This window comes from Felis catus, chromosome D1, assembly GCF_018350175.1.
Source record: "Felis catus isolate Fca126 chromosome D1, F.catus_Fca126_mat1.0, whole genome shotgun sequence".
Taxonomy (NCBI): domain Eukaryota; kingdom Metazoa; phylum Chordata; class Mammalia; order Carnivora; family Felidae; genus Felis; species Felis catus.
Genome location: NC_058377.1, coordinates 31,103,775 through 31,247,953, shown reverse-complemented (window position 1 = coordinate 31,247,953; position 144,179 = coordinate 31,103,775). Strand labels below are relative to the sequence as shown.

The 144,179-nt window shown below is 44.9% G+C and overlaps 2 protein-coding genes and 1 long non-coding RNA gene across 7 annotated transcripts; 2 read left to right on the top strand and 1 right to left on the bottom strand.

The window, feature by feature from the left end:
• Positions 1-46,391: 46,391 nt before the first annotated feature.
• Positions 46,392-76,858, top strand: B3GAT1 (beta-1,3-glucuronyltransferase 1). 2 transcript variants are annotated; one of them, XM_011286468.4, is made up of 7 exons: positions 46,392-46,499; positions 67,393-67,505; positions 67,654-67,800; positions 71,433-71,941; positions 72,583-72,879; positions 73,619-73,719; positions 74,911-76,858. In XM_011286468.4, the coding sequence occupies exons 3-6, from the start codon at positions 67,689-67,691 to the stop codon at positions 73,703-73,705; spliced, it is 1,005 nt and encodes a 334-aa protein (XP_011284770.1). In that variant the 5' UTR covers positions 46,392-46,499; positions 67,393-67,505; positions 67,654-67,688; the 3' UTR covers positions 73,706-73,719; positions 74,911-76,858. The 2 variants fall into 2 exon arrangements, with proteins under 2 accessions (XP_011284770.1, XP_011284769.1); XM_011286467.3 differs by having other exon boundaries at positions 46,479-46,499; positions 67,393-67,488.
• A 2,283-nt stretch (positions 76,859-79,141) lies between these two features.
• LOC101098487 (beta-galactosidase-1-like protein 2) lies at positions 79,142-129,919 on the bottom strand. 4 transcript variants are annotated; one of them, XM_045038554.1, is made up of 21 exons: positions 129,753-129,917; positions 123,162-123,348; positions 110,438-110,485; positions 109,827-110,024; positions 108,081-108,149; positions 107,403-107,522; positions 105,509-105,617; positions 100,764-100,856; positions 97,844-97,925; positions 91,434-91,504; positions 88,264-88,348; positions 86,298-86,435; positions 85,656-85,736; positions 85,149-85,255; positions 84,355-84,495; positions 83,988-84,059; positions 83,645-83,723; positions 81,389-81,476; positions 80,997-81,108; positions 80,442-80,558; positions 79,142-80,166 (listed from the first exon to the last, which is right to left on the bottom strand). In XM_045038554.1, the coding sequence occupies exons 4-21, from the start codon at positions 109,946-109,948 to the stop codon at positions 80,080-80,082; spliced, it is 1,773 nt and encodes a 590-aa protein (XP_044894489.1). In that variant the 5' UTR covers positions 109,949-110,024; positions 110,438-110,485; positions 123,162-123,348; positions 129,753-129,917; the 3' UTR covers positions 79,142-80,079. The 4 variants fall into 4 exon arrangements, with proteins under 4 accessions (XP_044894489.1, XP_044894486.1, XP_019667136.1 ...); XM_045038551.1 differs by lacking the exon at positions 123,162-123,348 and having other exon boundaries at positions 129,753-129,919; XM_019811577.3 differs by lacking the exon at positions 123,162-123,348 and having other exon boundaries at positions 107,403-107,498; positions 129,753-129,918.
• Positions 110,366-120,341, top strand: LOC123380410. The gene is made up of 2 exons (XR_006586144.1): positions 110,366-110,946; positions 120,050-120,341. It is a non-coding gene; the product is annotated as an uncharacterized LOC123380410 (long non-coding RNA).
• Positions 129,920-144,179: the final 14,260 nt, after the last annotated feature.

Here is a 144,179-nt window from a genome sequence, read left to right as displayed (position 1 = left end):
CCCTTGGAAGCCTCTGAATAAGGAAAAGATTGAACTGGATGTCCCTGAGTCCCCTTCTAACTCACACTTTGTTGCTCAGATTCCTCCTACTTCCTGTACCCCTATCATCAGGCTCAGGAGACAAGGCCCAAGAGAATGAATCCTTTGCTGCCTTAGGCACTGGCAGCTTTCCTTCTCTCCCTCCTTGGACTCCTGCCCATGGACAGGTACAGGTCCCACCCCCTAGATGTGATTAAGCCATCTGAAACCATTCACCAGAATTATTGGCTAAAGCATGCTAAGCAGGCATAGGAAACTGAACACTTAAGACATCCAGGGTGACAGGAGACAACAGGCTGTCTGATCTGTTGTTTAGCAATAGATTGTAATTCTAAACACGATGTTCGTTATTCCACTGTGTGGATTCTAATTAACTGTCAGGAATGCATTGTTGAGGGGATGATGGATTATGCTGGGGAAAGTATTAATACAGCTCATTCACTTCTGCCCATGTGCATCCTGAGCCCAGAGCAACTGACTTTGGAGACACTGAGCTGAAGTGAGATGGCCACTCCATGCCTAATGGTGAGAAGGTCATCAGCACCACCACAGCTGCACTGACAGAAGTCACAGCCTCCAGTCCTTTTAGGTCCTACAATCACAGCAGATGTAAGGGTAGCATCACATGATGGCCCACTGAGTCATAAAGGATGCCTATGGCCTGAAACAATGGGTCAGGCAGTGAAATGGAAATTATGTGGGATAGATATAAGGGTCTGTACATGGTGGTGAGAAGGTGTGGGGTTTACAATGAGAGTCACTAAGTAGAGTCAATCTGCCACCCAGTAAGCAGATGCAAAAATAGTCTGCATTAAGAAAGTTTCTCTCTATGTATAACTCCAAAAGGCTGCCTGCCTCCTCTGTTTCACATTGGTCATACTGTTCAACTCTACCTAAAATACGTTCAAAGATTATATTAGTCTGGATTCTCCATAGAAAGAGAACCAATAGGGGAGAGTAAGGTTTTCTTTTAAGGAATTGGCTCATATGAATTTAGGGCACAGCAAGTCCAAAATCAATAGGGCAGGCCAGCAGGTTGGAAATTCAGGTGAGATTGATATGACAGTCTGGAAGCAAAATTACTTCTTCCTCAGGAAAACTCAGTTTTTGGTCTTCAGGCCTTCAACTGATTTCATCAGGCCTCCCCAATTCCCACATTATGGAAGATAATCTATTTTACTTTTTTATGGTAAACTATTGTCTACAAAATACTTCCACAGCAACATCTATACTAACATTTAAACAACTGGACACCACATCCTAACCAAGTAGACACAAAAAATTAACCATTACAAAGAATCATTGTCAAATCAAACCAACTCATCCAAAGGAAAGGAAACACAATTACATCACCATGCCATATGAGAATTACTTAAAGGAACCACAAATATTTCTGATTTACATACTGCTATATTTCATTAAATGTAATACATTAACAATTGTATTTTTATGTACTATTTATTTTTCTAATTTTAATGTTTATTTATTTTTGAGAGGCAGAGAGAGACAGAGCGTGGGCAGGGGAGGGGCAGAGAGAGAGAGGGAGACACACAATCTGAAGCAGGCTCCAGGCTCTGAGCTGTCAGCACAGAGCCCAACACAGGGCTCAAACTCACAAGCCATGAGGTCATGACCCAAACTGAAGTCGGATGCTTAACTGACTGAGCCATGTAGGTGCGCTTTATTAAGAAAGAAGGGACTACCAATTAAATCTGGACACAATGCATTCTTACAACATAATTTTTACTTTATATTTGTTCAAAGAGTTGTTTGGGCTTATTTTGGCTGTGTCTTTTATTATGCATTGCTCTTTTACATTTGTAGAAAGAAAAACAGCAAATATATTGAGTAAAATATTCTTAAAACTGTTTCCCATTCAGAATCTAACTCTTCTGAATCAGTTTTGATTCAAAGCTGGTAATGTTCAGGTTTTTCCACATGATACCATCTGTGCCATCACAAGCTTAGCTGATGCAACATTTTTAAAAGAAACTATATAAGAACTAAAAAAGCTTTGGGAGCTCTTAAGCAGGTTTTGAAATTATGTAGACTAACCAACTTTGACTCTTATTTTAGGAAGATTGCTAAACATTCCTGATTCACTATGCCCTACAACAATTTTGTCCCTGTGCATTAGAAAAGTCCACCTATATTGTCCCCTGGGTGGTTTTCTAGGCCAGTGACAGCAGTCTGCAGGTTTGGAGGCTGGAGCTTCAGACCTTTGTACATATGCAGGCAACAAACACAGTGTCATAATTCACCTAGCTGAAGCCACCATGAGAAGTTGTGATGTATTCCTATGGCAGAGGTGTTGAAAACTGGGGGCAAATGTGCCTTTAAAATCAATGAACACATTCGCATCAAGTAATTACAGTGCTCTTGCAATGTGGCAGAGTCACTGGCCCATAAGCCCACACCTTGCTCTATCTAGTCCGCACAACAATTGTATCAAGTTGGCATTGCCACCATCCCTGTCTTATGACATAACCAAGGATTAGGGAAATTAAGCAATTTGCCCCAGTTTACCGTGCATTGGTGAAGAAAGCAAGCAATAGCTCAGGTCTGTCTAACAAAAGGAACAGCACTTGCTCTCACAAAGCCTCTTGGAAGAGATGGTAGTGTTCTGCCAGCACTTTGAGGGCCCTCCTTGTAGAGACTTCTGATGATCCCACTGAATTGATGGAGGAAACAGAACTCAAGAAGAGTGGGATCTTACAAGGGAAGGGCTGAGTCTGAGGATACAAACACCCCCAACACTACACTGGTATTTCCACTTGTGTGATTTGGGCCAGGCCTGCACATTATTGCTCCCCCAGAGTTATTACAGGGTGAAATGAGGCACATGGGAAAGAATACCATCTGCCACACCTGGCCTGAAAACAAGCAGAGTTAATATCACATTCATAAAGCTCTGGGGACTGCTTCTCTGATTTTCCCTCTCTGAGCTAGGAGTTTTTGATGAGGAGATCAGCCCCCACCTCCAATAAGAGAGTACTTCAGGTCAGTAGTAGAGAAAGGAAATCAATGTTCAAAGAACAAAAGGATCATTAATGTTTTATTCCCCTGGATAAACAGTATGAAATCCTTATTGATCTCAAATATGTTACTGGACAAATGTACCTTTCAAAAAATGGCCTCTTAGAATTTTGTTCACTGATGATACAGTTTATCTTCCTCTCACCTGCTGGATATCACAAGGTCATCGCTCTCCAATCTGAATGACCCCAGGGGAATTCTTAGAGAGGTTTCAGATTAGACTTTTATTTGAACAAAAGCCTGTAATGGCCATGTGTATGTGATGGTCCCCAGCATCAGGTTGCTGAGCATACTCCTTTCCCCTTCTTCAAATGCAGTTCTGACAAAGACAAAGCCTTACTTTAATCCTGATTATGTTTTCCCCCCAGCCATAACACATTATCCGATAAAGTCTATCTATGTAAAAATAATTTCTAGAGGGCTTATTTACTCAGGACCTAAGGAAGACAGCAAAAACACCTGTTGAGAATGCTCAAGCCCATCACCCCATAATAAGAAATACATGAGTTGATTCTACAAGGTCACATGCAGCAGCTAGCAAGACACACTGTGGGTTTGGTGTTGGCCATCAGCCTTCCCTCTAAGTAAAATACTTAATTTATTTATCAGAAGCTCCCATATGGCCCTGTGTTGGGCAGGATACTCTGCACAGTCTGCACTGTGCTGGCACGGCCTCTCCTTTCCTCTGTTTCTACCAACGCACATACCCAAAGCTTACCTGTTAGTGCCACAGTTTGACCAGCTGGTTATCAAAGGCTTATTCTCTGTAAATGTCACAGCTTCTGTCTTTCCATAATGAGCACCCTAAATTTGTGCCCGTGGTCTCATCCCACTTGGGTTTTCTACTGGCCCTTAGCGAGAGCGACCTCCCCCTCCCACCTTTCCTCCTCCTGCTTACTCCTAGATGATCCAGAGTAAGAGAGAGAAGAAGTCAAATCTAGATATGGATTTACTACTGGAAATAAGACCTGGGGCAGGTCGCTTTAGTTTCTCAGAGCTTCAACTTCCTCATCTTTAAAATCAGGATAATTACATGTACCCTCTGCCTTATCCCCATGATGATTTGGAGAACTAAAGAACATTGTCTATATTAACAACTATTGTAAAGACATTAATTACCATCACCATGGGTATTGTCATTGAAAGATGTGAATTACCATAATTTTTTTCCTGTGGAAGTCATATCTGATGACTGAGATAAGGCCTTCGAGGACCTTGACCTATGGATCAGGGCTTGGGAAATTTTACTATCATTGTCAGCCTCATTCAACAGCATGTATTAGGTTCCCAGGTATTTTGGACAAAGCTAGGCAGAGATCGAGTGAAGAACTTCTATCCTCGAGGAGATTAGTATTTGGCCCTGTGGTTGTACAGGAGCTACTCTTTCTGATGAGATTAATCATCATATAATTCAGGTGTGCTGGAAAAATCTGAACCTCAGAATAACAGAACTCCAGTCTCCACTTTCCATCAAGAGATCTAGAACAACCCAGCGTGACAATGATGCTGGTCCAGCTGCTGGCACAGAAGTGATGGCCAGCTCAGCAATGAGTCCTTGGAAAAGCTCTCCTCCTTGCCTGTTTCACCTACCACAGCCTCTAACTCTGGTATCTTACTATCGCTGTCTCAACAAACGGTCTGCATTTAGACCCTTTTCTCAGGCCTTGATTTGGGGGAAAACTTAGACAAGACAATGACTAGAGTGTTATCAATTTGGACTCCAGCTGCAGAAAAGAGAAAGCTCAAGCCATTAGAATAGGTGAGTTGTCAGATACAAAAGAGAGATCAGGAGACAGACTCTGAATAGACTTTTGGGAGAAATCTTCATATATAGGGCAGGAGAGGAAAGGATTGCGCTGGTCCTGACAATGTAGTAAATAGACCTTACAAGAGAGATGCTGGGGCCTTTGGGTGCCTGACAGATTGGTGTGGCTTCTCTGTCTAGGAGGCTGGAGGGACAGCCCAGGCAGTCTGGCTCCTCTGGAATTTTGCATTTCATTCAAATAACTGATCTGGAAAACAGGGTCTGGTCACTAACTAGTTCCCTAGTGTTTCTTTAAAAAATACAAAGCACTTTCTTCTACTAAGGATGTTCCTTACCCATAATATCAAGAGATAATAACCAAAAGGGAAAATCCAAAGATTTAACAGTAATGAAATAGAAGTCTTTGAATCTAAATACATAGAAGACTTGGTTCTCTGGTGTTTCTACTCATGCCTCAATCCCATACTCCTACCACTTTTCATTCTCCAGACAGGTCTCTCCAGTAGTGGTGAAAAGGAACCCCTGGGAAGTGGAAGGTGGCAGAAAGATGTGATATCACAGAGACAGGGAGAAGGGCTGCCAGAATAAAAGGCAACCATCATCGTCTGATCATGCAGAGAGACTGAAGGAGGAGAAGGTGGAGGAAATGCCACTGATCCAGCATTTCAGTCCTTGGTGACCTTTAAAAAAAACAGACACCAGAGAGTGCAAAGTTGAATACTGGAGAGATGGGAGGGCCAGAGAGAGCACCAAAATCAGATAAACTGGGAAGTGAGTGAGAGGGAATAGCAACCAGGTGTAAGGGTGTGTAGCAGAGATTTTGTAAAGAAGAGGGGCATGGGAGTGTGGACGCTAACTCTTGTTTAAACTGAATATATCATATTTTGTTAGGACAGAAAAGTAATTTCTTGTTAATTTAAGTGTTTTAAATATAGTTATATATTTTCTTCTTCTTAGAAAAAAAGATTAGAGCAGAAATCAATGCTACCAAAAGCAAAAAAAAAAAAAAAAAAAAAGTAGAATGATCAATGAAACCAGAAGCTGGTTCTTTGAAATAATTAACAAAATTGATAAATCAGTAGCCAGTTTGATCAAAAACAAAAAGGAAAGGACCCAAATAAATAAAATCAAGAATGAAAGAGGAGAGATCACAACCAACACAGAAGAAATAAAAACAATAATAAGAGAATATCACAAGCCAATACACCAATAAAATGGGAAACCTGGAAGAAATGGACAAATTCTTAGAAACATAAACTACCAAAACTGAAACAGGAAGAAATAGAAAATGTGAACAAATCATAACCAGTAAAGAAATTGAATTAGTAACCAAAAATCTGCCAAAAAAACAAAAGTCCAGGGCCAGATGGCATTCCAGGGGAATTCAACCAAACATTTAAGGAAGAGTTAACACCTATTCTGCTGAAGCTGTTCCAAAAAAAAAAAAAAAAATAGAAATAGAAGCAAAAACTTCCACACTGCTTCTATGAAGCCAGCATTACCTTGATGCCAAAACCAGACAGAAACCCCACTAAAAAGGAGAACTATAGAACAATATCCCTGATGAACATGGATGCAAAAATCCTCAAGATATTAGCCAACTGGATCCAACAATACATGAAAAAAAATTACTCACCACAACGAAGTGGGATTTATACCTGGGATGCAGGACTTGTTCAATATCCACAAAACAATCAATGTGATTCATCACTTCAATAAAAGAAAGGAAAAGAACCACATGATCCTCTCAATAGATGCAGAGAAAGCATTTCACAAAATACATCATCCTTTCTTGATAAAAACCCTCAAGAAAGTATGGATAGAAGGATCATACCTTGAAATCATAAAATCCATGTGTGAAAGACCCAATGCTAATCTCATCCTCAATGGGAAAAACAGAGAGCTTTCCCCCCAAGGTGCAGAACAAGACAAGAATGTCCACTCTAGCCATCGTTATTCAACATAGTATTGGAAGTCTTAGCCTCAGCAATCAGACAACACAAAGAAATAAAAGGCATCCAAATCAGCCAAGAGGAGGTCAAACTTTCACTCTTTGCAGATGACATGATATGGAAAACCCAAACGATTCCACCAAAAAACTTCTAGAACTCATACATGAATTCAGCAAAGTTGAAGGATATAAAATCAATGCACAGAAATTGGTTGTATTCCTATACACCAACAATGAAGCGGCAGAAAGAGAAATCAAGGAATCGATCCCATTTTCAATTTCACCAAAAACCATAAAATACCTAGGGATAAATCTAACCAAAGAGGTGAAAAATCTATACACTGAAAACTATAGAAAGCTTATGAAAGAAATCGAAGAAGACACACCAAAAAAGGAAACATATTCCATGTTTCTGCATAGAAAGAACAATTATTGTTAAAATGTCAATGCTATCCAAAGCAATCTACGTATTCAATGCAATCCCTATCAAAATAACACCAGAATTCTTCACAGAGCTAGAACAAACAATCCTAAAATTTGTATGGAACTATAAAAGACCCCAAATAGCCAAAGCAATATTGAAAAAGAAAACCAAAGCAGGAGGCATCACAATCCCAGACTTCAAGCTGTATTACAAAGCTGTAATCATCAAGACAGTATGATACTGGCACAAGAACATACACTCAGATCAATGGAACAGAATAGAGAACCCAGAAATGGACCCACAAACATATGGCCAACTAATCTTTGACAGAGCAAGAAAGAATATCCAATGGAATAAAGACAATCTCTTCAGCAAGCGATGCTGGGAAAACTGGACAGTGACATGCAGAAAATGAACCCAGACCACTTTCCTACACCATACACAAAAATAAACTCAAAATGGATGAAAGACCTAAATGTAATACAGGAAGTCATCAAAATCCTCGAGGAGAAAGCAGGCAAAAACCTCTTTGACCTTGGCCACAGAAACTTCTTACTCTGCATGTCTCCAGAAGCAAGGGAAACAAAAGCAAAAAATGAACTATTGGGACCTTATCAAAATAAAAAGCTTCTGCACAGTGAAGGAATCAATCAGCAAAACCAAAAGGCACTGATGGGACGGGAGAAGATATTTGCAAACTGCATATCAAATGGTGAGTATCCAAAATCTATAAAGAACTTACCAAACTCAACACCCAAAAAAACAAATAATCCACTGAAGAAATGGGCAAAAGACACAGACACTTCTCCAAGGAAGACATCCAGATGGCCACCCAACACATGAAAAAATGCTCAGTATCACTCATCATCAGGGAAATACAAATCAAAACCACAATGAGATACCACCTTACACCGGTCAGAATGGCTAACATTAACAACTCAGGCAACAGCAGTTGTTGGTGGGGATGTGGAGAAACGGGATCTCTTTTGCACTGTTGGTGGGAATGCAAACCGGTGCAGCCACTCTGGAAAACAGCATCAAGGTTCCCCAAAAAATTAAAAATAGAACTACCCTATGACCCAGCAATTGAACTATTAGGTATTTATCCAAGGGACACAGGTATGCTGTTTCGAAGGGGCACATGCACCCCCATTGTTTATAGCAGCACTATCACAATAACCAAAGTATGGAAAGAGTCCAAATGTCTATCGATGGATGGATAAAGAAGATGTGGTATATATATATATATATATATATATATATATATATACACACATACATACAATGGAGTATTACTCAGCAATCAAAAAGAATGAAATCTTGCCATTTGCAACTATGTGGATGGAACTAGAGGGTATTATGCTAAGCGAAATTAGTCAGAGAAAGATAAATATCATATGATTTCACTCATATGAGGACTTTATGACACCGAACAGATGAACCCAAGGGAAGGGAGGCAAAAATAATATAAAAATAGGGAGGGGAACAAAACATAAGAGACTCTTACATATGGAGAACAAAAAGAGGGTTACTGGAGGGGTTATGTGATGGGGGATGGGCTAAACAGGTAAGGGGCATTAAGGAATCTACTCCTGAAATCATTGTTGCACTATATGCTAACTAACTTGGATGTATATTAAAAAAAAAAATAATAACGATGATGAGAAGAAGAAGAAGAAGAAGGAGAAGAAGAAAAGAAGAAGAAGAAGAAGAAGAAGAAGAAGAAGAAGAAGAAAGAAGAAGAAGAAGAAGAAGAAGAAGAAGAAGAAGAAGAAGAAGAAGAAGAAGAAGAAATTTTTAAAAAGCCATTCAGCAAGGAGGAGAAAGATGTGGAAGATGCAGGAGAGAGAGGGTCTATCTGGGGAAGGTCAGCCAAGTCCTTGCTCACCTCCTGCCAGACCCAGCAGTCTCCAAGTGGAAGAGATGTGTCTTGTTCTTCTTCATGCACACTATGCATCCCCATCACCTAACAGTGTGTCCAGCATAAAGTGGGTAGTGTGCAAATATTTGCAAATTAAAATAGGAGGCAAGAAAGAGAAATGAGGAATGGAGAATTTGAAATACAAAAGAAGGGAAATGGGAGTTTCCATGGAGTAATCTCAACTTTCTCAGTAGAAAAGGAAAATGTCATCTGCTCAAAATGAGACAGATGGAGGGGCGCCTGGGTGGCTCAGTTGGTTGAGAGATCGACTTCAGCTCAGGTCATGATCTCATGGTTTGTGAGTTCGAGCCCCGCGTCAGGGTCTGTGCTGACAGCTCAGAGCCTGGAGCCTGCTTCTGGCTCTGTGTCTCCCTCTCTCTCTGCCCCTTCCTCACTCATGCTGTGTCTCTCTCTGTCTCAGAAATAAATAAACATTAAAAAAATTAAAAAAATGAGACAGATGGAGAAAGCACTAGAAGGTTAAGTAATGTGGAGAGGATGTAGAAATGCCTCTGAAAGCAATATGCTGAACAGAGCTTCCCAACCAGGGGGACCAAGGCAGATCTATGTGCCATGAGTCTGTGAGCACCAGCCATGAGGGCAGAGTGCCGGGTTCGCCCTTGCAGTCCCAGGAAGCCCAGAGGAGATTCTCAAAAGCGGTTCCAGAACTCACAGGACATGGGGCACATGCCATTCAGTGTGATGCTCTGAGTGTGGCTGAGGAGGTTCTAGGTCACACGCACATCTGCACATCTACTCCAGCAGCCCCTGCTTCTGGTTGACAAAAGGGCCCACAGGAGAATCTGTGCTCCTGTCACCCAAGGACACCATCTGCAGCCAAGGTATAGCCAATTGTGGTGATGGTTTCTGGCCAGTGCATCTGTAGGCAAAGGGCCCATATGTATATGTCCACATAACATTTGTGGCCGATATGTCCTTCAGTGGTGTCCAAACTGACTGCTCTAAAAGTGTATGCACATTCATTATTTTGAAATACTTGATATGAAAAAGGCCAATAAGAAATCCATTTAAATTATTATAATAAATTCCAACATTACTTTTGTCAGTGAAAGAAAAGGAAGAACTGTTTGAGCCTTTAAATATAATTTTAGATGTTGTAAATTTTTGAGTGGTTGTAAAAAAATGGTTTTAAAACTTTTATTGCCTACTTGTGTGAACAAAGTTTCCAGTCAATGGTGCCTATCAAGAATCTGAACAAATTATCACTAAGTCTGAGACACAAATTGCCTTGTAGCTATTTTAAGCATCAAACTTGATATATAAAAAAAGTTATGTTCATGGAAACCAGTTCAAGTTTTCATTTAAATTTTGTTATGAATTTCTAGAACTCTTATAAAAATTATTAAATATCTTCCTTAGAATTGTATATTTTATCATTTCTCATCAGCTTTAACATAAAAAAAGAATGTAATGGATATTTTCACCATGTGCTATATAGATACCACCAAATGCCCTCCAGGTTGCTCCAGTACACCATTCAAATATTATTTCCTGTGTATACCATGACATGAAAAAGAAGAAAGGTCAGGAAGCATTGTGGAAACAAATCAAGAAGAAATGAATAGAAGATGGCATATAGATATAGATATAGATGATGATATAGATTAGATAGATATAGATATAGATTAGATATAGATATAGATATAGATATAGATATAGATATAGATATAGATATAGATATGCAGTGGTCCAGGCCAGCATGAGCAAAGGTCGTGTCTGAGGAAGAGACCCCCAGGAGGGAACAGCACGGAGGACCGAGAAGGAGGCTGTAAGGGACAAGGTGCAATTCCAGCAGTATGAGTCCCCCCTGGCAAGGTGAAATGCAGGGAGTAGGGGGTTGTTCACCTGACCTGGGAGCCTAAATTTGGGGTCCAAATCCAATCCAGGTGAGCATCTGCAGGGCTAAGTCTTTCTAGGGATGTCCTAGAAGCATCCCTCCCTGAGACATTACCATGCATCACACAGACATGAAGCCTTTCCATTTTTAAAGTGCTCCTTCTTATTTCAATCACCTGAAATGTCACTGTATTCCCTATTCCAACTGTGACTACAATGTGCCACGTCGGCCTTATAAATCATCCACTCACAGACAACAAGTCTAAGCGTGGAAAATCGTAGGGTGGGTTTTACTGCACCATGTAATGGGAAATACTGGCCAGAGACTTGGGTTCAGGTATGTTTGGGCCACTGACCAGCTTAGGGACTTCTGGCCACCTACATTCTCTTTCTGGCCTCAGATTCCTCATTTGTAAAATGATAGGGTTTTACTAGATGCTAGCTATTTATTTATTTATTTATTTATTTATTTATTTATTTATTTTTGTATTTTAAAAAGAGAGAGCAAGTAGAGAGAGCAGAGAGAGAAAGAGAGAATTTTAATCAGGCTCCATACTCAGCATGAAGCCCAATTCAGGGCTCGATCCGACAACCCTGGGATCATGACCTGAGCCGAAATCAAGAGTTGGAACACTCAACTGAGCCATCCAGGCATCCCAACTAGATGATGGGATGATAGGTCCCTTCCAGCCTTGACATTTTCCATTTTTGAAGTAATCTATATCCAAAAGATTTAATTAAATGTTGATTCATAACACTAGGTCAGAATCACTGGGATGCAACCCCTCTGACAGGAGCTATACTTGCATTGTTCATGGATGTATTCCTGGTGCTGAGAACAGATCTAGGCATATGTAGGGACTCAGTAAGTATTGGCTGGCTGGCTGGCTGGCTGGCTGGCTGGCTGGCTGGATAACTGGATGGCTGGATAGCTGGATGGACAAATGGATGGATGGGTATGATTTCTAAGAATATGTTCATGACACACTCTCTGTTTAAGACACCTATAAATTTAACTTATTTGAAAAAAATTTAGTAGGGCATAGGGAGTCAGCCCACCATGAACCAAAGTAACTTTATAGTGGCACATTTCATATTAAAACCACATTAGAAAAATGTACTGAAAGGGGAGAGCTATGAATACATACCCATCAGCATTCCCAGACCATGGGGCCGGGGAAGCTATTGATTCTCACTTTACCATTTTTGGAAAGTTTTTATAAGGAGGGAAGATTTAAAACCCTTTTAGGAGGATGAAACTCTGCTGGATGGTGGGAAAGAATATACCGCCTGCATTAAAGAAGTCATTGGAGATAGAGTTGAAGTCCAGGCCTTGTGCATGGGTGGAGGAGGTGATGAGGAGAACCAGTTCTTCAAGTTGATCAGTCCAGTCTTTGAATTTGAACAGTGGCCACTACTTTCCAGCTGTTGGCCCTCCTCTGAACCCTGATAAGAATGGTAATGCCCAAAGGCTAGAGAAAGCCTGAGGAACTGCCTCCCTCCTTCCACTTTCCCCAGGGGAAAAGCCCTCCATCCTCTAAAGTCAGCACAGAATGAATGCCCCATTAGAGGTTTGTCCATCCTGTGTCTTGCCTCCAGCAGTTAATACCTGCCCAGCTCTTGAATTGCCTTCTGTATTGTGACCAGGGCTGGTCCAGGAAGTGCAAAGACTTCAAATGATTGGTCTGGGCAAAATCCTTATGAAGGTGCTGTTCCTGGTGTGGGATTATCCACTATTCCACAGATACTTCTGCTTTCACAGAGGTGAGAGGTGATTCCCACCAGATATTCCAGTCAGGTCTATTTTGTTTACCTGTCCTCTCCCAGGAGACTCCTGGCCCTGGTTTGCTCACCTGAACTCAATGTCTTTTATCATTTGCAGTTCACCTGGTGACCTCATTCTCTCCATCATTCACCTCTAAGTGGTGAGGAGGCCAGACTTCCCAACCTCTAGCTCTGTTATTTCCAATGGTATCACACACATAAATCATTCAAAGGATTGCCCACAAGTTATGGAACACCATTCCTGACCTCTGTATTTTCTTCCTGCTGCTGCCATACCAAATCATCCCAAATTTAGTGGCTTAAAGCCACATACATTTATTACCTTATAATAAACATTCAGGAGGTCAGTGCAGCTGTGTTCCCTTCCGGAGGTACTATCAGAGAATATGTTTCCTTGCCTTTTCCAGCTTCTGGGGCCACCTTCATTTCTTGATGTGTGGCCCCATTCTCCATCTTCAAAGCCAGCAGTATAGCATCTTCAAATCTCTCTGTGACTCTCTGACCCTGCTTTGGTCATCATCTTTCCTCTCTCTCTGACTTGCTTACAAGAATCCCTATGATTATACTAGCACATTCAGGTAATCTGAGATTATCTCCCTATCTCAGGATCCTTAGTTTGGTCATCTGCACACATTCTCAGAGCCCAGGAACCAGAATATGGACATCTTTGGGACACGTGGATGGCTCAGTCAGTTAAGCAGCCGACTCTTGATTTTGGTTCAGGTGATGATCTCACAATTCGTGAGTTCAAGCCCTGCATCAGGCTCTGAGCTGACAGTGGGGAGCCTGCTTAGGATTCTCTCTCTCTCTCTCTCTCTCTCTCTCTCTCTCTCTCTCTTTCTGCCCCCCCCATGGATGCTTTCTCTCTCTCAAATAAATAAACAAAAAAAATGTGGGCAACTTTGGGGGTCATTATTGCCTCCCATTACATGGCTCAGGAAGCTCAAAACTATCCAGTGCCCTCCTATTAAAGAAAAGATGTGGCACCCAGTTGGCTCAATAGGTTGAGCATCCTACTCCTGATTTCAGCTCAAGTCATTATCCTCGGGTGGTCGGACCAAGCTCCATATCTGGCTCCACACTGAACATGGAGTTTGCTTAAGATTCTCTCTCTCTTTCCCTCTCTCTTCCTCTGTCTCTCTCCCCTCTCCCTCTCCCATGCTCTCTCTAAAATAAAATTAAAACAAGAGAAAAGCTTTTAAAAAAGAAAAAAAAAAAAGCTAATGCCCTGACAAGGACTGCACACTCAGGTCCCCAGTTACCTCTTTTTTTTTTTTTAATGTTTAGTTATTTATCTTGAGACAGAGAGGGAATCCCAAGCAAGCTCTGTGCTGACAACCACAAGATCATGACCTGAGCCATAATCAAGAGTTAGACCTTAACTGATTGAACCAGCAGGTGCTGCCCCTCCCACCCCAGTTACCTCTTTGATGTCAACATTTATTACTCTCCTTTGAACACTTGGTTCCAGCCACATGAGCCTCCTTGGGATTCCTCAAGCATGCCAGGTCTATGTTCATCTCAGGGCTTCTGCCTGAAACACCCTTCTCTCACACATGCATACCATAGTTCCTTCTCTTTCAAGTCTTCGCCTCAATATCACCTTCTCAGTGAAAATTTTCCTGACCACTCTAACATTGGCACTCCCTCCCCCTCCTTACTAATGCTCTGGCATTTGCTATCTTCCTGTTTATTGCTCTTCTTTACCCTTATCATCTTCCAGGATATTTTTCCCTTTTTTACTTGTGTATAGTCCACCTGCCCTCATTAATAAACTCCATGAGGGAGGTTTTGTCTTTTTTGGTCTAACCATAACCCCAGTGCATTCGATTGTCCCCCAAGTTCAATGGACACTCAGTAAACATCTGTGGAATTCCGTTATTCATTCAAAATAATCTGTTAAGCACCTACTATCAGTGCCACTACATCACACAGCTCCAATAGATATTGTCCACATCATAATCTACAGACCAACCCATCTGGTGGAAGGGACCCTGGGCTCTGTGCTCCAGGCAGGAAACAGAGATGAAGGAAGGTCTCTGCCCTTATAGAACAGACATCTAGTGGGAGAAGTTGATACAAAACCAAATAATAAAACATGGTGAGACAGGCACTAATTCAGGCAAGTATGAAATATCATGAGATCATTCCTCACCTTATCATCTCATACATGTGGTGACATCACAAGACACCATGCATGTCCTTGGCCTTGGCAGCCACCTGCAGTAAATAGCAGGCCTCATCCACAAGGCCCAGGAGGCAGGTGTGTGATGACTCAGAATTTTTTTCCAATAGAAGTACCATAAATCAACCCATTTAGGGTGCCTGGATGGCTTACTTGGTTGAGGATCTGATTCTTGACTTTGGTTCAGGTCATGATCCCAGGGTCGTGGCATCAAGCTCTGAGTGTGGAGCCTGCTTAAGATTCTCCCTCTCTCTTTATCTTTGTCTCTCAATCCCTCTGCCCCTCTCCCCCATTGCATGTTCTCTCTCTGTAAAATTAAAAAAATAAGGCAATCCAATATTGCTACACCTTGTCACAGAACTGGGTCAGACCATCAGAGGCCATCAGTCATATGTCACCTATCAGCAAGAAGCTGGATCCCCACATCTGCTGCCCTAGCTCACCAGGAGCTATGGTAGACAGCCAGAGTCTGGGACTAGTGGTGGCTGCCACCCCCGTACTTGTGTAATTGAGTAGACCCAACTGGATGAGAATGGCATTTGTCACTTTTTATGAGGGCATCTCTCCTCTTGGCTTCAAAACCCACATTACCTCTTTCTTATTTCCTCTTGGATATGTAGTACACAGCTAAAATGAAAGCAATTAATTGAGGCCTTTTACTAATACGAAAGTTTTTCTGTAGTACCAACTTAATTACGTAATGGCATAGAAAGCAAGCTGCATGCATGGGCTCTCAGCACACAGCAGAACTGGCCACCTCTCAATAACCCACACTTCAGATCAGGCTGTCATTGCCTTTGGAAGCCCAGGGACTAAATCCAAACCGGGTTACACATATGCTTCTGCAGTGCCTCACCCCTGTACAGCCAAGGATGGCTGTCAGCCCTGCCTGAATTAACTGTTCATATTTCCCTCATAACATGAACTAGTCATGGAGCTTTCTTCTTCCTTGATTCAGGAAGGTAAGTATCAGACAAGCCTGCTGGACTCTGCTCGTTCTGATCCTACCATAAATAGATTGCTTTTGGGGGGCTAGTGAGAGAAAAAGGCAGAGCCAATATCAAGCTTGTGGTCAGTGTCCCACATAGACCAGTGCATTCCTAGTCCATAATCCCCACTGACCACCAGGCAGCAAGCACAAGGCCGTGGGAGTGAATCAGTCCTAGTTAGACAGAATTCCTGGAGTACTTAGCATCACTCACACTGCAGTACTCATGAGTACACAGACAAGTAGTTGGGAAAACAAGTCTCACTCACATGGATACATATCCAACTCTGGGAGCCACATACAAAGTGCCAAGTAGACAGTTCAAAGAGTAGGTCCTTGGGGACCAGAAGACGCAGAGGCCACAGTGAGCTGAAGCAGACAGAGAAAGGCTTCTGGAGGGGAATGAAGATTAAGTTGGACTTGCTGGATAATCAGGACTCATAAAGGCACTCCAGTGTGTGGAAGGAGAGGTATGCCATGAGCACAAGCAAGGCACAGATGTGGTATGGACATGTCAGGAAGACACCCACAGATCCCTCTGCCTAGGTCACAGACCCATGCCAGCAAAGTGCAGGAGGCAAGTTTACAAGGCAAACCAGAGGGTCACTTGGTCATTATTCCAACCCAAACCACCCATTCCAACATCAGTGTGCACACAACAACACCACACCTCTAAACACTAACCACTCTGGAACATTCATTGTATCCAAACACTATCCAAGCAGTTTTCAGGTCCTAAGTCACTTATTCAAATCAACCATATGTACTAGAAACCATTTTATATCCATTAACAAATGAGAAAACTGAGGCCCAGAGAGGGTAAGTTGCTGGGCCAAACTCACACAGTCAGTGTGGGAGCTAGATTTTGAACTCAGGGAGTCTGGCTCCAGAACCCATAAAGTTATTTTTATTCCCAGTGCCTTTATTTCTTCAGAAGTGGTGTCTTTATTTATTATTAATGTACATGGTAAAAATATCAACTTTAATGGAAAACAATCACCCATAGCCCAACCCCACAGGTTAAAACTATGGGTTTTGTTTCCTGTTTTATTCTATTCCCTGTCACCGAGTGGCCGATTTGCTCCCACACCATTTGGTTCATAGCTGCTGCTGAAGACTTTCCACTCTGCCCATGCTAACATGTCCCTAGGACCCCCAGGCCTCCCCCATCCAGCAAATGAAAGATTAATACCTGACACATTTTTAACTGCTGTGATATATTGTCTCTTGCAGACAAGTGCTGATGGTGTCCAAAGGGAGTGATTACTTATCCCTCTTGAGTAAAATAAGCAGGAGGCAACCTCTGGCTCCAGGTGGGACCCAGGAGAAAATGAGTCTAGATGTAAATCAAAGCCAGCAGCAGCCATGTGAGATCAGACCCAAGAGAGAACATCTTCCACAGTGCCAGCTCAGCGCCCTACATCTCCAGGTGCCTGCTATCTCTTGCCATAGGAGGTACTATCATGGACACTGTAAATGTGGGACCTTCAGGACTGGTGACAATTTTGATGGGTTGCACTAAAAAACTCTGTAAAGATGGTTAAGATTTAACATGACTGACTGCCTAAATGTTTCTTTTTATGTGTCTATAAAAGTGATATCATCAAAGCAGAGCCTTGGGACGATTAATCTGCCTGCAGTCTGCAGGGAGCCCAGACAGGGACTATTGCCCAAGGCCTGGAGGTGTGGCCAGAGGGCGTGAGTCAGGGCTGTGGATCTGGCAGAAGGGATGCAGGCAGGAAGCAAGAAGGAAGAGTCAACAGGACACAGAGACTGGATGGACATGGGTGAAGGGCCCTGGGGGGCACTCGTGACTCTAGGGTTTGACCAGGAGAATGGAGATGCCAAAAACCAATAGCAATGATAGAAGATAATTGGCTTTATTTTTAATATGAGTTGGAGCCTGGAACTTGGGAGAGAAGGAAGAGCTTATGTCTGTCCTCAGTTTGAGGGGACAGTTCACACCTTGTTCACCTTGGCATTCTCAATTCCCAAGGCTTCCTGCTAGGAAAGGAGTCTTTGAAATTTCTGGGAAGGAGATGAGCTCTCTGTGGGAATATGCATGGAAAAGACATGGGCAGGGAGGAGAAGTCCTCCAGACTCCCCACCTCAGAAGATAGGAAGAAAAAGGGAGTCAAAGGGAGATCAGTTGGGGGAGTAACAAGTGAACCAAAAATGGGCTTTATTTTTGAATAAAGTGCCTGCTACACTTTCCAGCTGGCACAGGCTCCCTACAAAGGACAAAAACAGCCACTCCACCACTGCTGGGGGATTGCCTACCCATCAACTCTGCACCTGTGATCCATCCAGGTGATTCACTCACACAGAAATGATCATTTTAAGGATTGATTCATTCTCTGTACAGCAGTAGGAAGATCAGCAATGGGCCCATAGGCTGCCCAGAAACTAGAGCAAGCCAGGTACCCGTCCTCCCTCTGGGCAACTTTATCACCCGCCCTCAGACCCTGGGTCTTTTTTCTTTTGTAGATTATGACAGAATCGGCCTGCAGTCTATTTATTTCTGTTTCTTTCTTATTCTTCCCTTAAATTCATCTTTAGGGCAGATGAATCCACCATCACCCCCTCTACTTACCATTTAGAAAGAGAAACAAGAGTAATCCTTGTGGCAAAGGACAGAGCTAGGAGGGATGCTGGCAGGCATTAGGGTGGGGGGAGGGGGGCACTCTACCTGAAACTGGCCAGAGTTGAAGCTGGTGGGTAGCCACTCATTTCTGGATCATGAAGGCCAAATATTTCCTAACTGTGGCCAACAAGTTGGATCCAAAGTCCTCCCAGGTTTATGAAGACTTTGGGGATAGAAAGGTCATCACTGTTAGGACCCATCCACAAAACTGTATCATTCAGTTCTCAGGTCATGAATATGAGCTGTCTAATCTGACAATTGGAGTATAGAGACTGGAAGCATATACAGTCACATTAGGAATTTTTCCTAAAACTTCCACTATGTCCCTTCCACTCACAATCCCCCAAATAGATGGCTCCAGCAGAAAGCAGACTCTGAAGCCGCTAACCATTGTAAAGGAGCTTTGATGCTCACTAATGCAGCTTTGGTGCTTCAGCAAAGAGCAGCAAAAGCCTCAGGGAAAATGCAGAGATTAGATGGAAGCTTTCTTATCTCTGGGTGATTTAAGAAGTCACTGTTACCCACAGGGCTAACTCTCACGTGGTCAAAACTTTAAATTCCTGGGACTGCAGAGTATGGACCTCCCAACTCAAATACAACCAGCAAGTCCCCTGACCCTGGCTGGGTTATGACTGTGGAGATACTGCTCCTTATCCAGGCTCACAGCCCAGAACCCACCTGGTCTAAATCACCAAAGGTAGGGTTCTGAGTTCTGTGCTCTCCTAGAATCACAGAGATTGTTCAGAATGTATGAGATGGACATATCATGCCACTCCAAATGCCACACCGGCTTCCCTAGAACCAGTGGGTGCCACGTCCCACTAGCTGAGCAGCAGGGGAAAGGGCACCCACCCAGTGACCTCAGTGCTCTGGGAGGACACTCTGCACCTCTCTGGGCAGGATGACCATCAAGCACAGAGACTGCAAGGGGATTCACCCAAGTTATCTGACTAAACTCTCAAACCACTCTCATTTCGTGGGTAAGGAAACAGAAGCTCAGTGAAGTTTAAATGAGTGGCCCAGGAATAAGGGGTAAGCCCATGTTCTCACTCAGATCTGTATGACTCTGAAAGTCTGTGGGCAGGGGAGGGGCTTAGGAATAAAGAGAGGGGGGCCCCAGACAAAGGGATCCAAAAGAGTTAGCACTGCCTCAGAAACATGATAAAGCCTGCAAACTTCTAACCCCCTGGGGTGGCCTTTCTAGCCATTTCCCTAGAAAGAGTGATGGAGCATCAATCCCCTTATCATAAACCTGGCTCATGAATCAGCCAAGACACTCAAAAAGGAATGGGGAGATCCATGGACTTCCCAGAATTTTAGCTGACCCCAAATGGACATTTCTTTCTCCACATCCACTTATTTCTCCACAGTGGTATATTTGGAATTGTGTGGGTTGAGAAACAGAATTTTTATTCCCACCCCACCCGGCTTTGCTTCCTCAAGGAGTCTGAAGCATTTACTATCTCTCTTCTGTTTGTTCTCATCAATGGGTGACTGCTGTTGCCTGCTCTCTCCTTATCCCTCCATCCTATCTCTTTCTCTGAGTGGCCCTGGATCTACCCCTGGGTCCTTCTACAACTCAGTCACCTAACAAAGATTTCTGCCAGAACAGCATGACCCAAACCCATGGCATGAGGGCTTTCCCAAGAGCCAGGGCTGGCTGGGGTCTGAACAGTGGCCTGGTTGCTGGGGCCACTCCAGGAGCACCTGTACCCATGACCTGGCACCAGCCAAGGCCCCTCCCACCAAGGATGGAGGGGAAAGCCTGGGAGACTCTCTCCCAGCAGGATCTGATTTTTCAGAGAGGCGGGGCTCTTCATGGCTATGATGCCTCAGCAACTTTAAAAAATAATTATCTCTGTGCCACGCTTTTTCTGAGAGCTGCTGGGACCAAAAGAACAGCTCTACTCAGGGGGGAAAAAACAAGGGACAGAAACTGTCAGGATAAATACAGCCAGCCGGACAGCATGACTCTGCTGAGCTGGAGTTTTGGGGGTTTTGTTTTATTTTTATTTTTATTTTCTCTTTGTTAAGATTCTTCATGGAACTGCTATGAGGCACATCTCACTAAGATGCTCTGCAGGAGAAGAGAGGGAAGAGCTGATGGCTCTGAAAGGTATCTGAATAAACCACCCGGGTTGATAGCATGCCCAGAGCTCAGATCTCTGTCTTCATGGGCAAGTCAGAGTAGTAAATAGGTGTTTCCAGCTGGTGAGTAGTTCTATGGCCCCTAACATTGTTCAGGCATTTTGATCACTGTCCAACCCCTGTCCCTATCACCCAGTTGAATTGTCATATAGGCAAACAAGCAGACAGGAAGCGGACCCTTACATCTGCTCCTGCCACCTGAGGCCCTCCCAGGGTGTGATGGACCTGCGTAGAAGTCTTATTTCCTGTGGGGGAGCTTTGTAAAAACACCTTGCCTGGGGACAGAAGCTGCACCCTCATCAGAGGACCCTCCTCCAGATGCAAACAAGTGTTGGATTTAAATCTGGCTGCCTTATTTGTGGACAAGAAGGATCTTCCTCTAGGAACAGGAAATCTGCAGAAGTAAGTCTTCCTACTCAAGAATGAGAGGGAAAGGGACCAAGCACCTACCTCATTCTGACAGACTTATCTCAGGAATGGCAGGATTGATGTTAATACTGAAGCTACCTATACATATATCACAGTTAATAAAAATTTCATATTCATTAAATACCTGTTATGTACATAGCACTTTCTATGCAGTATAAACAAAAGCATACCACAGCCAACCCATAACCTTTAACACACTGAAACAGTCCTCAAAAAGCCCTCATTCATTTTCCATTCATTCACTCACTGACTCAGTATTTAATTTTATCACCCGTTAGGCCCCAGCACTCAGCATGACACCTCAGGAAATGCTAGGATAAGATACACTTTCTTTTTTTTATGTTTATTTATTTTTGAGAAAGAGATAGAGAGCAAGCAGGGGAGAGGGAGAGAGAGAGGGAGACATAGAATCTGAAGCAGGCTCCAGGCTCTGAGCTGTCAGCACAGAGCCCAATGCAGGGCTCAAACCCACAAACCTTGAGATCATGACCTGAGCCGAAGTTGGACGCTTAATGGCTTAACCAAATGAGCTACCCAGGCACCCGTGTCATATACACTTCGTAGCCTTACAAGGAATACACTCTTGTGGATAAAAATGAATTCTGGTCCAAATAAAACAGTGCAGAAGCCCAGGGTGGGGGTGATTTTTGAGCTGGGCCTGGGAACTGTTCAGTAGGAGTTCAGCAGATGGGAAAGAGAATGGTCACCTTCTAAGTAGAGAATAGCATTACACATTGGAGAGGGGAGTTGCAAACACAGTAACAAATAACTGGCAATAAAAGGGAGAATGTGATAAATGTCAAATGAGTGTTTCTGACAGTAAATGCTAGACAAGTTAAAGAAAAATACCCATTTGAATTGGGCTGGTCAGGAAAGACTACACAGAGCGTGAAGTTTTTAACAGGATCTTACAAAAGGAGCAGCCTTTACTTAAGCAGCTAGAGAGAGAAGAGCACATTCCTGGTAGAGGACAAAGTCAACTAGGGCCAGATTTCAGGACATCTGGAACCCATGGCCACCAAGTCAGGAGTTTGTTCATGGAAGTAGCAGGAGTAAAATGTGAAATCCAATGGAGTGGCTTGAGGAGAGGAGGGTTTTCCCCATTCAGAAGCAGAAGATGGTATAGCCATGGTGCTGATGTCTGGCAAGCTTGGACACGCACAAGGAAGGCAGGCCAACCACCGTCTCCAAGGCCTCTTTGAACCGCCCGTGGAGGTGTGCCTCTTGTCCCTCAGCTGCTCAGAAAGCAAGCACCCTTCCTCCAACATCACTCACACCATGTGGGTAGTGTTTGTTGCTCTATATCAAGAAAGAACCTTTTCTATCAAAAGCAAAATGAAACATCGAGGTATCCTAAACACAGCTTATATTGAAAATACAACTTTCCACTTTGTCTCTGTGGGTGGCAAGGGCTCTCTTCTTCTTCCCTTATTGCTCTGGACACTTTGTTCACAAGATACACCATTTCTCTTGAAGCCTTGGGAGCCCAGATGGCCACCTCTTGTCCTTTGTGCTACAGCAGCCAACTGCCCACTACAACTGAGGACTCACCAGCAGTAACTGGGGGAAACTTGGAGGAGAAAAACTCTGAAGCCTGACTTCCACAGAAAGGAATAAGGCAGGAAATAAAGACCATCTATAATGTCACCAGCTACTTCTAACAGTTTAGTAAATTTTCTCCTAGAATATTTTTACAGATTTTATACTGCTGATGTCATGTTATATGTCCAGTTGTGTATCCATTTTGTTAAGCACTTCCCAACATCTTTTTGTAACACTATTGTCTTCAGATAGTTTGACCTCACTCATTCTTGGAATCCCAGCTTAGATGGCATTTCTTCCAGGAAGACTTCTCTGACAATTCTCTCCTCAGGTAAGAGGTCTCTCTTGTGGGCTACCTTAGTCCTGACTTCTACCAGACTCCTTGTCAACAGTATTAGAATTTCCTTGTTATGTGAGGGTCATGAGGGCAGAAACTGTGTTTGCTTTGATAATTATATCCTCCATGCCTAGCATAGTTCCTGATGCATATTAGGAATTCAATATTTATTTGCTGGATGGATGGATGTCATTCTTCATCTTTAATGGTCACATAATATTTTCTTCAAGGATATTCCATAATTATACATTAATTGCTAAGCATTTTTCCTTTTTTGCAGTTTTATTGAGATATAATTGACATATAAATTGTACCAGTTTTAAGTGTACCACCTAGCAATTCGGTGCATGGGTATATTAAGATATGATCTCCCCACAGTAAGTTTAGCCAACATCCATCACCTCACATGTTACAATTTTTTTCTTGTGATGATGAACATTCTTAATTGTCTCATTTCTTTCTTGCCTCCCCCACTAAATGGTAATTTCCATGAAGTGCAGAAACCATGCCCTTTCTATTCACCAACATGTCCCCAACATCAAATACAGTACTTAGAACATTATCGATCTTGAAATTTATTGAATAAATGACCTAAAGAAGAAATAGACAGTTGGACTGCAATTATAATAAACAATACTTAGATGAATATCCTTGTACAAGAATCTCAAACACAAAGGAGAATTATTTACTCAGATTGTTTGGATATATATATAGACTTCTAATGCATGTGTCCACACTATGCTAGGTGAGGCAGTACCTCTATGCTCCTATCAGAAGTCAGCGTAAAAGAATGATGTTAGCATGTCCGCAACTCATTGAAGCAATGAGTTTAAAAGTTAACCTTTTAGGGGTGCCTGCGTGGCTCAGTCAGTTAAGCATCCAACTTCAGCTCAGGCCATGATCTCCCAGTCCATGAATTTGAGCCCTGTGTCAGGATCTGTGCTGACAGCTCAGAGCCTGGAGCCTGCTTCAGATTCTGTGTCTCCCTCTCTCTCTGCCCCTCCCCTGCCCATGCTCTGTCTCTCTCTGTCTCAAAAATAAATAAAAAACATTAAAAATTTTTTTCAAAAAGTCAACCTTTTAAATCTCTGTAAATGTAGTAGGTGAAAACGTTATCTCTTGTATGTCAGTTTGCATTTATTTGATTCCTAAGAAGAGTTAACATTTTTAAAATGTTTATTAGGCATTGCTATCTTGACCTGCCCATGTATGATTTTCATCTATCTTCCTACAGGAGTCTTAGTATTTGTCTTACCAATGTAAGCATGAACTCTTCAGATCAGTTATTCTTTGTTTTTGATAGCTTTAACTTTTCCCATTACATTGGCTTTTCATTGCCAAATACTTTTGATGCATAGAGTTTTTAAAATGTAATCAAATTTATTGTTATCTGTTTCTTCACTTTTATGCCTAAAATACCCTTTTTCATTTAGAGGCAAGTACAGACTTAAATTTTCTTCTAATTTCAATATGGTTTGATTTTTCCCTATTAACATAGATCTCTTTTTATATACAGTACAAGGTGAGATACTTAACTACCTATTTTCTCCAAAGAACAAGCCATTTTTCCTAACAATTTGATCACTCACTCTTTTTCACACTGAGATGCCATGCCTCCTATATCATATGAAGGGCCCTTATGTAGGTTATCCTGTGCCGTAAATCTCTCTCCTCTTCCTTAACTACTAAACAGTCTTATTTAGTGATGATTTATGATATGTTCAAATATATGATAAAACAAACCCTCTCATTCAACTTCTCTGTCATAATTCTTAGCTATTTTCACCTGTATATTTTTAAATGAATTTAAAAATTATTTTGTCAAGTCTTCCCCTCCTCATGAAAAAAATCAGAGCTTGAGAAAAAATTAAACGTATGAGTTAACATGGGAAGAATCGATATATTTATGATATTCAGGCTTCCCATTTTCCTTTCTTATTGAGGCTCCTCCTGCATGTGCTACACTCTGTTTGGATAGGGCATGAGGGCAAGCAGTGGGGTGTGCCAGGACTCTGGGGAGCACTCGACCTTTCTGACAGGGTTCTCTCCCCTGGAGGTAGAGGGCACAGGACAGAGTTGGCATGGAAGGCTCTCTGAAGAGCTGTTGGTATGAGATCCATACAGCGATTATTCAGCTAATTTACAGCCCAAATGAACATTTTGATCTGAAATAATTTGGTAATTTGGGCCAAAATGAGGATGAAAAATAGACTGCAGAAAGTAGCAACATCATGGCATATTTACAAAATTTTTTTTAAAAAAGCACTCATAAACATGAATCCTATTCTTAGCTCTGCTGCTTACCAGCTGCATAACCAGACACATCATTTCCCCTCTCTGGGCCTCGGTTTTTGCATCTGTGAAGTGAATAGGTTGGATTAGATAGTGTCAAATTTTTTTCTTCTCTGAGTTTCTACCAGCCAACTTGCAAACTACTGTGGCTACATTTGCTTATTGATTGATTAGCAAAATTTGGAAGATCCCATTCATTGATCTCTAACTCCAATTATACAAAACACAGTTTAACCTCGGCATTATTATCCATGGCCTTTACAGTCAAACCTAAGACACCTACAAGACATTGGACTAGATTCTTAGGGTATGCAGGACATGGGGACAGGAGTCAAAGGATCCTCCCATTACTCACTGCTGTTTAGAATCAAGACTGGAAAACAGTGATCTTATCTGTCAGTTTCCTTTCTTCCATGACCGATGTAATAGGACCAGCATGGAGGCCACAACCAAAGTGGCAGGGTTTGGGAGGTTCTGTCACATGGGACAGCTTACTGCTATAAAACAGCAATAGGCAGACACTCCTGAGTGCTGTGGACACTGTCAGTGGGCTTGAGGTCCTCAGGGGGTAAGCCTCCATACCCCAACAAAGGCTACAGTCAGATTTCCAGTCACTTCTAGTGGCTTCTAAGGGAAGGACCCATTCTCCAGGTCTTCACTGCTGCAGAAGTGAGTTCTAATTCTGAAACACCCTTTAATCCAAACAGACAAGGCTTTGCAAGCCCTGACTAAAATAAATAAAAGATAAAAGACCTGACTCCCCTGCAAGGCTCTATTGTACAGACCTAAGTGAGCTAACAATGCCTGAACCCACAGTATTCATAGTGCCCAAATCACACACAGGTGCAATGGATAAGGAAGGGCCAGAAGAATCTGGGAACATCATAGGAAGAGGAAAGACACAGTGAAGTTGGATCTGAAGCAACAGTGCAGCACTGGGTACATTGTTTAGTTTCTTTGAGCCTCTGTCTCTTCACCTATAAAATGGGTATTGTTCATTAAATGAGTTAGCATTGGTAAAGTGCCTCACACATGAAGGGTAATCAATAAATGTTACTCTCTTCCTTTCCTCATCCCCAACCCAGAAGCACAGATTAATTAGAAAGAAATATGGTGAAAACTATGTCAATTCACATCTCCCGCTTATTAACAATGTAAATTGGACCCTCCCTTCAACCTTCCCTTCCTCACCAGTTACATGAGAATGACAGTGCACACAGCAGACAGGAAATCAGTAGACAGGTGTGAAAGTTCGTTATCCACCAATAAGTGCCATGAAAAGGTAAGGTAAGATTCTGTTTTTTAAAGAATGGAGAAGGGCACCTCTCTGACGACCCCATGGAGTGTGCAGTCACTGTGTGACTGCATGCAGGGTGGCTTCATGGTAATTAGTGCCCAATTCCCGTCATTAGATCCAGCAGGCAGCCGGCATCTCAGAAAGGAGCCTTCTAACTGCTGAAGCTAATGATGATGTTGCCGTGTTAACCTTCCCCGGGGGTGTTCTCCATTGCTGGGAAGCCAGAAGATGAGATATTTTCTGGTTTGGCTTTGCTCTCACAGCTGGACAGCTGCCTCTGGGCTGGAACCATAGGACTCTCCTACAGTGGTTTTCCTTCACTGCAATGTTATTTTCCAAGAAAACAGGATAAGAGTATTCAGATACACACTCCCTGACTTTCTGAGAAAAATTAATGTAGATGACATGTCCCTCAGGTCTCTGGGCAACAGCAGCTCTCCATGTGTGAGATACCTACTCCTGGTCCCTCTCCCATATGGCCCCTTGTCCCCCTTCAAGGCTCAGTGTGAACCTCCCACACCATACTGTTTACCTGTTCTCATTCCCAAGAGTGTAAGCTTCTCCAGGGCAGACTGTATCTCATTCATGTTTGTGTCTCCAGTGCCTGGCTCATAATAGGCACTCAACAAAAGACAAATTTAAATAGTCTTGAACTCCACCAAAGACCCATGTACTGAGGACCTAGAGCTGCCCAAGGGTTAACTTCAGGGGTACAGGGAGCTGTGGGCAGGAGTGGAGCTCATGGATGCTAAGACGGAGACGGACAGGCAGGAAAGTGGGTGCTTTGGAAGTGAGACATCCCCCTGACCTGGGAATACCATCCTGCAGTGGAAGCAGAGGGCCTGCTTTTTCCAGGAGACTCCTAAATTTTGAGTTCTACCCATAGTGACCATATTTTCTAAACCAAAACCTAGAAAATTAAGATAAAAATTAAATAGTATATGGTGACCCATTTAAGTTGTCCATTTAATGAAATGAATACAATCATTAGAAGTCAACAGTTATAAAGCCCAGTACCCAGAACTACCAGGGGAAAACTTCCTAGGGGAGGGGTGAATTAACTTCATTATACTTTAGGTTGTATTGTGAAGAACCGATCCTAAGTAAAGCTGATAAAGTACTTGGCAGGTTAATGCACTGACAGCTGGTTCTGGTTCCCAGGCAACCCTGCCACATGTAACTCATGGAGAGTTACAGACTCACCTTCCAAACACCCAAGAAGCAATTTCCCTGCAGAAAGAAGAAATTTCCTCAGATCCCATCTCAGTTGGCCAGACATATTAGTTTGACCCCACTGAAGGACAGATAAACCTGGGTTCTATTCAGAGCTCTCAAGATATTCTGTGATCTTGAACAAATCACCTGGAGCCTCAGTTTCCAAATCTGCAAAAGGGTGCATTGGGCCAATCGATGGTTTCCAACATCTTCTCAAGCTCCCCTGAGGTACTTGGATCACCATGTGGAGGTTGTCCAAGCCCTGCACCCACCCCACCCCACCTCACTGCCCCAGCTCCCATGGCAGCACTCCCAAGAACAGAAACAGCAACTCTTTTACCTGTTTTAAATACTGGAGCATATTATACAGTTTTGTTTGGAAAAATCAAGTATGCAAACCACTGAACTGGATGATCTCTAACAATCTTTCTGGCTCTTGTTCCAGGTATGGTCTTCTCAGTGGAACTGCAGAACAGAGCAAAGCCTGACTAAAGTCAAAATCCTGGGCAGCCCCATGAGGGGACATCTTTGTAGCAGGAGGTGGAACGAAAGGACCAGGATGTGAGGTAATGTTTTCCCCATCAAGCCAGATAGCTGGGGCCAGAAAGACATGGACCCCATCACCCTCCTAATATATCTGTGTGCCCTAGAGCAAATGCTTTAGCTTCTCTGATATTTGGTTTCCTCATCTGTTAAATCATAAGAAAATGTCTCCCTGAACGGTCAACCTGACACATAGAAACACAGGAGAGAGCCTTTCTGGGTGCAGATCTCTTTCCTTTCCTGCTAGAAGGAAAGAATGCTGACTTGCTGCTTCTAAAAAATAGCATTCCTTTTTTCAGAATTGTTTTTGGTGTCTTTCTTTATAGAGGCTTAATTGGGAAGAAAAAATATATAATCTTCTCACATTATTATTAAAAGCATCAGTTAATCCTGCTGTGAAGAGCCGCAATTTACTTGGGAGGGGCTGAGGAACAGTGAGTCCTCCAGAACAGAGCCATCACTGGTTTACAAGCCCTCCAGGCAACTAGCTTCTTGCTGGACACTCCACTGTCCCTACTGATATGTGAGATATAGGGGAGGGCAGGGAGTAATATGGCCCCATCCTGCTTCACCCAGCAGGACTGACAGACATCCAGGGAAGGGAAGGTGAGCTTGGTCTGACCCTCACTTGGAGTGTGTGAGGTCCTGCAGCTAAAGACACTTATACCCCATGAGCCAGCTTAGGTGGGGGGTATGTTAGTACCTGTGGGCCCTGGGCCTTGTATGCTCAGTTCAAGCCTCAGTCTCCTAAGTGTGTCCCTGTCTGTTCCCTGATCAGCACTTGCTTTTCTCTAGAGCTGATACCCCAACCCTTGCACCAACTAGAAACTTCAGTATATCCAGAAAGTCCCCTTCTATAGCCACTAGACTTTTCTGCATCAGCACTTATTAGTCTGACCTTCTCCTGGGCTCCTCCTTGCCAAGCTCCCCTACCTGCCAGACTTTTAGCCTACCTCAACTTTGCATGACCTCTGTGATCCATCTGGCTGGCTTCCCTGCTGCTAAAACCTGTTATATGAGCTGCCCTAGACTGCCTTGTGCTGCACCGTCTCTTGACCTCACCATCCCCAGATGTACTTGCTGCCAAGTAAAAGCCTCAGGTCCAGGACACCTCAGTTCCAGAATCTGTCCCGTTCCTTTTGAACATCGCCAAGCCCATCACCATGCCTAATTTACCTGAGAATCAAGTTTTTTATTACTGTGATGTTAAACTGACTATGCTAGACTAATTTGCTCCAGCATTACTAAGAAGTAACTAAGTTTAGATATAGCCATACATGCAAATCAAAGACATTTAGAATTAACAAGAATCTTAGACCCAGCTCATCTGGCCCAATCACCTCATTTCAGGGTTAAAAAGACTCAAGCTCCAAAAGGGGAAGTGACTGCAGAAGTCACACAGCAAACCAATCACTTATAAAGGTAATTCCTCTGGACACAGCAGCCTGATGGAGACAAGTTGGGTGTCTCCTGCTTGGAGACAGGAGCAAGACTAAATGGCAGGGGTGGAAGCCAGGGCTCAACAGCAGGTAAACAGAAGTGACATTTGCCTAATGGTAAGCTTCTCTGACCCCTTCAAGGTCAGTGTTGATAGAACGTGGGTCCCAATTGATAAAAGGAAGGTTTTGAAAAACATTTGGTCCAATGACACTGCCTCCAGCCATCTCTGTGTACTCACAGGCTCTCTTGCAAGCAAATTTGTTTCCATTCTCTTTCCCTTGCACTCAACTCAGCTAACATGGGCCAACTAATTGTACCCAATGGACCCATAAACAAAGGTAAATCAGATCTGGGTTCCTGCATTCCTGAATAGCCACAGAATGTGGGCACCAGGACAAATGTGGGAGAGAGAATATACTCCTCTGGGTGACCTCAGCTTTCTACCTGGTCCTTTCATCTACAGCTGCACTGCCAAGGAGGTAAGATGAGGGAGAACATCTGGCTTGACCAAAGGAACTGCTTGTTCTTCTGTGTGTGTGTGCGTGTGCGTGTGCGTGTGTGTGTGTGTGTGTGTGTGTGTGTGTGTGTGTGTGAGGGGCCTCAGAGCCTGAGTTCCTGATGGCTGTGTTAGTCTAATTGGGTTGTAGGACAGACTAGGAATTTGAAGCCCCACACGCAGAAGGATCCAGCTCACTTTGCAGCTTGCACTCAAGAGCTAAATGACACGTAATTCAGTTAAAGGAGAAGGAAGCAAACCTCATCACAACAGTTGAAAACATGAAAACAACAAATAAACAGCTGCTTTGAGCCTGCTACAAGGAGGCCAATTTGATCTTTGCAGAAAGAAAAGTGCCATCTTGCGTGTGCGTGCCTGTGTGTGCTTGTGTGTGTAGGGAGGGGCAGCTCTCTTCAAGAAGCTGCAGCTGTGAGCAGTTCAGAGCACAGCATTAACCAAGTTCCTGGAACAATTTGCTAGATTAGAACTACAGCATTGACAGCACACAGAGTAGGGTCCCAGGTGGCAGTACTAGTGGGGTACACTCACATATGTGCCCCCACCACACATGCACACACATAATCCCCTGCTATAGTTGGGCTAAAAGGGGCAATATCTGGAGTCTGAGAACTGGTAGTCCTGGTCCTGAAAATGCATTCCAACACTCCTATCCCCAGCCACTGATGAACTCAGACAAATAGCATCATTTTACCCAGTGTGTATGAGACAAACAGCTGTCACAGAAACACAAGAACCCAACTTAAAAGGCAGATTCCTGGGCCCCCTCCTAAATTAGTAAATCAGAATTTCCTAGTAAATCAGAATGCCCTAGGAGAACCTCAGTGGGGGCACAGGAACCTCAGTGATTCTTTTGTGCACAAAAGTTGAAGCCGTACTAAGTGACATATTGTCTCTAAGAGTATCAGTTAGCTATTGCTATAATAATTCTGCATAGTGAAAACAGGGGCACCTGGGTGGCTCAGTCGGTTAAGCCTCTGACTTCAGCTCAGGTCGTGATATCATGGTTTGTGGATTCAAGCACTGCATCAGGCCCTGTGCTGACAGCTCAGAGCCTGGAGCCTACTTCAGATTCTGTGTCTCTCTCACTCTGTCCCTGCCCCCCACTCAAAGCCTGTCTCTCTCTCTCTCTCTCTCAAAAATGAATAAACATTAAATAATAATAATAATAATTCTGCCTAGTCTAAACAAAACCACAAAACCTCAGTGGCTTAAAACAAGAGTCATTTGTCCTCACAGATTAGCAGGCCAACAGAGGCAATTTAGCTTCAAGCTATAGGTTTGCAAGTGCTGGGGTCTAGACATGCAGTCATTCTGGAGTGAGGCTGAGGGGGAAGCAACTCCTCTCATAGCTATGGCAAAGGTGGAAAAAAGGCAAAGATCTGTAAGACCTCTTGAGGCCTGGTCTCAGAATGGCTTGCTGCCACTTCCACCCTGTTCCAATGTCTGGATTTAGTTATATGGACAGACCCAGAGTCAAATAGGAAACTACACACTGCCAACAATAAGTCTATAACAATGGTATAGATTCAGGGATGGGTGAAGAATTGGGGCCAACTGATTCTCACAGTTTCTTATTTTCTTCATCTACAAAAGAACTTTAATTCTCAATTATCCTGTCTGTAAAATGTGTACATGATAATCCCTGCTCCTACCCTGTCCCATGGAAGCATCACAAGGATATAACACAATCATGGTAAGGAGGTAACATGTCTGACAATGATTTGTACTGCGTGAGATGATATGTACATTAGCTAACATGACTGTTATGGCTAACCGTGAGTCCAGGAAGGGGGAGGAGAGTGGCACACGAGACAACCTCCATGTCCTCCAGATTCTTCAAATCCATATGCCATGAGACTGGTTGTACAGCACTACCTGTGCTCATTCATCTATTCCCCCCTGCCTGCTGTCATGCTCTCTGCATAGTAAGGAACACAACAAGAAATCATTGTTTGGGAGACTCAAGCCACAAAGCATAGGCTTGAACCCAGACACTAGTTCCTAGCCCACCTTCTTCATTGTGCATCTAGGATTTGGCTCCTTATATGTTTTTCCATGGGTTCATGACTATCACAGCAGGAATGTGGCCGAAAGCCACTCCCTTTCCCCTCATCCCTTCAATGGAATGTTGTAATGTGGGACCTGTTGAATCTCTCCCAAAGCTCCTCTCAAGGTAATCGTTAAGGGCATCAACATCCCATCAACATCCTTAGAGATACTCATCTCCCTAGAACTGAGGGAGATATAGTGAAGATGAAGACACACATTTTACACTTTTCCCAGTAGGTACCCAGGTGGGAGATTTTTGTCAGTCACACCTAGAACTCAGTAAGTTTTCAATCTCCAGACTCAAGTGTTTTGACAAACCAAGAAAAATTTTTTGTATTATTTCTTTATTTATTGCTTCTCCATCTGTTCCTTTTTCTCCTTATGGAACTCCTGCTATTTACATGTGAAGTCTCCAGAATCTGTCCTCCAAATATCTTCTTTATTGTCTCCTCATATTTTCCAACTCTATTTTTTGCTTCATATGTGAAATATTTCTTCCACTTGATCTTCTAAACCACTAATTTACCTCTCAGGAGTTTCCATCTTCTTCTTTAATTTAGCTACTGAATTTTTCAACTTGGAAAACCTGAGTTTTAGTTTTGGAAAGTGTCCATTATGCTACGGTTTAATATCACTCATTACTCTGGTTTTATAGTGTTGCTAGATTTCCTCTGTGTTCTCTAGTAGAGCCACTTACTCTGGACATTTCTGATTGTTCTGTCCCAGGCTGAAGGGTCCCACTCAGTGTGCTTCAATTTTCCATTGCTACCCCATATTTACTTTGTGGGCCCTTCCCAGCCAACTGAGCTTCCCTGAGCTGCTGCAAACCAGGATTCCTGTGAGTCCCCATGGCAAGCTGTCAGTCTTCCATCGATGATCCAGAAGGAAAGCTCTCTGCTTCTACCCCCATGGCAGCTGGAGTAGCACTCTCACACCTTCATGGCTGGGGAGGGACTCAGACCACCCCTAGACCTTCGGCAGTTTCTCTGAATCCAGGGATAACAGCGGTATCTAAAGGACTATTCAGAATCCTCCTTAAAGTATCTAATATTCATCTCATGGGGCACCTGGGTGGCTCAGTTGGTTGAGCATCTGATTTCGGCTCAGGTCATGATTTCGCAGTTCACAAGTTCAAGCCCCCGGTCGGGCTTTGTGCTGACAGCTCAGAGCCTGGAGCCTGCTTCAGATTTGGTGTCTCCCTCTCTCTCTGCCCCTTCCCTGCCCATGCTCTTTCTCTCTCTGTCTCAAAAATAAGTAAACATTTAAAAAAATCTTAAAGTATCTAATATTCATCTCAAACTTAATGGCCAAAACAGAGTTCTTGGTTTTTCCTAAGAAATCTGATTCCTGCTTTTTGATTCACAAACCTAGGAGTTATCTTTAATTTCTCCATTTCCTTCATCGTGCATTTCCAAAACCTATCAAGTCTTATTGGTTATCCTAGGTCTAATTACCACACTGACCTATCAAGATATTTTTCATGTGTCTACAGTAATCAGATTTTCTTATTAGGACATACAGTCCTAGATTTTGACCTCCTGCTTCCAGTTTGTTATTCTAGCACTATGCATTCAAAACAAAAATATATTAGGCTCACATGTGCTATCTTGCTATCTCTCAAAATAAATAAATAAACTTTTTAAAAATATATACATATTTAATACATACTGTATGCCAGGCCCTGGGTTAGGTGCTGAAAAGTGATGGTGAACAAATCATGGTTCTCACCTCCAATATGCTTATTGTATATAGGTAGGGAAATGTATCTGTGAACAGGAAATACTGCACAAAGGGCTAAGTTCCATATAGGGGTAAGGGAGAAGTACTATAGGAATGAGAAGAATGAGTACCCATTTTCTGATATATGTTAAGGAATCCAAGCCTTTAATTCTTCCTTTCCCTTCAGTATTTCTTCCTATTCAATAGGAGTCCCTAAGAGCCATGCGTTCTTTCTGTCTCTACTCTCCATGGTGTTTTCCTCCACCTCTCTTGACCATTGCCTTCTTCCTCCCCCATATCTCTCCTGCTACATCCTCTTTCCCCTGGAAGGAGCACCTAAGTCCAACTATTCTTACCCCAATAGAACGTCACTGAGAAGACCACCTCTTCTGTGCTTTTGCCTCCCACATCAGCTCAGGGAACAAAGTTTATCAACCTCTTTTATCTGTTATTCTTACTTGTACTATCTGAAGGCAGTGCAAATTAAGAGAAAAAGATGTTGGCTCAGAAAAATTTAACTCTAGTACTCTTGGCTCTGCCAAGCCTTATGATTTTAGGCAAATCACTGAACCTTATGGGCCTCAGTTTCCTCATTTATAAAATGCAAAAATTAGATAAGATATTTTATGAAGGACAAGGCCTCTTCTAGACTTGGCATTCTATGAGTTTGTAAAACTTGTTTACTGTGATTTTAATGGAATGTAGGACTTTTATCTTGGTGAAAAGAAATCAAAATATGAACATTATCACTGCCTTCACACTTTTATCCTGTCTTGTATCCATGAGCCTTCAATACTCAAAGTGAGCTTAGTGGAACCATGGTAACAGTATCAGTATCTGAATCAGAATCCATATTCCAATCAGATTCCAATCAGAATCAGGAGATTCCTATGTATTTTAAAGTCTGAGAGACAGTGCCCTAAGGACATGGTCCAAAGAGTAAAAAAAAAAAAAAGGAGATTTCAGTTTGAGTAGGAATAATTTTCTAATTTAGGAAGCAGACGAAAGATGGACTAAGATGTCTTAAAAGGCAGTGGGGCCTCTGGCATTGGGTTAAAGCAGAAATAAGAAAGGCACCTATCTGGAGTGTTGTACAGGGGAATGGAGTATCCTATAGAGGTTTAGATGGATGGCCTGTGATTTCTTCTGAGGTATAAGGTTTTTAAATTCGACCTTTGCCCATTGCCTTGATTCTATCCAGAAGGCCAGTTGAGCCTGAATTCAAGCTCACTATTCTACTTAACTGGTTTTGAAATACAATTACTAAATACAGATGTAATGGTAGAAGACAGCAGAATATGGCATAGGAAAGTGACAAGGGCCCATCATGATTGTACATCATTTCCTTCCCTCCAAGAAACCCTTTCTTGGGATGCTGCTGGGTCTATTGCAGGCCTAAAAACATTATTAGTGCCTGAACTGTGTAAGACCCTTTTCTCCCTTCCTGGTCAAGGGCTTAGATTCCCAATTTAGAAGCTAATTCTTGTTCAAATTCGTCCATCTCATAGATAGAATTAGAAGCTGGGTGATGATTTGGAAAATACAATCAATTTAGTCCAATTGTTCTTGTATGTCAGCTTCATCCAATAATGAAGAATTTGCTCCTCAGGCTCTAAGGCTGATAGTGAGCCATTATCCATAGAAGTGAAGTTAGTCTGATAGAACACAGGAGACAAATGGGTTAAGGGCTGCCTTCTTTCCCCAACATAGGCTCTCAGCCAGGGCCAGAAGGGAAGCTGGCATAGGGAGGCTAGTGATCATATTCTACCCAAGGAAGAAAACTTGAGCAAAGCAGGACAATTACCTCTAAGAGGTCAGATCTCAAGATAGGGCCAAGTCAAGGCAAGGCACCCATCTGTGCCTCAGTTTCCTTATATCTAATTCGAGGGTAATGAGACCTACCCTATCTACCTCATGGTATTATATTTAGGAACAAACAACATAATTTATATGAAACCTCATTTATTCATTCATTTATTTTTAATAAACATTTATAACATCTGATATTTCTTAGGCCTCTAGCATGTACCAAACACTTTTAGGTGAAAGAGATGATTTAATGAATAAGTCACAGTTCCAACTTCTGTGGAACTCATGTGAAATTATACACTTACCTAATAAATAGTAGGGATGGTGGTGATGATAATGGTGGTGGTGATGATGGTGGTGATGATGATGATGATGACAATGATGATTAGGAATTCACTCCAGAAGGTACTGCTAACCAGTGCCTGATTTTAATACACAGTGAAAGATTATTCCTTCCATTGCTCATCTTGGCTATGAGCTAAGAGAGATTAAAATGCTTTTATACAAAGCAAACAATATACATATTTTATGAAATACATTTCTCGCCTGTTTAATTGTGGGATCTTCAAGAGAGGCAGAAAGATTCACCATTCACTACTGAGATGAATGGATTGGGTTTTAGCTTTCAGTCTTAGGAGGGCCCCTGTCCATTGTAATGTCTTAGTTCTGCAGTCCTGCTGGGACTCTGAGAACACAGAAGGATTGGTGGCCATGCAATGTGGCCTGGGCAGCTTTCTTTCATTCCTAGGCCTCAGTGTGCCCAGTTGTAAAGCCACAATGTCCACTTTCCCTTTGCTTATGTTTTCTTAACCCTGATTGATCACAAATAAATCTGCTGAAACTCACAAAGACGATAATAGTTTACCAGAGGACAAGGAGAAAGTTCATTACAAATGGCCTGTCTTAGCATCTCTGGTAGTCTTCCCAATTCCTTTCAATGACAAGACACTACTATCCTTCCCCTTAATCCTTAATAAATACATTCCAGTATCTCCCTCCCCCCTAAAATTTAGGAGCTTTAAATGTGGTTTCAAATTGGGGATATGCTGAACCTTCTTGTATAGCAACTGTGGAGTTCTACTAGGTAGTCTGTGGCTGAACGTAGCTAGGTTAGGCCTATGAGAGGACTCTCTGATTGCCCTAGCTACATCAATAGGCAAATGTCACTTAACAAGGGTGGGTCTACAGACAAACTGATGACCCAGAGTTTGGGACCTCTTTTCTCAACCTCAGAGCTAAGTAACAGGAAGCCTGCTTTCAAGTTCTGCCAGTTGGGCCACCAATGTGCTGAGAGTTGTAATTTGAATTTGGGGACCCATTGTGCTGGGACTTCATCCTACCTTCACTACACGAAATCATGTCATCAATTCCATAGAACACTGTCTTTTCCCACTGTGCTGCATCTCCTTGGTTGTCTTTTTTCTCCGTTAGACTACAAGCTCACTGAGGGTAAGTAAAATGTTACAAGCACCTAGCAGGCCCTCAACCAAAGTTAAATGGGTGAATAAATGGGTGGGGTTTTTTTAAGGAAGAACTAAAAGAAGAGAACATATAGAAACTGATTTTTTAAAACATATAATACTATAAGTTAAAAGGATTTTAGACATCACCTAATTAGCAGAAATGGCCATCCCTATCCTACCACCCACTCAATGCAAAATTACTAATAGGTCATGGCACTCTGTCCTGCTTACCACAGATGTAGCTTCAGACAACACTTCACACAACACTTCACACATCTACAATGAATTACTGAAATTGGCATGCAAAATAAAATTGATTTGCCATCATGATCTAGGTCAGCCCCCTCATTTGGAAAATGGGCCCTCTTGACCTCTTCCAATCCTTTCCTGAATACGTTGTTTCTATTCTATGTCTTATCTAGTTGTCATTTTAAAGAAGACTCTATCTTGGGGTGCCCGGGTGGCTCAGTAGGTCAAATGGCCAACTTCAGCTCAAGTCATGATCTCACAGTTCATGATTTCAAGCCCCACGTTAGGCTCTGTGCTGACAGCTCAGATCCTGGAGCCTGCTTTGGATTCTGTGTCTCCCTCTCTCTCTGACCCTCCCCACTCACACTCTGTCTCTCTCTCTCAAAAATAAATAAACATTAAAAAAAAATTTTTTTAAAGATTCTGTCTTTTTCAAAGAAACACAGCTACAGGGCCTATAAACAGGGCTCTATGTGGATGTCAGCCTGGCTTCCACAATGTGATGCCCTCCTGCCAAGCCCAAGTTGGGCTTCCAGAGTCCTAATATTGCTTATGTCCAGATGCAAGAACATATGCTGTTCATGAGTGGTGCTGGCCTCGGTGCTGAAACATAGATATGTATATGAGACAGTAAAACCCACATTATTGAGGATTTAGGGTGTTTGCTTTGCTGAATGAGGGATTAGAGACCAGAAAGCCCAAGATGACCATCTATTTGCAGAAAATGGAGCTGGAGAATTAGAATTATCAGATGTGTGCTCTAACCCAGAGGGCTATTAGAGCTCTCCCTAACTCCTTAGACCCTTTATCCATCAGTAGTCTATCCGAGGACAGATCACCAGCTCCCCTACACAGACCCTGAATGCATGCAGTGAGGAAGTAGCAATCAGGTGAAGGGGAGTTTTCCCAGTTATAGGCCTGGCTGCAGTCATTTGTGTGTGGGCTACCTGGTGAGCAGCCACAGTGGCCTGAAGGCTAATTGTCTGAGCTGGAAGTTCAAGACTTCAATCTTTGAGATCTCGCTGAACAGTCAACTGTTGAATAGTTTCCAGGCTTTCAACTGGCCTTGCCTCCATCATTTCTTCCCAGTCTGAGGAAAAGTTTGATTCTCGATATTCAGCACCCTTTCCATTCATATGTCCTCACTGCCCAGAAATCCTGACAGACTCTTGCTTGTTTCACAAAACCAGAAAGAACGTGTTCCTCAGTCCCCTCAGCTTCCCATTATCAATGAGGCTGTCAGAGAGCATTTCGTGTGAGTTCTCTCTTTTTCTGTCTTCCGTAAGACATAGATCAGGCCACATGCAGGTTTGGCAAAGAGCATCAATGCTCACTGATTCTGAGTATCCCCTCCTCACTTCTGCCATTCTCATGTCTCCAGGAGAAAAAAAAAAAAGAAGAGAAAAATGGAAGGAAGGAAGGAAGGAAGGAAGGAAGGAAGGAAGGAAGGAAGGAAATTCACAGATCTAAGGAATCTTGAGAGGGAGGAGAGAGGTCTGCTTCCGATACACTGAGCACAAAAAAAAAATTCTCAAATTTTTTAATATCAAATTTTCTTCCAGAATATGCGTGATCAAAAATTAATACTTTAAGGGGCATCTAGGTGGCTCAGTAAGTTAAGGATCCAACTTGGGCTCAGGTCATGATCTTGCAGTTCATGAGTTCAAGCCTTGCATCTGATTCTGTGCTGACAGTTTGGAGCCTGATTCAGATTCTCTCTCTCTCTCTCTCTCTCTCTCTCTCTCTCTCTCTCTCTCTCTCAAAAAATGAATAAACATTAAAAATTTTTAAATAAATAAAATTTTTAAAAATCACTAATTTAAGTCTAAAATTTGCCTGCAACTGTTATAGACTCCTTTTCTTCCTTTCCTATCCAAAAGAAGTCATGACACCCAGCATCTTGGGCAATAAGGAAAAAGTTGGAGGTCATTGCCCAGTGCTTCCTCTCTCCTCCCCTCCTACATTTTGCCCTCTACAGAAGCCTCACCCCAGTCTCTACCTGCCTCCCAGATGACTCATCCCTCTTCTTGCCTTCAGAAGAATCCAGTGGTAGGGCACATGGGGAAAAGCAGATGGCAAATGGAAACACAGAAACCTCAGGCTTGAGAGGACTGCCAGACTGAAAGCAGGAGCCATATCTTTCATTTCTCTATTTTCAGCACCTAGTATAAGTCCTGGCACAGAGCAGGCTCCCAGAAATTGGGTGGAATAAATGAATGAATGAATGAATGAATGAATGAGAGAAATCAAAGCACCCGTAAGGAAGACTCTTAGTCCTTCTTTATGTCTTCCAAATTCAAAAAGGAAGGTGAGAGAGGCTCAGGAGGAAGGAGTCACTTCTGCAGAAGCTCTGCTCACGCTGGAGGTCTAAGATGTCTGCCCATCACCCTGGAGTCTAGGCAGGAAATTAAGCAACTACATCCATCATATTTATTGAACAGCTCTTCTCTAGAAGACACTTGTGCAGGAGGTCGGTCATGCACATGAATCCTCAAACTCTGAATGTTCTTCTCACTTCACAGCACTTTGTCCTTGCTCTCCACACTCCAGCCTCACTTGCCTTGTTTTTGTTTCTCAAACACACTGAGCCTTTTCTTGCCTCCCAACTTTGTCTATTGCTGTTCTCTAGGGCTGGGACTCTTTTCTCCAGCTCTTCATGCAACTGGCCCTACCATTCTGCAGGATGAAGCTCAACTGTGAACTCTTGATGGAGACTTTCCCTGATCTTCTCATGTAAAAAGCCCCTCTCAGGATTCTCCCTAGTTCTTGATCCTGTGATTTCCTTCTTACATCTCATTCAATATTTGTATTTATTCAGTGTGTTTGCTTGTCTATTATACCCCTAGCATATAAGCTCCTGAGGTATACTGGGATGATGAACAGCATGGGTTCTAGAATTAGACTGCCTGCATGAAATGCCAACTTTCTCACTTACTAAACATGTGACCTTGATTATATTACCTAAATACTATGCCCTGGATTCCTGACCTATAAAATGGAATTTATAATAGAACCTTGTCATAAACAGTGCCTCATAAACAAACATCATGAAATTTGTTAATGCATGTGAAGACTTAGAACATTACCTGGTACATATAAAGGGACTCATGAAAATTAACTTTGCTCATTGTTATTATTTACTGCTACATCTGTTATTACTGCTCTATCCTGATGCTTAGCACAGAGTCTGGCATAAGAGTATCTTATAACAGGCACAGAATATCAGCTAAACAAATGAAAGCATGCATGCATCAATAAGAGCCTTCAGAAAAGCCCAGAGAAGATGTGATGGCACTAAGAGGAAGGCAGTTTACTTCCTGAGGTGCCTCAGTCAGGAGAGGTTGCAGGGGGAGAGCAGCAAGGCCAGAGAAGGCTCTTGAAGGAACTGAGGGAGTCTCTAGGGCTCACACTGTGACTGACCCAGACCTGGGCCATAAGGAGTTCCAGAGGGACTTGGGAGGAATGGGTTCTGGGGAATAGTTAGGGAGTAGTTGAAGAGGTCAAGGGGCAACCTCGGGTTGTTTTCACCACCCCAAGAGGACAGAGACTGGTCCCAAGTTTGCCTCAGAGGGATGCACCTCCAACTCACAGGGCTCTCCTCCCATAGCCTCTCACGCCTCCTTCAGCCACAGGAAAAAGAAAGCAAAACAAAAATGAGATCATTTTATGTTGGCGAGGATGTAGAGAAAAAGGAACGCTTGTGCACTGTTGTGGGAATGCAAGCTGGTGCAGCCACTCTGGAAAACAGTATGGAGGTTCCTCAAAAAGTTAAAATTTGAAGTACCCTACAATCCAGTAACTGTACTACTGGGTATTTACCCAAAGAACACAAAAACACCAATTCAAAAAGACATATGCACCTCTGTGTTTATTGCAACATTATTTACAATAGTCAAACTCCATAGTTTGGCACACTGAGCAGCCCAAGTGTTCATCTATTGAGGAATGGATAGAGAAGATGTGGTATACATATAGTGGAATATTACTTGCCAATAAAAAGAATGAAATCTTGCCATTTGCAGCAACATGGATGGATCTACAGTCTCTAATGGTAAGTGAAATAAGTCAATCAGAGAGAGATGAATTCCATGATTTAATTCATGTGTGAAAATTAAGAAAACAAACAAAGAAAAAAAGAGACAAACCAAGTAACAGACTCTTAAGTACAGAGAACAAACTGATGCTTACCAGAGGGGAGGTGAGTGGGCAGGTGGCTGAAATAGGTGAAGGGGATTAAGAGTACATTTATCACGATAAACACTGAGTAATGTATAGAATTGTTGAATCACTGTATTGTACACCTGAAACTAATATAACACTGTATGTTAACTATACTGGAATTTTAAAAACTGAGATAATTTGGGGGGTCTAAAGCCATGCAACTGCACCCTCCCCATGGATGCAGGGATTTGAGAAGGGCAAGTTCAGCCTCCTTGCTGTAGTTCAGGAAGGATCCTGGACCTGCTAAAGAGAGAAAGAGGGGGACAGTGGGAGGTTTGAGAGTCCTGAGAACCCAAGGACCATTTCTAATTTGTTATGGGGAAGCAATAATGTTCAAAATCCAAAGCTCTGACCAGAGAACTGCTGATGAAAGAGAACAGCTAAAAGGTTTCCTCTCCATTCTCTCTCTGGGCCATGAGCTCAACCACCCAAAACAACACATGCACACACATCCAGCGAGAGCCACTGAGGAGCAGGTCATGCATGCCTGCCAGATGCTGTGAGGTGTGCCAGGGCCCTGGGGAAATCACCCTGACTGCCCTGCCCAGCCTGAGTGCAGCTGTCCTTCCTCTCAACTCCCACCACTCTGGTGAGGTAGGGGCTACAATAATGGGTGAGCACATGCAGCATGTGGGGGCCCGGGGGAGTCTTCGTGGACCAGTACATTCACATCAGCAAAATCACTGCTGTAGATTCCAGGGTGGGGGGTGGCTCCCTAGAAATGGGGGCCCCAACAGAGAGCAAAGACTAGCACTGGATCCCAGATAGGCAGAGAGCAGCTCAGCTGTTTTCTGTTATCTCTCTGGACTTTTTGGTTAGCTGAGGAGGAAGGGTGGTCAGAAAAGGAAGTTTCATTACAAATCAGGAGAAGACCAAAGCTCCTGCTAAAAGAGAGGCCAGCAGAGTCAGAGGGAACTTACAAGGGGAAAAATTAACTGATAAGAGTAAACTGTTATTCATATTAAATTAGGGGACAGGTGATTTGGAGAAAACATACAGACCCTCCCAGATGGTTTTTGGGGTTTTGCACTGCAGATGATGGTTTTATGGAACCCTTCTGGGAGTCAGATTGTAGGAGCTGTGCCAGGACCCGAGCAGGGACAGGACTCCCTTCCTATTTAACTACACAATAAACACATAATAGCTTGTCCCAGAGGACAGACCCAGGCTTTGCATACTAAACATTTTGGTGGTAGGCTTTGGGGGCCTCTGAGAAGAGGGGCTCACTCTTGGCAGGGAAGAGGGGAAACGGGAAGATCAATCATTCAAGGAGATTCAGGAACTGCTCCAGGTGTTTGGAGCAAGGGCTAAATTATATGGGAAGTACTAAATCCAGATGTGGAAGAGAAGGGTTTCCAGAGACCTGAAGAGGCAAGCAGGAAAGCAGAAAAAGGAGTAGAAGGCAATCATTATGGCCCAACCACCTTGTGGGGACTGGTGTGTATATGTGTGTGCACATATACATCTACATGTGTGGGCGGGTTCAGGTATGCATAGGTGTATGCATGCATGCATGAGCGCACTGGAGGAATACAAGAGTTGTGTGTGTTTGTATGTGTATCTGCCTCTGTGTGCACATTTTGTGTCTATATAGCGTTTGTGTATTTATATGTGTTCACGCACTTGGGGTGTTGCCAAAACTTCCCACCGAAACTAATGGCAGGCTGTTCTCTCTTCACTGAGGCTTATCATGCTAATTTTAATCCCACATTATTGTTTTAAGTTGGCTCTAAAAATTAATATTAAAAAATTCTATAAACAGAGCCTGGGGCTAAACTGCAAGAAAGGTCCCTAGAAAGGAGTTTTATTATCACTATTGTTCTCATAAGAATGTTGAGGGTAAAGCTTGTCACCCTTCCTGTTCCATCTGGCTAGCCTCCCATTAGTGCAAGGCAGAGCACCAGAGAACACCTGCAGAAGGTATCCAACTGGCCACAGCCTGTCAGGACCAGAGAGGACTGGTGACTGTTTAGTCAGACCCCTGGTTTTCTTACTGAAAACACTGCCTGTGAAAAGACTAACTACCTAGTCACTCAGGTAGTATCTTCAGAATCAGCCTGAAGCTCTCCATTGCCTGAGCTTACCATATGAAGGTTATGTCCTGTCCTGGGAGAATGGATGCAAAATGAGTGTAATCTCTGGCACACCCTCATGCACATAGTTCACACATTGCTGATGATGACATCCTTTGTGGCTCCAGTTCCCTTGTTCATAAAATCAGGGGTTAGAACTAACAACTCTTGTAAGCCATTTCTATTCTACCATTTGGTGAGTGTGTGAACAGGACCAGCTGGTTTAGTTGGGGAGAGAGGCAGTTTGTATTCCATGCAAACTCATGGCCTGGCCCCTCCACTGTGCTCTCCTGATCTGCCCTCTCTTGTTCCAGCATCTGCCCTTCCCCTGCTCCAGTTAGTGTGGAGCAGGGAGCAGAATGTAGAGACAAGGAAAACATAGTCTCCGGAAAGGTTCTCTTAGCAGAGTAAAAGGAACAAGGGTTATCCAATAGGGAAGGAAAAAGCAGAGTATAGGGATTGCTGTAATTCATGCTTCATTAAGAGAATGAGGAAATGATCCTGTGCTGCAGCAGAAGGTACTCAGGTTAGATTTGGAAGAACTTCCTTGCTGGTGAAGAGGGCTGTTAAATACAGGAAAGGAAGAGGGAATGAGAGGGAGGGACAGCTGTCACCAGAAGCAGTAATTAATTATATTTTCAAATATCTGTGAGATGGTATGGACGATGAGGCCCCTTCCACATCTCAAGATCTTGATCAAAGTAGCTGATTCTGAAGCCCCTGCCCCTGCCCCTACCCCATCCTCCACCCACCACACATATTCAGGGAAGGAGCAGGGCAGAGCCTGGCTGGGTACTGACCAGGAGAGGGAAGGTGGTGGGGAAAGAGGTCCCCTGCTTCTCACCATCAGTCCATGGTACATAGAAACACATTGACTGGTGGTACAACTTTAATTCAGCAATGCCTCACAGTGGGTCTAGAGTTGGTGGAGGTAAGAAGGCATCAGACCTTGAGCAAGAATTTGAGCTTCTAAAAAACACTGACATTCTCTGGCCCTGCTATGGCCAGAACCCCAGCAACAGGAGCTGGCCTCTCCTGGGGCTGTGAAGAGGATACAGGGTGGCCTTGACTACAGGTGTCCGGGAGGAAGACCAGCCTGTGGGTACAAACCCTTAAAACAGGTATAAGGATAGCTTCTAAGTCTCTGGCAACCTGACACAAGAGCATTTGGAAGTATCTCCATAGATAGCTACATGCCATGGCTATATCTACACCCCATATATACATGTACACACATATGCATACACAAGGACTCCCTGGTCATACACTCCCCTGGCCCTCCTGACACACACAGGCAGGAAATATACTGGGGCTTCTTTGCCCAAGGAACCCTGGGAAATTACTAGATAGCCTGCTGGCCCCCTTCTCTCCATCTCTGCTCCTCCTTGTTCCTTCCCAGTCCATCTCTAGCCCACGCATTGCCCCCCTGCTTTCCCTTTGGAATGTCCAGGGCACTGTGGGAGAGGGAGTTGAAGATGACACTCGGCAGCTGGACATGCCCTTCGACAAGGCAGCAGTGCCCACAGGTGGGGCCGCTCTGTTGGCCGGCGCCCAGAGACCCCCGTCTTCACCCTACATAGGTAGCTCCGTATCCCAGCAGGTACCCCTGCCCCCACCAGCTATCTCCCACTCCGGGGTGCCTGAAACCGAGGAGGGAGCCGCACCCTCCCGGCTCCCCAGCTCTGCCTCCCAGTCCCAGAGAACCGCCCCCCAACTGCCCAGCCCGGAAACAATCACCCTTTGAGAAAGGCTGCCAAGCTGGGCGCCAGGAACAGCCAGGATGGAGGCGGGGTGGGATGGGGGTGCAGGCAGCGGGTCTGGCGAGCTTTAACTCTAGAGAGCCGAGGTCGGGCTTGTCTCGGCCCCCGCCCGCAGCCCCTGCTCCAGCTCCTCAAGCTGGTGCTGTTGGGGCTGGGAAGGGCGAGTGTGTAGGGGGGCGAGGGGTGATACCAATCCCGGGAGGGGGGGGGTCGCCTCCTCCTCCTCGCGCCCCCCGCCTCAGCTGGCGAGGTTGGTACCGCCCATTAGCGGCGCGGGTCCCGCCAGCAGCTTGCGCGCTCTCGGGGGCGGGGGCAGGGGGAGTGGGGGTGGGGAACGAAGGGGTGGGGGCGGGGCGGCAGGCGCTGTCAGAGCCGCGGCTGCACCGGCGCATCCGCTGCCGCCGAGGGGACTCCGCGCTGGCCCTGTCGGCTCGGCTCCGGCCGCTCCGCGCCTCCCCCTCGCTGTCCCCAGGGCCTGGCTCCCTCGCCTCACCCCCTCTCCGGTACCCCGTGCCTCCCCCTCCCCGGCTCCCCCGCCCCTGTCTCCCTGCCTGCGCCCTCCCGCGCGCTCCCAGGCTCCGGCCGCCGCCTCGTTGAGCCCAGAAGGAGCCGGGCCGGGGCGGCGGGTGGGTGCGCGGACCCCGCGGCTATGAAGTGGCCCCCGGGGGCCCGGAGCCCGAGAGCCCCCGGGGAGGGAGGTGCGCGCGGCCCAGGGCAGCAGCCAAGGGGCGCCGGAATCGGCGCGTAGGGGCCGCCGCCCGCCATGGACCGCGCCGGGGACGATCCGGACTCGCCGCCGCAGGTCAGTGCCCCCGCGCCCGCGAGAGCCACCGCCGCGCACAGAGCCCCTTTATGCGTCCCCATCAATACCCATGCCATGTCCTCCTTGGGTGCGAGTGTGTCTGTGTGGGGTGTGTGTGTGTGTGTGTGTGTGTGTGTGTGTGTGTGTGTGCGTGTGTGCGTGCGCGAGCGCGCGCAGCGGGGGCAGCTGGAAAGCGGCCGGGAACGGGCCGGGGCTGGGAGGCACTGCTACCGAGGGGGCTGCGAAACAAAACCCGGGCGATGCCTGCCCTCCTCCGGTCGGCCTTAAGGGGAGAGTTGGTTCTCGGCAGCTTCTCACAACTGGCGCAGGCTTCTAGCTCTTGGGTCCCTTTCCACCTCAGCAGGTGGTTCCTGGTGGCCCGGAGGAGTCAGGGGCCCGCACACCTGCCGCACCCCTGCTCCCCAAAGCCATCCCCAGTCGCTCTGAGGCTGCAGGCGCTGGCAAGTTAACTCTCTTCAGGGGACCCAGACTCTGCAACTCTGCTGGGGAGACTGAAAGGTTGTGAGGTGGCAAGGATGACAAAGGGTCCTTGGGACCCTCAGCGTAGCCAGGAGGAAGGAGGCATGACCAGCTTCACCACCCAGCCTCCTGCATCTGGGCTTAGGCCTGAGGTCCTGATCCCTCCAAAGGGAGGGATACAACTTCTGAAAAGGAGGCTGAGAGGTGAGGCAGGAAAGAATAGAGGAAGCCACAGGATCTAACAGTGCCAGGGAAAGGAGGTGACAGCCTGGTACCAAGCAACTAAGGTCAAGAGAGACACCCCCTCCCCACCACACACATATAATACATCAATCAACAAACAGTCCTGACTACCTCCCCTTCCCCTGACTCCACCCAGCCAGGCCTAGTGTCACCCATGCACTATTTTTAAAAATTTTTTTTAATGTTTATATTTATTTTTGAAACAGAGAGACAGAGCATCAGTTGGGGAGGGGCAGAGAGAGAGGGAAACACAGAATCCCAAGCAGGCTCCAGACTCTGAGCTGTCAGCACAGAGCCTGATGCTGGGATCTAACTCATCAACCTCAAGATCATGATCTGAGTCGAAGTCGGAAGCTCAACCAGCTGAGCCACCCAGACTCCCCAGCCATGTACTATTTAGATGAATTCTAGTAGAAGCTGGAGCTAAGGGATTCCAGGGATTTCCAATTCACAGGACTCCAAAGGGGACCTCTGCTGACAGTTGCTAGCCCTATGCTGGTGGGGCAGCTCTGCCTGCATGGTTACCAGTCTGGATGGAGGACCCGTTGGGACCTGGTTGGGTTCTGTGGCATGCTCTTAAAAGGATCAGGTGTGAGTGTCCTGTGCATAGCACTGTGAAGTTATTATGTGTTTGTGTGGAAACAGGGGGCACATAGCTTCTTAAGTTACTGGGGTTATGGGGGCAAGTGGCTTCACAAGACTGATGCTGTAGGGTTTTCTAAGATTTGTCTTTCTGTGCCTCATGTCTCCCTACCTCTGCCAATAGCCACCACAGAGATTGAGACATTTGCTCCCAGAACCTGCTTAACTGGTGACCATTATTGCCCTTACTGGACCAAATGACAAGACCCCCCTTCCTTCATATGGAATGAAGACCCTTCCCATGAGACCCTCAAGGAGACTGTCTACTCTGCCAAGTCCATCCCCAGCACCCCAAAGGTTCTAGAGTTGCACGCCATTTACCGCTTCCCCTTTTGGTGCGAGCAAGATGGCTTGCCAGCATTAATGGAAGAAGGAGGGTTAATGAACGTGTGCCCATTCAGCACAGGAGCCAAGTGGCTTGCTGTGCCCATTTCTCTACCTGTTCCTACATACTTGGAAATTACTCTATTTTTAGGCATGTTGGAAGCTTACATGTGCTGGATTGAATATGTGCATAGGTTTCTGGATGAGCAGGCACTAACTGGTCCACCTGAAGGATGGGGCAGGTAAATCACTGAGGTGGGACAGCTTCAGTGACAGGATTGGAGCCTGCAGTAGAGACCAGGGGTTGTAGAGGAAGATGCCAGTGGGGCTAGCCCAGTCCCCTGCCTCAGGCCTCTGGATAGACCTGGATTTTCCCATAGTAGTTTTTGAGCGGTGAGGGAAACAAGTCGGCTTTACTTCTTGTTGTGAAGCATAGGGTGAGGAGACAAGGCAGGAGCTTTGCAAGTGTGAGAAATGCAGTAGGGTGAGCTGCCTGGGAGTCAGGCTTAAGGGTAGGGGAACATGCTGGTTAAGTCTGGCTAGAAAAGAGGAATAGAAATGCCTGAGAGCTCCCATCTGCTGACACTGAAGGAGAAGCAAAGTCAGGGCTCAGGAAGAGAAGGAATCTGAGAGTCTGAGGCAGGCAGAGGAGTTAGCCTGAGACAACAGACAAAGACACAGAAGCATGCTCACAGAACAACAGGGCAGGGGGCCCAGAGGCAGAGGTCTGGCTTGCCTGGCAGTGCAGTTGGGGTTTGTCCAGTGCTCTCCCAAGCTCCAAGGTATCAGCACTCATTTGCCTGGGCAGGGGACTCCTCAGGGAATCAGGAGGACAGTCTCCTGAGGAATGCTCTTTCCATGGCTCTGATGAATGCAGGGGTGGTTCAGAGGGAGGCCCAAAAGGCAGAAAGGGGGCTGGCTATTGGATCAAGAGTCTTCTGGAAGACCTTCTTGCTCAGGCCCATCCTCCAGTGCTGAGGGTTTCTCCCATCTTCTGGACCCTGCCCCTCTGCCCCTCCTGGTCCTGGGATGAAGTGGGATAGGGAAGGGTGTCGACTTTGGGGAGACTGGCTCTGGGGAGAAGGAAAAAGAAAAACCTCTTTCATGACCCCCCAGGCTGCCAGACAAGAACTTTGGAGACCCTGCTGAAGAGCATTATGGGGAAAGGAATTAGTACAATGCAGAGCACAGGCTCTCAGCCAGGCCTGGGGGGCCTAGCTCTGTTCCCTCTATGACTAGTTGAGTGGACTTTGGGAAAAACTGAGCCCTCCAAGCCCTGGTTTCCTAAAAACCTGTAAATTGAGGAAGCCTCATCTCACCAGGCTGTCTTTAAGTGAAGTGCTAGATGGATATTAATTTATGTACTTATTTTATATAACCTCCTCCCCTATTCTTCCAGGATCTGGATGGCTCTAGGATTTGGAGTAGCAATTCTCTGGCCAGTTCTGAAACCAGTCACATTGGGATGGTTGTAGTCTCTCCACCCCCCATGCTGTTCCACCCCATCTGCTTTGCCACACCTCCAGACTCTGGGCCTTCCCCTGGCCCACCTGGGGCATGCCTGTGTTGCAAGGACACTCTAGGTGTCTCCTTGAAACAGCATCAACAATGTTTCGATGTCTCATTAGTAGTCAGTGTAATTGTTCCAATTCATCAGCCAATGCTCCCCTAAAACAATTTGTGTAACTTAGAAGAACTCTGGCTCTGTGACCTCCTATTATCCATGATGAAAGATGACAAGGTGGACAGAGATCACTCAAAATTCCATTCACTTCCACACACATTGACTGAGCACCTACTGTGTTCCAGGCTCTGGGCCAGTGCTGAGAACATAAGGCATCAAATAATCCCAAATCAGGGGTTTTTATTTAGCTTTTGGAAGGGTTATGTGGGTTGCTTTTTTTTTTTTTTTTTTTTGCAGCTACAGCAAATTTACTTTTCTAATGAGGTTCAGCCCCAGCCAATATTAAAATGAGTCTGTGCTCCCTGTGCGTACCAGCTGACAGCAGGGCAGGCAGCCTCCCAGCAAAGTGCCTGGCAGGGATTAGGGCTTTGCCACCGATAAGCCCAAAAGTGGAGAGTCTCAGTCTGGATCACCAAGAGTTGACTGGATTTAGGGATAAGCCTTGCCCACAGGGCTGCGGGTCTCACAGCTAAGTATTAGAGCCATGGGCAGGGCTTCTTTCTTCTTGTATGTGGGAAATGTGAGCTCTTATTATCTCTTTATGAAGGGAAGAAGCATGGAGGGAGCAGAGACAAGAAAGCAATATTGGGTATTAGGAGTGGAACTATAGTACCAGACCTGAGGTTGGGTACCTGGTTCTGCCAGTCCTCTCTGGCTGGACTCATGCCTTCTCTCTCCTTCACTTCTGTCTTGCTTCCTTCCTTATGAGGCAGGTGGGCAATCTGGCCTCTGAGGCCACACGTCTCTTTAGGCTCAAGACTCTGTACTATTCATTTGACCGTTATTCAGAAACCTGCATAGCCCAACACTAGATGTAGGATGGGCTGCTTTCCCTCCCATAGTGGGCAATTCCTCATTCATAGCAGCCACATTTCAAGAGTTCAGTAGCCACATGTGGCTAGTGGCTACCATACTGGACAGCACAGATACAGAACATTCCCAGCATCACAGAAAGTTCTACTGAAAGTGCCATTCTAGACTTGACATAGATGGTTTAGTGAGATGGCTAAGAGCTTGGACTCTGGAGCCTGACTGGCTAAATTCAAATATTGCTCTGCTACTTAATAACTGTGTTTCCTTGGGATGTTACTTAACCTCTCTGTGCCTCAGATTTATCATCTCAAAAATGGGAATAATACTAGGAGATTTATGAGGACAGAGCAAGTCATTACAGTTAATCATGGTGATCACCCAGAACATGCAATAGTAAGTGCTTTGCCTAGCAATTTCTATTCATTTATTTAACAATTCACTTAATAAACACTGAACAGCTTACTTTATGCCTGGCATGATGCCAGGTGCTGGGTCTGTCAGTCGTCAGCATGTGACCTTGCTTCCTAAGCCTCAGGCTCCTCACCTGTGATGGGAATGTAGCCCAATAATAGCCCCTGCACCACACCCCTGATGAGATACAATGAGATGAGGAATATGTCTTCCTTTGTCCGTGACACTTCCAGATAAACAGGAGCTAACATTTTTGGAAGTGGATGCACCTGAAATTCTCTTTTTATTGGAACCACTCTCACCAAAAAGCATTTCCTAAGCCCCCAGAGGTTCAAAATGAGCAAATGAGGCCCCAGCTGTCTCCAGCATCATGCTGAGTGAGGATGGAGCAGGAGACTTAAGGGGCTCTTGCCTGGGCTCAACCCCACCCTCGTCCTGAGGGAAAGAAAGCTAGGAGGCCACTGTCCTGAGCTCAACAGAGGGAAGCAGCAAGGAGGGAGAAGGGCCCTTGGCCTGACAGGATGAGGTGATCAGCTGGCTAACCCAGGGACACAGCTATGTCAGCAGCTCACTATGTAATAGAATCTCATGGAACCTCATCTTCCTCATCTAAAATATGAGGAGTGGGAGCCATATGAACATTGCCCTACCTGAATTATACCATTTACCTTGGTAGAGGAAATGGGTCTGAGAATCAAGAATTTGTCATCCATAGCCACAAAGTATCAGATAAACACTGAAAACTATCTAGCCTGCAGGGCTTTGCCCAGAATTTGAATTCTGTGATTCTTGGTTGCTTCCTTCTTTTTATAGATAAGGAAACTAATGCCCAGAGAGGTTCCTGGCTTATCTCAGGTCACACAGCATGGTAGTGCCTTATCCTAAACCATGACCTAAGTCTCCCAGCTCCCTGCTTCTCCCTCTCTGTCAGCCGCCTGCCCTCTTATCAAGACAGAGATGCACATCAGGGCAGCAGGAACAGCCTCACTCAGGCTGGGGCTAAGAGGCCAGCACTTGAGACACCAAGGCCCCTTTCACACAGGCTGGGATGAGTCTTCTCTCTCCTCCTCTGACACATGGCCCGGGAAGACTAACCAAACTATCTCTGACAGACCCCAGGGAAGGTCAGATCTTTCAGACCACAGGCAACACATTAAAAATACATACAAAACTTTAATTAAATCACTGAACCATTATCCAAGTATTGTGTCCATGCACACTCTAACCGAAGGAATAAGGTCAGCCTGGAAATCATCAGGCTGAGTGAGCCACCAGGGGCCTTGATATCTTGAGACTGAGGTTGTCTCAGCCCAGACTTAAAGCACTCAGGGTCCCCAGTGGTTGATTGAGGGTTTCCTCAGGGATGTCTTCTGAAGCCTGAGGAGATCTGGGCATGCTCCTCAGCCCACCTCCCCCATCACCAGCATCCTGATGCCCTTGGAAATAGGTACGTGCAGACTCCCAGAGATGTTAGTGACCTGTCCCCTGGGAGGCAAAGTTAATGGAATAATGCATCCAGGCCAAATAGGCCGCATGATGGACTTCAAGGAGGTGCCTCTTCCCTTTGGCCATCCTGGGCATATATTTCTTTCCCCCACTCAGTACCCTGTGCTCTCTTCTCTACCCTCTTAGTGCATGGAGCACAGACCAAGGACAACCCCTTGTTCCACAAGAGTGACTGGCCAGAACTCACACCAGGACCCGGGAGCCTCATTTCTGGGCAGCAGGTTGTCCATGCCACCAGCCTGTTTAGGTTGACGTACAGCCTCTGGACATGTTATTTTCTTTTTCTGCCAGCGTTTCTGAACTTAAGCTGAAGTATTACTAGCCTAACTCATCACTTGTTGATACTAACTTCTTCTCCCACTCATAAATCTCTCTCTGGAAACAAATGCCCCAACTGCTCCATCTCTGTCCCTTCCCAAGCCCCATGACTGGGTGACACAGCAAGCTGCCATGAGTGTGCATGTATGAGGATGTGTGTGTGTGTGCATGCATGTGTGAGCATGTGTGTGCATTCATGTGTGTCCGAGTATGTGTGCACACACTCTTCCACTACATCTTGCTCACTCCTAGCAGCACATCTGGAACCTCTGGGGGGTGCCCTGTGTATGTGTACACACAGCAGTGCTCCCCAGTGACAGCCAGCAGGAAGGTGTACCCAGCAGCCCCACTTGGTACTACACACAGGTGCCCACTCCAGCCCTGATGCCATGAAAGCCCCCAGCCCCGCCATCCCCTCACCCTGCCTAGTGTGCAGGCCCTAAGGGACGTGTCATTGTTGACAGATCTAACCAGACCTCTGGATAACCAGTTCTTTTTTGTGTGTGTACTACACACACACACACACACACACACACACACACACCATCTACCATCTTAACCATTTCTCAGAGTTCAGTGGTATTGAGTACATTCACATTGTCATGCAACCATCTATCTCCAGAACTTTTTCATCTTGAAAATTGGAAACTATACTCATTAAACAACATCTTTCCACTTCTCCTTCCCTTGGCCCAGGTAACCACTGTTCTGCCTTCTGTTTCTGAGTCCGACTACTCTAGATACCTAGTGTAAGTGGTGTCATCCAGTATTTGTCCTTCTGTGCCTGGCATCTTTCACTTAGCATAATGTCCTCAAGGTTCATCCATATTGCAGCATGGGCCAGGATTTCCTTCCTTTCTTAGGCTGAATAATATTCCATTGTATATGTCAACTGCATTTTATTCAGTCATCCAGTTGACAGGTTCTTTGATGCCAGGCCATGGAGCAAAAAGTTCTCGGTAATGGTGGTTCTCCCCACTTGACCTTCTCATTTAGGGGGTGTCTCAGTATAAGGGTCTAGCAGAGACCTCTATGCTCTGAGTTAATCTACATGCCAGGTAGCATAGGAGCACAGAAAAGAAGCCCCATTTTATTTGAAGATAATGGTATCTTTTTGGGATCTCTGGTTGCTCCCTTCACTGCCCAGTGACAACTGAGCATCCTTGATGCCTACCCCTGTGTGGCATTCCCCAGGAGAAGTGCACCTGGCCCAGTCCTTGAAGGTTAAACAGGAGCTCAGTGCACTGAGGAATAATGAGGAGAAAAACATTCTAGGCAGAGGTACCTGCCAGTGAAGGGATGCCAAAATCCTGTCCCAAACCCCTCCCTACATGCCACCTTCTCAGGACTCTGAGAGAGAAATCTTCCCTGTACTCCCAGAGCTCTTCCCTGGGGGCAGGAGCCCTTGGTGACCTCAGAGAGCTCCTGTGTATGTGGCAAGCCTACCTTAGCACATGGCTTTGCGCTGTTAAGGCTCCATCTTTACAATCCATAGCCACCCTGCTGCTAGCTATATAATACACAGTCGGTAAAACATATAGATAATGTCAGCATAATCTACCATCTGGGGGACTGAGATTTAGGGATCCTCCATTCATCACATTCATGCCTGCCTGCTCACGGGGGGAACACACATTGTCCACTCTGGACTCCCAGGCCTTCTGAGGCTGGGCTCCCCGTACCCAACCACCTTCAACACCTTTCCTTAACTATTCCTCATCCAGTCAACAGGGTTAGCTGATACCAGGAGGGATCTAAAGGATAAGGTACAAGTAAGAAAGAAAGTTGGGCAGCCTCCGAGGTGGAAGATGAAGCTTTCCAGGCACCTGGCCTGCTTCCAGGGGAGAAAAGCCAGGGAATGAGGGGGCCCATAGGTGCATGGCCCTAGACCCCTGCTGATGGCCAACTGTCAGCCTCAATGCTGTGAGAGTCTCCATTCTCTGAGAGCTCTGGAAGCAGGAAAAGAGAAGAGGGGGCACCTGACCTTCCAACATCCCCAGTCCTTGCCTAAGTGTGTGTCTCAGGGGATTGGGCAGAAACATGGAACTGATGTTGGGAGGCAGCACCAGGAGGTGTCCCAACACCAGGACAGGCCCTGGCCATCTACCCATAGCACAGCCTCTCAGTTCTGAGCTTAGCTTCCAAATCTGTGAAAGAGGAGCAAGGAAAGAAGTGCCTTCCCAAGGGAGCTGTGCAGAAAGGCAGCCATGGGAACTGTATGTTAAAGAGCTTATAAACTCTGTAGTGGGCTGGAGGTGACCTGGAGGTCAGCACAGGGCTAGAGGGGCCAGGGCCAGGGCTCCAGGTTTCCAGGACATGGCCTCCCTGTGTGTGTGGCAAGTCTGCCTTCTCCAGGCCACTGCACACTTGCACCTTTGTTTATCACACTGCTGCATGCCAATGTGCCTGCTTATTCTGGAGTCCAGTCTCAGCACAGCCTTGTCCATGGAGGGAGGAATCTGCTAGAAAAGCTGCCCCAGAGGCTGGTCAGTGCTCACCTCTCTCTTCCCCTTCTTTTTCAGGCTCTTGAATTCAGCTGAATCTTAAAACAAGGTGGTGGTGGTGGTTATAATTACTCTTTTACTTTACATTATCTGACATTTTTAGTGTTAATTGTATGCAGGCCCCATGCTAGATTTTACCATGGATTCCTTCATCTGATCCCAAAAATAGCCCAGTAAGAGTTACAGATAAGAAAACTGAGTCACAGGGGTATTGGTGCAGCTTCTGCTTTGTGTCAGGGCCTGGATTCTGTGGTGGGATCCAGAGGTACTTAAGTAAGATCTGGTGCCCCCAGGGGAACCCATGGCCTAGAAGCTGGAGACAAACATGAAAAACAACAAGTGCACAGAAGGTTACAAGGCTGAACCTTCACTGCATGGACACTGAGTGCTCAGGCCTGGAGAAGAGCATGGCTGGGGAAGGCTTCAAAGAAGGAAGGGCAGCCTGAGGGCATAGAGCTCAGGATGGTCTCACCTAGTCAGCACCCTCACCCAGAACTATGTAGACATCAGCTCCAAGAGAAACTGAGACAGACAGCAGCCTGAACGACATGAGGGTGGGAAAGATGGTGCTATGGGGACAGACTAGCATTGGCTGCTTACACACTCCCTGGAAGGTGTCTGAATGCCAGCATCACCCACAGTCTGAGAGGCTCTGCATGGCTATCCCAGTCCACCCTCACCATCGACCCTCAGGTTACCTGGCCTGCTTGGTTCCAGTCCCCAGGCCCTGGTCACATGCCCTGCCTGCTGGTCTGCAGGGATCTAATGGATGCCAAGTCAGTCACCATGTCCTGTGCCAGGCTCCATAATGTGGACCCTCATTGCAACAAGTGCTTCGCATCCACTGAGGCCAGCACTGGGCTTGTTTCATCCTCCCTGGGCCACCTCTGTAATTGAGGGCCAATGAGATGAGAGCTGTGCCCTCCCAGCTCCCAAAGCCCAGGATGCTAGGGTACCATGGTCTTTCTGGGTTCCAGACTGTTCTCTAACCTCAGCCTCAGCAGGGAGCAGACCATCCCCACTGCTGCTGCTAGGCTGGCAGAAAAGGAGGGTCATACCTGTGTGGTTCTTGACCGCTGTTCCACTAGCAACTGATGATTTGCTTGTCTTGTCCCACTAGCCCCTACTGTTCATCTTGTATTGGAATCTGCTGAGCCCTCCACTCCTATTGCCCTCATCCCCACTCAAGCAGGTACCTGTGGTGGCCTGACCCCATGAGTGTGTGCCACTTGGAGGCAAGGCCCCACCACACGTCCTGAGCTTCTCTGCATCTCTCAGAGCTCACTAAGTATTGCGGCAAGCTGGGCAGGAAAGGCTCACAAGCATTTTTCTGTAACCATACGTGGAATCCAAGGCCGGACAGTATCCTGGTGCAACCTCGACCTGTGCCAGGGTGATATGCATTGCCAGTTCTGCACCCCTGTCTCCAAGAGGGTGAGGTGAGGCCAGGGCAGGCAGAGGATATGGGGAGGTGTCCTAGCAACCGTGAGTGAGAACTCCAGTGCTCCCACAGCTCATGATGCAGAGGACAGAGGAGCTGTTCTGGATTTGCTCACAGAACAAACCAAGTATGTTGATTTGTGCTTCATGCAGGAGCAAAGATCCAATTCTGGGAGTTGGCAGAATCGGGAGAAGCACTGGGTCCAAACTTGGCACTCATACGCATAGCTGGGCACCACATACTGAGTGTTAGCAGGCTCCAGTTAAGGGGACCACTGCCCACTGTGCCCAGAACAGTCCCTGAGCATGTCTATTCCTGATGCATTGACTCCTGTTGTTTTATCACTTCAGCATGGTCTGGAGGGCCCTGTTTTTGGTAATAAAATACATGGTCACACCCACTCTGATGGACAGGGTCAAGGGAGGTGACTTAAGCACAGATGCCCAGTATAGTCATGCAGGCCAGGAGGAGGAGCCCTAGTTTCCACTGAGCCCAGTGAAGAGGTGGGAGCATGTCCCTGGAAGGCAGCCAGCAGTGAGCTTGGACCAGGAGAGGTGTCACAGCTGCGCTGCCTGGCCCCTGTGAGGGTCACTTCCACCTAGGGAGCAGGTCTCAGACAGACATGAGGCTGAGCCGCTGTCTCACTGGACCCAGGATGCCTGGACACTCAATGCCCTGTGCCTCAGTTTTCTTCATCTGTAAAACATCAATAAAACTTTGGAATTACAAGGATTTATTGATTAAATGAGATCACCAGTATGAAATCATTTGGGAAGTTACAGATCCCTATCGGGATTAGTCATTTTATCAGTAGTTTTTAGGGGAGGCTGCCCCCTACCCACAGCACCACAGAGAAGGTAAATTGGCCTGTCCACCTCTATGTTCTAGGATCTGGGGCCATTGGATGCCAAGGACACACAAGGTAATCCTTCCTTTGAACAGAGACCCAATCATGGGATTCTCCAGAAGGACTCAGAAGCAATAACCAAACCCAGCCAAGAGTGTGTGTACATGTGCCCATGAACACATGTGCATTCATTCAGATGGTGTGCTGGCCATGAGCACAGATCTGCATTCAGGTGTGTGTGTGAAATAACTTGCTGCCCTGTTAAATCACTCTGAAGGGGTGCTGTGTAGTTAGCTGACACAGCCTTGGTGACTTGTCAGAATGGAAGACTCAGTCCAGCCATTTTCCTGAGTGAAATTACAAATTCAGGAGGATGGGGAGCAGGGTATCTCAGTCACCTTTACCAGGCTGACATCTTCCCCAGTCAGTTTACAGAGGGTGGTAAGAGGTGAGAGGCCACAAACACCAAGTTGATACTCAGACTATCACAGGATAAGGAGCTGTGACAGCCAGCAGGGTCAGGTATACACGTACCATGCTGGGTGATGGCAGAGGTCTGGCAAAGAGGGACAGCAGGGGTCAGAGGCCAAGGTGAAGAAGCAAGGTTGCAGGTGGAAGGAAATAAGGGAGATGCTAGCTTGTGAGAGCCAGGCCTTGCTTGCTCTTTGGGCATCTTGACTCTAAATTGAGACCTCTTCTCTTGGGGCTGGCTTAGACACTGGCCCTAGATGGTTATGGGCAATTACCATCTGAATGAACCAAGTAGGTCTTCTAGCTACCAGAACTTCCCCAAGTAGTGCAGGGAGAGGAGAAGGCTCTGGATGATAGAGGCCAGAGACTGCTGTGGACAGAAAGTGGATAGGAAATAGAAGAGGGTGCAGCTAGAGCAGTGGACTGGGCCACATGGCAAAGAGCCTTGAATGCCAAGCTAAGTAAGTTACAGTCAGCAGGAGATGCAAAAGGTTTTGAGTGTGAGCAAGTCAGTATGGGGGTGAGGGTCAGGCAGTAGGCTGGAATCTGAAGAAAGATCACAATGGGTGGCTGTGGGAGCAAAGATATGACCCAGACCTGTATTGGAGGGATGCAGCTCAAGGCCTAGGGGCAGGCCAGGCCAAAGGAGCTGAGGCCCACCTTACATGAAGAGGGGGAGGGATCCAGGGCATTTCTGGGGTTTTTATATTGGCAGAAGATGGATGACAGAAAGAAGGAAGGGATGGGGAGCTGCTCTAGGAAGAAAGATGATACTTGAATCTTAGTCATGTTGTATTTAAGGTCACAGTGGAATATGCCGGACAATAAAAGAGGCATAACAACTCCACACTGGAGATGGGGAAACTGAGGCTAGAGAAATCATAGGTAGTTATCAATGTCCTCACACTGTGTAAGGCCAATGTTAGCACTTGAGGAAGGGAGGTGTCCGTTCTGACTATCCCAGCCACCTTCCTCACTGCCTCCTCCTTCGGGGGTGATATGGGGCTTTCAGGATCTGTGGCTCCCACCCTGCCTTCCAGCAGCCAGTTCAGCTGGAGGGAGTTGGAGAGAAGCAAGACCAAGCAGATCCATCTCATGCCCCCTTCTGGGCTGTAAGTAAGTTTGGCAGTTGCAAATAGCTGCTTTTATTGGCACCAATCATGGGTCAGATAGTTTAAACTTATTTTGCCTAATTACCCTAACAACCCTAGTGAGGGATGCACTATTTTTATTCCCATTTTACAGATGGAAAACCAAGGCCCAGAGAGATTACCTTGCCCAAGTCACACAGCAGAGGATGAAAGCCTCTAGTATTGTGCCCAGGGCTGTTGGCTCCAGGGCACAGGCTCTTCACTATTTGTCCAAATGTGTGCCACTCTTCTGGGCAGAAAAGAGCAAAGAAAGATGGGAGGGAGGCAACAGAAGGCTGTGACTATGGTTAGAACCTGCTGTTACGCTCAGGAGCTACAGGGGCCAAACAGGAGCTGAGGGTCCAGAGTGGAGACCAGGCCTCCTTGTTTTGGTGGACAGACTCTAAGGTGTCCTCCCTCCACCACATCTCCTGACTGCTGCTGTTTGTCCTTTGTGTAACTTCTTCCCCTTTGGTGTGGATGGCACCTGTGACCACCCTCTAACCAGTAGGATGTAGCAGAAGTGATGGGATGTCACTCCCATATTTTGTTATGGAGGACTCTGTCCCATTGGCAGACTTGCTCTAGATCCCACCCCCCTCCCTTGCTGGCCTGATGGAGTAAGTATTTATATTGGAGAAACCTATATGGCAAGGAACTTCGGGCAGCCTCTAGGCATTGAGGGCAGTCCCAGACAACAGCCAGCAGGGAGAGTGGCCCTGAGTCCTATGCCTGAAAGGCAGAGGACTCTGCCAATAGCTTGAGCCTAGAAGCAGGTTCCTCCCCAGTGAGCCCCCCAAGGAGAGTGCAGCCCAGACAGTACACTGCAACCTTGTGAGCCCCTGAGCCATGTCTACGCTCCTGAGCCACAGAAACTGAAGAGAGTAGACGTGTGTCATTTTAAGCAGCTAAGTGTATGAAGACTTGCTAGGCAGCAGTTGACCTTCCCTTCAAAATGCTGGCACGGCTGCCAGAACAGTCCTGGGGCGAGGATGGAAAGATGACATGGAAGGGAAGGTAAAGGAGGTGAGGGTGGTGGCACTTTGCAGGCCCAGAGCCCTCCCTGGGCCCCAAGGCCCCAGCCAAATGCAGAATGCTATGCTGGAAGCTGGGCCACAGGGCTCTTCAGACTGCTCCCCAAAGTCCCACACTCCAAAGTGTGACCCTTACTGCAGGGCTCTGTGGCCATGTGCAGCAGTTTGCCTGACTTGCACTCTCCATTGTCCTGCCAGTGATTAGCACACACCTGCGGAATGCCTTGCCCACCAGCCCCCTACAGTCAGCCCTCACAACTTGCCACATGCTAGCTCTTCAGGGGGGTGCCCATGGGCCTTGCCGGCCACTACCCAACTCTCCACAACCCTCCGTCAGGCATATGTCCTCCAACTAGCTGTCTCCCTGGCCACTGCGCCCTCCCTGCTGTCCCCACTCTTGAAGGACCAAGCTGGGGTCATCTGTGTGCTTGGGCCCCAGCCTAGGCCTGCACCAACTGACAGTAGCAACTAATGTCCCCACAAAATGAAGCATTTGATTTTTTTCTCTAAGAGCCTCCTGCCTGGAGGTTCTGGGATGAGTGGATGCCTCTCTGACTGAAGCCCACAAGCTACATGATTCAGGGAACTTCAATGAAACCAGCTGGGGCCAATCTCTTGTTCTGTTTAAATTCCTGCAGTGAACCAGAATGGACTTTACCTTGCAGAATACCACACAAAACCAAATCCCAATTTTCATTTCTTACTGATTCATAATCCAAATTGAGTTGAAAGGCTGTTTCAGAAAAAAACAAAAAAAGAAACAAAGGAGCTACCTAAAACAAACAAACCATGAGTTGCATTTTCTGACACTGTTGGGCTGGAAGAAAACCAAAGCATAAAAGTGTGTTTTACGCCAAGCCTGAAGTGAACTAATACTTCCTCTGCCCAAGCCCTTGGCTTGGTTTTCCCAGCTAGAAAGGAACAAGATGGTGCAAGATCTGGAATCTATGCCACTCTTCCTATCGGAAGTATCCAGGAGTGAGAGCCAGCAGTGGCCAGGCCCTGAGGCAGGACACAGACCTCCCCAGAGCCTGGGTCTTCCTCTCCTCAGCACCACACCATGAAAGCAGGGTGAGGGAGCCCCTTCCTGGGACACTCAACCTGACCACAAGGAGGGCAGGCCAGGACTGGGCCCCCACAAGCTCAGGAAGCTCTGTCCCTGGGGCAGAAGTGCCAGATGGATAAGCCAGGAGGCAGCACCAGGCCTGCAGGAAGGGAGGCAGCATGGGCATGCGGGGCACACTGATTGAGAGTCCAAAGGCTTGAGCATGAACTCTGCCAGAGACTGACTTTGGTGGTGACCTTTGGCCAATCACACAGCCTTGGTTTCCTCATATGTAAAGTGAGTTTTCCTGCCTGCTTCATAGGGCTGTTGTGAAGATCAAAGGAAAATGAATCCTGTTGGCCCAGCGTAGGGCTGTTACTGGGAAGGCTTGCAGTTCCAACCAGGTGTCCCACAGTACCTTCACTTCTTCTGAGTGGAATGAGTGGTGGAACTCCCATCCCTCCCTCCAAGTCATGGGGGAAAGGGAGGAGGAAAAGGATCAGGAGGCCTGGGCAAAGACGCTACTTGGTTACCTCCACCATGATTGTTCTGGGGGATGGTGGGTGGAGAGAGGCCAGTGCCTGTGTCCTGTTCCCCAGCAGGAGCTGGTGGCTGGAAGCCAGGGCCAGGTTTGGGGATGGAACTGGGGGTGGCCAGGGGTGGCAGAAGACTGAGGCTGGGTTAATGAAGTATGGATTGACTGGCCCAGGCAATGATTAGCTCTGGCATTGGGCTTTTCCTGAGCAACAGCAGCAGAATCAATACTAATCCCTTGATCCCATTAGGGGCTCTTGCAGGTCTCTGGGACAAAGTCTGTGCCCCTCTGAGAGAGGCACTGTCTGGGGCTAGAGGGTAAAGCTGGAGCCTTGACCAGCATCCTTCACACTATCTTCTTTTAAAACTTCCCCACTTTCTGCCTCCTATTACCACATCCCTGCTCCCATGCTCAAAGGTCTGGTGCCTTCCCTAGCCATCCTAGCTTCCCCATCCCCCTCTGACTACCCCAACCTCCTTCTGGGCCCCCAACCAGTGGAGCTGGTTATGCTTCTGCATGGGGAGGCTTCAGCATCTGTCTCATCAGCCCCAGGGGGACTCAGGCTTCCAGATGACAGAGGATGGCTTCACACATACAGCAGAAGCTCTCCTAACCAAGCCTTTCCTCAATTGGCTTAGCATACTACTGATGCTCTCCATTCCATTTGTAAAGCACACTAACAGATGCGTGTGCAAGCATAATGCTGGACCTCCCCTCCCTATGCTTATACTAGCCAAGCTGCATACTTGCTGAGAGTCCATAGTGTTTGTTCCCGAACAGTTTACAATGGGCATGCTTGCTGTCACCATCGTGGGATATTATACAAACCATGAAACATGAACTGGAAAGAAATAAATATGCTGTTTCTATGAAAACTTAAGTTGAATGCTCTCAAAGGACTCCATAAGATGCATCTAGGGAAAAATTCTCAAAATTAGGTGAGGATTGGTTGGAAAAGTCATAAAAACTTTAAAGCATACTGCACTTGAATTGTTCACCAAGTGTCCTTCAGGTCTCAGACTACTTCAAAGAAACCCACACTGGAGGTCACAGGCAGGGCACTATGGTGTAGATGACGTCAGAAAGGCAACATGGGACTCACCTCAACTGTCCCTTGGCCCAAGAAAGAGCCTCGGCCCTGTGTCAAAAAAGCAGAAGTGCTGCAAGCTACCCAGTGCTGGGTGGTTTGGGTTTGTGAAAAATGACCACATTATTGTGTAGTAATGGGAAAACATCATTTATTGAGCTCTTAGCTATTTAAAAGTTGCTTAAGTTGAAATGTGTATTCTATGTGTGCATTTTGAAGGACTCTTCACTTTAATGGATTCCTTTGACCAACTGACAAATGATGTCAGTCTTGGATGGTTTCTGAGTTTGTTTGTGACTAGTCTCCATCACACACACACACACACACACACACACACACACACACACACTCTGCAACATTAGAACTCATCACACATCACCCTGAGTGATGTTGTGGGAGCCTCACAGACACCTTTGTAAAGTTCCTCCTTCCCTCTGGGCTGCGAGATGCTGGAAGGAAACCCTTGCCTCCCTCCCCCATGCTGCTGCATTGCCCATAGAACCTAACACAGTACTTACCTACTACAGATGCTGAGTTAATATTTGTTGAATCTGATTAAATAAGCCTCCTCTTCAGCAACTAGGGGCATTGATGAGGTTTTCATCTGAACACCTGTAGTCTCAGAAGGAAACTTTCCTTGCATTTAGAATCATCCAGCCTTGAAGCCAACATGGATCTAGCTCTGCCACCCCAGGCCCAGCATCTCCTGTCCAGCCTGACTGGCTCTGCCCCCAGTCTTGGGAAGTTCCATCTGAGTTCCCATACCCAGGGAACCTAGTTCTCACACACAGCCTATGACACCCTAAAACCCATAGACAAATTCCTATGTCTTTCCAGACATGGCCAATCATCATAGCTAATTGGTCCTTAAATCATGACTATGTTCCATGAAAAGTTGCTCGGTTGACTTCCAGCCTTGAATGCCTACATGACCCCCACTGTTCTCATATAGAACACTTCTTCATCTTCATGGAGGCCTGTTTCAACCTCACATTGCTAAAATGGCAAAACTAAAAATTCATTAGAACTCTCCCAATCCAGCCTCTGTATTTTAAGATGAAGGTGGAGGCCAAGGAGGGCAAGCAATGGAACCCAGTCCCCCAGTGCAGGGGGACACTGTCCACTGCCCAGAGCACTGTCCAGGCCATTGCTGCCCCATCTCCCTACCACTGCCTCCAAGTGCTCTGCTTTTGTCGCCAAATGACCATCCCCCACTCGACCTTATATCCTCCACCCACATCACAGCCTTTGTGTCCAGTGAAGGCTTCTGAGGGTGGAAGGGCCTCCACATATCTGCACTTACTGGGGGACAAATGACAATTGAGGTTGCTCACAGATATGAGTGACAAGTATCAGGTGGGGAATCATAGCCCCACCAGGTCCCTGCAGTTTCCTGTCAGCCACCCCTCGCAGCCTCCACCCAACACTTCCTCAAACATCCCATTCTCCTTGCTCTTGCCACCTCCTCTCTGCTGGCCTCTGGGGTGTGGCGAAGCCCCTGCTCCATCTTCATGTTGATTCTTCTGCCCTAGCCAGCAAGGGCCCAGAGCAATTCTGGGGTCTGAACCTGTGACCACAGTCTAGCTACTGCCTTTCCACCAAGGCACAGGCAGAAGCAGCAGGCTGTGGTGAGGAGGCCACCCTTGCAGTCCCATCTACAGATCTGCAATAGGGGTAAGTGCAGCCCCCAGCTGCCTCCCCTGCCCCCAGCCCCATTTCCCATAAACCTGCCCCCTGCTGGCTAGCTGGCTTTCTCTAAGGCTGGGGGCTCTCTATGTGCTGCTTAACAACTGCCTGGTAATTAGCTCCACGATTTTGCTACTATGCTTATAATAGCCTCCATTAAAGTTATGGGGTTTTCAAGCCATAATGGCTTCCAGAGTAATTAATGCACAACTGGGTTTATTGCTAAGTTTATTTTTAGTGCTTTTCTCCCTCATCCCATCCTTCCTTTCCTTTCATAGATGTTTTGACCAAAAAGACTGGATGGGATCAGAATGGTCTCTCCAGAGCCCTCATGTACACTTGACTGCATCCTTCCTCACCCCAAACCTGCTGCCTGCTCCCACCTCCAGGGAGCTGCTGGGACCCCACAGAGCAGACAACTTTCATGGAGGAGTGTGGCTGTGAAGCAGTTCTTGGCCAGGGCCTGTGTGTGGACCTGTGGTTACACCTGCACCTCTCTTCCCACACTCCTGCCAACAGCATAGAGCCAAAGGGCCTGGACTTATGTCTGGGTCAACCATGACCTTATTGATTGCAACTTCAGACAAGTCACTGATCCTCACTGGGCATCAGTGATTTCCTTGTGAAATGGGGTTACAACAGCACCTATGGCCAGCGGACCATGAGGATCGAACATGAAGTATTGAGTGTCATTTCTGGACACCACCAAGAGCTACATAACAGCTTGTTATTACTAATGACAGCCCAAGCAGACAAGCAGGAGGTTGAGCAGGTACAAGAGGAAAGAGACTTGAGATAAAGAGGCTGCCCATTAAAAAAAAAAGGTACAGATGCAGACACCTGCACCATGAGCAGGCTGGATATGCACACAACAAATTGGCATGGAGGTTGCCTCTCTGTTACTTTCTCCATCCTGGAATTAGGACCCTCCCCAAGATGAAGGACATTTGGAAAAGCTCCTTTTTGAGTCACTAAGAACCCAAAGTAAATCTCACAGCTAGACCTCTTAGAAGCTCCCTTGTCTTCCATCAAATGTGGCCTAAGATGGCCCAGCCAAACCAAGCCCCTGACTCAGCCCTTTGCAGCCTAGTCAGTGACCTTGGAGTGGGGAAATTGGGCTGGGGCTGAGGGTGGCATGAGGTCACTCCATTTCATCATACTTAGTACATGAGATCCAGACAGGCCTCCTGGGGTGGACACTGGGCTCTGTCACCTGGAGGGGCCATGGAAGAGGAGTTTGTAGGAGACACAGCACATACCCCGGAATTATTCTCCCTGGTCTGTGTCCACATCATTTGTCCCTGCCAGTAACATTTAACCTCAGTGGATCTTCCATTTCCCTGAGAAGTTGGGGTAGCCTGTTTACCTCCTGCCTACGAGGAGACAGTGGAGGCAGAGCAGGCCCCTGGTGGTAAGTGGTTGGCTGTAACATGCTGACTGACCCTGGAAACCACAGTGCTCTTTACTGGAAGACATAACTGGTTCCTCCACAAGGTGACAAAACTATTTGGAGAGAGAACTAGACAAGGACAGAGAAACACACTGTTTCCAAATCTGGGATTGGGAGGTGGGGGGCAAAATTCTCCTTAGCCATGGCTCCTGATGCTGCCAGAGATGGAAAGCATGTGCTACCTGGGACTGGATTGGGCAGCTGGCCTCTCTAAGGGATGTCATTGCACAGTGCTGGACACTAGAAGTGGTGAGCATGCCAGGACCAGCCTTGGACTTCCCAGGACTGACATTTCCCCACCCCCTTTGCAGATCCCATCTGCATCTTACACAGGGTTCAGCAGAGAAGGGACAAGGAAGACAGAGAATAGGATCTGACAGTTTCCATGGTGGTTGTGAGGGCTCTGTGTGTGCTCTCTTTGTCACACAAGACAACAAGTCCCAGAGAAGGATGCTGCTGACGGACCCTCTGCAGAACTGAGAAGAAATTCAAGCAGGCTCACCCTACTCACCGAAGGGGTGTCTCTCCCAGGGCTCCTGTTGCTGCTATTTTGAGTTCCGTCTCCTCAGGGTATGGCAGCCCCCACAGGGACCATCTCTTCACCTTGCTGATACCCAAGCTATGCAGAATTCATGAGACTTTCCTATTGACATCGACAAAGAGAAGGCACTTGCTGCATGTACTCCCAGGGCCTGTCCCCAAAACATCTCCTGTTGGCCCTCACCCCAACACCTACCCCTTTATCTAGGCTATGAAGAAACCATCTGGACACAAACGTGGACACCAGAGTAGCCAATGCATCTTGAGCACTCAGTACATATATATACACCAGGCACCATTCTGTGGCTTTTGTGAGGTTAAAATTTAATTCTGAGCCTTGTGACATAGGTAGTGATAGCACCCTATTTCATAGATGAGAAAATAGAGGCAGAAACAGTTGCCATAACTTGGTAAAGGGCATATGGCTTGTTGGTGGCAGAGTTGGGGTTTAAACCAAGACTTGTGTGTCTGAAACCCGTGCCCTTAACCTTTGTGCCCTGCTGACCCATGTAACTGGGCAGCACCTTGTCCCCATGCCTGTGGGGGACAGAGGCTGGCCGAAGCAGTCCTCAGGGAGAAGGCAGTGCAGGCTCCACTATGAAAACGCCAATGCTGTGAGCCCTGCAGCCAGGCCCTGCCCTTCTGGGCATCTCTCCCCCCACCCCCAGGTCTCTGGCCATCCTGTTCTGCTCTCTCTTGCAGGTGTCCACTTCACAGGGTTCCTGATTGTGCCCCTGGACAGCCACCCCTTTGCAGTCTCCGGTCTGGCTGGACTCTGCAAACCTGCTTCCACAATGGGTGGGTTGTGAGCGCTGGTAAGACCTGCTAGCCAACATTCGGCTTCTCTGCTCTCCCTGTGCCTGGCCTGAGCAGCCCATTCCTGTTCTTTTCTCCCCTGTGCTTGCCACTGTCTGCTGCCGTCACCCCTGGGGCCACCCTTCTCCTGACCTTGCCGCCACTCAGGTAACGAGGAGCTGTGGGCCCAGCCAGCCTTGGAGATGCCGAAAAGACGGGACATCCTTGCGATCGTCCTCATCGTACTGCCCTGGACATTGCTTGTCACCGTGTGGCACCAGAGCACCATCGCGCCTCTGCTCACCGCACACAAGGGTGAGCCCCTCAACCTCTTGCCCTGGCCCCAGCCAGGCTTCTATAATAAGAATGACCACAGCTGACGCTGATGGAGTTCATATTTTCATTTACTAGGCAGTTGGGAAGAGCCATAGGATGATCAAGGCCAATGACCTTACCTTTTGGGGGGTCTTGGTCCCTTTCAGAATCTGATGAGTGCCAACACATGCATGCATGCACAGATGCACATACATGTGCACAGAGACACACATGCAGAGAAACACACAAAGGCACACATGCACAACGCTGCATCCAGTCTCAGGACATGTAAGGACTGGTTGCTTTCAGCTGTGAATGGGGAGGGATGGATGGACAGGGTTTCTGGCCTGTGTTTTAAAACCATTCAGGGAGAGCATATTATTTGCTTCTCTTTTCCTGCTTGGGCAACCCTGATCCTACCTAGTGAAAATAGACCTGGAAAGAGAAAAAGTCCCACAAAGCACTCGTGGATGAACAGACTAGAACCAGTTTCTCCTGGCTCTGAGTCCAAGGCTTTCCCTCCCACCAGGTTGCCTTTCCTTCTCACACTGGGCTCCCTTTACTCTTCTCCCTTCTATCTGCCCCATATCTGGCCTGCCTCCTCATTCCTCAGTCTTTCATCTCATGCTCTTCTTTCCCACCCACTCCATGCATGTACAGACTCAATACTGTAGGGCAGCAATTCTCCTATTGAAATGCACAACATATTACATGGGGGACATGATAACATACACAAGTACCCAGGCCCATCCCAGAGAAAAAGAGTATGGCTCTGTGTTAGGGCCTATAAATCCATGTATGGCTCATAACCCTGAGTGATTTGAATGCAGGCAGTAGCCAAGAATCATAGTCTGAAGCCAGGCTGTTTCACAGTTACACAGTGGGGCCTGCTCAGCCCCAGCAGTTCTTGAAGCTTCCATGAGGAATATTTTCCAGGCTGGAGATTGCAGAATTCCCACTGCCCCATGCTGGGCACTTAGAGCCTCTCCTGACATTTATCCTCCAACATCTCTCTTTAATGCTCATCATTTGGAATTGTTATCCTACAACTACATCATTCCAGAAGGTTTAAAGCTACAATACACCAAGTGACATAATATCATGTAAATTCCATTCTTGGCAAAGCTCTAGAGTCAGAGGTGTCAGAATGTTTCGCTAAGCACTGATGCTGCTGCCTGAGGATAGGGAGCTGGCTTTCTGTGTCCTCAGAATATGTCAAGATGGGCTTAAAGAAAGCTGCAATGAAATAATGGCAGGGGCACCAGGAGGCCTTTGTGACTCAAAGGTTGCAGAAGCCCTGAAGCCAGCACTGTGGCCCAGTCAGAATGCATGGAGAACTTTCCCAGGGCCCAGACCAGTCTGTTTGGGATGATTTGAATGGAAGAAAGATGGGGAAAATGGCTCTAAATCTTCCTTCCCAGTATTCAATTTCCAAAACCTCACTGACTGCAGGATGAATTAACCCTTATATCAATTTTGGTCAGAATCCCCATCACCTATCTCTCTTTCCTCCACCTTGGTCTGTTTTCCAAGTTTGACCTAAAACCCCTCCAAAAAGTCACCTTTGATCAACAGAGGCTGAGCTAGTCTTCTACACCTGCATTCACACACCAGGGGGCATGGTATTCCCCACTGCATGTCTTGTGCCCTTGGCCTGTGTGAACTCCCTAACAGCCTGGAGCTGGTCATCTTCTGGGTGCATCTGTACCTCCTCCCGGAGCCCAGTGTCAGATCTAATACATGAACTGCACACACTCCATGTGCTAATGTCAGTGATGGGAAGTAGGGGAGGTGACAGAATGGCTGATTCCCAGCATCCTCCCTGGAACCATACTTCAACCCAATCACGAAAATGCTTATTGCATCCTTTCTCTAGGTACAGGAAGCTATGCAGAAGTAGGGCTGGCAACTGTCCTCCTTTTAAACACGAGGAAATGATAACAACTGCCTGGCAGTGTTCTGAGTCCTTTACATATATTGACTCATTAATCCACATAGTAACTCAATAAAATAGATGCTATTATTAGCTCCATATTGCAGTTGCTAAAATTGAGGCACGAGAAGTAACCTGCTCAAGGGCATAGTTAGTGCCAGAACTGGACAGGGTATGAGCCCAGTGTTTGGATTCTTAGGTATGTCCTCTGACCATTCCCATCTCCTAGGTATGTCCTCTGACCATTGCCACCTCCTGCTGAGATCGTGTAAGAGCAGTGAGGGCCACACAGTTTTTCACACAGAAAGACTTGGAGAGCAGGGGCTCAGTAAAATCAATACCAATGACCCTGATTTGTCCTCTTTTTTTTTTAATTTTTTTTCAACGTTTATTTATTTTTGAGACAGAGAGAGACAGAGCATGAACGGGGGAGGGGCAGAGAGAGAGGGCGACACAGAATCGGAAACAGGCTCTAGGCTCTGAGCCATCAGCCCAGAGCCTGATGCGGGGCTCGAACTCACGGGCCGCGAGCTCATGACCTGGCTGAAGTCGGACGCTTAACCGACTGCGCCACCCAGGTGCCCCTGATTTGTCCTCTTGACAGGACTGCTAGCCTTACTAATGAGAAAAATGTCCAGGATGTAAGAAAAAGCTTGGTAATAAGAGCTGCCCCAACCGAAACAGGTTGCCTTCAGGAAGGAATGGGTTCCCCATGCCTGTGAGTGTTTTACCAGAGGCCAGACCTCTTCAAAATTTCACTGCCCCTGATGGTGTCCTTGGGGAGATATGTATAAACACTAGCTGGATGCTAGCACAGTTAGGGTCAGTGCTACGGTTAGTCTCCCAGATGTTTGAATGAGTGTCTAGAAAGTGCAGGTCAGGAGTTTGACATCAAGCAGCAGAAAAGCTAAAGCAAGTGTCCACTCTGTCTTTTTGTGTAGGTCAAAATTTAAGAACATCTAAAAGCACAAACAACAGGTTCAGGATTCAAAATTATCTTGGCAACTATAGGCATAACCCTGGAAGAAAACGTGGTAGTTAAGCATGAAATTCTGCACCAAGATTCATAAACAGGAAGGGAGAAAGAGGCCCCACTTGAGTAGAGGGTTTGTGAAAAATTGGACTGAGCTAACCTCACACTTTGTGAGATCCACAGTGTGCTGCAGCTAGGAAAGCACTAACACTGGGGCATTGTGGCATTTACACCACTGCGGGTGGCAGTGCTGCCCTGCTATGCAATCCCAAGGAGGTGGGGGCGGGGGGCGGGGGGGGGGAGGGGGGGGAGCGGGGGCGGCAAGTGCAGTAAGCTCTGGCCAGATGGGGAGAGCACCAGGGTGGGAAGCGTCAGGACACTTTGTCATATAAAACCCAACACATTTAGGAAGTGAGAAAGCAGTCTTGGAATTTGGCCAGCCACACTCAAATAGCCACAGAGCTGTCAAATATGAGAAGGAGGAAGAGGTTATTTCTGTGTCATTTCGGGAGTCAGAACTGGGAAAATGCCTGAGAGAATTCCAGGGATGCAGCTTTCTCGGTTACCTGTAAAAGCTAGAGCCCAGGCAGGTTTCCGATGGCATTCCTGCAGAAGGAGCTGTGGGGAGGTGTGTCTTAGCAGGGTGGGTGACATCCTGCCCATACCTGAGGCCAGAGCCAGGCCTGCACAGCCCAGCCACACACCGTGTGTCTCCCAACCCTACAGATGACGGTAGTGACCCCCGGCGCGACGTGCCTCAGGGCGCCGACCCCAGGGAATACTGCATGTCCGACCGCGACATCGTGGAGGTGGTGCGCACCGAGTATGTGTACACGCGGCCTCCGCCGTGGTCCGACACGCTGCCCACCATCCACGTGGTGACGCCCACCTACAGCCGCCCGGTGCAGAAGGCCGAGCTGACACGCTTGGCCAACACGCTGCTGCACGTGCCCAACCTGCACTGGCTGGTGGTGGAGGACGCGCCGCGCCGGACGCCGCTGACCGCGCGCCTGCTGCGCGACACTGGCCTCAACTACACCCATCTGCACGTGGAGACGCCCCGTAACTACAAGCTGCGCGGCGACGCCCGTGACCCGCGCATCCCGCGGGGCACAATGCAGCGCAACCTGGCCCTTCGCTGGCTGCGGGAGACCTTCCCGCGCAACACCAGCCAACCGGGTGTGGTGTACTTCGCTGACGACGACAACACCTACAGTCTGGAGCTCTTTGAGGAGGTGTGGGACGGGGCAGAAGGCTGGGAAGGGGTGGGAGGATGCCGGTGAGGGGCCTCTGGTGTGGGAGCCCTTTGGTATGGGCACGAAGGGAAACAGTGGGGTGGGGCAAGCAATGCCTGCTGGGGTGTCAGTGTAGACTGCAGGCAACCCGAGAAGGGATGGAAAAAACTCATTGCAGACTTCTGCAGTCACCCCTGCCTCAAGGGAAGAAAGCAGAGGATGTAGCTCATAGAACAAAGTCTTGGCCTTAGAGGCATGCCCTCAAGTGGTATAATTTTATGTGCAATAATTTATCCTTGGGACTTGGGAGTCATGGGAGTCTGGGCAGGGGAAGGAGTCATTTCAGACTCTACATTGGGAAGACAGAGGTTTTTGCAGGAGGAGAGAAAGCTAGACTCCAAGTCTTGTGGAGAAGAAGCATTTTAGCTGGGGTGAGCGTCAGGCCTTGCTTATGGCAAGGCAGGTTCCTCTGTAGATGCCTACCATGGAGGATGCATCTGGAGATGGGGCTGGGCCGGATCCCCTGGTATGGCTTCAGGTGGCCTATGTGTATAGAGTTAATTGATTTCTCCTTCTCTGGGGACAGGCACCACTCCCTATCAGCAGTCCCATGTGTCCTGACTCTGGATTCCCTCTTGTAGATGCGCAGCACCAGGAGGGTGTCTGTGTGGCCCGTTGCCTTCGTTGGTGGCCTTCGGTACGAAGCCCCAAGGGTCAACGGGGCTGGGAAGGTGGTCGGCTGGAAGACAGTGTTTGACCCGCACCGACCATTTGCAATAGACATGGCTGGATTTGCAGTCAACCTGAGGCTCATTCTACAGCGTAGCCAGGCCTACTTCAAGCTGCGTGGTGTGAAGGGAGGCTACCAGGAAAGCAGCCTCCTCCGAGAACTTGTTACCCTCAATGACCTGGAGCCCAAGGCAGCCAACTGCACCAAGGTAAACCCTCAGCAGAACTGGCAGGTATAATGCAAGCTTTTCCCAGCCCATCCAAACACTCCCGACAGGTCAGAGGGAAGGAAATAAAGACCTCAAAACTGCACTGCAAGGGACCAGCCTAGAGCCATGCCTTCCTAGAACACCCTCCCAAGAAGGTAGCTTATACCCAGTCAGGCCATCATGCTAAAATCAAGCACAGAAATGGAGAGGGTGGCAGTCAGTAAGGAAGACAAAGGGTTGCATCCCCTCCCAAACCTCAAAACAGCTAGGCTCCAGACATGTGTGAACACATATGCATGAACGTGTTCATGCCAAGGTGCATGCACACACATGCCTGCATGCACGTGTGTGCACATGCACACACATACACACTGCTTCTAGTTTGGACTGCTCCAGCGAGGGCCAGGACTATACACTTGGCTGAGCCGAAGTCTCTTGAAAAAATGTCTCCCTCTCTAGAGAGACGAATCAAAAAACACAGGGGAAGATGAGAAGTAAGAGGAAATCTTGGGACTTATTTGTCTATTTTCTGTAGCTGCACACTTTGTATTTCCAACAGATATTTTGAATGCCTTATATGTACAAACAGCAAGAATCAGGAGGCAGGTAGAAATAAAGAACAAGGACAGAACAGAGGGGCAGCAGAAGTACTTGTAGAGTGTGGGAGGGACCTGGGAGGGGGTAAGGTGAGGTTAGGGGGGGACCTGCTCCATGTTGTTTTGTGTCTCTGGACACACAGATCCTGGTCTGGCACACACGGACAGAGAAGCCGGTGCTGGTGAATGAGGGGAAAAAAGGCTTCACTGACCCCACTGTGGAGATCTGAGCCCCAGGCTACAGGTATGGCAGTGACAAGGGTAGACAACACACTGGGCAGGGGCACCCCAAGTGTGGATGTGGAACAAATCTGCCAAGGCTTTTCCTCTTGGTTTTTAATTGTGGGAGGGCAGGGCAAATACTTCAAGAGTGGAAGAGACATAGCTGAAGTCCCCTTCTCACTGTGCCACCTAGAAGTTCACGGGAGCCAATTTCCCCTGCACACCTGGGTCCTTCTGCCACCAACTCCTTTGAAGGTCTCACCTTCTAGACACAGCCTCATGACAACCTCCTGTCATTACTGCTGTTATTGTGGCCATGACACCAGTCCCATTGCAAGGCATTACTATGTGGACTCTTTCTCCAGGCTTTGTCTTCCCCTGTGGGTTCCTCTTCAGCCATGCTGCTGTGGCAGGGACCCCTCACTCTCCTGCTTCCACCTCATCAAGCACCTCCATGTGTCTCTTAATAGCAACAGTGTAGCACATTGATGAAAGCATGGACCCCAGAGCCTAGTTCAGGCTCCAGGCCTACCACTTTTCATCCTTTGACCTTACTTTCTTTCTCTAGGCCCCAGTTTATTGACCTGTAAAATGGGTTGTTAGGGGCACCAAGAACAATCTTTGGTACATAATGAGTCTTATGTAAGTGTTGCTACTTTTATTTAATTCTTTAAAACTTTCTATTGAAGTAGGCCACAGGATCTATCTACATTTTAGAGGTAAAGAAAGGGTGTTCAGAAAAGCTAAATGAAGTGAATTGTGCCAGCTGTTTATCCAAGTCAGGAAATTTATGGGCTTTTCTATAATATCATCCCAGAGGTGGGAGCTCAGACGGTAGGATACACATCTGTCCTCTGGCCTCAGAGTTAAGCTTCAACTTCTATATCATGTTGGCAGCTACCCTGCCCACAGGAGACCATGGGGTGTCAGTCTGCCTGTTTTGTGCCTTGAACCAAAATATCAGCTTGAACAGTGCCACTGAAAATGCATCTGTACAGAGCCCCATCCCCTACCTCCTCACCTGGTCACTGGAAGGACCTGCCCCCACCTGCCTCTCAATAAGGGATTCACAGAGGACCCTAGGGGTTGGGCTCTGTGGAGCTCCTGGGTGAACCCTGATGGGGGCTCATGATTGAGCAGTTTGGCCAGACTGGCTGCCCCTCGCCTGCCTCCCTGCTTAAACACCTCACCCATATTCTTCTCCCCTTCACAGGAGCCTCCTTCTCGAACCCTGTTCCTGGCCTTCCATCCTCTCCCCATGGCTGATGGTCCCTCCGAGGCAAAATCCTAAGGAATCACCATCACCCTCCTTTCTATACTGGGGGCTTCAGAGAGAGCCCAGCCTGATGCCGGGACAAAGGACAGAGAATCAAAGCACAGAAATCCCAGACCTGTTGTTACCTTCCATCCAGTATGACCAGGGGCCCAGCTGCTAGCCAAGTCATGCCAACCAGCGAGCCGGTGCCCCAGCACGCCTCCCCAGAGCTTCCTGCACTGACAGGGCCTGACGGAGCAGATGCGGTGGGCACCTAAGCCCTGGAGTGATGCCAGGCTGGGAGAGAGGTGAAAAGACCCCAGCTGTCAAGTGCAGTGTGGCCTTGCCTGGCTCCCTGCTCCTGGGGCCCAGCACGACTGCACAGGCCACCTGGCCAGGGAATTCTGAAGACCAGAGAACAGCCCCCTGCCCAGGCATCAGGAACACTGCCCCGCCCTGTCCTCGGAGAGCTGCTCTCAAGTAGACATACCTCTGTGGCTTTCCTCTGGTTCCTATTTCCAGAGCATAAGGCTGTCTTTGATCCCAACAGGCAACCACCCTGCATGAGGGGAGCCTGGGCCTACCATCAGGCTCCCCCATACCTCAGGCTTGTGGTGGGAGTGGAGTCGCCTACTCCAGGCCCACATCCCTCAAGCCTGCTCCTTCCAGCACAGGGAAGGAGGTGGGCCCTCGAGCCAGCACAGGTCATGGACTGACCTGGACTAAGATCATGTGGGCGGGCCCCTGTCTAGACACTGTCTCCCCACTGCCCACTGGGCTCCATGGCCTCTTGCTTGGGCTGGGACTGGGGAGGGCAGGAGCCCTCTTTCTGGAGCTCTTGAGAACCACAGACCTCAGGGGCTGAAGTGAGCCAGGGGTGGGCAAGGCAGAAAGAGGAGGGAGGCAGGGGCCATCCAGTACTCCTTTCTGCCCCTGTTTAAGGGAGGAAGGGGCTTTGGGTTAGCAGAGGGACTTGTGGAAAAGGGGCAGAGATCATTTGGATCCTAAGTGGAAAGGAGACCTGAGCACACATTACTTTGGAAATCATTCTATTGTAAACACAAAATGGGAACAAAACTCTCCCTTCTCCCTGAGTTGGGAGCATGAGAACAAGCCTGCTGCTTGTTCCCTCTCCCCCCACCCCCACCCCTGAGGAAGAACAGTGTGCATGTGTTACTTCCCTGTACCTGGAGGCTACTGACAGGGACAGCCCTCTGCTGGCTATCACTCATGCTCCTGAAAGTTGGAAGCACAATTTTCCTCCCAACTGGAGGAAAAGGAAAGGCCTGAGCCTACTGAAGAGGTGTTTATTTTTTAACCCTAACAGCCCCCACTCCATTTAAACTCACAGGACCGGTCTGAGGACCGCTAAGAACCCACTCCTGGGTGGGTGGGTAGGATTCAGTCCAGCAACCTAACATTCAAAAAATAGCATTGGCTGCCTATTTTGAAATGGATTTAACTTCCCACAGCATTCGTGAAACCATCCGATGGGATCATATCTCTGAGAACCCTGAGCCACCTTGCAGGATATTCCCAGCCTCTTACACTTTCTATGGTGGCTCTGGAAATCAACCCCTCAGAATCAAGTGGGGTGTCATGGGAGGGGAGGGAGGAGGTGTGCACAGGGCACCCACCAAATGAGTGAATTCATGCCCAGGCACAGCACTGCCTCACTCACTGAAACCAGCCCTGAATGCTCAGGTCAGCCTGGCTGGTCTTAGGCCACCTTCTTAGCCAAAACCCCAGGGCTTATTTTTCAGGAAATTGATAATGAACAACAAAATGGGATATTCTGTTTTTATTTTTGTTTTTTTTTGGCGGATGCTATTTCTGTTGATTTCACCTAATAGCCTCTCTTAGCCGCATGTGTATTTATTTATAATTATAACCCTGGTGGACTGCAGCTTTCATCTTTGTTGGTGAGTTTGTTATCAATCAGAGTTGGGTCCGTGACTACAATTTGTTTCTCAAACCCAGTGTGTTCCTGCTCCCCACCACAAGAGTGAGGCCGGGGTCTAGGAGCCACCAGAACAGAGCCTGGGGTGAGGGTGGAGCCTGTGCAGCTGCACCATCTGGTCTGTTTTAATTTAACTGTATTTAATTTGTTTCCAAAATTAAAAGTCAAACATGGTTTTTAATAGCCCTAATCCTCTGCAGCCCTGCCTTACTTTATTCTCATTTACTGCTTTAACCATCCAACAAGTATTTACTTGGCAGGTGCCTACTATGAGCAGGCATTATTCTAGGAACTAGCACAGAGCACTTGTCTTCATGGAGTTTCCCTCCTTAGGGACAAGACAGATGAACACCAGGCATATACGGTATTTTAGATGTGATCTGGTCTAACGAGAAGTATGAGGCTAGATAGGGGTGTCAGAGTGTAGCTGAGGAGTTGATCCCCTCTCTAGGGTGGTCAGGAAGGCCTCCCTAATGAGAGGACCCAGCAGAGCAGTAGAGTACAGACACACAGTTACCTGGATCAGACCATTCCAGAAACGGGAACTCACTTCCAGGCAGAGAGTACTTAGCATTTTTAAAGATCAGCAAAAAGGCCAGTGTGCCTACAACTGACTGGCAAGACAGGAGGGGTTGGGTGGGAGGTAAGATGGATGCAGTTGGTGGGGTGCACAGAATATACTGGCCCTGGGAACCGGGCAAAGCTTTTGGCTTCTGCAAGTAAAAAGGGAAGTGGAGCCGTTGGAGGGTTTGGAGCAAAGGGCCAAACTGGCCTATAAAGAAATCACTCCCCTTTCTGTGCTGACCATAAACAGAGGGCAGGGCAGGCTAGCGGAGGTGGCTCCTGCCATGATCCAGGCAGGAGATGATGGTGAGTCAGAAGAGCAAGCCTTGGGACAGAGAGAAGTGGTCAGGTTCTGGATATGCCTGAGATACAGCCAGGAGAATGGAGTGGTGGAGTGGTTGTGCAATATAAAATGGAGAAGCTAAAACCAATCTGAGACACAGAATAACCATTTCCTGCTACGGGACAGAGTGCAGCAGGGATCATGGGGGAGTAATCGGACTTTGTCATCACATGCAGGAGCAAAGGTGAGTGTACAGCCAGTAGATCTGGAGCTCAGATGGAGATAAACATTGGAGAGCATGAATTTCCAGGCTGTTTACAAACCCTGGTTAGTGATGCACCCACAGTGAGTGTGGACAGAGGGAAGAAGAGGCCCAAGGAGCAGGTCTAGAGATGTGGGGGTGATGAAGAATCTTCTAAAGATTCTGTGATGAAGCCATCCAGTAGGGAAGGTCCAGACAAACATGAATAAACTCTGTAGGATGAGCTCTGCCAAGGGGCTTTGACAGAGAGAAGCTGCAGGGTTAGCTGGCAGATAAGGTCAAGAACAGTAAGATGGGGCAAGAGGACCAATGCATCCCTGAGCAGATTTTGATAAAAGCAATTCAAGGGGATTCTTCACTTTATAAAAGAATTTGCTGTAAGATTCATTTAAATACCAGTTCCCTATCACATCTTCCAACAAAGCCAACCTTTACATACACCTTTGTAAGAACACGGTCGGGTATAAAGTAAGGTACAGTGACACCGCTCCCAGTGCTGGCCATCCCCAGATAGTAGGACCCTTGGGCCGAGCCCCTTGTTACTGTATGTCCTTGACCCAGGCTCAGCTCTTGGGCCCAGTGGCTACACACCACAAATGCCCTACTGCAGAGTCCTTTCCTTAGCCAAGCCCAAGATGTAAGCCATGGGGTGGCTGGGAGCCCCATGGCCTGCTATTCCCCACAGGCCTTTATGGATTCCTGGCATAGGCATCGTCCTGGAGAAGTATTGGCTATTTATGTTTGATTATTACTGGCAGTAATTAGTTTCTGGCAGTACAATCCAGATGTTATTCGTGAGGAAAACTCACCCTCTGTAGCTAACTCACATGTCGAGCTCTTGGCTATCTAGCAGATTCTTGCAACTGCCCACCAGCACCAGAGTGAATATGTACTTGACTTCTCCTCTCCAAGGGCACTACCAATCCACAATGACATGTCAGGCAGAATGAAGGTCAGGAGGGAGGTGGTAAGGAGCCAGGGGCTAGATCATCCACTAACTAGGTAAACTCAGGGTCTAGATTCTCAGTGCCAGATAGACTAAATGGGTGCCTGACACCACAATGCCTTGGCATGTGGTAAACAGGGGCAGAGATGGGATCAGAAATATCACTAAAAAGGGTTTGATTCAACTCTTGCTTTATTGCAATTCAGGACAGTGAACCTAAGCCAAACCAGTGGACTTGATCCCTAGAACAAGCACCTCAAATTTGGACGACAGTTGCAAAGGAAGACTGGCTCTCCTCCCTCCTGCTTAGTTACAAGGATTGAAGGAGAGACTGAGCCAGAAGCAAGGTCTGGTCTAGGCTTGCAGGCCCCGTGGTTACACCAACATAGCAGGGAGGCTCCCTGCCCAAGCCACTGGAGCTGGGCACTCATATTGGGGTGTGGTTTCTTCTAGGGCCTGCATTCCCTCCTCAGCTGATGTTCCTTCTCATCAAGTAAGACCAGAAATATTCTCTAATTCAGGCTGAGTATTTCTGTTTCTCCTAAGCTTGGCTTGTCATCCTGTCAGATGCAGTTAAAGTGGAAAGGAAAAGAAGAAGTGTGTGTCTCTCAAATGGAGCTTCTTCCAGAATCCCAGAGAGAGGTGAGACATCCACCCCCTTCCCCATTCTATACAAATGGTGACAAACCTTCTATTTCAGAAATGAAAAGGGGCCATGAGGGCCATGCTGAGTGCAGGTGAGAACATCATAGAAGCAAACCTCATCACGTGGAGATATGATGAGACATTCCCACCCCCGAGAGAGACATCCCTCTGTCCTCTCCCAAAGAGCAGGAAAGTAGAAAGATGTCATCAACAAAGCCCAGTCAAGAAGCCACTTAGGTAAGAAGAGGGTCCCTCCCTCCTATTCCACTTCTCTTCTTCAGTTCTTCCAAGTTTAGGGCCTTGAATTAAAGTAGGGGGCAGAGCTGTAGCCCCCGTGGCTGCCTGAGAATGTTACTTAAGGAAACTCTCCCACATGGGAGAGTGTCAGGGAGCAGAGCACCAGGCCTTGCTCAGCTGGGAGGACAGTGGTGCTCTCCTGTTTCCAGGGGGTGCAGGAGCGGTGCTGCTCAATCAAGGTATTGGTTCCTGCCTAGGTGGGGTGTTTCAGTGAACTGTATCACAGGGCCTGCCATCTTCTCCTCGAAAACAATGACCTGGGAGAGAGAAGGGCTGGTGTATGACAGTAGCCGAGGTTTGTCTTGGAGCCAGGTGAGGGTGCCTTAGGGGAAGGGATTGAGAAGCAGGCTGGAAGGAATGGGGACCCACAACTCATCAGCACCAAGGAGGAATACAGAAGGAGCTGGCTAAACCTTCTGCCCCCCCTCTCCTGCCCTAACCAACCTTAATAGACTGTCACTCGCAGCCCCCAGGGAAACACTGTGATACTGGGGAGGGCTGGGACAAGGGAAGGACTTGCAAGTGTTCCCACCTGGTTGATGCCTTGATCCAACCAGGCACCTGGGAGGTAGAGGGTCTCCTGGGGTCCGATGTTCCAGTAGCGTCCAAGGTTTTGGCCATTGATGAATACAACCCCCTTCTCCCAGCCCTTTAAGCAGAGTGGGAAAGGGGTTAGTTTACCATGAAAGGCACTGAATATAAAGTCACATGAGAAGACAGAGATGGACACATGCCTTGCATTCTTCTCTCAGCTTCCAAGATATCAGTATGAATCGATATTTTAACAGTCATGAGGTTAACACATGGGGTATTCTATCTCCTGTGTCCACTAGCTCTAAGCCTCCCCAGCAAGGCACCCAAGCTCAGACCTGGACCCTAAGAAGTATCACCAGGTGGTTCTTCTGCTTTGAGTCCACTCCCCCTCTCCAGGGAGGCCCCAGAGACCCTTCAGAGAGGGCAACACAAAGACAGAGACTCTCTGGGTGCAGGTGATATAGAAGGCTCCAGCAAGGGCAAGTACAGGGGCTTGGGCTCAGAGCCCTCGGAGGGAAGACTGGAGAACCCAGGCAGTAAGAGGACTACAAACCTCCAGCTTCATGAAGGTGTCAAAAGGGGAAAGGGAAATTGACAAGACACCCAAAAAGAAAGCAGGGAACGTAGGTACTGCAGGGATAGGGCTCCATTTGTCGACGCTGAACCTATGAACAGAAGACAAGAAAGAAGAAGAGCACATTCTCAGATCTGGACCCTATCCCGCACTCAATCACAAAGGCGTCCCAAATTTTCACCACCTGTTAACCAGCATATCATGGAAATTCCCCGGTCTTTAGCGCTGGTACTGCCTCTACCCTGAGCAAGCTGCTCTGGGCTCTGGGTCTGTTTACACGTGATTGGGAGGAGCTAGGCCAGAGCAGGGCCTTCCTGGCTCTTATTACATGTTATCCATGGGTACACACACTTCATGGGGTCAGGACTCACCTCTGAAAGAAGCTCTTTTTCATATCCAAGCTGTAGATTCTGAATTTTTTCAAGGGAGAATCATTCAGATAGATATTTCCAATTAAACCTGTTGGAAGAAGCCAAGGAAACATGAATAAGGACAAAGGAAGGGGCACAGCTGACCCAGCTAAGGCCCAGCACATACATGGAGAGTTTCTGGAAAGTTCAAGTGAAAATTCCTCCAGAAGTATATACTCCCTAGAGTATATACTACAGAGCTCTTCACGTGGTATAAAACCTCCTCTAGAAATCCCAAAGGAGAGAAGAGTTAGTAATAGCAATATTTGCCAGGCCTTCTCTGGGACTTGCATGGAAGAGTACATCTAAGGGCAATGACAGAGCTGAGAATGTCATAGGGTGAGAACAGTCTCTGGTCTCTCTCTGAAGGGGAAACTCCCTTTTGGGTATGAGAATTCCAACACAATAAAATGAAGCCCAGTGGGCAAATGATCAAGAGGTCACAACAGTTCTAACTTAGCTTCAAGGTCAGATTCAGTGGTGTCCCAAACTAAACAGACCTACTAACTCAGCCAGAAATCTTCTATATGGCCTAGGATTAAGGATATATTAAGTATTTGAATTGTGAACAGATGGCAATATGATTTGGGCATCTGAGTCTGAGGACCCATGCACACTTTTGCATAGTGATTAACTAGTGCCTGGGGGGAGGAGCCATTGATGTTGGTCCTGGAGTAGCTTCCAAGGTCCTCATAATCATGGAGCTGCTGAGTTTCTGAAGAGGGATTGTGAATAGGCTAGGGACTGTAAACAGGTTCCATGGAGCCTGTGGACTCTTAAATTGCAGGTACAGGTGTATGTGGGGGTAGGTCTATGACTTAAAAACACTGAACTGCTCCAGGGGTAAGAACTCCACAGTGAGAGTCCAAGGCACATCTTAATCAGGGATCTGGGAGGCAAAGACTGGGAACAGGGTCATGCTGGCAATCCCTTCCTGTCCCCAGGAGAGCAAAGGAAGTGAAGATGGGCCTGGAGATGGAGCTCCTTGGAGGAAGAAGCTGAGATCCAGAGAGTAACACCGGGGGGATTGCTTAGGGGAAAAGGAAGGTAAGCCTGGACAATGCTAGAAGCAACTGTGAGGCCTATCCAGAGAGGGCCAATCCAGGACCCAAGAAGCCCCCAATGGCTGGGCCACAGTGCTTCCCTGGCAGGCAGGGAAGGGATGCACAAACTTCCTCATTACAAAGGCAAACACCCATGAGAGTTGGGAGGTCACCAGTGTCCCTTACAGTAGTAGGATTTATTTGTCTGAATTCTTATGTCACAACTTACATGAAACCACCCACATTTTGACAGATGAAAAGGAAGAGGCACATTTAAGCATAGAAGGTTTAGAAGACCAGGAAAAATAGAGGCATCTGGGTGGCTCAGTTTGCTGAGAATCCGACTCTTGATTTCGGCTCAGGTCATGATCTGACAGTCATGAGATCAAGCCCACGTCAGGTTCCATGCCAGGCATGGAGCCTGCTTGGGATTCTCTCTCTCCTTCTGCCCCTCCCCCACCTCTCTCAGCCTCTTTCAAAAAACAAACAAACAAACAAACAACCCAGGAAAAATAACATGAATTGGTAAAATATTCCTAGGGGAGCATACCATCAAGAGCATTTGTTTACTGTATGTACTAACTCCTCCTCCCCACCACAAATGAGATCATCAATGGATTTCCAAGGTGGATCAAGAAAAGAAATTGAGTGTGAAGATCCAAGAAGGCAAGGGTCCTATGCCATTTTTCGATTTCTGGGGATCTCCTTCCTTAAGTCTCACCACCCCCACCCCACCCCAAGCAGATTATCCCCTGATAAAGCAGACTGCAGCCCAGAGAGATGTGGAAAGGCTGGCTCAGTGTTTCCTGTGTGTTCACCATGGACATGTGGACAACATGCATAGGAAAGAGGTCAGAACCCAGGTGGGACTTTCAGGCCCACATCCACCTCCCTCCAGTGGGCCTCCATGACTCAGCTCCCTCCAATGGCCCTCTGCAACCCACCTGTATCCAATAGGACTCTACAAACCTCTTCCTTCCAATGGGCCTCCATGACCCACCTGCCTTCAATGGGTTTCCACAATGGGCTCCCTCCAAAGGGCTACAATGGGCTACAATGACTCTACCTCATGAGAGTCAGCCTCCATGAACTGCTGGCATGCTGGTATGAAGAAAATATAGCCAGGCACTGCTAAGCACTAGAAGCTCTTCTCTTAGCACATGCTGTGACCCACCTTTGCGCTGGTCATCAATATTATCCCCGTAGTTGACTCGCCCACGATTCTCCACCAAGATCCTCAGCCTGGTGTAACCCTGCCAGGAACATAGTGGTTGATGATGACTGCCTGATTACCCAGCCATAAGATTTCTTTGTGGAACCCCAATTATTCCCTAAACTCTGAGGATGGGGGTGAAAAAGTACCCACTGATCAGATACCAATGCTCTTCCCTTCTTGCCATCAGCAGCTCTGTGATTAAGAAGGCTCCCGTCTTCTAGGTCTTCCTCTTTGACTCCCACCAAACCTATTCAGGAAGCAGCTGGTGCTAGCCATTACCCAGCTCCCCAGAATAACAAACCTGGATCAAGGGAATAACGATCTTCTTCTTTTCATAGTCCAAGAATCCTATAGACACTGTGTTCACAAATACCTGCCAAAGGAACAGACAGAAAGCATCCATGGGTCCACAGGAGAGTGGCATAAGAGGAATTTCTGCTAAGCAAAGAAAAGGGTAATATTATGTGTCTGTGGTGAATATGGGTGTTAGCCAGGCATAGGAGGAAAAATGGGCATTAGCCCATGATTGTAGTTGAAAAAGACAATGATGGGCCATTTCTACACACTGGTAGCAGGCAGATACATGAGGACTCAGGAGAGAGAGTCAGATGTATATGGTAGGGCTGGATGACTACAAGGTCACAGGAATTAAGAGAAGACATTCCTACCTGTCCCCGGTCACGCACAAGACCACTAAGGACACCTGATGACGCAATGGTAGTCTCATACAGAGTGTACCCAAATGACTGTCCATTTCCATTGTTTATTGGCAGGTTCTCCATATTGACTGGTTTTTCAGAATTGACTGGCTGTAGAGAGAAGAGTCGGGAAAGATGCAGACTAGGCAGAGGAGAAAAGAGGCACAAATTTCATCCTGAGTCTTCTCGGGGAGTGTGGAGTAGCAGACAGATACTACACGGGGCTGGCTGTGGGGCAAGGGGCCCTCTAGCCTTTTCTACTAGTTTGACTTCTCATTACACAAACATGGGGAGCCAGTCCTGCCAACTGGTTCTCCAACCTCCAAAGTTCTGATTTTGACTTATCACATTAACCCATGGCTATCCAGGGTCACGCGTGTGTGTGAAGGCAATGGAATGAAGCCCAGCAATGTATCAGACCTGTGGCTTTTCAAACCGCCACCATTTCTGCATCACAGCACCCCCCCTGAGTCAGCTCCAGGGTGCACCCTATTCTCAGAGAGGGATAGAGCCCACTCACAGGCCTCCTCACCTCCTCTCTGTCCACCCAGGCTGGAGAAAAAGACTTCCTACTGTGTTACCCAGTTTTTCTTCAAGTTCTTTTTGTTCCTTCCCACTTCATACCCTAGCAAAAGTCTGTTCTCTTAACTCTGAGCTCTAACGTCATAAAAGAGACCTCAAAGCTATCAAGCACTTTTTACCCCTCCACAGCCCTGCTTGCCCACCTAGCAACTGCCCTGGCTTCTCTACCCTGCTGCACTCACCTCCTCCATGTACTGCAGGGCGTCCCACAGTGACAGGTAAAAATTCAGGCTCAAGGGCTCATATGCAATCTTGGGAAGAAGGTCAGGCTGGGGAGGGAGAGGAACACCTGCAACACAGACAAGAGGGCCATCCCAAAAAGTCATTGCCTCCTCCAGCCTCCCTAGCCACTGGCTCTTGTCCACAGCCCAGTGTGATCCTTTATTCTGGAGCCAAGATGTAAACAGTCTTAGACTGCCTGATTCCCACTGGGAAGGTAATGTGGGGGCGGGGGTGCAGGGGACTTTCTCATACCCTCAGGAGTCTTACCGCCCAGAGAAAAGATGAAGCTGCAAGCACACAAACTATGATGAAAACAGTTTCTCAAACTTCCCTGTCCTTGTCTAGGGACATTCTTGCACATAGGTCAACTGGGGTTTAGGTGGGATAGTGAAGAAGTAACTCTTTAGGGGTCTCAGAGCACAAGTAAGGGCCCAAATTGGTGCTCAAGTCTGCTGACTGCCAGGTACCTGAGATGGAGCCAAAGAAACTTCGGAGCTTGAAGTATTTAGCTGTGTAATCCCCCGCCTCTGTCAGCACAGCATCGTAGTCTGCAAGACACCAGGACACTGTCACTTGTCACCTGTATCACAGGACAGTGTCCGCAGCAGAAAAAAAGAGAAAGGAGAAGCTGGAGTATAGAGGCAGGGTCTTTTTCTCAGTAATCTGGGAGGCAAAACACTTTTCGTGTGAGCCATCAGTCAGAATACAATAAATACTAAATACTATAAAGTGACACCAAAAGTGCCATGGCCATAGCATGACCCTCAATTTCCTGCATCTTGCCTACCTTCTGTGGACTCTCAACCTAAAGGGAATCAGAGGTCACACATCTCAAGGGCCTAAAGAGGCTGCCCTCATTGAAGAATCTGCCTTCACCCTGCCTGTGCTTCTCATTTCCAAAGGCTCACAGGCATGTCCATGGGCTTCCATCTCCTACTGCTCTAGAAATTTAAAAGTGACAATCCAGACAAAACTATCCCTTCCCCAGGCACTCTAGAGCCGAATGCATTAAACGTGCCAGATGCTGCCCCTAAATGATTCTCCATAAAAAGCCCCAGACATGCAAATGTGGCATGTTCCAGGGAAGGCCAGTGTTGGGGACTACTTACCATAGCTGGTGACATCAGACTTATAGTCATGAAAATGCATGGCTCCATTTATGAAGCCAAAGTTGGTGCCTCCATGGAACATGTAGAGGTTGATGGAGAAGCCAGCATCGAGAATGGCAGACACTGTTTTTAAAACCTCTGCAGCAGGAGGGAAGAGAGGGGATGTTCAGAGCGAATCAGAGATTGGGACAAGCCTCTCAGCTTTTCTGATCCCCCAACCCCATCAAATTCAACTCCATAGCTCTGCCCTTCAGCTTCCACTAGAACCGCAATCACAGAACATGAAGGGCATGAAGAGAAATGGGCCAGCACCACAGCCCCCGAGCTGCAGCCTTCCAGCTGTCGGTTCCACCATGTCCCTGATGACTACGATCAGAACAGTGTGCTGCTTGGGCTACCTCCACCCTTCTCAACCATTACTCACACTTGGAAAGATGCAAAAGACTGGACTCATAATTGGAGATGTTTAATTCTGATCACCTCCCCAATCCCACCTCTATGAGAAAATAAGCCAAAGATGTGAAAACATAACATCAAAGGAGAAATATCAAGTACTTTTATACACACACACACACACACACACACACGTATTGGCAATCATATTGGAAAATATTAATTTTTTTTTAAAACTCAGTATTGATGAATCTGTGGGAAATAAGTATTCTTGTTTAATAATAGTAAGAATTGCTAACATCTTGCCAGAGTACATGTATACCGAAATGTATACTGAAACTTCATTCATGTAGCAATTCTATTGCTAGGAACTTAAGCTAGGAAAAATAATATGCCAGGTATGCAAAACTGGATGTTCAAGAATGTTCACTGCAATGGTGTTCAATTAACAAAAACCACTGGGGGTTGCCTGGGTGACTTAGGCGTTGAGCTCAGGAGTTGAGCATCCAACTCTTGAATTTGGCTCAGGTCATGCTCCTGGGGTCATGAGATCAAGTCCTTCATCTGGGGCCCTGCACGGAGCATTGGAACCTGCTTAAGATTCTCTTGCTCTCCCTCTCTCTCTCTCTCCCTGATCTCTAAAAAAAAAAAAAAATTAATTAAAAATAAATTAAAAAAAACGAAAACCACTGGAAGCAACCTAAGTGTTCATCAATAAGAGAATGGCTAAATAAATCGTGTTTTAATCACCAACACCACAGGGTTCTTTGCATCCTTTAAAACAGTGATGGACTCTCTAATAGTGTGGAAGGCTCTCCATTTGTGTCAGTCACTGGCACAAGCAGGTAACACAGAGCAGATGTGACTGTATGTGTCCATATCTCTATCTGTGTGTGCGTACAGGGCTGCAGACAGAGATAGCAAACTGCTAGCACACTCTACAGCTGACCATTGAACAACATGGGTTTGAGCTGTGCAGCTCCACTTATGTACACTTTTCTATAGTGTAGTGCTGTATTTTCTCTTCCATATGATTTTCTTAATAGCATTGTCTTCCCTCTAGCTTGCTTTGTTGTAATAATACAGTATATGATACATACCATGTGCAAAATACATGTTAATCAATTGTTCATGGTATCAGTAGGTTTTTGGTCAATAGCAGTCTATTAGTTATATTTGGGGTGAGTCAAAAGTTATACCCAGATTTCAACTGTGCAGGGGGTCAGCACCCTTAACCTGCACATTGTTCAACAGTCAACTGCATGTGTTTTCTCTGGGCTCTGGGATTTTTATTTCTTCTTTCTACATTTTCTGTATTTGCAGGATGTTTGCAATAGGCACACGTTATTTATCTAATACAGAAACATGATAAAGTACTGTTAAAAGTCCTACTATTCTCTTTAAATGTCAAGACAAATGACTCTGGACTATCAAGATCTGACTATTACATGCAGATAATCCCAGGAGCCTTGCACCCTACAGCTTATTTACATCAATTAGCAGGTTATTTGGAACTGATTTTTACTTTGTAGGTCAATACACATGGTGGATATAGGTACCGTAAAGCACTCACCAGAAGAATCCAGGATGTTGTGTGGGCCTCCCCACGAGTCAAACCACCCGGTCCAGTACTCCATCACCATCTTGGGCTGAACCCTCTGGACACCACAAAATGAGAAGTTAGCTGGCCAAAAGAGGCAGAGGAGAGCTCTTCCTTAAGGGAAATCCTAGCCCCTCGACCCTCCCAACTCATCCCTGGCCACACACTCCTTGACTTAAGGTCTATCAAAAGCAGAGCACAGGTGAGGACCAAATGCACGAGCACCAGCTGAATCTCCACATGTGGCCTCCACACTTCAGGTGGAAAGTGGAACGAACTAACACAGTTGATGCAGGAGACCCTGCTGCCTTAATGTGGTTTTAATGTTGCATATGGTGCTAGTGAGAAAACACAGAAATGTGTGTTCAATGTTAGTCTGCATTAGAATTCAGCATGTGCTCCGAGAGTCTTTTCCTACATTGGTTTGCTTTCCAGGCCAAGCCAACCTTTGCCTATCCTCTCTCAGGGAAGGAGAATGTTATATCAGGATAATTCCATTTCTGAAGGGCACGCCGAGGATGCAGACCCCTCAGGTGCTGGAAGAGTCAGAGGGCTATAGAGTGGGCCCTTTCTTGAGATCTAGCTTAAACAAAAGTGTAAAACTGGACAAGAAAATCAGAGCACTATATAGCACACTTATTCACAGTTCAGGCGCTGCAGCCACAATAATTGGCTTCACACCTTGGCTAGGATGTTCAATAACAATTAAGTCTTTAATATTACCTCAGAGTACTGACTTTCTCATGGGATTGTCCCCAGGAAGCAGAAATCATTCCCAGAGCCATGCTTTATTCTGCCATGTTTTCAGAAGAACCAGAGCATCTGAGGGAGGTGTAAGGACTAATTTGCTGCTGTTTCAGGCTTCCTACTAGAGACCCTTCCTCATTCATCCTCATTTATCAAGTACTTTCTCTGTTAGTAATGGCCTTACATTTAGAGGACAACACATACAGAGCAACAAAATCTGGTCCAGAGTGATGGGGTAGATTTATTATCTTATGAGTAGAAGATATCAACCCCACCAGAGTAAAGGTCAAAATAGTCACAACAATTTTTTTAGCAAGACTGGTGGTTTGGTTGTCTTTACAGCTGTCTCCCTCCCAAGAAGGGGATACACTATACCATGTTTAAGTCACTAAGGGAGAAGTAGATTCCAAGTGTCATATGTCAATAGTCTCCAGTGACAGGAAGGGATTTCCCAACTTGAGGGTGCCAGGGCCAAGGTATGGGGGTATCTACCAGTGGCCCAGGTCACTGCCCCACACAATGTGGTGTAGAGCTAGAACTCTGCCTCAGTCAACTGTGCTATACTCCCTCACCAGTCACTTACTGGGTGCTCTATTTGTTCTATAAATCTGTGCCCTTAACTGTAAAATGAGGAGACAGCTCACCTGGTTACTGGGAGAATTAAATGAGATATTACATGTACAGCCTTCAGCACATGATGCCTAGCACTTGGGAAGAGCTCAAGAAACCATCACTGGACATGGACATGAGGACCCAGCAAGGTTTTGACATCCCAAAGTAAGCAGAGCTGGAACTATCTGTTTGAGTATTCAAAGCAGACTTTGATCTAAGTCCTCTTCCTTGAGGAAAACAGACATCCCTGAACTGTGGACAAAAAGGCCATTGGCAGTACTAGTCTGTCAGCAGGATGACCTGGCCTGGGTGCACAGGTGTGGGGCCCCTCTCTAAGGATGACTAGAAAGGAGCCAACATGAAGCCTTGCTATCCCAGGTGCTTTCCAAATATTACCTCATTTGATCCTCAACCCTATGAGAAGATACTACCATCATTCACACTTCACAGAAGAGGAAAGAGAAGCACAGAGAGATCACACTACAGAGTGGGCAGAGGGGAAGCTCACAAAATGCTATACCTGCCTTGGACAGCACTCAAGCACAATCCTACTCAGTTGCTGGGGAACTGTTTATTGGACACATATTTCCACAGGTAGGTCACAAACCCCATGAGGACACAGACCCTACTATCTTAGTTACTTCAGGGTAAGAGGGCCTAGCCACACTCTACATGCAGAGCAGACACTCAGTGAACACTGGAGGAAGGAAGGAAAGGAGAAAGGGTCTGGACCCAGGCCCACCCAGACCTACTGTCTCTCCCCTGATCAGCCTAACAAAATCTCCCTGGGGTCAGTTCCCATCCTGCCCCATCTCTTCTCATTCCATTTGTCCCTCTAAACTCAGGTAGTAGCCACATCATACACATGGGCAGCCCTCATCTTCCACGGCTTCACACTTCCATAGTGACTTCAGATGGATGTGCCTTCGGATGCTACTTCTGCTCTACCAAACAAACAGGTGGGATGGAGAACAGCCCTACCATCTCTGTGGGCATCTATTCACGAGTGATATGAACACTCCAACAGCTCCACGCTAGGCCTGGGATCAATGCCTACATCTAATAGGTGGTGACAATTTGGAGCATTCACACCCTTCAGTAAGACATGGTGAGAGATGGGGCCTCAGCTCTATGAATGGACCATGGCCAGATTCCATCTGCCTCCTTAGGAAAGACAGACACATGAATTCTAGAGAAGAGAAATCAATCAGAATAGGATTTAACTGTAAATTCCCATCAACTTGAGAGATGTGGACTTATAGTTAGAAACTCTTTTCTCCTCTGACCTGGAATGGCTCAGGCCTCCCATCCTGCTGATGAAATAATCTTTCTAGGCCTAGAAACCTACAGGTTAAGGTTAGACACACAGTACAGGACAGGAAAGCATTTTTGTGGAGTCCACAAAATTCTAGTCCAGAGCTTCTATGAGCAAACTGAGCCTAGAGCTCCAAAAAGGGCCCCTTTCTCAAGAGGCAGGAAACCACATTCATGCATCAGTCTATATAGCAACAACTCAGAGAAACTTCTCCACTTCTACACTGCTATTCTGACTGAGGGTGTGGCAACATGGGGACAACAGGGGTTAGAAGCCACAGTGCAACAGGATGTCTGTGAGATGAAAGGCTGAGCGCGTCCTGAGTCCTTCTTCCCCTGTCCCAGAGCCCTGGGCATAGCTGCAGGTACCCCAAAACACCGCACACTTCCTGACAGAGGTTCTACTTGACTCTAAGACTTCCTACACTCATGCCAAGCAGAGCAGGCAGCTGCTCCTGGGCCAGACTTACCTGGACACTTAAGAGAAAGTTGGTTAATAACTGCAACTCATGCTGTGACTGCAAGTTGATGGTGGCCAGCACTGTGAACGGCAAGCAGAAAAGAGAAAGGATTGTCTTAAAGCCAGGGAGACATTCTGAATTAACCATGACCTTTCCCAATTCATCAGCAAAATAAATTAACTAATCTTGACATTGTTTCCCACCTCCAATTAGAGTTAAGTTCCTGTGATGTCAGGAGATTTATCTTATTCATCTTGGAAACTCTACCACTCAGCACAGAGCTTACAGGGCAGTCACTCACAAGGCATCTGTTCTTGATTAATGTAATTTTTACAATGAGAGTGTGCATTTCTGTTAGTTATTCTTTTGGAGGAGCCGAGAGTCTGATGTTTATTTTGCACCTCAAGTATCTAGTGCAGGTGATGATCTAAATGAAAACTCCTCTTTTATTCCTTAGATGAGGACTAATTTTGTATTCCATTCCATAATGTGTCCATTCTATAATTTAAAATTATATTTTAAATGGCACCAGTGAGGGGTGCTTGGGTGACTTCGTTGGTTGAGCATCCAACTCTTGATTTTGGCTCAGGTCATGATCTCATGGTTCACGTGTTCGAGCCCTGCATCGGGCTCTGCACTGACAGCTCAGAGCCTGCTTGGCATCCTCTCTATAAACAAATAAACATTTAAAAATAATAATAAATGGCACCAGTGAAAGGTATGCTGGAGAAAGATGTGCTACATTTGGCTTGTGGTCATGGACCCTTTGGCCTACCCCAGCTGCAGAACTTGGCTCTGAGGCTCCTTGCCTGCCTGTTGTCCACCTGGACAGTAGGACTCAGAGGCACTGGGCTTGGTCTTAGCTCCAGTGGGTCTGGGAATACATGACAGAGACTGGGCCAGCCTGCCAAGCTGGCCACCCTGACACTGTCCTGTTGGACATAAGCCACTGATTACCAGTGATTAAAAATAAACAATAGCTGAGGCTCTAAGAGATTAAAACATTTGCTTCAAGGTCACACAATTGGTGAGCAGCAGACTAGGGCTACAATCCCAGGCCCATCTGACACTGACCCATTGTCCTTGGATGTCACCATCCTCCAGCAATCTACTGTATAAGACTCTATATCGAGACCCCTCGTCACGTAAAGGAGAAACATTGAAGACAAGAAGCCCGTCTGAAACTGAGCAGGCAAAAATCTCAGAAGTGAACAGGATTAGCATGGCTAACTGAACATAACAACTATTGCTAGCCTTCCTCACACTCCACTAAAATAAAAATGAAGGAATGCAAAAGTAGAAGTTTGTAAAAAACAAGACCTGAAGAGAAAACAAAGCAGAGAGGAAGTTTCAAGAAAATCTCAGGATTTCTGCAAAGGGCAGCGGGTCAGTAAATGGCCTAGGAGAGTGGAAGAAGTTTCGACCACTCCCCACTTCCAGCCTAAGGACTTACCTGACGTCCCAGACACCACGCAGCCAGAGGACATCTCTGTCCCCTGCCTTACACACTCCTCAAGCCTCTTCCCCAGCTGCTTCCCCACTGGTGCCCAACCCCAGGGGACCACACTCTCTGGAAAAGCTGAGCCCGAGTGTCTCCAGGCTTGGAGGGATCTGTACAGCAGAGTGTGGAGAGGTTTGCAGTGGGGCATAAGGGCCATCTCAGTCAGGGGATTCCTGCCCATTCCTCCTGCCTGACTCCAGCAACAGATCAAAGGATTCTTCTCTGGAAACATTTAAAAACGCTAAAGAGATTATCTCCAAACACTGACCTTTAAAGGCGTCCATCCTTTAAATAGCACACCCCAGCCCAACCCCTGCCCCAGCCTCTCCTGGCACTCATTGCCATGTGGCTGTTCAGTGCCTCCTCCTTCAACTGCTCAGACAAGAGCCAAACAATTGAGAAAAATCCCCTCGTGGAAGATTGAGCAGAACTGTTAAGTATTTAAAAAAAAAAAAAAGTAGCACATCCTCAAAGCAAGGTAAGAAAGATACTGTCCATTTAAAAAGTATGTCCTGGGTGGCTTGGTTGAGCAACCCACTTTGGCTCAGGTCATGATCTCACAGTTTGTGAGTTCGAGCCCCGTGTCGGGCTCTGTGCTGACAGCTCAGAGCCTGGAGCCTACTTCAGATTCTGTGTCTCCCCCTCTCTCTACCCCTCCCCTGCTCATGCTCTGTGTCTCTCTGTCTCTCAATAATAAATAAACGTTAAAAAAAAAAAAAAGTATGCCCTGAGAAAAGAAATATATTCAAGAAAATAAAATCCAGGAAATAAAGAGAAAGATTACAGGACAGAAATTGAGGAAGTCATCCAGAATATGGAACTAAAGGGCAGAGATCAATCAAAAAGACAAGCAACTTAGATAATCGATATAAAAGCCCAATCTACAAATAACAGGAGTGACCAAAAGATCAGAAAAAAGAGGGAAAACATATCAAGAAAAGAAAGAAAGAAAGAAAGAAAGAAAGAAAGAAAGCAAGCAAGCACTGACTAGATGTCCCACTGACAACAACCACAACTGTTTCAATTCAAATAACTCACAAAAGTGCTACAAAAGGAAAAGAATCTCACACCAAAGAACATCATTGTGAAATACCAGAATACCAAGGATAAAGGAAAATCCTGTCATTTTGTAGAAATGGGAAGCAAAAAATATACACAGAGAACATATAAAAGAAGGATCAGGAAACAGAATGTGCCTGTACCTCATCAGTGACAGCGGGCGCTAGAAAATCAGGGAACAGTGCCTTCACAGTTCCAGAGAGAACCAGAGGTTAGCCTCAGGTAGAGCTCCATCAGGTCAGGGGCAGTGGGGTCTCAGACGCATCGGACTTGACACAGAATCTGATATATACAGATGTTTGAAACACAGTGTGACAGAAATTTGGAAGATCTTTGGTAAAGGTTTGTTTAAAAGAGAAAGGGGGGGGAACACCTAAAACTAATGTAATATTGTGTGTCAACTATGTGTGCGTCAACTTAAATTAAATAAATAAATAAATAAATAAATAAATAAATGAGAAAGGGGGAAGGGGGGAGATTTAAAAAATTGAAAGGAAAAGAGAATAAACAGGATAATTGCACCGAAAGTGAAAACCAAGAAACCGAAATTCAGCCAGTTCACAAATACTGCCCAGAATATGGCTCGCACCGTAGTGGGTGGGAAGGGCATTTCCACGTGGTAATGCAGGCACCAAGAAACCAACCAGAATTATGACATAGCCACACCGCCAGGAACGCTGCGGGCCCAGGTCTCGTACGGGGAGTGGAGGAGGAAGCCGCACTTCTGTGGCTTTACTTTTACACCTTGTGAATGTCTTACTTTAATTACATTTTTAACTAACTGAAAAAAGTCTTTCTGGGCAGCAAGCACGGCTCTGGAGGTCAGGGAGTTAGAAGGCACCAGGAGGGGCTTGGCGGGGGCGGAGCCGGGGTTGGGGCGGGAAGGGCACGCCGAGGGCAGGGCCGGGGGGTGGGGCCGGGAGGGGCACGGCGGGGGCGGAGCCAGGGTGAGGCAGAGAAGGGCACCGCGGGGGCGGTGCCCGAGTTGGCAGGGAGAGGCAAGGAGGGGCCGGAGCGGGGCGTGGGGAGGAGCATGGAGGGGGCATAGCCTGGAGAAGGGGCCTGGCGGGCGGGCGAGGGGAGGAGCGCGCCGTAGAGAGGATATGGTGTCCAGCAACCTGCCTGGGAGACTCCCTGATGCACCGGAGGCCTTGCTCAGCACACTGCCGACACGCTAAAAATGTACACCAGCCTTCAAAGGGCCTTGCCTTCCCAGCACTGGCCACAGCTCCTCCTAGGCCCCACCGAGTGGCACAGGCCAGCGGAGGCCTTGGAAGTAGTCACAGGAGACAGTGCCACCGCGTGGAAATGGCGGGAATCGCTGCTGGTCCTTGAGGAACTCAATAGTCTAGGGAAAGGGCCTTCTGTTCATTCATCCAGCAGTCACGCCCTGGGGGCCCCCTGCTGGCCGGCGCTGGCCTAGGGCTGCAAAGATGAAAGTTCCTATCTGTTCAGTCCAGTGGAGGGGAGGGCGACGAAGAAGGAACTGGAAAGGAACATGCACTGCAGCAGGGGCAAGCCGATTGTGGGAGGAAGCACCAGGCAGCTCATAAGAGGCCCTTCAACCACCATCATCTATGCAGAGCATGAACCGAACCGTGTCCAGGCACAGGAGTACAGCCTAACAAGACGGAACTTAGCACTGCAGTGAGACAGGTAAATAAAACAAACTACCCAGAATGTTAGAAGGCCAAATAAAGCAGGCCCAAAGAGCCGGGGGAGCTCCAGGAGGAGCTTGGGTGTTTGGAGGAAACCTCACTTGGAGGTGATCTCAGAGAAAAACGGGAGGAAATGGAATAGCTATGCAGGTATCTGCATGAAGGCTGGAGGTGTCCAGTATGTTCCAAGAACAGGTAGGAGGCCAGGAGGGTGGAGCAGGAGACACCTGGCCAGATCACAGAGGTCACAGGTCAAAGGATGCCCCTGGAGGTTTTTCTCATAGCTTGTGCTTCACTGTCAGCAAGGCAGAATGTACCTGAAGTTCAGGTGAGGCATGAGGTGATTCAAATGACATTTTCAAATACTATGTTCAGAAAAAGTTGTGCAGGAGTCAACAGTAAAAAGGAACATTAGTTCAGTGCTGTGGCAATAATGCATATGAAAACAATGGTAACAGTTCAGATGCTAAAACTTGAATCTGGATAAATTTGAAGATAAAGATAAAGATAAAAAGAATTTGCTGATGGCTGTATGTCAGGCACACAGAAGGAGAGGTCTGAGAGCGCCTACAAAGTTTAGGGCCAGGGTAACTAGGGGAAATGGAGATGGAATTTACCGATAATAAGACTAAAAAGTGGGGCAGACTCTGGGAGGGAAACAGACAAGTTCAGTTCTCTGCTGGTTCCACTGAGACCTGCAGCCTTCCTGGGCACTGTGCCCAGTATGCAGATGCACACGTGAGGCAGGAGTTCAGGGAAGGTTGCTGACAGAAACAAGCATCTCACAGTTATCAACACACAGATCAGATTTAAAGTCACCTGGATGACACCACCAGGGCACTGAGTGTATGGAGGAGAGAATTCATTCCAAAGGGTGAGAAGTAAAGAATTTAAACATCAGAATTTGGAGACAGACATGTGACCAGCAGGAGATACCAAGAAGGAGCAGCCTGTGAGTTCAGAGAAAAAAGTAGGAAATTGGGTCTCAGACACCAAGGGTGGAAAACATTTCAAAGGGAAGAGATTGATGGCTGCTGATAAGTAAAATCAGAGAAGTCAGAGGCAACGAGGATGAACGCTTAAATTTATAACATGAGGTCACTGGCAATCTCAAAAAGAGCAGCGGCAGTGGAATGGTGAGGGTGGTAATGTGGTTCCCATGGTTTAAGAGAGAGGAGGGGAAAGGGCCTGGGGGGCCGGTGAGCATGGACATGGGGAGAGCTCTTGAAAGGGGAGCAGAGAAACACAACAGGCTTTGGATGGGGAAATGAGTCAAGAGATTTCTTTTAGAAGAGAGAAATAGGGGTGCCTAGGTGACTCTGTTGGTTAAGCATCTGACTCTTGCTTTTGGCTCAGGTCATGATCTGGGGTTCATGAGTTTGAGCCCCGCATCAGGCTCCCTGCTGAGAGCATGGAGCCTGCTTGGGATTCTCCCTCTCCTTTCTCTCTGCCTGTCCCATGGGCACAGGTGCTCTCTCTCTCTCTCTCTCTCTCTCTCTCTCTTGCTCTCTCTCTCTTCAAAATAAATACATAAATTTTAAAAAATAAAGAAGAGAGAAAGAACATGTTGATATGCAGATGGGAATAATCAAACAGAAAGAGAAAATCTGATCACTGAGGGCAGAAGCAGGGAGCTCCTGGAGCAATGCCCTTGAGTAGCTGAGGGAGAAAGGGCTTGGTGCACAAGGGTGGAGCTGGGCCAGCACATCTACAGTAACAGGAAGAGAGGTTAGAGTCAGGGAGATGGATGCTGCTGGATGGAGAGCCACCATGGTCATCTACACTTGCTGCTCAGCCAGTTGCTGTCACAGCAGGGGCTACATACCCCCTGGGCAGTGGTCAGCCATCTCCACGATTTTGGCAGGGTTTGAGTAAGCCATCCTCGCAGGACACCCTCTCGACAGACATGCAGACGCTTTCCAGTATGACCAACTCACCATTTCCAGCTTGTAGTCTGCAGAACACTGTTAGTGTCCTGAGTAAGTGCTCAGCAGAAGTGGGAGACCAGAGAGATCCATGTGACATGGATCCTCCAACCCTCTGAGGCCCAGGGCTTCGGGCCCCGTGCCATGCAAACAGGAGAAGCACAGATAGCAGAGAAACTCCACTTGTGGCTCAGGCCATTTGGGGAGGGGGGTGTGCACAGTGAGGCCAGGGTGCTGATCCCCCACCCTATCCCTGCACAACCTCCAGGTAGGCACCTCCATCCATGACTCCCTTTTGCAGGCCGTCCTTGTTGTCTGAAGTCAAGAGCAATTCCACAATACCCCGGTCTTCCAAGGCCTATGGGGGGGAAGAAGACAAGTCAATATTCACTCCTCAGAGCTCCTGCCATGTCACACAGCTGGGAAGGTGGCAGCCAGAAAAGAAAGAGGGAAAGACTCAAAATAAAGCATTTACCTCTCCACAGAAAATGGACAGAAACCCTCCTGTCTGTGCCCACCATGTTCAACAAAGCTCCTATCAGCTGAAGTCCAGCTGAGGCAGGGGTAGGGCTATCAGACTCCGACATCTCTTGGCTGCCCCAGATCTGGCAAGGTGTCAGGTCTGGCTGGTGCCCTGTTCCCATCTAGGAACAGAGGGCAGCTCGGCAGGGCCAGATGCTATGCTGTCACCTAGAAGCTGACTACAGGGCTCTACAAGTGGGTCAGGCCTTCCTGATACCAGAAGCAAGCAGCCCATCACTTCCTCACACTGGGCCAGGGTGGGCTCTGTCCAACCGCCATGCCCCAGCCACATGCCTATGACATGCTGCACATGCCCAGTAGAACAGGAGGCACTCCTTGCAGGTTGTAAATCAAATGAAGAACTGGAAGGAACACACACTGTGTTGAGATGCAATAACCATTTTACCACTCCAAATAATTGCTAACATTTATGGACCACTTACAGTCACGCCAGGCCTTCTGCTAACTACTTTACATAGACTAGCCTATTCAATCCTCACATTTAATAACTGTACAGATGAAGAGTCTCAGAGAGGTTGGATAAAGTGTTAAGGGATACAGAGCAAGTGAGCCAGTATGGACTTGAATCTAGAGTCTGCCCACCTTGAAAGGCTCTGCTTTGGGCCTATGGGCTCTTTTGGATTAGAAACCCCAGCAAGGGGGACTTTCCTATAATTTAACATGCAGATATTTTTATAAGATTGCTTATTTCAACCAAATTCTTTGGGAAACAGGTGAGGCAGAGAGATAATCCATGGGGTGCATAATGTTCATATCTAAACCTGATGCAAGTAAGGAAAGAGCAGAGTAGGCCCTAATTCTCAGGGACAACAGAAGCCACAGAAGTTCAATCCCATTAGGTAAGATAAGATGTTTATTAAAAGCCCTGGACCTACCACCTCACAACTGTCTAGCCAGTCATTTGCTGATATGTAACAGGCTTTGCCTTTGTTTGTACCTTATACATATAGCATCATGTGGGTTGAGACGGTGTAACCATCTTTTACAGCTGTACTAGTTGCACTTGACTTTTCATGGCCATTAATCTATTGACTGCACACTGTAAGGGGTAATTACTATTACTGTTTCCTGACGACCAGTGATCTGCCAAGCAGAGTTCAGGGTCTTGTGTCTATAATCTCACTTCATTCCCAGAACAGCCTTAGAGAAAGCATTCTTGTCTCCATTGAACACATGATGAGGCTAAGGCTCAGAAAGGTGAGGTGACTTACCCAAGGTCATCCTATGCTGATGGTGTCCACATGTCCATTACACCCAGAAGAAGCTGCATGGCAGCTCAGGAGGGGAGCTGGGAGCTCTTGCTTGAGAGCAAGAGCTCAGGATGACAGGGGTGTGTGCTGCAGCTTCTTTTTGTCCATCTGTCTCACATATGGTACCTTCCCCAGACACCAGGGAGGTGTTGACTGAGCAGGAGAAGCCCCTTAACAACTGCATTCTCCTCTCCACACCATCAGCAGAGCTCTTCTCTGCAGCTCAGGACTCAGTAAACAGCTGCTGGAGAAGCTCCAGCATTCAAGAGATAGTCCAAGGGAAAGAGTTACAGTGCAAGAAGCTCTCCTGTCCTGCACCCTCGTTGGGATCTTTCTAGCTAATTCAAAGGCAAAGAGGAAGCTGGAGGTGTGGTCTAATCAAGTCTGCAGTTGGGTTTGACTATCAGGGTGGAACTCTCCCCTTCCTGATTTTGGGAATGCCTCTTTCTGGAGACAGCCTTGCTCCCTACATGGGGCTTTCTGCAAGAGACAAAAAGGGAGCAAGAGTAGATGAAATCCTATAAGCAGGAGTGCTTGAGCTCATTCTACCTACATGCAGGGACTGAAGTAATTTCCAGACAGAAAATGAATCTGCCTATGACAGTAGAAGAGATGCTGACATCATGGGCCAAAGCTAAAGCAGCTTTAATTAGGTGGATTCCCTGAGGCCACTTAACATTTCCTCAATGTTTCCTCTATAACCACTGCCAATGATCTATCAAAGTCTTATTTATTGACTACTTACTGAGAACAGTCCTAAAACAATCCCGAGCCAAGTGATCTCACACACGCGCACAATTCAGAGAGGCAAATTTTCTCATTATCCCCACTTCAAAGAAGAGAAAATGGAGGTTTAGAAAAATAAAGGCCTTTTCTCAAGGTCTCAGCTACTAAGTAACAGAAACCAGATAGGCCTGTTCTTTAAAGTGTCATCTAGCCCAGCCCTTTTCTGATCTCCCATGCATTAAATCAATGGTTCTCAAACTCACACACACATTGGAATCAGATGTCTGAGGACCATCCCAGAGATTCTTATTTAATTGATATGCTATATGGTTTGGGCATAGGGATTTTTAAAGTGAATGTACAGACAAAGCTGGGAACCCTTGCTTTAGATGCTGGAATGAGGGCAGCCTTTACAGGGAGACTTCACTAATCCTCACACTCAATTAAGTCCATCCCTTTATTCTCAGCCACTGCAACCCCATGTGTGTACTGCAACCCCCAATTAGACTCAATAAAAAGTAAATAAGTGATGACCTCACTGAAATAAAAGTATGGTGAAAGGATTCACTAATAAATGTGGTATTAATATGAGAAAAGTACTAGACCAACATGTCACATCACAGCCCATACTACATTCCAGAGGAAGGAATATGAAGAAATAAAGAGCTGATATTTACCTTCTTGATGTAAGGCATATAGGCGGGGTCTCTGTTATAGGAACCATATTCATTCTCCACCTGCACAGCAATGATGGGGCCTCCATGCTTGTACTGGAGAAAGAGATAAACAATCAGAAGCTGAATTTGTAGTGGAAGCTGTACTATCTAATTTCATCATACTTCTCACCCATTAGCAGCAAAATGTTCCATTTGGAAGCAAAAGTCTCAAAAGATTTGATTATATAATTGAGAGTGATGTCAGTAAGACACAGAGAAAGTAGGGAGTTCCAGGCCCTGGTTCCCTATGGAAACATCAAACAATTAAAGACTAAATAAAATAACTTTATTTTATTAACTGGTCTGGAAACTAGTTAAATGTTTAAGCAAATGAAGAAAAACACATGTTTAAAATGATAGGAAATATCTTGGTGTTTTTGCTCATCCTTGCCCAACCTCCTCCCTGGCACAGTGTGGCATAATCCCAAAAGATCAATCTAATTCCCAGTTCCTTCCCTCAGGACAAAAGGAGCAAAATGGAACTTGTTTGTAGCCCACTTGTCTGTGGGCTGCCCAGTAGACTAGTTTCTGTCTCATCTGATTTGGAGCTCAGACAGCAAATGTTGGCATAGTTTGGACCTCAGGCTAAAAGCAACACAAGGCAGTGGAGGTCACAGCATGTGAAAATTTCAGAGGTTCTACAGACTCATGTATGCCTGTGCAAGGGATTATAGGCAGAGGAATATGATAGAACATCTAAGGCCACAAAGGAAGGTGGGGTGAGACTCTTTGGAAAATTAAGACATGTAAAAGCAGCCAGGGAAAATTGGAGGCAGGGGTTTGGGGAAAGGCACACACACACAGGCCAGACTAGACACATACCCAGGAAACATCTGAGAAGATCTGGAGCCATAACCCCATGCTTATCTTAATGTGTAGGAGCCCACCAAATAGTGAAGATGTTCCCCACAAGTCTGCAAAGACTATGAGAGGTGACTGTTGTTTCAAGTGTCCAATTTTCAACAACAACAAAAACACAAGGCAAAGAAACAGGATAATACAGCTCATTCAAAGGAATAAAGTAAATCTCTAAAGAAATGCACACACTTAATAGACAAAGATTTTAAAACAATCGCCATAAATATGCTCAATGAGCTAAAGAAAAACATGGACAAAGAAATCAGGAAAATGCTATATCAGCAAAGTGAGAATATCAATACAGATAGAGAAACTATAAAATATAATAAACAAGATTTCTGGAGCTGAAAAGTATATCTGACTAGAAAAAATTCACCATAGAAGTTCAACAGCAGATTCAAACAGGAAGAAGAAAGAATGGGCTAACTTGAAAACAAGTCATTTGAAATTATTCAGTCTACAGAACAAAAAGAGAGAATGAAGAAAAGGGAACAAAACCTGAGGGACTTATGCAACATCAGTAAGCAGACAAAAATACTCATTGTGGAAATTCCAAAAAGAAGAAAGAAAAGGGGCAGAGAGATTATTTGAAAAATTAATGGCTGGAAACCTCTCAAATTTGAGAGGACATGGGTATACAAATCCAAGAAGCTTCGGTGAACTCCAAGTAGCATTAACCAAGAGACGACACTAAGGCACATTACAATCAAACCGTCAAAGCCAAAGACAAAAAGAGATTCTTGAAAGGAGCAAGAGAAAAGCAACTTGACACATACAAAGGATCCCCAATAAGACTATCAGTGGATATCTCACCAGAAATCTGGCAGGGCAGTGACAGAAGGATGATATATTCAAAGTGCTGAAGGGGGGGGGGAAAAAAACTATCAACTGAGAATTCTGTATCCAGCAAAAGTGTCCTTAAACAATGAGAAAGAAGTTAAGACATACTCATACAAATAAAAGTTGAGGGAATCTGATACCACTAGACTTGAGTTATGAGAAATGCTACACAGAGTCCCTCAAATTGAAATGAAAAGATGCCACACAGTGACTTGAAGCCCCTTGAAAATATAAGGTTCTCCTGTAAAGGTAAATATATTTTAAAAATGTAAAAACCAGTATTATTCTAATTTTAGTTTATAAATCTACTTCTTATTTTTTAACAGGATTTAAAAGACAAATGCATGAAAATAATTATTAATCTATATTAATGAGTATACAATATATAAATATGTGACTTGTGACATCAATAACATACAGCAAGGTTGAGCTGTAAAGGAGTAGTTGTGATTGTATGTGTTATTAAAGTTCAGTTGACCTCAATATAAAATATAGAACATCATATCTTTAGGACAGTATTTGTAATCTTCATGGTAACCACAATGAAAATATCTATAGAATATACACAAAAATGAATGAAAAAGGAATCAAAACTTGTCACTATGAAAAATCAACTAAATACAAAGGAAGGTAGTAATAGAGGAAATAAAGGAGAAAAAAAGCTACAAAACATACAGAAAACAAATAACAAAATGGCCAAAATAAATGCTTCCCTAATAGTAACTTCCTTAAATGTAAATGTTTAAACTCCCCAATAAAAAGACATAGATTTGGACTTGAACAACACTATAGACCAAATGTACCATATCCACATATATAAACACTCCATCCAATGACACAATACACATTTTTCTCAGGTACACATGGAACATTCTTCTCCAGGAGAGATCATATTTTAGGCCACAACAGAAGCTTTAATACTTTTAAAAGATTGAAACCATTCAAAGCATATTTTCCAATCACAGTAGAATGAAACTAGAAACCAATAGCAGAAAGAACACTGAAAAATTCAAATTTCAAATTCCACGAATATGTGGAAATTAAACAACACACTCTTAAAAAACAACCAGTAACCCAAAGAAGAAATAATGGGAAAATCAGGATATATCTTGAGTCAAATGAAAATAAAAATTCAACATAAAGTTATGGGATGAAGCAAAAGCAGTGATAAGAGGGAAATTTATATCTATAAACACATTAAAAAGGAAGAAAGGTCTTAAGTCAACACCTAACTTTTCACCTTAATGAACTAGGAAAGAGAAATAAGCTAAACTTAAAGGTTTAAGGAGGAAGGAAATAGCAAAGGTTAGAACAGAGATAAAAAGAGATTTAAAAATAGAGAAAAATTAAAAAAAAAAACCCAAGAGTTAGTTCTTTGAAAAGATTAACAAAATTGACAAAGTTTTAGTGAGATTAACTAGCATAGCCACATTATTCACAATAGACAAAAGTAACCTAGGTGTCCACTGATGAATGAATGGATGAGCAAAATGTGGTCCAGAGATACAATAGATAAAATTCTGACACCCACTACAACACAAATGAATGTTGAAGACACTATGACAAATGAAAGAAGCCAGACATAACAGGACAAGTATTACAGGATTCTACTTATATGAGGTACCTAGAGTGGTCAATTTCATAGAAACAGAAAGTAGAATGGTGGTTGGCAGGGGTTATGGAGAGGGGAAATAGGAAGTTAATATTTAATGGATGCAGAGTTTCAGTTTGGGAAGCGGAAAAAGTTCAGGAAATGGATGGTGGTAATGTTTGCACAACAATGTGAATGTACTTAATACCAGTGAACTTAAAACCACTTAAAAATGGTTAGAATGGTAATTTTTATGTTAGGTAAAATTTATATTATGACAAAATTACCATAATAAAAATAAAATAATTATGTTATACTCAGAAAATGCTTTTTTAAAGAAAGGTCTAGTACATCATTTCCATATTTAAGAATGCTTCTAAGCCATACTCCTGGCATGACCTTCCCGAAAACCACCTTCCCTAAAACCTCTACCTCCACCAATCTACTACAACTGCTGAATCATCTCAGTAATTCCATCTTCCTTATAAAAATGTAGGCCAAAAACTTCCTGGCTTGTTGCTTCTTTCATTATTAGGGCTTCCAGATTTAAGAAATAAAAATACAAGATAGCCAGTTATACGTGAATTTATAATGAATAAGTTTTTATATAAATTATGAATATTTTTAATGTAAGTATGTCCCATGTAACATTTAGGATATATTTATACTAAAACATATTCCTTGTTTATCTGAAGTTCAAATTTAACTTAGTACCCAGTGTTTTATTTGTCTACCCTACAGATGATCAAGTAGTTCCTTTGATCTATGTGTGCTGTGAACATTACAAACCATTGACTGAAGAGCAATTTTTATTGATGTACTAATTTTTTATTAATGTACTAATTTCTCAGCATGACTCTTATTTTTACATAAACTATTAATTATTCCCATTCCTGATTTTTTATTGCTTCCAAATATTACATGCAATGATAAGATACTTTCTTCCCAAAATTGATTTTTATCACTTATTGAATGAAATAGGCACCATACAGCACCTTTTTGATAGTAGAAAGATGTACCTTGAAAAGTCATCAATTGTAATTTTATAACTACAAAAAGTCCCGTGTATTACAGGTAAGGGCCTATCCATTTATGCTCTTTTTCACAAAGAACTGAGCCACTATTGGGATGCCAATCAGTGGGTTTTTCAGAATAAGACATCACATCGGACATTGTGTGGAATAATGTAAGCCCTTGTGCCTATCTCTTCAGCACTGAACCACCTAAAACAATATTGAAATACATCTTTTAAAAGACAACTATTGCAAACCCCTCCAATTATAGATCTCAGGCAGTGGGGAAGAATGTGTTCTGTATTGAAAGGAACTGGGAGCCCTTTGTCTGAGAGCTAACCTAGGACTGTTTACTTCCAGTAGGAAAATAGCTGAACTTCCAAGAAGAGTCTCCTTGCTTTTACCTGGAGTGGCACCACCCTGGACATCAGGTGATCAAAATAAAGGTCCACTGCTTCGGTGAAGCCCTTGTAAGTTGTTCTCAGCCTCATGCCAGAGTCTTGGAGTAACCAGCTTGAATAAAAGGGGGGTGGGAATTAGTTGCACTGTTTGTGGGTTTCTCTTGGCAGGAGATGGTGGGGAGAAAAGCAGTGGCTTCAGAGTGCTGGGGGTAAGCAAGACAATTCCCACCCCACCACCTCCACTCAGCCAGGAAGGCAGGAGATTGTGCAAACAGATTCAGGGGCAAACACTGCCAGAACTCAAGACCTGCACTCTGCACTTGTTTCCCTACCAAAAGACACCAGCACTGCTAGGGATTTTATTTCCAGCTTTATGGCTACGGTCTGGCTGCCAGTCAGAGTGAGAAAAGCTTCTCACTGAATTCAAGGCCCAGCATGGAAGCATTTACTCTAAAATCTCATTACAAAGGGGTAAAGCCAAAAGGGTTGAAGAATCACTGGGACGAGATGCAACTTTCTGGTGTCTCCCAGAAAACTAAGCCTGACATGGAGGTCATGAGAGGCTAATCCACTTCTCATTCCTGTCCATCCATCCATCTGCTGCTCTCCACGCTGACCCTGTGACTCATTAACATCAGCCTCCACAGCTCTTCAGAGCTTAGTTCAGAGGAGGAGCTGCAGAGCAAGATTAGTTCTTCCCACAGCCTGTCCCTTGTGATCACATTTCCCAGGTGAACCCAGATCATTTGTTCCAGAGTTAGGAACTCTTCCTTCTCACTTGAAATTCTAAGTAAAACACTTATATTTTCTTAAAAAGGGTCTAATGCTTCACATCCTAAGTTGGAAGTCCTGAACAAGGTCAGAAAATTATCAATTTATGTTAGGTAAAAATGCAGGAGGAGAGAGCAGCTTCCTTTAGACTGACACCTCCACCCTCCATCTCACCTAAACCAGGTCTAGCTTCTCATCACCACTGGGTCTTTGCCTGTTTGGGCCTCCCTGGGGTGTGCCCACATGCCCATCCTCGATGCCAGGACCTGAGTGGACAATGCTGCCCAGGAGAAGGGCTGAGTGCTGGAGCTCCTGCTGTTCTGAGCTAACACTTAAATCCTGTCCTCCTGGCAGCTCTGGCTGGGCCTGAGGACATCACTGACACACAGATTTCTAATCCCTAGGTGCAGGGGGAGGGCACTCTGGCTGTGTGCATGGCCTTGTCAAGGGCACTCTTGCCAAGCTGAACAGCACAGAGACAGAGAAGTCATCCTGGAGAGCAAAGGAGATGGAGACAGAGCCTGCCTGGGATCCCTAGGGAAGGGCTGGGTGGAACTGGAGAAAAGAGAGAAAACAAAGCCTGGGCTAGTAGCTGTGTTACAGGGAGAGGCCATTCCCAAAGGAGACCACGAGGCAAACAGCACCAGCCTTCTTGCCTCTTGGGGTGGCATGGTATAGGAGAGAGTTGATCTAACCATCTGGAACACTGTGAGGATGGGAGAGATTACCCCTACTAACAAGGAAGTCTTTTTGCTGAAAATTAATCACAATGATGAGGACAAGGAATGAATGTGGTACCAGGTGATTACTGCCCAGATTTCTACTCCAGCCACAGAGCATTCTACTGACCTCAGTGGAGACTACACATTCTAACATAACTCATTAAAGCCTTAAATTTTAAGATAAAACATAAAACAAAAACAATAATTTGTTTCTCTAATACTTTATTAAGATAAAGTAACATCATTTAAAATGGCTCCCTTTAGGTCCCACTTATTCTGGAATGGTGTTTCAGTACAGAATGAAAAATATACTTCAATAGCGAAATTAAACCTACCTTTGTGATTAGCATTTTGCACAAGCACACAGGACAGCTCAAGCCACAGCCCCTCACAGCCCCGCTCACCTGGGCAAGCCCCCGAGGTCGATCTCACTGCAGATGTAGGGGCCTGGACGCAGAATCACCCACAACCCGATCTCTGCAGCCATCAGCACAAAGGCCCTAGGGAGGTCAGTGTCAGCAGCTCTCAAGACATCAGGGGGGGAGGGTGGGGATGAGCCTGGCACACATCACAAGGTGGTGGATCTACCTGACTCCTCCCCTCCCTGCTTTCAGACACCCTGCGAGCTGGGTTCTCCCCTGCCCCCAGCCCAGTACCTTCTGCATAGTTCTACTGGGGGCATGAGGACCAAGGACATCAGACAAGATACGGTGTGTGGGGGGGGGTGGGGGGGGGTGTTCCTAACAGTGAACCTGACCCCAACAGTCTTGCTACCCTACATGGGTAAGCCCTGTCCCAGCCCAGGTGCTGGACCACACTACAGAACAGGGCAGACACTGAAGACTGATACCTCTGAGCTGCAGTGAAAAGGTCTGAGCTCAGAGGAGGCAAACTCAGACCCTGAGAGTAACAGATTCATGTCTGGAGAGCATTTGGGTCCTGAGAACAAGGCTCCAGACCCCAGGCTGTCTCTGGTTCTCAATGCAGAATGGAGATGGCCCTTTGATTCCTGACCAACCCAAGGGGCCACCTCTTTGCCTCCCAGCCTTAGGCCATGCCACAGAAGCAGTGACAGCACTTACTCCAGGTCCAGGTTCCCAGAGAAGTCAAATTTGCCTCTTTCTGGCTCGTGGAGATTCCATGGAACATAGCTATAATAGAAGATAATTATAGGAATGAGCTTTTCATTTATTCCACTTCATCTTCCAGATTACCTTCTTTATCCCTAAAACCCATTATGATGGTCGAAGATGTATTTCTTAGGCACATTGTCTTAATGGTATCAGGACTGGAACCAAGAACTAACTGAGGAGATCTAGGGACCTTAGAGTATCCAGGGCCAGTCCCTGGGTGGCTAACAACTCATCTCCTTAGGAGAAGGGAGAGAAGGCCAGTAAGATTTGGGTGAAGCATAAGATGTGATCACAGGTCAGCTTTAGCATGCACTTCCCCACGTTCCTCCTTCCCTCCCATGTCTCCTGTTCTCTCTTTATCAGCTGGTGGAGAAAAGGTAACTTTCTAAGAGAGTAAGTTAAAAGTAAGGTAAGAGGAAACCTCTGATCAGTCCTGTTTTTACTGAAGCAACCAGAATGTCAAATAACTTTTTCCTTATCTTCTAAAGAGAAGATAAGGAAATAAAGTAAGTTCTTCAAGGGGCCCAACTCAAGGGATGTATGATAGTAACACAGCTGCTCCTCTCCTGGACTCCCACCCACCCCTGACTTCCAGTGGAGCCCCTTCCAATTGAGACTCAGGAGCTCCACATTTAAGGAAATACACATTACTCAGATTTTATAATGTAAGATGCTTAGCCTACAATATTCCCACCAGCTTCAGGAGTCCTGTGATGTGTGAATGTACCCTCAGGATCAGAACTTACATACACAAATAAATGGATCCTTTTAAGTAATCCTTCTGGAAAATTATATACATGTGTTTCAACTGTGCTGTTATAGCCCAGAACATTCCTGTAATTCTTTTTAGAAATTATCTTCAGAGCTGCTTCAACAAACCACCCAAGAAAATCCACATCCTTGATCTGTAATCACATATTTTTTCCTGAAAATAGAATAGCCCAGCCTGATATAACCCACTTTATTTCATAGACTTGGATCCAACTATCTTTTGGCAGTTTTGAAAAATAAATCCACAGAATGATAAGATTCTTCACAACTGAGCATATTTTTAACTGATTCACATATTCAACATTGTACTGAGTGCCTATCATGTGCCTGTCATTGTGGTCAGTGCTAGACTGGAAGCCATAGTGCTCTGAAGATAATTCTAAACAGGAATGCTGAAAGGTGATGAGAACTTCCTTAGGAAGCTATTTTGAAAAAGATCACACTCATTTGCTAAATAAATTGGGGGGTGGAGTGCTTGTTTAAAATATACATATATATATATATATATATATATATATATATGATAATTTAATCACCTCCACCCCTACACTCCCCTCCTTCACTATATTCCTTCGTGTATACACCATTGTTCTTTCTTTGCCTCTAAACCTTACATCCATCCTGTCTCCTCATATGCACTAGTGGGGAGTGCTGTGCAGATGAGGAAAAGGAAGGTGTCATAGCTGGCAAACCTAAGCAGGAGTGTGGGTGACCTGATCCTCCTATATTTTTCCTCACAAAGCTTAGCACAAAGATTCTCTTCAGGGACTGCTCAGGTCCAGGATCTGGCAATGCTCCCCCATCCTGACACGATGGAGACCTACAGGCTAGGCTGCCTAGAAGAAGCCCAGGACACAGATGCCACAGATGCCAAAGCTCTGGCGGGGGGGGGGGGGGGGGGGCGGGGGTGGTGGCAGCACTCACGTGGTGAGGGTATTCAAGCCACAGGCTTTCATCTTCAGCAAGCGGTCCCTCCAGTATTCCTTGGGCACCCGGAAATAGTGCACAGAGCCCCCAAAGATCCAGAAGGTGGAGTCCTCCAGCATGAAGTGTTGGCCGTTGGCCTGCAGCCCTGATTGCCGGTGTCTCAGCCATGCAGGGACCAGATTATACCAGTCCAACCTGCAAGGAGAAAAGGCAGCTGGCAAGCCTGGCTTATCTTCAGCAATGAGCAGCACAGAGTGTTAGGAGACAGGGTTCTTCTCCACAGGCCTGCTTCTGAGGCCTTCAGAAAAGGCTCCCCACCCTCCGACTTAGCCAAACCTTGAAAGGCATCTTTCTTCAGCACACTCATATGCACCCCACTGTAGGGGAAGAGCAAGCTGAGACTATAGTCAGGAACAAGACAAACACAATGGTCAACATGGAGACTCTGCTATGGGGACAGAGGGCGAGGTGGGGGCACACGGCACGGAATGGATATTCTCAGGGGGCGCGGGGTGCCCAGGGCAGGTGTGGCACGCAGGTTCCTACAATGGCCAGCTCTTCTAGGCCATTTGACTAAACATCAAAGGAGCAGCTACTTCAAATAGTACCTCTGAGCCACACTGTGGTCACAGCTGCCCGGCTTGAGGTGCAAATACCTGGAAGGAGGTATCTGGGTTAGAAAGAGCATTTATTCATTGACCAAATTTCCAAGTCTTAATTATTATCTAAAGATCAAGTTGAAGTGATGATCTAGCACAACAGAGAGCCCCACCTGGGAGGGCTGTTGGAAAGTGTTAGTCCCTGGAAAAGCAACTCGACCAAGCAGAGCCCTCAAATTGATCCCCATGACTAGAATTCCCTCCCTGTCTTTTCTCCCCAGTCTCCAAAGGCCATGAGAGAAACCCAGCAAGAGACGCTGGAGGAGCCAGGACATTCAAGAGAGTTGGAGAGAAAGAACCTCAGCTAGGCCAACATGGCGGAGAAGTAGGGGGACCCATACTTCCTGCCACTCTCAAACAAAGAAGTGCAGAAGCCAAAGGACTTTGAACACCAGAGCCTGGGAGGAAAAGAGACTGAATCTACTAGGAATAAAATGGGGAAGCTGGAAAGAAGATAGGTGGGTAACTGCAAACTGGGGGAGATAAAAAACAGCCACATGGGCACGGAGCGGAGGCACTCCCTTCAACGGAGAGACAAAGGGAAAAGAAAGAGCGGCTAGGGAAGTGCAGGACCGTATCTGGACAGGAGAAAGACCAGGGACTGAGACTGAGAGGGATCCGATCTCTAACTGCAGGGCTTTCTTTGGACTGGAGCTGGCTCCCTGTTGGTGCACCTGGAGAGGAGGGGAGCCTGGGTGTGGTGGTAGGTCAGGGGCTCAGTCCTCAGTTGGAGGAAGTGGTTCCCTCCCTGGAGGGCTATGTGATAGTACAGAATCTGCCTGTGTCCGCCACTCCTGGGCACAGTGGCTGGGCCAAGGGTGCAGTCTGCAGGAGGAAAAGGCTGCCATCTCTCTGGAGTGCTGTGGGAAAAGACAAAGCCTGCCTGTGTCTGCCACCCCGGGGGCTCGTGGCAAAGGTGGTGGCTCTTGGTCCCCAGTAGGAGAAGGCTGTCCTCCCTGAAGTGCAGGGGCACAGACAAAGCCAGCCAGGACCACATATCCGTCACACTGAGAGGCGCTTCCCCAGTGCCAGAGTGCACAGAGCGGGACTTTGAATCCTAGTCAAGCACAGGGTCACGGGAGTTGGTGGAGCGAGAAGGACCTCCCCACCTGTGCCCTCGGCACAATAAGGATGACTCAAACAGAGTCCATCGGGTCCAGCTCCATGGAGAAGAGACTGGGGGATCACCATTCCACACACCACCACCACCAAGGTGGGGCCTCAGGGATCAGTACTGGGGCCCAGAGTGGAGGTGGGTCCAGATTATGCCAAACCATGCCCCTCTGTGCTGGGTAACTGCATATCACCACAGCAGCACAGACCCTGCAGACAGCTACTCCCGACAAGCGACGCAGCATTGCCTGGATTAACTCTAGGTCAATTCTGGATATATAGATATATTCTCCATCCCCCCCCCCATTTCTCCTCCTTATCTCTTCCATGCCCTAGGCTGGTTACTCTGGTTATTGTCTGTCTAAACAGACATATTTAATCCATTGTCTTGATACATGTTCTACACCTCCTTATTTACACTCCTTTCTCTCTCTCTGGAATAATCAAGCAATATAGTTTCTCTGTCTGGGTAACTTTATCTGTTTCCTTTTCCCTGCCTCCTTCTTTATTTTCCTTTCTCTTCATCTGGATTAAGCCTTTTACCTCTCTGTCTAATCAATGTTTATCTTTTCTCCCCCCCTCCGCCCCCACGCTCCCCACCGCCACTCCTCCTGTCATTTCTCTCCTTGTATGTTCTCTTCCATTAGCACTGCCTCTACCCTCTTCTTTACTTTAGTCAGTGTTTGGGGTTTTTTTGTTTTTAGTCTTTAGGTTTTTGTTTTTGTTTGTTTGTGTTATTTGTTTGTGTGTTTGTGTGTTTTTGTCTCCTGTTTGTCTATTTGTTTTCCTTTACAGGGCTACTCCAAGGAACAAATCAAAGCACACCTGGAGGAGGGTCCAAAATATCACTAAGAGTAGGGTAATAAAAAAAAACAAACACAACAGAGAGCAAGTAACCATCTCTGAAAAAACACCTCCTGAAGGGCCAGGCCCTGGACACTGTATAACCCTCCTTTCATATAGCAGTGCTTGCAGGTGCAGAGCACACAACAAGCATTTAAAATGCATAAGGGACAAAAAACTAGCCAAAATTACAAAACAGAATAATTCTCCTCAAATGAAATTCCAAGAGGTGGCAACAGCTAACAAATTGATCAAAACCGATTTAAGCAGTATAACTGAACAAGAATTTAGAATAATAGTCATAAAATTAATTCCTGGTCTTGAAAAAAACAGAGGACAGCAGAGAATCTATTGCAGAGATCAAGGGACTAAAAAATAGTGATGATGAATTAAAAAATGCTACAAATGAGAAGCAAAATAAAATGGAGTCAGCCATAGTGCGGATTGAAGAGGCAGAGGGGAGAATAGGTGAATTAGAAGATGAAATTTTGGAAAAACAGCAACCTGAGAAAAAGAGAGACAAAAAAAATCCAGGAGTATGAGGGGAGAATTAGAGAACTAAGTGATGCAATCAAATAGAACAATATCCATATCATAGGAATTCCAGAAGAAGAAGAAGAGAGAAAAATGGGCTGAAGGCGTACTTGAACAAATCATACCTGAGAACTTCCCCAATCTGGGGAAGGAAACAGGCATTGAAATCCAAGAGACACAGAGAACTCCCTTCATACGTAACTTGAATCAATCTTCTGCATGATATATCATAGTAAAACCGGCAAAATACAAGGATAAAGAGAGAATTCTGAAAGCAGCTATGGATAAATGGGCCTCAATATACAATGGTACACACACAAGAGTAGTAGCAGACCAATCTACTGAAACTTGGCAGGCCAGAAAGGAATGGCAGGAAAACTTCAATGTGATGAACAGGAAAAATATGCAGCCAATAATCCTTTACCCAGAAAGTCTGTGAATCAGAATACAAGGAGAGATAAAGATTTTCGCAAACAAACAAAAACTGAAAGAATTCATCACCACTAAACCAGCCCTACAAGAGATCCTAAGGGGGATTCTGAGTGAAATGTTGCAAGGACCACAAAGTACCAGAGACAATGCTACAAGCATGAAACCTACAGACATCACAATGACTCTAAACCCGTATCTTTCAGTAATAAAACTGAATGTAAATGGACTAAATGCTCCAACCAAAAGACATAGGGTATGAGAATGGATTAAAAAAAAACAAAAACAAACAAACAAAAAAAAAAAAACAAGACCCCTCTATTTGCTGTCTACAGGAGACTCATTTTAGACCTGAGGACACCTTCAGGCTGAAAGTGAGGGGAAGGAGAATTATCATGTTACTGGAAATCAAAAAAAAGCTGCAGTAGCCATACTTATATCAGACAAACTGGACTTTAAATTAAAGGCTGTAACAACATATGAAGAAGGGGATTATTTAATAATTACAGGGTCTATCCATCAGGAAGAGCTAACTATTATAAATGTCTATGCACAGAATACGGGAGCCCCCAAATATATAAAACAACTAATCACAAACATAAGCAACCTTATTGTTAAGAATGTGGTAATTACAAGACACTTTAATACTCCACTTGTATCAATGGATAGATCATCTAGACAGAGAATCAATAAACAAACAAGGACCCTGAATGATACATTGGATCAGATGGACTTGACAGATATATTTAGAACTCTGCATCCCAAAGCAACACAATATACTTTCTTCTCGAGTGCACATGGAACATATCAAAGATAGATCACATACTGGGTCACAAAACAGCCCTTAATAAGTATAAACAAATCGAGACCATACCATGCACACTTTGAGACCACAATGCTATGAAACTTGAAATCAACCACAGGAAAAAGTCTGGAAAACCTCCAAAAGCATGGAGGTTAAAAAACATCCTACTGAAGAATGAATGTGTCAATCAGGTAATTACAGAAATTAGAAAATATATGGAAACAAACGAAAATGAAAATGAAAATACAACAATCCAAATACTTTGGGATGCAGCGAAGGCAGTCCTGAGAGGAAAATACATTGTAATCCAGGTCTATCTCAAGAAATAAGAAAAATCCCCAATACAAAATCTAACAGCACACCTAAAGTAACTAGAAACAGAACAGCAAATACACCCCAAACCCAGCAGAAGAAGAGAAATAATAAAGATCATAGCAGAAATAAATAATATAGAACCTGAAAAAACAGTAGGCAGATCAATGAAACCAAGAGTTGGTTTTTTGAGAAAATAAACAAAATTGATAAACCTCTAGCTAGGCTTCTCAAAAAGAAAAGGGAGATGACCCAAATAGATAAAATCATGAATGAAAATGGAATTATTACAACCAATCTCTCAGAAATACAAGCAATTATCAGGGAATACTAAGAAAAATTATATGCCAACAAACTGGACAACCTGGAAGAAATGGAAAAATTCCTAAGCACCCACACACTTCCAAAACTCAAACAGGAAGAAATAGAAAACTTGAACAGACCCATAACCAGCAAAGAAATTGAATCAGTTATCCAAAATCTCCCAACAAATAAGAGTCCAGGACCAAATGGCATCATCGGGAATTCTGCCAGACATTTAAAGCAGAGATAATACCTATCCTTCTCAAGATATTCCAAAAAACAGAAAGGGAAGGAAAACTTCCAGACTCATTCTCTGAAGCCAGCATTACTCTGATTCCCAAACCAGACAAAAAAAGACAACTACAGGCCAATATACCTGATGAATATGGATGCGAAATTTCTCAATAAGATACTAGCAAATCAAATTCAATGGCATATAAAAAGAATGATTCACCATGATCAAGTGGGATTCATTCCTGGGATGCAGGGCTGGTTCAATATTTGCAAATCAATCAATGTGATATATCACATTAATAAAAGAAGAGATAAGAACCATATCATCCTGTCAATCGATGCAGAAAAAGCATTTGACAAAATTCATCATCCTTTCTTAATAAAGACCCTCGAGAGAGTCGGGATGGAAGGAACATACTTAAACATCATAAAAGCCATTTATGAAAAGCCCACAGCTAGTATCATCCTCAACGGGGATACACTGAGAGCTTTCGCCCTGAGATCAAGAACACGACAGGGATGTCCACTCTCACCGCTGTTATTTAACATAGTGTTGGAAGTTCTAGCATTAGCAATCAGACAACAAAAGGAAATCAAAGGCATCAAAATTGGCAAAGTCAAGCTTTCACTTTTTTCAGATGACATGATACTCTACATGGAAAACCTGACAGACTCCACCAAAAGTCTGCTAGAACTGATACATGACTTCAACAAAGTCACAGGATACAAAATTAATGTACAGAAATCAGTTGCATTCTTATACAATAATAATGAAGCAACAGAAAGACAAATAAAGAAACTGATCCCATTCACAATTGCACCAAAAGCATAAAATACCTAGGAATAAATCTAACCAAAGATGTAAAGGATCTGCATGCTGAAAACTATAGAAAGCTTATGAAGGAAATTGAAGAAGATACAAAGAAAGGGAAAAGCATTCCATGCTCATGGATTGGAAGAATAAATATTGTTAAACTGTCAATACTACCCAAAGCTATCTACACATTCAATGCAATCCCAATCAAAATTGCACCAGCATTCTTTTCAAAGCTAGAAAAAGCAATCCTAAAATTGTATGGAACCACAAAAGACCCCGAATAGCCAAAGTAATATTGAAGAAGAAAACCAAAGCGGGAGGCATCCCAATCCCAGACTTTAGACTCTACTACAAAGCTGTAATCATCAAGACAGCATGGTATTGGCACAAAAACAGACACACAGACCAACAGAATTGAATAGAGACTCCACAATTGGACCCACAAATGTGTGGACAACTAATCTTTGACAAAGCAGGAAAGAATATCCAATGGAAAAAAGACAGTCTCTTTAACAAATGGTGCTGGGAGAGCTGGACAGCAACATGCAGAAGAATGAAACTAGACCACTTTCTTACACATTCACAAATGTAAACTCAAAATGGATGAAGGACCTGAATGTGAAACAGGAAACAATCAAAAACGTAGAAAAGAAAGCAGGAAAAAACCTCTCTGACCTCAGCCGCAGGAATTTCTTACTTGACACATCTCCAAAGGCAAGGGAATTAAAAGCAACAATGAACTTTTGGGACCTCATGAAGATAAAAAGCTTCTGCACTGCAAAGGAAACAATCAACAAAACTAAAAGGCAACCAACGGAATGGGAAAAGATATTTGCAAATGACATATCGGATAAAAGGCTGGTATCCAAAATCTATAAAGAACTCACCAAACTCCACACCCAAAAAACAAATAATCCAGTGAAGAAATGGGAAGAAGACATGAATAGACACTTTTCTAAAGACATCCAGATGGCCAACAGGCACATGAAGAGATGTTCAACGTCACTCCTCATCAGGGAAAGACAAATCAAAACCACACTGAGATACCACCTCATGCCAGTCAGAGTGGCTAAAATGAACAAATCAGGGGACTATAGATGCTGGAGAGGATGTGGAGAAATGGGAACCCTCTTGCACTGTTGGTGGGAATGCAAACTGGTGCGGCCACTCTGGAAAACAGTGTGGAGGTTCCTCAAAAAATTAAAAATAGATCTACCCTATGACCCAGCAATGGCACTGCTAGGAATTTTCCCAAGAGATACAGGAGTGCTGATGCATAGGGGCATTTGCACCGAAATGTTTATAGCAGCACTTTCAACAATAGCCAAATTATAGAAAGAACCTAAATGTCCATCAACTGATGAATGGATAAAGAAGATGTGGTTTATATATACAATGGAATACTACTTGGCAATGAGAAAGAATGAAATCTGGCCATTTGTAGCAACATGGATGGAACTGGAGAGTATTATGCTAAGTGAAATAAGTCATACAGAGAAAGATACCATATGTTTTCACTCTTATGTGGATCCTGAGAACTTAATAGAGGACTATGGGGGAGGGGAAGGGGTAAAAAATACATTACAGAGAGGGAAGGAGGCAAACCATAAGAGACTCTTGAATAATGAGAACAAACTGAGAGTCGATGGGGGGTGGAGGAGAGGGGAAATTGGAGATATATATATATATATATATATATATATATATATATATATACACACACACAAATTTATATATATATACATCTATATATAGATATATAGATATATACATCTATATATAGATATATAGATATATACATCTATATATAGATATACATATATATATATATATATATATATATATATATATATATATGAGAGTTGGAGACAGAAAACAACAGCGTGAGTGAGTGAGTGAGTGAGTCTGGGGCAAAAGCAAATTTCCATTGGTGCCTCTTCTATGCCCACTTTTCATTACAGTTCCTGCCACTAGGAGGCATATTGCCCTGCAGGGCTCTTCTGCATAAAAGAGCTCCCTAAACTGCTGCTGGTCTTTCCATTCCTTTTGTAACACTGGCTAAAACTGTGCCACTGCTTAAGGCCCAAATTGCTTCATTCAATCGATACTGATACACACTGGGGACTGTTATCGCTTAGAAGAAACAGAGATGCATGAACCAAAATGGGCTGAGATCTTCAGTCTTGATTCTGGATTCAGCCATTCTCTGTGCACTTCAAATAGGCAGCTCTTTCACAGAGCTCTGGCCAGCCACAGGGACCAATGGTGCAGGTCATGGGGGCAGAGAACACATGCATGTCGCACACACCATCATTGACTCTCCCAACGTGCTTATTGGATGAGCCATCCCTCCTGCTCTCTCTCCATTTCTTCCACAGCCCTGTATTCCTGCTGGGTCCTTTTCCTACATGCCAGCCAGCTTCTCCTCCACCTACAATGCCAAATGCTTCAGCTCTGAATATAAAGTTACATACCCTAAACTGTAAAGCAGCTGGAGCCCTGCTATTAATGGGAAAAATTCAATTGCACACACTCCTCAGGAAGTTAGCTCCCGTCCTACCAAAGTTCCTCCAAACCAGATGCTTCTGACATGTACAATGTTCTCCACATCACTGCACACTCAGATAATTACAAATTATTGGCTGCTATAAGCCAAGCGCAAAGATAAGGCCAGGGCTGGCCCTCCAGGGCATGTAAGGCGTGCAGTCCACACAGGGTCCCAAGCTGAGAAGGCTCCCTTGCAACAAGTAGTTAAATAAGCCACAGAGACCTAATCCACAGTGCAATGAATATAGATAATATTGTACTATAATTATGTCATGTGATAAATACTGCTACAGTGGCAATCATATTACAACATATAAATGTATCAAAGCACACACTGTACACATAGTTTCAGACACACTACCTTCATCCTGAAATTCTTAATATTTTTTAAACAAGGGCCCCATATTTTCATTATGCACTGGACGTCACACGTTAGGGTAACCTGGCCTAGCAGTGGCAGAGGGCAGTAGCTGAAATATATATACAGCTAATTGTTGAATGAAGAAATTATCTAAATCATCCAGGAGGAGTCAGAAGGCTTTGTTTAGACGATAACTATTTCACAGGTCTTGAAGGCAGAGAATACAAGAAAACAGAGGAAACTAGGGGCAAAAGTATTAAAAAGTGAATGCAGATGTACTCCAAGAATAGCAAGCAGACTGGTGAGAAGACTGTGTGAGCAGTATCCCAGCCTGGAGCCCCTCAACAGTGTATGCCTGGCACTGGCACTCACTGCTCACAACTGCTTGCTACAGTCTGGGATTGGTACAGAAATTGAGGTACCTTTACCGTAATGAAGGTAATTTTATGTCTGTTGAAGCTCATCATAAAAGCTGGGGCAGGGACTTTGTATATCTTTTCATTTCCTTTTTCTAGTAATAATTTTTGAATGTGTTTTATCAAGTAACAGACTAGAAAAAAAATTTTTTACAGAAGGAAAAATGATTCTTCGCCACAGACAGATTGAGAAGTATTGCTCTAGACCAGAAACAACAGTCTGTCCTTGGGCAGTTGTGATCAGAGCTGGGAGGACAAATATATTGACCAGTTCAGTTTACCAGGCTTAGCAACCAAATGGATGTAGGACGTATGAGACCAAAACAGTGTGAAACCACTTCAGCAGAAGCCTTCCTAGCACTTTGCTGAAGTCAGCTACAGCACAAAAAGAGAGGTTTGGATTTAGCTACAGTGGCTCTCAAAGCTGGTCCCATATCTAAATCATCTGGGAAACTTAAAACAATGAATGCGCAGGCCCCACTCCTGACCAGTTAATGACCTTGGAGGTGGGGCACAGGTATTGGTAGTTTTTAAAAGCTCCTCCACAGATCGGAGCAAGGCTGAGCCACTGGTCTAGGGCAAATCAGGGACCCTGATGGCCAGAGTAGGGAGAACAGGAGGCCAAGAAGACAGAGGTGACACAGACATCACTGACCACTTGGGAATATTGTAAATGGCCACTATGGGCAAAGTAAATTATTTTGATCTCCTCCTTCCTACTTCTCACAGCCACCAGGACCCAGAATTCATGATGCCACTGCAGGAGTGAAGTTATGCTATATTATAGTTGAAACAGTCATTTGTGGATAACCTGGGAACCTAATCACTTTTTCCTTTCTCTAAACAGAAAAGTCCCATGTTCCAAGTGACTTGTAAGCGATATTTCAGAATATAGTTCTTCCAGAGGACCACCTGTATGGGAAAGTGAAAACAAGAACAATATTTGCACAAGGAGGATCTGGACATGATCCTGGCCCTACCCTTGTAGGACCATCACTTTGGGTCAGTGACACTAGCTCTGTGGCCATGAGTTTCTTCCTCTGTAAAATGGGTGAATGCCTAACTGTTCACAAAGACCCTTTGAAGGTCAGATATAAATGAAATACTCTGAAACGTGCTATAAAGGAGTTTTGTGGATATTTGAAATGTTTATTTTTGTATGCTTTGTATATTAGAATAGCCTCAGTGTGGGGTTTTTTTTTATGTCCTAATAGGGAATAATCCCAATCTTCCCATTCTTAAGCATTTAATTTTCTGTCTAACCATGTTTTATGCACAAGATTTTGTGTCAAGTCATCTTATTACAGTTTCTAAAATTTTACAACAAAAGGTCTGTCCAGTGGGATCCTGTCAAACCAACCCAGCCCCTTGACCAGCAGTCAGCAAACCCCAGGTGTGGGCCAAAGCCACTATGCCTCCTGTCTTTGTGTAGTCAGCAAGATACGAATGTCTTTCACATTATTAAGTGGTTAGAAAAATAAAATCAAAAGAGCAAGATGTGGGAACACAAAAAAATTATATTAACTTCACATTTCAATGTTAATAAATAGTTTTATTGGCACCCTGCCATGCCCATTCGTTGACATACTGTCTGCGGCTGCTTTGGGGCATAGTGATGTTGACGTGAAAAACACTATGTAGTCTGCAAAGCTGAACACATTTGCTACCTGGCCCTTTACAGGAAACTGCCAACCCTGCCCTGAAGGATGAGGCCTTATATACTAAAAGGAGGCCTCAGGCCCTCTGTGGCCACTGTCTGGGCCTCCTAGCCATCTCCTTGCTTTGGCTCTTCCCCTTAGCTCTTCCCTTTGACCATAAGCTCCTGAGTGTTCTGACTGCATCTGAAGTTTCTCATACCGCATGCACAAGACAAGTTGTTTTCCTCATATCTGCTCCAAAGAACACACTCTGCCCTCATGCCTCATCTACTCACTAGGCTTTATGTACTCTCCCCACTGGACACCTCTAGGCATCCCTTAGGTCCTCCACCCTTCAGGCTCACCCCAGGCTAGAGTGAGGAAGAACTGATGGACAGATTCTCTTCTTAAACACAGAGATACATTGACCAGTGGTAATAATACATATTTTTGCCAGTGGTAAAAATACACACATGCATGCACAAAATCTCATTACTTTTAAAGACAGTGAAAATACAATTCAGCAGTCATGCCACCAGGCAGCAATCCTTATCCACTGGCAAGAACTTCAAAAGAACAATCTCCAGCTCACCAAGCTCACATCACTGACCCCAACTTTTATTTAGGACTGTGTCTCCCAAATGATGCGAGAGCCTCCCTCTCTCCACCCACTCGGTGCAGAGGTGCTGATGATGCTGGAAGCACTCTCTGTGACCCTCATTCCAAAATACTTCCTGCTAGTAAGAGAGTTTCCCTAATCTGTCCCCTCCTTCTGGATTTACATCTCCAGGTGTGCACTGCACCTGCAGGGTACCTTCATCTGGAGTTTGATAAAAATGCAGAAACTCAGGCTTTACCTGAGACCTGAATCAGAATGTGCATTTTGACCAGACCCCACAGTAAAGTTTGAGAAGCACTAATCTATATTTTGTCCTTTGATATATGTACATGCCATCTCTTCCTGGACAGAGCTTGTATTTGCTAGTGTCTTTATGTACTATCACTTTCTAGAGTTTTTAAAATAAATATTACCTCTCAGTGTTTGTTTAGAGGCATGACACTAACACTGCAAATAAAAAAAGCTAGCTTGTAACTCCAAATTCTAGAGAATTCAACTGTTTCCTTTCTGAAATCTTTCTGGTAGGTTACTAGGTGAATTTTTAATACATTAATAAAAGGGATGAATTCACTGAGAAAATGAGGATGATAAATTTGGTATTTCTCTAAGGAATCCACTGTGAAAAATGAGATGATATATATTAGAGCTTCATAAACGAGAAAACACCGTGAAAATGGTTATTAATACTGATAATGATCATTAGTACTTGTTACCATAAGTTAATAATAACCTCAGTGCTTCCTGAATAATTAACTCAGTAATAACAAAATAAGGACAATGGAAACTATATGGTTACATGAGGTCGGGAGACACTTTCCTTCTAAATTAGGCCTGTTACCACAGAGCAAACCAAACCTTTAGGAAACCCTGTTCCCTTGTTTGTGTTGTTTTTCCCAGTGAGCAACTCATTCATGTTGAAACTTTTTGTTTCAGATTGTGGAAAGCTTTTCTGTGTGCCTGTTTGTTTTTTAGATTGTGGAAAGCTTCTTTTTTTTTTTTTTAAAGAAATCCCTGCACCCAACATGGGGCTCAAACTCAAAATCCCAAGATCAGGAGTTCCATGTGCTATCAACTGAGCCAACCAGGTGTCCCTTGTTGAAACTTTTTTTTTTTTTTTTTTTTGATACAGGGCATCTGCCTTCTTTTCAGCTGGAGCGTATTTTACTTTCTCCTGGAATTTTTGTTTGCCTTTGTATCTTAGCTTCATAGTAGGATAAGTAAATTTTCAGTCCTTGAATAAACTGAAGAGCAGGCCTTGGTCACTGACCTGTCCTCAGGTTTGCCTTGCTCAGAGTCCTACTCTGTTCACAGTCTACAGTGAGGTTCCTGGAAAGTGGCACACATGTCAGATTTCTGATGGGGCCCCACACAATGTAACAATACCTCTACATTCTGGTTACTTCCATCCCTTTTGGCAGGTGATATATGCTGTGTGAGCCATAGATGCAACAGGTTATAGCAGAAACATTAGGCAGAGGACTTGGGGCCTGAGTTTCCCAGGTGAGGAGTTGCCGTCAGGCAGAGACTGGGAGTGTGGAGGGGTAGAGGGATGAATCCTTCTTATACTTTATCACAGTAGTGGATCATAAGGACAAGGGACACAGCACAGGCTCTACACAGGCCAGACTTCACCAGACATGGTCAAAAGTGCTGAGTTAATGTGCTTGAATTAGAAAAGGCAGATGAGCAGGTGGCAAACTTACAATTTCTTTCATGTGAAATGGGTCCCTGAATTGATTCTCAGATCTCAGAGAGAGTCTTCAGGGTGGGGTAGGAGAAGAGCCAGATCCGGTAGCTTACTTGAATGATCTTGAATGAAGTATGCTCATTGAAGCAGGTCTGAAATGGTTCTTTCCATGCCAGAAGGCATCCCTATATCACCTGTAAATCCTGAAAATATATTGGTCAGTAACTGGGGCCATTGTAGAACTGGGAAGCTTCACCTGGGGTCACAGCCATCTCCTTCAGCTTTCTGTCATACCACACAGTCTGACCAGATTCAGACCAGTATCCATCGACCAGATGTGACAGAGACAGCATCATCAACTTCTGGAGCATGGTGGCCTCCAGCATAGACCAGGCAATGCCCATACAATTTGAGGCTCTCCAAGAGTATGGACAAGCTCAGGAGATGAAGTAGGAATCTGCAGAAATAGTCCTTCAAGTCACAGAACATAAGTCCTCGCTGGTCCTAAGGACTGGTTATTTTGGCACTATATGTAATGTATACTTGAGATATGACAACTTACAAATCCAATTTCCAGGTGCACTGTGAACCCATCAGGGCCACCTTGAGAAGAGGTTCAATCTGGGTCCAAAGCATCACATTAAAGATGATGACCAAGGAAACACTCATATCTTCATTAATCCAAGTGTTCATGCTAGAAACCATTATTTAGATGGCAGTTATGTTAAACTGCCCAAAAGACATCATCATGCATAGAAATCTCCTCACTTGGATTTAAAATACAAATTTCTAGTCATCACTCTCAAGATCCTAATGTGGTTACAGGCTCCCATGAGGCCCTATTTCCTTGGGCATTCTGTTCCCCTCAACTGTGCACTTGGGGATATTTTGGCCTTACCAGCCTTAAGGCTATATACTCCTCCCTCAGTGGGGAATTGTGAAGGCCTAAGGAAGGAGCTGCCCACTCTTTGATCCAGGCCAGTGCCTTAATGCCTCTAATCCAGAATAATGGCTCTCGGATCAATCCTGGAACCCCAAGAACTTCAATCCCAGGGAAATGGAACTCTATCCTTGTAACTGATCCAACTTCCTGGATGTGATCCTTGGCCTGTGCCCAAAGCTTTAGGCTCCTGCTTTGCTAGAACAGCATTAAATATTTCCAAAGGGGTTGAACCTTCCATTTCAAAAGCTAGTATAACCTCATTTTGCAGGTCATTTTGCAGCATTCTGCAGGTCGATGGCACTGCTACAATCTTAGTACCTCTGTCTTTCCCTCTGAAAAGGCTTCTTGGTGAGCCAGGAACTGGCCTAGCATGCAGGCTCCAGCAAGTCAGGCCAAGTGTCTACCTACATGATGCAGGGACATGCTGTTGGTTTGGAGGGCAACATCTTCCAAATGCTGTAGGAAGTTTGTATTGAATAAACACCCACTAGACCAAAACCTTGAGACCCAAAGGTGAAGCAACAAAACAGTTCAGGAGTAATCAACCACATATTAACAATAAAAAGTGTCCTGATGTTATGTAACAGAAATTTTTCATTATGGGAAAATTTCCCACTGATAGCATCATAAATAGAAAAAAATATTATATCTCAACTTAGAGAGGGGTGAAAATTCTGTTAGATGACCCAGAGGACTCTACTGATAGCAAGACTCCCCTCTTAGAGTACTTGTGGAATCAGAATAAAATGATTTAATGACACAGAGGCAATATAAATATGCTCAACATTTTTTTTTAATCAGTCGCCACTGCATGAGACTTATCTACATAGATATACAAGAAATGTACTAGCTCTTAAAGACACAAAGAACCTGTGCACATACAAAGTAAACAGAATTTTCCCCTCGGACTTTAGAGCTCAGAATCTCCCTTACAATGATCCAACAGAAACAGAATGTGCTATTTTACTTACTTATTTTAACTTATTTTTACTTACTTATTTTAAATGTCTATCGATATTTAAAATGAATATCTTATATGGTCAGCAATCCTAGAGACAGAAATATACCAACAGATATTCACTGTAACTTTGTGGATTTTCTTATTTGTTTTTACTTTATATTATTTTATTTTAATTCCAGTGTAGTTAACCTACGTTGCAACTTTGCTTGCAGTAGCTAAAAGATTGGAGACAATCGATGTTCATCAATAGGAGATTGTTTGAATAAATTATGTCCCTAATGGACAAATGGGGTAATAATACATAGAGCTGTCTTGTTGTATATATAATTCCCCTGAAGAAACCATTATTAGTAATCACCTCTGCTAGAGGTGAGAGGGGTACCTTAGGACCAGAAGTGGAGGCTTTATTTTCCTCTTTATATTATTTGAATATTTTATCCTTACAGATTACCTACTCACAAAGTAAACTTTGCAGGAAGAGCAGCATGCTCTTGAAAGGAACAATGCCACTGTCTTGCTGTGCACGGATGCATGAAATCAGTGAGGATCATCACCTAAGAAGGTCTACCCAGTAGACCCAGTCAAGAGTTATTTGCTTCATTACCATTAGCCTCTAAAAATACCCCTGCCCTTCTATTGCAGGAGAATCTCACACAACATGTGTGGCATTTAATATCCAGAGCAATAGATTTAAGCAAGAAATAAACCTGAATGGGGAAGAAGCAGAAAATATCCCTATACGAAAAGAATTCTGCTAGATTATAGGGGAGGAACCAGAGAAAGGGGGCTGGCCTCCAGAATCCTTCTCAGGTGCTAAATATTCTGAAAATACTGACCTAAACTCCAGCATATCCTGAATCTTCATTAGAAGAGCATTCAAGTCAGTATAATGGAACTCTGAGTCATTGCAGCAAAGATTAAGCACTTTTATTTCACTTGCTACTTCCTTGACCTAATGCACAGAAAACTCTGGCTAACCTTCCAATACTGCTGCTCAGGCTGTGCAGCTTTTGCTCCAAATTTAATCTCCATGTTCTTGCTCCAAGACACTCTGGTCCCTTCAATTGGCTAGTACAGCACTGTAAGAATCCCAGTGCCAACTCTATCTTCCCAGCACAGGATGGCTCAGACATCCTACCTCTCTCTGACTGAGCCACTGCCCAGGTAGCCATGTTCCCCCACTTGTGTCAGAGAAATGATTACCTGCTGAAAGAGACACTTCCCACATGCTGAAAACTTCACTACTAGAAGATGAAAGGAACAGTGTTCAAAGAGTTCAAACATTCCAGGGAATATGACTCAGGCCTCAAGCAGGGTAAAATCCTAAAACAGGCAAAGCTCATAAAATCGGTGACCTCACAGAAGGCCAGGAAGAGAGGCACAATTTGCCCACACACCCTTGGAAGACAGCACTTTCCGTAATATGTTTGAAAGAAGGTGACCAGGTCATGTTGCTAAGTTATCCACCTCCTTTAAGGAGAAGACTGATAAGGTTCTCCTCTTCTTTCCTTCAAGAACTTTGGATCTAGAATCCAGGTAATGTCAGTGAACGAGCACTAAATGAGGCAGAGCTGGGGAAAGAGATGAACTTACCTTTACAGAGGCATGATGCAGGGTGCCTACCTGGCCACTTTCCTCTCTCCTAACTTTTGCCAGCTAAAATATCAGGTATACGAGATGCAGAGTTAATTGGATTATTGCTCACTGATGCATTTATATTAAGGAAAAAAGTCATGAGTAAGAACTATGCCTTGATCATATCAAGCAGGAATTCTTGCATTCATGGAGTGGGAGTAGGAAAGAAGAGAGGGAGCTGGTTCAGACATGGTTCACATTGATAAGCACCAAAGATCTCCAAATGATATGCTGAGTAAAAGAAACCAGATAAAAACAGAGTACATACTTTAGGACTGCATTTCTATAAAACTCTAGAAAATGCAAACAAATATATGGTGCCAGAAAACAACAGATCAGTGTGCCTGGGGCTGCGGAAGCAGAGAGGGGCAGGAGAGAGAGATGCAAAGGGGCATAAGGAAATCTCTGGGGCTGATGGATATTTTCACTGTCTTAATTGTAGTGGTATTTTCATGTTTGAAATTCTGAATTTTCATATTTGAAAATTTTATATATATATGTTGATCTATATATACATAAATTATATATATATTTATATATAACTATATAGATATATAAAATTATATATATAGTTATATATATTTATTTATATAGCTATAAAATTTTCAAACTGTGCAAGCTAAACATGCAAGCTTATTGCTAACAATTATACTGCAGTAAAGGTAATTTGAGACCACTGTTCAATCTAAGGAAAAAAAAAAGAGGTCATCCTCAAAAGTCATCTTTGTCCTCCTATTTCTTGGATGTGATATAATCAAACAGTTATGACTGACTATGAACCAGCATAAGGTAAAGTTCATGGGAAAAAACAAAAGCTGGATCCCAGCAGCCCCTTCCCTTCCCCCACCCACTACCTGCCTTCTGAGGTACAAGAAAAGGGCTGATCCTAACAGCTCAGCTCCACAAAGCTGCCAGCTAAGTAGCCAATTCCCTTGTGACCTATATTCCACTGGCCACATCCACATTCCCAGCTACTGCTGGGAAAGGTCCCCACCTCCAACTCAGTTAATGATCCAGTCAAAGCTAGAGCAAGGCAAGAAGAGGAAGCAACAAAAAGTGTGTTCTCCTCTGGCCTCCAGAGATAATCCTTGGTGCCCAGCCCATGCAAGACAGGACGAATTGATCAGAAAGCCTATTACCATGATGGTGATACAATCAAAAAGATGCCCAAAAGACACATATTGTGAAGGACCCTAAGAGACGGCCCTGAATTTGGGTCAGAGCTTCTCTGTCTTACCTAGTATAAAAGAAGTAATAACAAGGATAACAATGACTTTACTAAGCATTTCAAACTATTTCCTCAGGCTTGAGTCACAGCTATTCCCAGGTACCTCCATAAGCCCCTGACTGATTCCTGCTGCAGCCACCCCAACCCAGGTATGGACATGGTTAACTCACCTGTGAGAAGCTCAGGCTTCTTCACAGCCAGTCGACTACCTGACACCTCATCTTCTTTCATGCCAGACATCAACAAATACCCAGCCTCCCTCCCACACCTTTTCCTGTGGACTATTAGGGTGCACTATCTGGCCCAACTCAAGCCCCTCAGAGCTGCTCCTCATAATGACCTGGCTGGGTCCCATGCATGGACTGCCATATCCTTGACCTGCAACAATAGACAAACAACATGCTACTTGCACACCTCTGGCCTTTCTCTCTGTGGTGTGGGCTCCTGATACCCTGCTGCATGCCAGAGGCTCCTGTTGCCTCTGCTTTGAGTAATCCTTCTGGGGTTTGCATCAGCCTTGCATCAGGAGGAAGGCTGAGCATCCTACAAGAGCCAGAACCAGTCTTCAAAGAGGAATGGGTTAGAGATCACTGACGAGATGGAAAAAAAGTCTTGGGAACAACTGGGGAAACAAAATGCCTCTTTAATTTTCTGAGCCCCAGAGTAAGAAGAGTGCCATGTCTTTCTCTCAAACAATATCATGACATCCTTCCCAACACCAAAGTCAAGAACAGGTAAAACAAAGAAGACATGTAAGTCTTGAAAAGGTGGAAATAGAAAGTGTTTCTGAAGGTGTTCTTGTGGCAGCAAAATACATTCAGATATTCACTTCCATCAAAAACTTCCCTATCTCCTGGAGGAAACTCAGAGAAACTAACAAAGGGGATAGAGAAGAAGCAAAAGCTAAGTGGTGTTGTCTGCCCGGACTCAGCTTCAACATTAACTTTCAGTGCCAAAGCATTTGATACTGCTGGTCTGTGTTCCCAGCAACACTGGAGGTTTTGAATATGGAAAGTGCCAGCCATCTACCTGAAAGACATGGTCAGGGTTATAGAATACTATAAATAGATACAGTTAACAAAAAATCTGGGCTAGGGCACCCATGCAGGCTGTGGGTAAGTTATTCTATCATTAAACACAACCATTTGCCACAGACAACACTTTGCAAAAGGGGACTGGGAAGGAGTGAGCTGGTGACTGACAAATGGAGAGAGAAGCTGTATCAATCCTAGAGTGGGGCAAATAAATCCAGGGCTGAGGATCTTGGAGGACCCATGGGACAGCGTTCTGCTGACTGCTCTGGGAAGTCAAGATCTACCACAGCTGGGAGCCCCGGAGCTCAGGCCTCTGCGGAATAGACAAGCCTTCTAGCAGGATTGGTAGGAAACATACGGACCCGGGAGAAAAACAGATGCAGGTTCCCCAAGGAGGACTAGGGGCGGAGCAGAGATGGGGGACATTTGAAAGAGACCTGAAAGCTAGTTCTGTTATCCTTCCCAGAGAGCTGGGAGTATCCACGAGGAAAGCAGAGCCCGGGCATCAGAAGCACAGAGAAAGAGTGGGGAAGCTCTAGGACACAGACGCCTGGAGACTGAGCGGGTAGCGCCTAGTGTGACCCAGGGGCCTGGATCTCGAGGCAAGGAGCAGAGTGCCTAGTGATGCAGCGGGACGCCAGACCCAAAGAAGAAGAGACTGGAGAGCCCTTCCCCATGGGGGCTCGGAATTCGCGGGATGCAGACTCTTGGGGCCGCCTCCCTCAGGTGAGAGGGGAGGCGAGAAATACGGGTGTGGAAGGCTGAGATGTCTGTAGTCAGGCAGGTGCCGGGCGGGGCTCTCTCACCTGCGGAGCACCAGGTAACTCAAGATCACCAGCAGCAGGAGTCCGAGTGTGCGGCTGGGCTTTCGCCCGACGCTCCACTTGCTCATCGCGCGGCTTGGAGGGACCGCAGCTAGCATTCCAGCCAGCACTCAGCCGCGCGCGCGGGAGGCTAGACGCGGGGGGCGGGGCCGCACTCCGGTCGCCCGGGCTACCTGACCGCGGCCCGCCCGGCCCGCAGGCGCTCATTCGCTAAAGCCCTCGGCCCCGCCCCTCGCGCCGTCGGGCTAGCGTGGGCGGGAACGGGGCCTAGAACAGGCTGCAGCCCTGCGCTACCCGGCGGTTCTCGGGGTCTGCCGCGCCCCAAGTCTCAAAGAGGTATTGGCTGTTTCTGCGGATATTTACCTGCACGTGATATGCAAACGGGTGCAAAATACCCGGCGCGTGTAGCCCAGTCCTTGCACACTCGTAGAGCACACCCCACCCCCACGCTACATTAGCAAGCAGCGATTAAAGGCACCTGCAAAGCCAAAGCACTATCTTAAAGCAATTCAGATTTTGAAGAAAGAAAAATCTGTAGTGACATATGTGAAAAGTCAAAACGTTGTAGAATTTTCTTTAGACATAATTTATGGCTTAATGTGGTTCACGTTTGCATCGCATGGGGATGGTGGGGTGCTGAGAAAGGAACACCAAAATATTTTTTGCCTTTAGTCTCCACAAGTCTTGTTCCGGTCCTGACTCCCAGCACATTCAATTTTTTATCTTTAAAAAGTCCAGATAAAATACTCACATGAAAAGGACAAATAAAATTCTTATTCTGGTACAGAATTATATCACAAAGGATATTGTGTAAGATTTGGGCAAACTTATACTTTCTAACAATCACACACCTAACTCATGCCAAGAACAGAATTCAGATTTTACTGAAAGAGAATCTGAAACATTTTCTAGGAAGGCTAATGTTTTTTCAGAGCACCCGAGTTTCTAGAAAATACCCCGTTTCATGTTTCAAAACTACTTCTGTCACTTGTACATAGTTTTGAAATTGTAAAGTTGATAGGAACAAAATGAGATTTTACTTTTCAGAACAAAGACATGCAGAGTTTGGTGTGAAGAGTCCTTTTTGTAGCATTGGGAAAATATTTAGTCAGGTAGCAAAAAACCAAGAAGCAAAAACAAACAAATAAGAGGGGAGGATAGCAGGGCCAGAAGCATTCCTGGAGACATTTAGAGAGAGAAGTAGCTACCCCTTAACACACTCTACAAAATCAGTACCTTTTCTCCATTTTTAAACGCATGTAATTGTTTGATACATACTAGGAGTATGATGAAAATATTTTGTATAATTGCGATAAAAGATAGCCATGAAACATGGAGAAAGTGTTAAAAGTCTAGCCCCCTTTTTACCTTTGGAGGCCCAACCCTGGCACATACCCAACACTCACCCCTCACTCCTTGTGATATCGCTGGGGAGGAGTACAATCTATTACACATCACGGTATTCTAAAGTTACTTAAACAATACCAGCAGCTCCATACTTTTTCAGATATTAGCAAAAACTAATGAGCTATAAAACCCCTGAAATTCTTAGCCCAACTCTATTACCCTTGTTTTTATTTATGGAAGAAAACATAAATAACTCAGTGCTTTAAAAATAATCATTACCCCTTAACCCCCTGGGAAGCACAGAACTATAGACACAACTACTCACACTTTAAGAGCAATTTTACTTTATCTTGATTTAATGATACCACAGAGAGTGTTACAAATAGCTCTAATCTGAGATAGCACTAATCTGAGAGGTGTTTTGCTGAGGAGCCAAGACTTTTGGGTTTTAAAATATTAGCAAGATACTCCTTCAAAATACTCTTTTCAAAATGTTTAATGAATGTAACCCAACGAAGACAATGAAATACTCAAATCCCTGGGAATGTAAGCTACAGTTAAATGAACTGGCCTGGTGGAGATGGAAACAAAGTGTTCTGGCAAGGTGCATGAGGTGGGAACAAATCCCTGACGCTCAGGAATCATAATCTTCACAGGTCACCTTTCTGGGGTCAAGGATTTTGCTTTAGAAAATATACCAAAAAAAAAAAAAAATTAGTGAAGTCCTGTTGATATCCTCAGCCCACAGCTCAGCTATTAGAGCTCTGACAGACTCAGAGAGCATGGTTCCTTCCTTGATAATTCACCTATCCCACATAGTCAGTGGGAAAGAAATGTACACCAAGAAGCATGGTGGAAGTAAAAGCTACAATCAGAATCAGTACAGTGTAGGCTCTCAAGAAAAATAATCGTATCAAACTAACCTCATTGGCAGTTTTATTTTTATTTATAATAGGTATAACAAACAGGTATATAGATCAATTATTCATTTATTCACATGTCTTATTTTTGAGTACCTTGTGCTAATGCCTTAGATATAGAGTATCTGAATTTTAGAAAAACATTTGACAAAATCTTTCTTAAGGTCATGGGAACAAGATGCAAAATGTGGCTTCTGTGATAACGCAGCTACTTGGGCCCCTGGAACATGATATAACAACCTCAATTCACCTTCCTCCTTAAAGACAGACACCCCAGACCAGTCCTTGACACCCACCCTCTCCAGTTCTTTTGCTTCAGGTTACATGACAAGGCCAGCTATGCTGTCAAATTGACAAAGAGTCTTGAGCAAAGAAATTAAGAACATGTAGGAATTTCTGGGACTAGAGGAGGGCAATTTCAACCATAGACAAAAAGAAAATAGAAAGTCTCAGGAATGTGATTTTGGCCTTGGAAAAAGAAAAAGAAAACAGATCCAAGTTAAGATAAGTTGTCAAGGCTTCTTACCTCAGGAGATGTGTCAGTGGGACTGGAAAAGACCTGTATACATTGGGAAGGGATGCACTGAACTTCATCCTTGGCCTTTGTAGTCTAAAAATATCACTTTTCAGCCTCAGCCTTTTGGAAGGCAGAAAAGCCAAAGACCTAATTCCACATTTTATCCATTAAGAAGTAAGCAACATGTTTAATGACTACTATGTGCTGAACACTTAGATGCTTGCAGTACATCAGTGGACAATATAGATGAGGATTCTTCCATTTGAAATTTATATTCTAGCTGAGGACAAAAGACACCAAAAATTAACAAATGAATAAATAAATCATAGAGTCTGTTCAAAGGTAGTACATTTCATAGCAGAAAGAAAGTAGATAAAGGAAGGAGATTGTGAGCGTGGTGGGGAGGGGCATGCACAGAGGCCTTACTGAGACAATGATCTTGAAAGAGGTGATAGTTAACCATGCATGCAGATATCTGGAGGAAGGGCTATGCAAGCAGAAAGAACCCACAGTGCAAAGGCTTTCAGGCAGGTGCATGACAGGGTGTTCTGGGAACTTCAAGGTCCCTGTGGGAAGTGAAGTTGTGGGGGGAGGGGGCTGGGGGGTGGGGGTGAGGTGGAGAACTGCAGGCAGTGAGGCCAGAGAAGCACAGGGGCCTAACAACAGAAGGCCTTTCAGAGCAGAGTTCTGAATCAATGAAATGGGAGTCATTGCAGGCTTTGGACATGACATCAATTATGCTTTAAAAGACTCCTCTGGCTGCTGTGCTGAGACTCACCAGCAATGGGCAAGAGCAGAAGAAAGGAGACCAGCCAGGAGGCAGCAATCCCAGTGAGAGATGATGCTGGCTCAGGATGATATGAATGGAGGTGGTGGGAAGTGTTGGATTTCTGTAAATAGTATGAAAGCAGAGACAGAATTGTTGTGATTCCAGGGTCATTTGTGGGGTGTGAGAAGTAAAGGGGATTGAAGAATGACTTCAACATGTTGGGCCTAAGAAACTGGAAGAACTGGAGTTGCTCTTACCCATGATGGAGAGGGCTGTGGGAATATCAGAAGCACAGCTTGGGCTGGTTGAGTTTGAGATATCTATGAGATGTGCTAGTGGAGATATCATGTAAGCTGTTGAATGTATAGGCTGAGGTTCAGCCGAGAGGTCTAAGATGGGGTTATAAATGTAGGAATTGGCAGAGAGTTGGTATTTAAAGGCATGAACCTGGGTGAGATCACCAAAGAAGTAAGTGCAGAGAAAGAGGACCAAGGATGAGCCTTGGGACACTTGACCCTGAGAAAAGAGGAGGAACAGCAAAGTTGAAGTAGAAGGAGCAGTCAGTGAGGTGGAAAGAAAACTCAGAAAAGATGGAATCCTGAACTCCAACAGAGAGACATTACCAAAGAGGAAGCAGTGATGACCTGTGTTACATGTTACAAGTCAAGTTAAGGAAAGACTGAAAATGAATCAAATCAATGTATTCAGTACATGGAGGGTTTTGGTGACTAGGATACAGGGAGTTTAGGTGGGTTGGGGGTAGGATTGGGGAAGCTGACTGGATAGGTTTAGAAAGGGTGAAGAGGAATCTAAGAATTAAAGGGGAATCAATAAATGGAGCTGGTGGTTCTTGACTCTGAGTCAGAGCTAGTGTTCTATTTTCATTTCTATTTTAGTTAGAAACTAACATATGCTTGTATGTGAATAGTGATCATGATCAAAAGGGGGTGAAAATCATGAAGTAGGAGAGCCTGGGAGAAATCTCTGGAGCAATACCCTTGAGTAGGTGAAACGGATGGGGTATGGTGACCCCATGTAGGATCATTTAGGTGTGAACATATAAGATCATTTAAGGCATCACTGCATTCTCTGCAATAAAATGATCACCTAGGTTAATTTCAAATACCGACAGTGCAACACTGTCAGAAATAAGAACTGGGCTTGTCATTTGAATTTGTTGTTAACATTTGAATATTCACTTTCAGATGCAGGGATACATTTGAGATGTGACATGAAGTGAAACCTTAAAATTTTATTGATAAGTTAAAGCAAAATAAAACAGTGATTAATGATTATTGTGGAAATTATTACCATTATGTACAGAAGTAGTTATTAAGAACTTACAAATCCTTAAGAACATAGAGAAATACATTGATAGCCAGTAAGAATATTAAGAGAGTACATTAGTTTTATAAGTTCTAAGGAAGAATATGATATCTTTTTTGAGCCAACAAATGAATGTAAATAGATGACCTTTAAAAATAAAAAAAGATAGACATTATATATTTATACAGTATAAAAATTTAGAAATTAAAATAATAATTAAGAGATATCAATATTATTGTCACAACTTTTATCATTTTAGAATTGTTTGATGTCTACCATTCATAGCATTAAACAACATACTTTTTATAAACTGAATTTAATTGTATAACAATTTCATTGCAGCCATGAGTCTTGGAAAAAAGTTGTCTTTGGGAATTCTTGCTACCTTGAAATTTCATAAGGAGGAAACGCTACAACATGATGTGCAGCTACATCTATGATCAATCATGTTTGATCCAGATGGAATAAAGAATGAACAACACATGAAGAAAAGATAAAAGCATTAAATAAAAATGAGGCACACTTTGTTCTCACTACAAAACTTCAAAAGGACAGACTTACAATAATAATTTAAAAAGACAATTTCTTATGGATTTGAGTCAATGGAGGTTAAAAAAAAAGTTCCTCAAAATAATTGCTCTATCTTGCCACTTTCAGTTGTTTTCAACTGACAAAGATTGTGTATGTGTCTCTGTATGTGTGTTTGTGTGCTAGTTGTTTTTGTTTTTTTGTTTTTTGTTTTTTCTCAAGTAACATACATACAGTGTAGTCTTGGCTTCCAGAGTAGAACCCAGTGATTCATCGCTTACACATAACACCCAGTGTTTATCCCAACAAGTGCCCTCCTTAATGCTCATCACCCATTTACCCCACCCACATCAACCCTCAGTTTGTTCTCTGTATTTAAGAGTCTCTTATGGTTTGCCTCCCTCTCTGTTTTTATCATTTTTTTCCTTCCCCTCCCCTATGATCATCTTTTAAGTTTCTCAAATTCCACATATGAGTGAAATCATGTGATATGTTTTTCTCTTACTTATTTTGCTTAGCATAATACCCTCTAGTTCCATCCACATTGTTGCAAATGGTAAGATTTCATTCTTTTCATCACCAGGTAGTATTCCATTGTTTATGTATAACACATATTCTTAATCCATTCATCAGTTGATGGACATTTGGGCTCTTTCCATAGTTTGACTATCGTTGATAGCACTGCTATAAACACTAGGGTGCACGTGCCCCTTTGAATCAGCACTTTTGTATCTGGTAGGCTGCCAAAAGATTTTTAAAAATCTGTCCAACTTATGATTCCCAGGTGCAAAGTTCCTTCTACAAAATATGTTACTGAAAACATTTTCCACAAATTATATTTTGCTATGCACCAGTTAGTGATATGAAATACCCACATTTTGTATATCAGATATCTGGACATATAGAAACAAATAGAAATTTTGTTAAAACTTGACAGCATAATAAACTAACAATGAAGTTAGCTATGCTTCTCCTTTATTTTGTTACCATGATTTCTTAGTGTAGCACTGCAAACTAAGAAATATTTATAAAATGAAAAATTAGGAAATAAAAGTGTCATGTATTTGTCATTGGCAAAGGACAAACATGGGTAAGGCCATAAGTGATTTAAAAATTACAAACATATGGTTTCATTCATGACCTTCAGATCCATATTTAGAAAGCAATTTTGGCATATTACAAAGTGAGCACTTTTTTCAGATATTTTTTTAGCTACTATTTTTAAAAATTTAAATCAAAGTTAGTTAACATATACTGTAACAATGATTTCAGGAATAGAATTTAGTGACTCTTCACTTACATATAACACCAGGGCTCATCCCAGCAAGTGTCCTCCTTAATGCCCCTTGCCCTTTCAGTCCTTCCCCTCACCCAACACCCCTCCAGCAACCCCTCAGTTTGTTCTCAGTATTTGTTCTCAGTTTGTTCTCCCCTCCAGCAACCCCTCAGTTTGTTCTCAGTCTCTTATGGTTTGCTTCCCTCTTTTATTTTTTTTTTATCTTATTTTACCTTCCCTTTCCTTATGTTCATCTGTTTTGTTTCTTAAATGCCACAAATGAATGAAATCATATACTTGTCTTTCTCTGACTGACGTATTTTGCTTAGCATAATAATAATCTCTAGTTCCATCCACATTTGTTGCAGATGGCAAGATTTCATTCTTTCTGATCGCCAAGATATTCCATTTTGCGTGTGTGTGTGTGTGTGTGTGTGTGTGTGTGTGTACCACATCTTCGTTATCCATTAATCAGTTGATGGACATTTGCGCTCTTCCCATACTTTGGCTATTGTCGATAATGCAGCTTTAAACATTGGGGTGCATGTGCCTCTTTGAATCAGCATTCCTGCATTCTTTAGATAAATATCTAGTAGTACAATTGCTGGGTTGTAGGGTAGTCCTATTTTAAAATTTTTGAGGAACCTCCATACTGTTTTCCAGAGTTGCTGCACCAGTTTTCATTCCCACCAGCAGTGCAAAAGGGTTCTACTCCACATCCTCGTCAACATCTGTTGTTTCCCGAGTTGTTCATTTTAGCCACTCTGACAGGTGTGAGGTGGTATCTCAACGTGGTTTTAATTTGTATTTACCAGATAATAAGTGATGTTGAGCATCTTTTCATGTGTCTGTTAGCCATCTGGATGTCTTCTTTGGAAAAGTGTCTATTCATGTCTTCTGCCTGTTTCTTCACTGGATTATTTGTTTTTTGGGTGTTGAGTTTGATAAGTTCTTTATCGATTTTGGATACTAACCCTTTATTTTATATGTCACTTGTAAATATCTTCTCCCATTCTGTCAGTTGCTTTTTAGTTTTTCTGATTGTTTCCCTCACTGTGCAGAGGGTTTTTATCTTGATGAGGTCCCAATAGTTCATTTTTGCTTTTGTTTCCCATGTCAAGTAAGAAGTTGCTGCAGCCCAGGTCAAAGAGGTTGTTGCCTGTTTTCTCTTCTAGTATTTTGATGGTTTCCTGTCTCACATTTATGTCTTTCATCCATTTTGAGTTTGTTTTTGTGTGTGGTTTAATAAAGTGGTCCAGATTCATTCTTCTGCATGTCACTATCCAGTTTTCCCAACACTGCTGAAGAGACTTTTTTCCATTAGACATTCTTTCCTGCTTTGTCAAAGATTCATTAGCCATATGTTTGTGGGCCCATTTCTGGGTTTTCTATTCTGTTCCATTGACCTATGTGTCAGTATCATACTGTCGATGATTAAAGCTTTGTAATATAGCTTAAAGTCTCAAAGCATGGTGCCTCCAGCTTTGGTTTTCTTTTTCAGGATTGTTTTGGCTTTTCAGGGTCTTTTCTGGTTCCATACAAGTTTTAGGACTGTTTTTTCTAGCTCTGTGAAGAATGCTGATGTCATTTTGATAGTGATTGCATTGAATTTGTAGATTGCTTTGGGTAGGATTGACATTTTAACAACATTTGTTCTTCCAATCCATGAGCATGGAATGTTTTTGTTGTTGTTGTTGTGTGTGTGTGTGTTTGGTGTCTTCTTCAATTTCTTTCATAATCTTTCTAGAGTTTTCAGGGTATATACTTTTCACCTCTTTGGTAAGATATTTTATGGGGCTTGGTTCGATTATAAATGGGATTGATTTCTTGATTTCTCTTTCTGCTGCTTCATTATTGGTATATAGAAATACAACCAATTTCTTTACATTGATTTTATACCTGTGACTTTACTGAATTAATTTATCAGTTCTAGCAGGTTTTTTTTTTTGGTGGAGTCTTTTGGGTTTTCCATATAATCATGTCGTCTATGAAGAGTGAAAGTTTGACTTTCTCCTTGCCAATTTGAATACCTTTTATTTCTTTTTATTGTCTGATTGCTGAAGCTAGGACTTCCAACACTCTGTTGAACAACAGTGGTGAGAGTGTACATCCTTGTCATGTTTCTGATCTTAGGGGGAAAGCTTTCTCAGTTTTCAGGATGATATTAACTTTGGGTCTTTCACATATGGCCTTTATGACCTTGAGGTATGATCCTCCTGTTCTTATTTTCTTAAGGGTTTTTATCAAGAAAGGATGTGGTATTTTGTCAAATGCTTTTTCTGCATCTATTGAGAAGTTCATGTGGTTCTTATCCTTTCTTTTATTAATGTGATGTATCACATTGATTGGTTTGTGGATATTGAACCAGCCCTGCATCACAGGAATAAATCCCACTGGATCATGGTGAATAATTCTTTTAATGTTTTGCTGGTTGGCTAGTATTTGTTGAGAATTTTTGCATCCATGTTCATCAGGGAAATTGGTCGGTAGTTCTCCTTTTTAGTGAGGTCTTTGTCTGGTTTTGGAATCAAGGTAATGCTGGCCTTGTAGAATGAGTTTGGAAGTTTTCCTTCCATTTCTATTTTTTTGGAACAGCTTCAAAAGAATAGATGTTAACTCTTCTTTAAATGTTTGGTAGAATTCCCCTGGAAAGCCATCCAGCCCTGGACTCTTGTTTTTTGAGAGATTTTTGATTACTGATTCAATTCTTTATTGGTTAAGGTATGTTCAAATTTTCTATTTCTTCCTGTTTCAGTTTTGTTAGTTTATATGTTGTTAGGAATTTGTCCATGTCTTCCAGATTGCCCATTTTTTGGCATATAATTTCTCATAATATCCTCTTATTATTGTTTGTATTTCTGTGGTGTTGATTTTGGTCTCTCCTCTTTCATTCATGATTTTATTTATTTGTGTCCTTTCCTTTTGCTTTTTGATCAATATGGCTAGGGGGTTATCAATTTTGTTAATTCTTTAAAAGAACCAGCTCCTGGTTTCATAGATCTGTTCTACTGCTTTTTATTATTATTATTGTTGATTTCTGTGCTAATCTTTATTATTTCCCTTCTTCTGCTGGCTTTGGGCTTTATTTGCTATTCTTTTTCCAGCTCTTTTGGGTGTAAGTTTAGGTTGTATATTTGAGACCTTTCTTCCTTCTTTAGGAAGGCCTGGATTGCTATATATGTCCCTCTTATGACCACCTTTGCTGCATCCCAGAGGTTTGGGGCTGTCATGTTTTAATTTTCATTGGCCTCCGTGTACTTTTTCATTTCTTCTTCAATTTCTTGGTTAACCCATTTATTCGTTAGTAGAATTCTCTTTAATCTCCAAGTATTCATGGTCTTTCCAAATTTTTTCTTGTGGTTGATTTTGAGTGTCATAGCATTGTGGTCTGAAAATATGCAAGGTATACTCTCAATCTTTTTGTACTTGTTGAAGTCTGACTTGTGACCCAGTATGTGATCTATTCTGGAGAGTGCTCCTGTGCACTCGAGAAGAATATGTATTCTGATGCTTTAGGATAAAATATTCTGAATATATCTGTCTGGTCCAGTGTGTCATTCATTGTTTCTTTGTTGATTTTCTGCTTAGATGATCTGTCCATCACTGTAAGTAGGGTGTTGAAGTCTTTTACTATTATGGTATTGTTATCAGTGAGTTTCTTTACATTTCTGATTAATTGATTTTTGTATTTGTGTGTTCCACATTGGGGGCATAAATATTTACAATTGTTAGATCTTCTTGGTGGATAGACCTCTTAATTATAATATAATGCCCTTCTTCATCTCTTGTTACAGTCTTTATTTTAAACTCTAGTTTGTCTGATATAAGTATGGCTAGTCCAGCTTTCTTCTGATGACCATTAGCATGATAGATGGTTCTCCATCTTGTTACTTTCAATCTTCAGATATCTTTAGGTCTAAAATGAGTTTCTTGTAAGCAGCATATAGATGGGTCTTGTTTTCTTATCCATTCTGATATCCTACGTCTTTTGGGTGCATTTAGTCCATAAACATTTAGAATGAGTACTGAAAGATATGAATTTAGTGCCATTGTGTTGCCTGTAGAGTTGGTGTGTCTGGTGATGTTGTCTGGTCTTTTCTAGTCTTTGTTGCTTTTGGGTTGTTGTTTTTTTGTTTTTGTTTTTGTTGTTTTTTTTTTTTTTGCTTTGTTTTGTCATTTATCCACTCAAAGAGTCCCCCTTAAAATTTCTTGCAGAGTTGGTTTAGTGGTCATGAACTCCTTTAAGTTTTATTTGTATGGGAAACTTTTTTATGTTTATTATTTATTTTTGAGAAAGATAGACTACGAGCAGGAGAGAGGCAGAGAGAGAGAGAGGGAGGCAGAGAATCTCATACAGGCTCCAGGCTCTGAGCTGTCAGCACAGAACCTGATGTGAGGCTCAAACCCACAAACCATGAGATCATGGCTGAGCCGAGGTCCAATGCTTAGATGTTTAACCAACTGAGCCATACAGGTGCCCCTGTCTGGCAAACTCTTTGTCCTTCTATTTTGAATGAGCCTTGCTGGATAAAGAATTCTTGGCTGCATATTTTTATAATTCAGCACGTTTAATATATCCTGCCACTCCTTTTTTTGTCCTGCCAAGTTTCTGTAGATAGTTCTGCTGCGAACCTGATCTATCTTCCCATATCGGCTAAGGACTTTTTTCTCCTTGCTGCTTTCATAATTGTTTCCTTGTTTGTGCATATTGTGAATCTGACTATGATATGCTTTGGTTATGGTTGGTTTTTGTTGAATCTAATGGGAGTTGTTTTGTATTTCTTACATTTTGATGTCCGTGTCCTTCTCCAGATTAGGAAAATTTTCCACTATAATTCACTCACACAAACCTTCTGCCCTTTTTCTCTCCCTTCATCTTCTGGGACTTCTATGATTTGGATGTTATTCCATTTTAATAAGTCATGGAATTCTCTAATTCTTGTCTCATGCCTTTTGCCTTTGTCTCACTCCTTTTTTCTGCTTCATTATTCTCCATAATTTTATCTTTTATATCGCTGATTCTCTATTCTGCTTCTTCCATTTTTGCTGTAGTGGCATCCATTCAATATTGCATCTTGGTTATAGCATTTTTAATTTCTTCCTGAGTAGATTTTGTTTCTTTTATCTCCACAGAAAGGGATTCTATGCTTTTTTTCAACCCCAGCTAGGATTCTTATTATCATGGTTCTAAATTCTAGTTCAAATATCTTGCTTATGTCTGTGTTGATTAAGTCCCTGGCTGTAATTTCTTCCTGTTCTTTCTTTTTTGGGGTGAATTCCATTGTTTAGTCATTGTGGATGAAGAAAAAACTTAATTAAATAAAAAATAAAAAATTAAAAATTAAAAACAAAACAAAAAATGAAATAAGGGAACCTATATCTTAGGTGTGCTTTGATCTGTTTGTTGAAAGACGTTTGCAAGGGGTGCCAGTCAGTTAAGTGTCTGACTCTTGATTTCAGCTCATGTCATGATCTCACAGTTCATGAGTTTGAGCCTTGCATCAGGCCTTGCACTGACAGTGCAGAGCTTGCTTGGGATTCTCTCTCTCCCTCTATGTCGCCCCCTCTCCTGCTTGCACTCTCTATCAAAAATAAATAACCATTAAAAACAATCTTTAAAAGAAAGAAGCTTGCTAGAATAGAGAAAAAAAGAGAAAGAAAAGAAAAAAGATAAGAAAAAAATTATAAAAATTTATACAATAAAATAAAATAGTAAAGTAGAATTAAATTTTTTAATAAAAATAAAGTAAAAAATGTAAAATAAAAATAAATTTTCCTCTTTCTGTATCCAAAGAGGAAGAAAAGAAAGGAAGGAAGAAGTACACAATTTAAGTGAAAAACAGAAGCAAAACAAACAAATAAATAAATGAACCTAACAGAATGAATCTAACAGAAGCTAACAGAATGAAGCCCAAATGAATCCCAAATGAATCCCAAATGAAGTTACATCCAGGTTCCCCTAGAACTGGTATTATGAAGCCCTGGATAATATGTACACTAAGCAGCTGGAGTAACTTGTGCTGGTCTTCTGTGGGATGTGCTTGGAGGGTGGGGTTGGGCAGGGCTTCGTGTAATGGCTCCATTCTCCAGTATGTGGCACTGCTTAGCTTACTAGGGTGGTTAAGTGTGGTGTGCATGTGCACATATGCACATGTGCAGTAGAAGTGGAAATGGCTTCACCCAGCTCCCTAGTCTCTGGCACAGGAACTTCATGCTCTCCCTGACCCATGATCAAGCACCCCTCCTTTGTCTCAGACCTCCATCCACTCCTTACTTCTACCCTATTGGTGTCCAAGCTGACTGCCAGGTGGCACCTCCCTCCAGAGTTTTATCTCAGATGGGGCTGTGTTTTAAAACCCCATGCTTCAGAGACTCTTGCAGCTTGGACCCACACTAGCTCTCTGGGGGAGGGTCCTGCTGAGCAATGGCCAGGTGCCAGCTTGCCACAGAAAATGTTTGTGTGATCCCACAGCAGCAGTTTCAGAGAAACTGCTGTGTTCACAAAACACAGCTGGTTCCAGCTTTCACCACACTCTGGCATCTTTGTCCCAATACCAGCAAACATGGCTGCTCTCTGAGGTCCCCTGGGACTTTTTGCCTGTGGGGAGGCCATATTGCCTCTACCAAATGCACTCTAAGCAGGGGAACTGCTTCTTCCCATGTGACACATGTACCCCTCAGACCTCTCTGTTTCTGGGGATTCATGCTGCTTCCTTACCAGAGAACCACTAGGCACTGAGCTCAGAAACTTCAGACTCTGCACTCTACTGTTTATAGGATCTTGGTGGTATTGAAGCCCCCTCCTTTCTTCCTGTCAGTGGTTTTAGGGAACAGATTTGTTGTTCAGCCCCCTCCCAGTGTTTTCACTTCCTCTCTATCTTTTTCTCTAGCTACTTTCGGGGGAGTGCTTTGCTTGAATGATCCCCATGTGCTGCACTCTCCTCCTTTCTCTTTCTCTGTTGTCTCTCTGCAAAAACAGCTGCCTCTCCTCCATGGTTTTTATCTCCCCCAGTTCATCTCTCCACACCATGTACCTATCAAGCTCTGTGGTTCAGGTAATGCAGATTGTTGTGTTAATCCTCAGATCAATTTCCTACATGTTCAAAATGACTTGGTGCTGATCTAGCTGCATTTCAGGGACAAGGCAAGCTCAGAGTCTCCATGCTGCTCCACCATCTTAATTCCTCTCTCAGATGTTCTAAAGTGAGCATTTTTCAACCAGAAACAAATTCCATGACATACAAGATATTTTGAAACTCTTGTCTCTTTACTTTATGCAAGATGTTCAGAAAACTTGAATAGCAGCTAATACATGTTTTTAAATATTTTTTAAGCTTTAGCAAAAGAAAGCCTTATTACCATACTTTATAGACAATAATAGCAACATAGGAGGGCATACAAACAGTGAATGATTTTTTTATTGCATGAACCTACTGAAGAAGTAACATGTTGATTACCTTGCGACAGAGTTACCCTACCATGACACTTGCTGAAGAATACTGGTGTCCTGTGGGAACGAAAGATGACATGCCCAAGAAATTTCAGATTCTTTTTGTTTTCCTAAAGTACAATTGCATTACTCCTTTGCTACATTGTTACATTCAGCATTTAAGAGGATACATTTTTAAGGAGCTGAAAATCAAAGCCTCAATGAGATCCCATTTTGCACCTACTAGTATGACTATAGTAATAAGAGAAAAAAAAGAGATTAAAACAAGTGTTAGTG

Excerpts from the sequence above, each read along its gene's own strand:
- B3GAT1 (XM_011286467.3), top strand. Across the intron at positions 67,801-71,432 it reads TCTGCTCACCGCACACAAGG|ATGACGGTAGTGACCCCCGG; the intron begins GTGAGCCCCTCA and ends CCAACCCTACAG. Across the intron at positions 71,942-72,582 it reads GTCTGGAGCTCTTTGAGGAG|ATGCGCAGCACCAGGAGGGT; the intron begins GTGTGGGACGGG and ends TCCCTCTTGTAG.
- LOC101098487 (XM_045038551.1), bottom strand. The coding sequence starts at position 129,868 with ATGCTAGCTGCGGTCCCTCCAAGCCGCGCGATGAGCAAGTGGAGCGTC. Across the intron at positions 84,496-85,148 it reads CCCTGCAGTACATGGAGGAG|CCAGTCAATTCTGAAAAACC; the intron begins GTGAGTGCAGCA and ends TTCTCTCTACAG. Across the intron at positions 81,109-81,388 it reads AAAAAGAGCTTCTTTCAGAG|GTTCAGCGTCGACAAATGGA; the intron begins GTGAGTCCTGAC and ends TTCTGTTCATAG.